Here is a 121896-nt window from a genome sequence, read left to right as displayed (position 1 = left end):
ACTTACTTCATATAAAGGATTCAGAGTGGGTGTGACTGCCCAGATGGAAGGTTTTCATTGAATTCTAGGTTGTTTTCCACTTGTAACAGTCTGTCCTTACTGTACTGGAAAACAGCTCTGATAAATGAACTTTGGTGCTATGAAGTTTCTCATGACCTCATACTGTTGTTATTTCTCCTGTGTATGTGTATAAGATTTTGAATGTCCTTCGTACCCTTCATCGCTTGCCTACTGGGGAAAAGGCCACTTTGTTAGGCCACGCAGGAAGGCAGGGCCGACCAGATGAGGTTCTGCTCTACGTGACCTTATTAGTGAGTCTGCGACAGAGACACTGTTGCTGTACCCGTTTTGCAAATAGAAAGCCAAGGCAGAGATGAAGTTGTGCTAGCCAGGAATAAATGAAATCACTTCCGCTGTAGAAACTTGCCAGATGGGCTAGTAAAACGGCCTCGTTGGCCAATCCACAGTTGATTGGAAAGAAATAAGGAGTTTATATTTCACACAGGAATTGTTGGCATCTGATTAGCGGGAGTTGGAGAAGGAACTTGTCCCTGCTCATCCTTTGCCTCCAAGACTCAGTGTGACCGTCACACGCTATTTTATCTGCCTGTTGAATTCCTGCAATGAAACCAGTGCAGGCTCATCTGACACTGTGTTAACGCTGTGCTCTGTCCGTCCTTCTTTAATGTTAAACAGTTTGCCTCTGTCACTTCCCAGGGCAGGAAACTGAGGCACGCACAGAGGGAAGGAGCCTGTGACCTCTTCCAGAAGACTCCTGAGTTCCCACTGCGTGTCTCTGAGCATCCGCATTGAGGTAACCGTCTTTGTGCTCTTCTTTCCGGCACTTGGCCATTTTCCGGGCCGGTGGGAGCGAGCCGAGGCGCTCTTGAGAACAAGAACAGGGTCCTTGCGTCTGTGCTCAGCATGGGACTTAAGTTTGTCTTCGAGAACCAGCAGCCAGGCGGGGCTGAGGAGCCGGCCTTCCTAGAGGAACAGCCACGGCTGTGTCCTTGCCGGGCCCTGCAGCGGGGCTGAGCTCCGTGGAGACCCAGACTCTTCCTGGCCTCGGACTGACAGAGGCAGGAGGTGGAGGGCTCCGGGTTTGGGGAAACGAGGGCGCGATGGGCACAGGCCGCTTCCATCTGCCCTGAGGGGCGGGGAGGGGCGGGCGGGCATTTACACCCGCTGAGGCGTGTCCGTAGCGCACATCAGCGATGCCCGCGTCCCCCGTGGCGTCCTGCTTGGGACTCTGCCCACGGTGGGAGCCACAGCTCCCGGGAAGAGACCAGGTGACCCTGCAGTGAGGCCTGGCGAGAAAACACCTCGTCCCCAGTTGTCGGGCCTGCCGGGACGGGATGGCAAGCATCAAGTCACCAAAGTCACCGTGCCCGCAGTGCCAGAGCAGAGAGGGACTGGGGGGCCACAGGCGTGCGTGAGCAGGCCTGTGTGTGAACAGACGTGTGTGTGTGTGTGTGTGCATGTGTCTGTGTGTGTGTGTGTGTGTGTGTGTGTGCGCACGCGCGTAAGCAAGCTGACAGCGCTAGGCTGGGGCCAGATAACCGGCAGCCCTGGCGCGGCCCAGGAGAGGAGACGGAAGGCCGCGCTGCCCTCCCCCAGCGCCGCCTGGCCGGTGGAGGCGGGAGAGGTCGCCGCGTGGAAGTGGAATCGAGGGGGCGGCACCCGACCCCGTGGACAGGGAGGGGTGGACGGCCTGTCCTCAGACAGACAGATGGTTCCCCACGCTTTCAGCCGTCGGCACTTCCTTCTCGACTCCCCGCTCCTTTGAGGGCTCGTGAACTCCACATCCGCGGTGGAAATGGAACCGGTTGGGGTTTTTGTCGTTGTTGTGTGAATGTTTCTTGGAAGATGGCGTCTGGGAAGCTGGGCTTGCTCCTTTAGTCTCGGCGCCTGCTGTCCGCCGGGGTGGTCTGGAGCGGTGGGACTGTGGAAGTTAGTGAAGTTTCTTATTTTCCTGATGAGGAGTTTGCAGCGTCGTTGGAGGTCTGGTCCTGCGCTTGGGCCCGGGCTCCGGTGTGAGTCCGCTCTCGTTCTGTCAGTGCTGCTAAGTGGCGTGTTCTGGAACATCGAGGGGTCATGATCACCCAGCGCCCCCTGTGGATTGCAACGCCCTGAAAAATGTTCTCCTGTCTCCAAAATTACCTGTCTCCGACTCCATTCTCCCTGCTTCTGTGAGAGAATTTTCTAGCCTGCCCATGTGAATTGGATCGTGTTCTTATGATAAAGAGCTGCGTGCCAGTGCTTAACTAATGGCCCTCGCCGCCCCTGGCCTTCTGGACTGGGACTCGCGCTTGGGCCGTGCCCGGCACTCTGCCTGTCTGCCCGGTGTCTGCGTCTGCTTTGTGCACGTGGGATTCATTTGTCTTCTGCGCGGACAGCACCCACCTTGTCTGCGTGCCCAGCGGGTCCTCGGCTCCCCTCAGACCCGTGCTTACCTCTGGGTCGCTGTGATCTGTGGGTTTCCCGGGATGCCTTTGGCTAGTCTTGGCTTTGGTGGTTTGTTTCTGTACATCATCACGGCGCAGCTTCTGTCTGCATTCACCACACACAAGGTGGAGAAGAGGGACCATGTCCTTTGTTCCTTCTCTCCAGTCCCCCAGGAGGCAGGGCGTCACACACAGGCTCTGACAGAAACTGTGGATCTTTCTCCGAAACCACGCGGCGTTGGATTAGGACATGCTGTCTCAGGAGCCGTGTGTGTGCGTGTATGAGCAGGTGTATGTCTGTGGCTCGGGTCGGGGTGGATACATCCCTAGCGCAGAGCGTGGGATCACAGTGAAGGATTGTTCTGGCATGACTGTTGCTCGGTTTTGGAGAGAACACACCGCTTATGATGGAGGAGAGTCCTTCCAAAATACAGAAGGCTTTTATGTGCTTCGGTTCCATTTGGTTTTTTTCAGACATCAGTGAAAAACGTGTCTGGTTTTTTTCATTTTCTTTTTAAAAATGAAAATCTTTGTTCTTATTTTTTTTCTGTTGCCATGCACATCTCAAAAATGTTAAAATACAGACTACTGAGGTCTAAGGGAGATAGTTTTTTTAACAAAAGTCGTATGTTTTCATGGGAAGCTCTTTTTACCCTGGCTGTACCACGCTTAACACTGAAGACAATTCTGGGCAGGATTTTTTACCCTATATTTGAGCAGCAGGGATCTACCCCTAGTTTAACAAGAACATGGCACATTTGTATTCATTCTTTTTCATTTTTAATGTGAATTTTAAAGCTTTTAGAATAATAATAATGGTATTCATTATAGCCTCAAATCTCTTGTTAAGAGCATCATTTAGGAAAGCTATGATAGGATCCCATTGATTATTTTGCTATAAAAAATAAATTTTGAATTTACCAAGATGAGCTGCAAAAAATATCAAATCAACTTATAATAAAGTGTATGTCTTAATAATAGAACAAGAAAACAAAACATCTACAATTTAAAAGAAAAGCCTGGTAAATAGATAATTTAAAATGCAAACTTTTCTGGGAGGAAAAAGCATTTTCTGTGGCAGAAAGCTTAAAGCCTGGCTGCAAAAGCCATAGACAGTCAGCACCTCTGGGCCCAAGCATTCTGTGTAACTGACATGAGAGAAACATATTTAAGTGGGTTTTATTTAACATAATTTGTTTGGCAAGTTGGATACATCTGGAGTTGATCTATAAAGAGCAATTTCAAAGACAATAAGAAATAAGCTGCAGTGCATGTCCTGGAAGTTATTTATGGTGCTGGTTCAGAGCGTGTCCCTCTCCGTGGCTACGGCGCGGTCACACTGTCTCCGGGGTCCAGGCGGCCTGGCCATACCTGCTCAGCTGCCTCACGCCATTTCTCAGGAGTCCTTTGTCCGTGGCAGCTTTGCGGCAGCCTGGCAGGAAGGCCGCCCCCTGGTCTCCAGGAGAGGAAAAGCAAACAAAGCTGTGCTTAACAATAAGGTCAGCGTGACACACAGCCCCGAGAGCCAGTAAATCCAAACGAGGTTGACATTCTGGGACTCCTCCAGCCGCTCTGCAAGTTTCCAGGCTCCACAGCTGCTGGAAGCGTGGCCAGGCCTGGGCGCAGCCTCCCGCCTGCAGGCGCCCGAGCTCTGCCCCGCGGTGCTCTCCCCTCCCGGGCCGGGGGAGAGGGCCGAGGACTCCCTGCACCAGCCAAGCAACTGCAGCTGCAACCCGCTGCCATTGTTTAACTTAGGCCCGTGCCCCGCGCTTGGCACATCTGCAGGAGCAGAGCAGAGCAGAGATAAACTACTGACAGGAGCAACTCTTGGCTTGTTACTGCTGTCGAGGCCGCTCTAACCCACCATCTGCTGCCTCGGCCTCCCCAGTGCTGGAACTACAGGTGTGAACTACTGCGCTCAGCACTCGGGGAGTTCTGTTGTCCAGGTCACGTGTGGTATCAGGGCGGGGGTGGGGGCTTCCCACTGAGTGAGAATACGGGGTGTGATCCGACCCACGCTCAGCTCTCTAGTCCCAGTTCTGTGGGGACACGCACTACGTGTGAACGCTAGTCCCAGTTCCGTGGGGACACGCACACGTGTGAACGCTAGTCCCAGTTCCATGGGGACACGCACACGTGTGAACGCTAGTCCCAGTTCCATGGGGACATGCACACGTGTGAACGCTAGTCCCAGTTCCATGGGGACACGCACACGTGTGAATGCTAGTCCCAGTTCTGTGGGGACACGCACACGTGTGAACACTAGTCCCAGTTCAGAGGGGAGCACACGTATGAACGCTAGTCCCAGTTCAGAGGGGACACGCACACGTGTGAACGCTAGTCCCAGTTCAGAGAGGACACGCACACGTGTGAACGCTAGTCCCAGTTCCGTGGGGACACACACTACGTGTCAACGCTAGTCCGCCGCATGGGTGAAGAGTCCATTGCTTTGTTGCTTTTATTCCATTTTGGATTTAAGGTCCAGCACACATGACACTAAATACATGGCAGCTGCTAGGGAGAGAGGGTGCTGACTGAGAAGCATTTCCCCATCCCTGACTGAAGGAGATGGGAAACGGCTACTGGCCGGGGTGAGAGATGTTTTGTTTATTGGTCCAGCAAGGGCCCAGAGAGTAGGATTTGGTGACGTTTTGCTCAAGCTCCTTGGTATAGATTTTATTTAAAACTTAATAGCTGTGAGTACCATGGACATGTAGAGGCACACTTCGAGGATAACAAAGCTCTGCTTGCCAGGCTCTGGTATCAAACATCTATAATCCTAGCTACTCAGGAGGCTGAGATCTGAGGATCCCAGTTCAAAGCCAGCCAGGGCAGAAAAAGTCTGACTCTTATCTCCAATAAACTACTCAGAGAAAGCTGGAAGTGGTGCTGTGGCTCAAGTGGTAGAGTGCTAGCCTTGAGCACAAAGAAGCTCAGGGAAATGCCCAGGCCCTGAGTTCAAGCCCCAGGACCAGCAGAGAGAGAGAGAGAGACTTCCTGAGCCCCTTGAGCATTTCATTTCTCCAGGGGAATGTGGTTGTTGAATTACTGATACAAAAAATGAGATGTCTCTAAGTGTGAAAAACATTTTTTCAAGTTTTGAGGGCTTCTTCTGTGACTATGAGGTTTCGGTGGCATTTATTATTTCAAAGCTTCATGTTCCGTCTTGAAATGTGTAAAGGGTGAGCGGATCGGCTTTTCTCGGGCATACAGAGCAATTGCTCCCAACCACACTTGACCTCAGCCGACAAGCTGAGAAGTTGTGGCAACAGGCCAACGCGCTGGTGACAGACCAGATCAATGCATGGCGAGATTTTATGATAGCCGTCTTTGGGATAGATAGGAAGACGATTTCTTGGGTTGATGGCTTTGTCATTACATGTGACCCAACTGTACTGTCTGCAGAGTTACTCCGCTATGATCGTAATTTATGCCTGTAGTGTGTACGTAGCATGGCTTTCTAGAGAGGCTAAAGCTTAGTCTCCCATTCAAGATATCACAGAGATACTTGAAAAATGTCAAGCTCAGTACTGCTGTTAGATATTCATAATAGAAGGATGACATTAGGCTCTTGAGAATTCTCATGAAACGTCTCAAGCTCAACAGATTTGGGTCTTAGGGGAAATTAATCAAATACTTCTGTTCTTCCTTTTAAATCAGTCAACCAGATCAGAGCATTTAGTAATAGAAGAAAAGGAACTGGGTTCTCTAGATTCCTAGTTTCCCTGGAGCTCAGCAGTTCCATCAGATGATAGCTAGAACTTTGGCTTAAGGTAAGAGATCATTATGGTAGTTACTGTTTCAGGATATCTGTAACCTTGCTTTGTCTCCTTTCCTGTTGCTTGTGAGAGAGTTGGGCGAGGTTTAGTGAAGAGATTACAGGACTTTCTCCGTGTCCAGCCAGCAGGTCAGCAGCGGAGTCCAGTCCCGGTCAGCGCCTCCTTCAGTACCTCACTGTCACGCTGGGTCCCTGAGCAGTTTCAGGGGATTGAAGAGGAATGTTTAAAGAAGAGATATACAATGGCACAGTTTTGTCCAATTAAAAAGCGACATGCCTTAGAATAGTAAGAACCCAACTCATCTCCTACCTGACACGGAAGGCATAATTGCTTTGGGCTCAGCGCTGTTCAAACATTTGTAAGGAGTAGACGATCCCATTCACTCAAGAGTGCATTTCAGTCACCGCCAAGTATTTCCCGACACACAGCTCACCTCCTTCTGTGACTTTAGAGAAACCCAGGCGGTGAGCGGCACAGGAGGCCGGTGCTCACGCTCGCCCGGAGGTGGAGCGAGAGGGCTAGAAGTGGGGAAGGAGATGTGGAGAACAGGTACCTTAATGTCTTCATGTCATGTTCTTGGGGGATCGGTTTTTTTCTTCTTTAAACTTAGCCTTCAATATTAAGCCCTGGCGTGGAGACATCTACCTGAGGGACCAGGTAGGCCCTCGAGAATCTGGAACATTCTTATGAGGTCTCGAAGCCACAGGCCTAGCCTGTGATGGCACATCCCAGTCTCTCAGAAGGAAGTGAGTCGGGAAAGTTATTTCTCACAGAACGCTGTGCTGATGAGAAGGAGTTCTACTATTAAATTACTGTTTAATTCAGGGTCATGAGAGCGGGTCATGCCGGGATGAGATTTCCTTGTCTTCACTGGAAGACGCTTGGCTGGGCTGGGAAGGGCCGAGGACCCGGGCTTGTGTCGCACACCACCTGACCCACCCTTCCCCCTGACGGAAAATCCCCTTAACACTTGATTAGAGGACGCTTTAAAAACTCTTTTATTAGGATAACATTTGTGGGCAAGAAAGGATAATTCACACCTTTTTAAATTAACAAAGGTACACATCAGTATGATTCAAATGAATTGCTGATATTTGACTGAAGACAATATTAATTTTAAAGTAGTATCCTTACACTGCAGCTCATCTGTGTCAGTACCGTTATATGCAAGTGATCAAACCAAATGAAAATTCATAGACTCAACATTGTCAGTACTTATCAAAGATTGTGCGCCCTAACTTTCTTGAGTTTTGACTTTCTTCGGCTCTAAATAATCAAAAGCTTATGTTTCTTTGTCCACAGTAGGTACTCAGTGTTTGCTGGATGAAAACAAGCAAGGAACATTTTTACATTGAGGTTTGCAACACAAAACGACTTTGGAGTATTTCAGTATAAGAACTGTATTTTTGGAGTTTTCATGAGGAAAAAAATAATATTCCATTAACCAGTTTTAAAATTTGGAACAGAAAACAGATTATTGTTCTTAACGTATAAAACCTGTATTTCCCATGTTACGGCCACTGGAAAGCGAGAGCTCAAGCACAGGAAGAAGATGGAGAATTGTAGGGCTGGGGTAAAGCTCGGTGGCAAAGTGCTTGCCTAGCAAGTGCAGCGTCCTGGATTTGATCCCCAGGGCCAACAAAGAGAAGACAAAAAACACAGTTAAAAAAATAAGAAGATGGGAAATGGGAAAGCGCTGAAGCGAAATGAAGACGGAGCTGAGATGCGAGCCAAGACGGGAGACGCACCGGCCTGAGCACAGAGCTGCTGAGCGAAGGCAGCATGGCGGAGCCCTGCGCCCCGCACGGAGCGGGCCGCCCAGGCGTCAGTCAACAAGCACAGCGCCCACCGCCCCACGAGGTCCACACCCACGCAGCGCACAGCCCCGCCCCGCAGCGGCGTGTGCACACACACTAGATGACCCCTGGGGGAAGAAGCCACTGGAAGGTGCGAGAAGGCTACAGAAAAGATGCACGGCCGAGCCTTGAAGTCGGCTGCGAGGTGTGTGGAAATGGGGTCCGAAGGGGGGAAATTCTGGCAGACAATCGATGGCGGGAGTTTGGCATGGCTGGATAGGAGTATATTAAGTTGAATAAATTAAAATACAATTTTGGAGGATGGAGCCGGGATAGGGCCCCATTTTTTTAAGGCAGTGATACTTTTTTTAAGTTCACTCAAACATCAGGTAGCTGTGAGTGCTCGTGACGGAAGCGGGCTTTTGGGTGAGGAAATGGCGTGCTTTGATTCTCTTAGGAAGGGTGAAGCGAGGATGTGTGGTGCTTTGGCTCTGAAGATGCCAACACCAGTCAAGGTGCGGCGTGCCAGCAGCATCTCCGGGGCCGGCGGCGCTGCCCGGTCAGGACGGGCGGCCTCCGGCCAGCGGCCTCAGCTCGGGCGCACCGCGGCCCGCGCTACAACCCAGGCACGCGAGACGCTGGTTCCCCAGTGTATCTGCCGCACAGGCCAGATAAAGCCAAGACTGGAGCCCGGGTTGACTCATGTTAACCCCAGTCTTGGAAGCCTTACACGAACACACTGTGTGGGGTACACCAGAGTTAACTCTTTTTTAAAGTGAAGAACTTCCGTTCGCTTTTGCGGAGCGCCCTCACGTCCCAGCCCCTGGCAAGCTGCAGGTATTTTGCTGGCTGAGATTCGAGACTCATTAAGAAATTGGAAACTTTCATGGAAATTTTTTCTCTATGTTTTCAAAGTTTAATTTCCTCTTTAGCATCTACTAATCTGCACAAGGATATACATTTTATTTGTGAGATAACAAGGGTACATTTCTTTTACAAACGGCATCTAATATTTTCTCTGAATTAAAAAAAATTAAGATGGGGCTGGGAAGGTGGCTCAGTGGTAGAGCGCTTGCCTTGCATGCATGAGGCTCTGGGTTCGATTCCTCAGCACCACATAAGCAAAAAGAAAAAAGCCGGAAGTGGTGCTGTGGCTCAAGTGGTAGAGCGCTAGCCTTGAGCTGAAGAGCTGAGGGACAGCGCCCAGGCCCAGAGTTCAGGCCCCACAACCAACAAAAAAAAATAATAATATATATCTATACCTAAGATGGATATAAACCATTTTAGGTATTCACTTGATATATATGTATTATGACGTAGGCATTGTTACACACAGATAGGTGTGTATGGTGGCTATTTTAGATAAGGGCTGTCCAGTAACTTGCTGTAGAAAATTATGTCTATCTTCAGTTCAAATGGTGAAGTGAAATGTGTTTTATTTATGCCACTATAATTGACTGTATTAAGCCACTGTCTGGAATTCCCTGAAGCAACTTGCTTAGACTTGGGTAATAGGCACTCAAGACATTTGAACCTGAGATTCACCTGTTGGAGAAAGAAAAGAGCATTTCCCTCCCTCCTTCCCTCCCTCCCTCCCACTCCCTCCCTCCCTCCTTTGGCCTCCCTTGTCCCCCTTCTCTTCTCTGCTTTGGGAAGATGTTATTAATAGCTCTGACCAAAAGCATCCTCTAGGGGGAAGGCCCTGTCACACTAGTTTTAAAGAGGAGAGAATCAGGACCAGGTAAGTTTTCCACATGCCACAGGCAGTCAGGGGTTGACTCTGCCATAGAACTTTCGACACCATTTTCTATTCACATCATATTTGAGGATAATCCCTTCCCCCAAAAAAGTTTAAAAACAAAACAAAAAACCTAGAAAGTCCCCAGGTGCATTGTCTAAATGATCTGCCCACATCCTTGGACCTCTGTCCATGACAAATGAGCTGTGCGGGGAGCTAGCTCTGGTTTGGGAAACATCAGTTTCTATGACTCTTTTTAAGTCTGTCTACACTTTTTTTGCATTGAAACCGCTGTAGAAAATCTAGTTAAAACATTAGATGTTCTAACTCTTGCTCACTCTTTTCCAAGTTCCAATTTGGAAATATAACCAGGGAGACAAAGGGATCAATGTGGAAGTAACATGTATAATAACATTTTATTTAAAATGTAAAGGCTTTCTCCCCCTCTAACGGAGATCTGTTAGAAGCAAAAGTTAAAAATCTCCACCTAAACGATATATATGCATAATATATAGTTTGCTTCAACCATCAACTTTAGAATTTTATCAATCTTGTAAACTCTAAAAGAAAATATAGGTACACAAATACACTTTAAAAGTCCTAACTTTCCTTTACAAAAGAAAATTCGAATCTCACATTTTTTCCTCATAAATGTACACAGTATGATATGTTAGAAATGTAAGGCTTTCAGAAGGTTTCACAAAACCTCGGGACCATCCTCACCCTCGCCGAAGCGAAAGGACATGCGCAGAATTTTCATTTCTTTTCCTTGAGAGGGAAAACGAGGCGGTCACTTTTTGTGAAAGAGGAGTGGCTTCACCATTCCCGCCAGGATCTTCGGTAACTGCGCGGCGATCACCTCTGACATCATCTCCGGGAACTCCACCGCCAGCGCCCGGGACTGGATGAACGTGTTCAGGCAGTACAGATGAAGCTGCTTGACCAGCTGCCGTTGGCAAGCGGGGGAAAACACGAGAAGGACAACAGTGAGTTCATGCGCTCTCCAGGCATAGCCTCTTTTTCTAACATTAGAATTAACTGGTCAAGAGGTTTCTTCCTCTACCAAATGAAAACTCTCCCACTGCCCTCCCACCAGAGAAACCTAGAACGATGATCTACACGCAGTGAAACAGCCCAACGATACGAAAGATGTAAAGCAATGAACGTTGCCTGTATTTCCACAGGGTAGCCAAGTTGAATATTTTGGTGCATTTTTCAAGTTTTTTTTTTTTTTTTTTTGGTCCGGTTGTGGGGCCTGAACTCTGGGCCTGGGTGCTGTCCCTCAGCTCTTCAGCTCAAGGCTAGTGCTCTACCACTTGAGCCACAGCGCCACTTGCGCCTTTTTTTTTTTTCTGCTTATGTGGTGCTGAGGAATCGAACCCAGGGCCTCATACGTGCATGGCAAGCGCTCTACCACTGAGCCACCTTCCCAGCCCCTTCAAGTTTTTTTTTTTTAAAGATGTGTGGGCATGCACAAACACACAAACTACTGCACACACACATTCAAAACTCAGTTATTTCAGAAATTCTATTTGTTAATCACTTTTCATTCATATAACAATAGATTGACTATTATGTCCGAAACCCAACAGAATGAATTGCAATCTATTATTTTTGTCAAAGGAGTCCAACGTACTTAATTTCACAAGTCACACGGCACAGCCAGAACACCAAAAGAAGCGGCAGCAGAAACACCCACAGCTCTGTTCTCATCCCGGCTTCCCACACAGCTACTTTGAATGATTTGGGGGTGCGGGCAGTGTTTTTGACACATATCTCTGTATCTCGAATGAATTTTTTGCCATACAATTTTAGTATTGATACTACACGTTTATGTTGGGTTTGTCTTGTCCTTGATTCCCACTTCCTTTCTTATATGACTTTATTTTGCAAGAGCTCTCTTACATGTTTGCTTCCTCCACATTTATTGCCGTCATCGATAAATTCTGACAGCAATGCAAAAGTATCATCTGTGTCTGTGTGTGTGTGTGTGTCTGCATACATACACACACATGTGTGCAATCCTGTTTGAACTTGGCCTGGGCACTGTTCTTGAGCTTCTTTTGCTCCATGTTAGCACTCTACCACCTGAACCACACCGCCACTTCCAGCTTTTTTGGTAGTTTACATGGACCTCATTGCCTGGGCTAACTTCTGACCAGGATCCCCGGATCTCAGCCTCCTGAGTAGCTAGGATTACAGGCATGGGCCCCTGGCACCTGGCTCAAAGGTATCATCTTAACACAGTTACACTCACTGACATCTACCAGTTCCATTTCCCCCTTGATGTATTTTATGGCTCCAATCTAGACTCAAGACAGTTTTGCCTGGCTCTTGTGCTAAGATATGATTTTGATTCTTCTTCCTCTAATTACTTCATTGTAACATCCTAAGGTAATTCTTGAAAAAGGCTGCATCTAAGAAAAGACTCTCAGGAGACTGCAAATAGGAAAACAGGGTTGCCATTATACTTGTGTGATGGTTTGGCTGAAGATTTTCTTTGCCATCACATTCTGTAGGCCTTGTCCCACTGTCTTCCAGCTTCCATTGTTGCTACTCAGAAGTCAAAGAGGATCTCCAAGTGCTAATGGTTTGCATATGCTTTGTGCATGGTATATTCAAGGTATTCTTTTCACTCCTAGGATGCTGATGCATTGTAATAATGTTCTTTGGTTCAGTGGTGTGGTGCCTACATCGGCCCAGTCCTTCCTCCACAATGGCTTTTTAGTCTTTGGCATTGCTGGGATTTGAATTAAGGAACTTATACTGGTCAGGCTGAGCCGTTGCCTCTGTCCCATGTTTTTACTTAGTATGGCTTCACATTTAGTTAGCCTCACGTTGTGATAAAATCAAGCATGGCTGGGTTATCTCTGTGTGCACCCAGCCCCCAACATCTTTTATTATTATATGGTTTCCTCGATTTTCTGCTGTTCTCTCGGCTGGAATTTTGTTATTCACAGGACCATAGGACTCCAAGATTAATCCTCTAGACTTTGTATCTCTTTCTGATCTTCCATGATTTGATCTTAAAATTATTTTCACTTCCTTTACATTTTGTACATCTTAATTATTTAAGTGTCTCTTCTGTATTTAACTGTGCCAAAGTATTTTTCTCACCAAACATTACTCTCTTTTTTTTTTTTTGAGTGTTGTTCTATTTTCCTTTCTTGGATACCATGCTATTCTTTACTTTTCTGAAGATCTTACAGATCTTATTCTGTTCTCTACTGGTGCTTTATCCTTCAAGTCGCTTTTTATCCTTCTTATTTTTCTCTCTGCTTTTCATCTTAGAGGCTTTACTCAAATAGCTTGTAATCTTGACAGTCTGCTCATAATTCAAGTGTTAGGCCCTCGGAATTTGACCTGGTGAGTAGATAGCTTTTTATGTCTTGACTGTCATTTTAATGTGATTTCTAAACCCAACGGTAATAAAAGTCTGTATTCAATATGTCTTGACTAGCCACATATCTAACCACACATCTTCTTTTATTAATATAGTTAAGGTGTTGGGCACCTCTGGGGTTTTGCCATAGCAAAGGGGAAAGAAACCAAAAACAACCCAGAAGGAACTTAAAGAATTCAAATTCTTGCCTAGTTATTTCTTCAAGATAAAGCCTAAAAACAAATTTGGAAAGCATGCAGATTTTAGCTCTTGATACGTAGTTTCTGACTGCCTGTCGGCAGTTATTTGTCATTCCATCCATACTTTTGCTGTTAGTGTATATTCATGAACTTGTGTAATTTTAAATTTTTATTTTTTGCCAGTCCTGGGCCTTGAAATCAGGGCCTGGGCACTGTGTCTGAGCTTTTGTGCTCCAGGCTAGAGCTCTACCTCTTGAGCCACAGCTCCACTTCCAGTTTTGTTTTTTGTTTCTTGTTTTGAGTGGTTAATAGGGGGTAAGAGTATTACAGACTTTCCTGACCAGGGTTGGCTTCAAACCGAGATCTCAGATCTCAGCCTCCTAAATAGCTAGGTACCTGCCACTAGCGCCCGGCTATTTTTCTGATTTTAAAGCAAAAACACTTTGGATCATACTGTAGAAACTGCCCCAATTCCTATGGATATTACTCCTCAGCTATACAAATACCAGTCAACAGGAACATGTTTGATCCCTTCGAGCTGTGAGGTGCAAGCACACTTAGGGCACAGGACTTGAGGAATACAGACCGAGCAGATTTTACATTGAACATGTGAACAGTGGAGGGAAGGGCTGACGGTGTCCCGGCACGGGGGTACTTACGTCGTGCAAGTTATCCAGGAGTTTTGTGAGCTGGTAGAAGCGCTGGGAGCTGGGCACCATGCCTTTCTGCCTCAAGCCGATGGCCTTGATCAGCTCCCGGATGTAGCTGGACCTCATTTCTTCAAACTGGCTCTGACTCCTCAGGCCTTCCAAAGGAACTGCAGCAAGGCAATTGCGAGCCACAGTGGTGTTAGACGTTTACCACACAGCAGGCTCAGCTAGATCTTGGGTTTCTCTAGGACATTTTACCCTTGTCCTGCGAAGCTCAGTGACTGGGCATTAGATGATTATTCCCCAGAAGTTTATCACTTTTTTTGTGTGTGATTGCATTCTAAGTTTCTTCATTCCATTTTGTGATGCCCTCTTGCTCATATGGAAAGAAAGCTATGGGCTATTTAAATATCTCATATCCACCCACTTAGGTTTAAAAAAAAATACTTGTTTTTAATCTGAGCGATGTGGGGTGGAAGACCTTTGTGTTTCTGATATATGAAAAACTTTCCGCTTCTAGTCCTTGTGGTTCTCATGTCTGAGTCACAATTTACGGATGCGCTCAACGGCGCCTGACGTGAGAGGGCACCGGCGGTGGCGGGTGCTCGTGGTTGGTTTTCATGAGGATGTTGCTAAGCCAGATCAGGGCGTGAGCGAATGGCTCAGGTTCTCTCCTCTGAAATCCCCGAGCTGGTCCTCAGGTCTTAGGCACAACGCCTCACCCTGGACCTTCACCACAGAATCCCTCCCACCTTTGTTTTTCTCCCAAACCTTCTAGTTCCTTCTGTTGCCCCTTCTCCTTTTCTCCAGTAACCTTACTGCCCCATCCCTGACTTCCTTGCTTCACTTCTTAATTTGCTGCACTTCTTAAAAAACAGAAAAGCAAAAAACCTGCAACCTTCTGTGAACTTCCTCTGCAGTGATACCAGGTGGTGGACAGCAAAGTCACAAAGCTGCTGGATTTATGACCTTGACCCTTAGCAGTATTTCTGTAATGAAGTGCACTTAGTTTAAAGGCAACAATATGTGCCTAGCAAAGAGAAATACACTAAAAAAAACTTTTAAGCCTATGTATTATATGCACCCTAATGCATCCTGAATTCCACTCTTCTTGCTAAGAAAGGCTACTCATACACATGAAAGAAAACCTAAGCTTTGGGCTTTGAATTTTTAATTACTGAGATCCAGAATGGCAACAGGAAATGTTTGCTCATTTTAAAACAATTCCAGGTGTAGTGGCACACACCTTTAATCTCATCACTCAAGAGGCTGAAGCAGTAGGATCACAAGTTTCAGGTCTGCCTGGGCTACAGAGTGATAACCTGTCTTTAAAGCAAAAATGAGCATGATTTCCCTGTTTGTACGTCTGCACGCATGTGCATGTACCTCTGATCTCTTCCCTCAATTATCTCTTCAAAACAAGGACACCTCCTTTAGGTTTCCAAACAATGCCCACATTTCCCTCACTGATAAACATGAACAATAACTTTTCCCTGAACTTTTCTTAACACTTTCTTAATCAAACCCTTGCCCAAGATTTTGGTGTCACTTTGGAGGGATTAGCGGTAAGAAGCTGTGTTCAACCTGCCACCTCTTCCTGGAGCTCTGTGTGATCGTTCTTATCAACAAATAGGGAGCTGAACTTGGTAGTTACCTATTTCTCCTTTGCCAGCTTCCCGCCGTACGTACACTTACCCTTTGGGATGGGGAAAGAACCTGTTTCGCCTTGACTCACAGGGATTTGCGGGAAGGGTTGCTGGAGCAGTTCCCAGTGCTCCCTTTTACTCTTGTCATCTTTCCAGAAGGATCTCACGTGTATGCCCCGCCTCCTCCCGTGTGTTCTCCACGCGTGGCGGGGGTGACAGTGTGTGTCACCATGCGCAGCCTGGGGTTGGCTGGGATGGGGTCTGAGAGCTGGTTTTGGTGCTAGCTTTGAGTTGCCTTCCTCACCTCTCCCCTCCCGCCCCGCGTCTAGAGCGGGTCCCCCATCCCCTCCCGCCCAGCGTCGAGGGTCCTGTCCGTTTCCGCGTCACGCATGCTCGCTCACTTGTGTTCAGCAGCAGCAGCACTTTCATGCAGAGGAACTCCTCGTGGCTGACCTGCAGCTTGACGAACTCCTGGGGGATCTGCCACATGGTGAGGCACAGGGAATAGAGCGACGACTCCTTCATGCGCTGCCTTGCCGCGCGCGCGCACGCGGGGGAGAAAGCCACAGGAAACCACGTCTCAGCCAACTGAGAGACTGCTCAGCACTGCTCGGGCGGCTGAGGGGTCTACTGTCATTAGGAGGCAAGCTCAGCGTTCGGGATTTTGGGTCTCTTTCATGGATTCCACTGTGTGGCACTAATGATGGAGGCCACGGATTGTGAAAGTTAGAGGAGCAGAGGCGCAGGAGGTGAGGGGAGGGGAAGATAGAGGCGCAGGAGGGGAGGGGAGGGGAAGATGGAGGCGCAGGAGGGGAGGGGAGGGGAAGATAGAGTTGCAGGAGGTGACAGTGGAGAGGAAGGACGTACTTATTCACTCATGTGTCCCTGGCAACACACGTGCACGGATGTGTGTAACTGTGTGTGCACGCATCTGCACAGGCCCGCGGGCGAACGGCTTCCGTTGCCCTGCAGAGGGAGGAGGTTCCGGCGGCATGCAAGAGCAGAGGACAAGCAAGCCTCAAGTGACCCGCAAGGCTCTGGCGCTGGAGGAGCGTGGCCTCGGGGTGGTGGCCTCCGGGTGGCGGCCTCTGGGCAGCCTCTGGGCAGCTAGGATTCTTGAAACATTTTGAAAGTAAGCCACCGGTGTGGTTTTCCTGCAGGAGGGTATTCAGTGCTTTTGCTTTTTTTTTTTTTTGGGGGGTCCGGTTGTGGGGCCTGAACTCTGGGCCTGGGCGCTGTCCCTCAGCTCTTCAGTTCAAGGCTAGCGCTCTACCACTTGAGCCATAGCGCCACTTCCGGCTTTTTTCTTTTTGCTTATGTGGTGCTGAGGAATCGAACCCAGGGCCTCAGGCATGCAAGGCACGCGCTCTACCACTGAGCCATCTTCCCAGCCCCTGCTTTTGCTTTTTGAAGGTAAGTCAATACTTCAAGCAAAGCCACCTCTAATTTATTTCATTATTCCATTAATACCAACGCCTAAAACTAAATTTGGTAAAGAAAGCATTTAATTTTGTGTTAAGGGTGTTGAGACATTTTTTTTTTCCTGTGCCAAACCTGGGGCTTGATCTCAGGACCTGAGCTTGAACTCTGCCCCGGAGCTTTTTTGGCTCAAAGCTAGTGGTCTACCAGTTGAGCCACAGCTCTACTTTTTGGCTTATTTTTGATGGTTAATTAGAGATAGAGCCTCAGACTTTCCTGCCCAGGCTTCAAACTGTGCTCCTCAGATCTCAGCCTCCTGAGCAGCTGGGATGACAGGCGTGAGCCACCAGCACCCACTTACAGTGTATATCTTGATACGTTTTTGAAGAATGAGAGATCTCAGACCACTTCCGACAACAATGCACATTAGAAGGAGAGGAACAGCTATGGTCCCAGATTCCTGGGGAGGCTCTGGGTGGAGAGTGAGGCGCGTGAAGATGGCAGGTCATTCTGAGGAGCCTTTGGAAAGTTCCACCACTAAGGATGCCCAGCGTGCAAGTGCTGACCACCGACTGGAGGGAGCCCCAGCACGCCCCGGTGCTGCTAGTGAGCCCGGGCACACACACACACCCCCCCCCCCGTGCTGCTAGTGAGCCCCGGCACGCCCCCCCCCGTGCTGCTAGTGAGCCCTGGCACGCCCCCCCCGTGCTGCTAGTGAGCCCCGGCACACCCCCGTGCTGCTAGTGAGCCCTGGTACGCCCCCCCCCCGTGCTGCTAGTGAGCCCTGGCACGCCCCCCCCCCGTGCTGCTAGTGAGCCCCAGCACGCCCCCCCAGTGCTGCTAGTGAGCCCCGGCACACCCCCGTGCTGCTAGTGAGCCCCGGCACACACACCCCCCGTGCTGCTAGTGAGCCCGGGCACACCCCCCCCCCCCCGTGCTGCTAGTGAGCCCTGGCACGCCCCCCCCCCATGCTGCTAGTGAGCCCCCGCACACCCCCCAGTACTGCCAGCGTGAGGCCCGGAGGAGCCCCACAAGGCACTACTCACTCATTCAGGATCAGGTCCGGCGCGAAGTAGAGCATCTGCCCGCTGACGTGCTTGTAGGACCGCCAGCCCAGCCCAAACACCATGAGGCTCATCCACGAGTACTGGATCAGCGTGATCTGGTCGTCAATGTGCAAGTTTCGAAAACCTGCGGGATCACTGAAGGATTAATGCAGGCCGTGCACCCATCGTGACAGTCCCTTGTTCGCCCACACGGCTGGGACTCGGTGGTGGCAGCTGTAAGAAAGGCCGTGTTTGCTCTCCCCAGAATCAGGAGACGTTCATAAGCAGGGCGGCCCCACCGCGGAGCCCAGCTGTCCCTGGGAAATGTGTGGTGACGCCGCTGCCCCTCCCCCCTCCCTCATGCAACACCCCTTCACGGAGACCTGCGCTGTGCACCGGGGGCAGGAAGATGAATACGATCCAAGCACTGCCCTCAACAAACACGCAACCAATCTGCGGAAGAGACGCGCGCACAATGACCAGAAGACGGGCACGGGGAGCTGGAAGGTAACCGCTTTTTAGTTGTTCAGACAGGTTTCAGTGCTGTTGCCCAACAGTGGCCTCAGGCCGCAGGCTCCACTGGGATGACGGGCAGGCACCTCCATCCTGGCCTTGTGGGTTGCCGTGGGGTCTGGTTAACGTTTTGCCTGTGGTGACCTTGAACTGCAATCCTCCTAATCTTGGCCTCCCAAGTAGCTGAGATTATAAGCATGAGCTACTGTACCAGGCCTACTTTTGCTCACTCTTATGTCCTTCAAAAGAAAGTATTTTACAGTATTTAAGTGTCTGACACAATTTATTTAGTGTTTTTTTCACGTTGCCTTTTAATCTCTTACTAGTTTGAAAAATTTTAATTTAATTATTCTTTATTTGAAAATAGACTTTATATTTACATTCACTTTGTACTCTGTCTTTTTTCTTTTCAGGTTTTTGTTTGTTTTGTCAGGCCCACGGTTTAAACTCAGGGCCTGGGTGCTGTCCCTGAACTTCTTTTGCTCAAGGTTAATACTCTACCTCTTGAGCCACAGTGCCACATCTAGCATTTCCTGAGTAGTTTATTGGAGATAAGAGGCTCATGGGTTTTTCTGCCCAGGCTGGCTTTGAGTCATGATCCTCAGATCTCAGCCTCCTGACTCCCTAGGAGTGCAGCCATGAGTCACCAGTGCTTTTCTGTTTTCTCATTCTAGGACTGTTAATGACATGAAACAGAGGAATGCTTGTAACATAAAGGACAGTTTTTAACATATAAAAAACAGTTACCAATATTGCTAACAGGAAGTATATTTCTAGGCTGGGAAGGTGGCTTAGTGGTAGTGCTTGCCTAGCAAACATGAAGCCCTGGGTCCGATTCCTCAGTACCAAATACACAGAAAAAAAAACAGTAGTACCACTGTGGCTCAAGTGGTAGAGCTCTAGCCTTGAGCAAAAGAAACTCAGGGACAGTGCCCAGGCCCTGAGTGCAAGCCCTAGGACTGGCAACACACACACACACACACGCACACGCACACGTGCGTGCGTGCGCACGCACACACACACACACACAGAAGTCTGTCTCCATCTGACAGACAAAACTCAGAAAATCCCTCTCCTTAGCTCCTGGCGGCCTTCCCTGTGATAAACAGCTGCGCGGTGTCCCGTGGCTTCCACACCTGCGCTCAAGTGCAGTGTCCATCGCATCCCGTTATTTTATACTTAAAGAAGGAACACTGAGGACAGATTCCCATGGTGATAATCAGGGGAATTCAGAGTATGTGAGAAGAAAAAGGAGCACCTTCACACAGAGATGCAGCAGATGGCCATGAATCGTACTTAGTGACTTTTATCTGAAGTGATTTGACCTGATAATTCCAGAAAGAAAACTTTGGTGAGAAGCTGCCTGGTTCTCAATGCTTTTCAAAAGTGTAAAGAACATACAGGAGAGGAGATTCACTGTGAGCTGCGCTTGCTTCAGGGGTGGGGGTAAAGAATGCAGCATGGGGCCCTGCGGGTGCTCACGCCTGTAATCCCAGCTACTCAGGAGGCTGAGATCTGAGGATCGCAGTTCAAAGCCAGCCCGGGCAGGAAAGTCTGGGAGACTCTTATCTCCAACTAACCACCAGAAAACCAGAAGTGGCACTTTGGCTCAAGTGGTAGAGAGCTAGCCTAGAACAAAAAAACTCAGGGACAGTGTCCAGGCCTTGAATTCAAGCCTCATGACAGACCAAAAGAAATATATATATATATATATATATATATACACACACACTCATACATGCTCCCCCAAAAACAAAATGTCAGAGAGTATAAACAAGGGCAGAGCCTCATATATAACACTGTCTATATGTATTATATAAATAGATGATATATGAAATCAGCAGCTTCTGACATAATGTTGGGATCTCACACAAGCATGGATCTTGAAGGCTGTAGAAAGTTCTGATACCTGGCTAGGAAGTTGGCTCAGTGGTAGAGTGCTTGTCTTGCATGCATGAGGCCCTGGGTTCAATTCCTCAGTGCCACATAATCAGAAAAAGCCAAAAGTGGCACTGTGGCTCAAGTGGTAGAGTGCTAGCCTTGAGCTGAAGAGCTGAGGGACAGCGCCCAGGCCCCACGACCGGACCCAAAAAAAAAAAAAAAGAAAAGAAAAGTTCTGATACCATTCTGTGGTCACCAACATACGTTTACTAACAGGGATAGGATGCTTTAATGACCTAAGACAACAGCCCTTATAATAGAAACTTCTCTATCAGTCCTGTACTTAAAAATTGCTTGTTTTTTGTCTTTTGGACAGGTCTCATTATGTAGCCCAGGCTGGCCTTGAACCCATGAGCCTCCTGCCTCCATCTTCTCCAGCGTGCTGGGAGTCCAAGTGTCCACTACCCTGCCTGTGCTAAGTCGGCTCTCAGCACCCAGTGACGGGCGTGACGCCGGGCGTACAGATAACAGAGACGCCCGTAGACAGTGAGGTGGACAGAAAGCAGAGCACAGCACAGCCTGGTCCGGCTGACAAGTGCAGCAGAGACGTGGAAGGACCAGGGAAGGTTCTGGAAGACCATCCAGAGTGAGTAGGGGAAGACGCTGGGAATGAGGGGGCTCCGGCAGGGGAAGCAGCATGGGGGGAGGCACGTGGGGGGAGCTGTGGGGAGCCCCACAGAGGTGGGGGGGCACATAGAGGCGTGGGGGGAGGGCGCGGGGGGCACAGAGGCGTGGGGGGGAGCTGTGTGGGGCCCACAGAGGCATGGGGGGAGCTGTGTGGGGCCCACAGAGGCGTGGGGGGGAGCTGTGGGGGACCCCACAGAGGTGGGGGGGAGGGCGCGGGGGGGCCCCACAGAGGCGTGGGGGGAGGGTACAGGGGGGGCACACAGAGGCGTGGGGGGAGGGCGCGGGGGGGCACACAGAGGCGTGGGGGGAGGGCGTGGGGGGCCACAGAGGCGTGGGGGGAGGGCGTGGGGGGCCACAGAGGCGTGGGGGAGGGCATGGGGGGCACACAGAGGCGTGGGGGGAGGGCGTGGGGGGCCACAGAGGCGTGGGGGGAGGGCACGGGGGGCACAGAGGCGTGGGGGGAGGGCGTGGGGGACACACAGAGGCGTGGGGGGAGGGCGCGGGGGGGCCACAGAGGCGTGGGGGGAGGGCACGGGGGGGCACACAGAGGCGTGGGGGGAGGGTGCAGGGGGGGGCACACAGAGGCGTGGGGGGAGGGTACGGGGGGGCACACAGAGGCGTGGGGGGAGGGCGCGGGGGGGACACACAGAGGCGTGGGGGGAGGGTACGGGGGGGCACACAGAGGCGTGGGAGGAAGGCGCGGGGGCCACAGGTGTGGGGGGGAGGGCATGGGGGCCCCACAGAAGCGTGGGGGGAGGGCGCGGGGGGGCACAGAGGCGTGGGGGGAGGGCGCGGGGGGGCACAGAGGCGTGGGGGGAGGGCATGGGGGGCACAGAGGCATGGGGGGAGGGCGCGGGGGGGCACAGAGGCGTGGGGGGAGGGCATGGGGGCACACAGAGGCGTGGGGGGAGGGCACGGGGGGCACAGAGGCGTGGGGGGGCGTGGGGGGAGGGCGCGGGGGGGCACAGAGGCGTGGGGGGAGGGCATGGGGGGCACAGAGGCGTGGGGGGAGGGCGCGGGGGGGCACAGAGGCGTGGGGGGAGGGCACGGGGGGCACACAGAGGCGTGGGGGGAGGGCATGGGGGGCACACAGAGGCGTGGGGGGAGGGCACGGGGGGCACAGAGGCGTGGGGGGGAGGGCACGGGGGGCCCACAGAGGCGTGGGGGGGAGGGCGCGGGGGGCCCACAGAGGCGTGGGGGGAGGGCGCGGGGGGGCCACAGAGGCGTGGGGGGAGGGCGCGGGGGGCCCACAGAGGCGTGGGGGGAGGGCGCGGGGGGGCCACAGAGGCGTGGGGGGGAGGGCACGGGGGGCCCACAGAGGCGTGGGGGGGAGGTCACGGGGGGCCCACAGAGGCATGGGGGGAGGGCGCAGGGGGGGCACAGAGGCATGGGGGGAGGGCGCAGGGGGGCACAGAGGCGTGGGGGGAGGGCATGGGGGGCACAGAGGCGTGGGGGGAGGGCATGGGGGGCACAGAGGCGTGTGGGGAGGGCGCGGGGGGGCACAGAGGCGTGGGGGGAGGGCGCAGGGGGGCACAGAGGCGTGGGGGGAGGGCGCGGGGGGACACAGAGGCGTGGGGGGGGCGTGGGGGGAGGGCGGGGGGGGCACAGAGGCGTGGGGGGGCGTGGAGGGAGGGCGGGGGGGCACAGGGCATCCTGCACAGGCAGCCACTGGGCGCTGAGGCACAGAGGCAGAGACCCCAGCTCTCACACCGAGCAGTCTCACCCGACTTCATCAGCCAACGACAGAACAGTTCTCTGTGTGCAGACACGATTCCCAGATGCCAGACACACTGCGTCTGACACGTCCACCCAGGAGCCCGGCCTCGCGTCTGACACATCCACGCCAGGGCCCCTGGCCTCGCACCTGACACGTCCACCCAGGAGCCCGGCCTCGCGGCTGACACGTCCACCCAGGAGCCCGGCCTCGCGGCTGACACGTCCACCCAGGAGCCCGGCCTCGCGGCTGACACGTCCACCCAGGAGCCCGGCCTCGCGGCTGACACGTCCACCCAGGAGCCCGGCCTCGTGGCTGACACGTCCACCCAGGAGCCCGGCCTCGGGCGTGGCACTCTCCCCGCATGGTGCACACTGCTGGCGTCTAATGGCGGGGCTGGCTGGCTCAGGGCGCAGGGGCTGTGGCTGTGGTTCACGTCAGCCGACAGGGTTTGGGGTAGCTAATGACACATGTTCCTCCCGGGCCAGAATTGCCACTGGAGCTCCCGGACCCTGGCGTCAGTGACTCATGCAGTCTGAGGAAGAAGCACGGCTCCACCGGAGCTCAGGCCACGCCGCCCGTGGCAACGCCACGGGAGCTCGGGCCACACCGCCCGTGGGATGCCACGGGAGCTCGGGCCACGGGAACTCAGGCCATGCCGCCCGTGTGACGCCACGGGAGCTCAGGCCACGCCGCCCGTGGTGACGCCACGGGAGCTCAGGCCACACCGCCCGTGGTGACGCCACGGGAGCTCAGGCCACGCCGCCCGTGTGACGCCACGGGAGCTCAGGCCACGCCGCCCGTGGTGACGCCACGGGAGCTCAGGCCACGCCACCCGTGGTGACGTCGCCAAAGCTCAGGCCACGCCGCCCGTGTGACGCCACGGGAGCTCAGGCCACGCCGCCCGTGTGACGCCACGGGAGCTCAGGCCATGCCGCCCGTGGGACGCCACGGGAGCTCAGGCCACGCCGCCCGTGGGACGCCACGGGAGCTCAGGCCACGCCACCCGTGGGACGCCACGGGAGCTCAGGCCACGCCGGCCGTGGCAACGCCACGGGAGCTCGGGCCACGCCACCCGTGGTGACGCCACGGGAGCTCAGGCCACGCCGCCCGTGGTGATGCCACGGGAGCTCAGGCCACACCACCTGTGTGACACCACGGGAGCTCAGGCCACGCCGCCCGTGGGACGCCACGGGAGCTCAGGCCACGCCACCCGTGGGACGCCACGGGAGCTCAGGCCACGCTGGCCGTGGCAACGCCACGGGAGCTCGGGCCACGCCACCCGTGGTGACGCCACGGGAGCTCAGGCCACGCCGCCCGTGGTGATGCCACGGGAGCTCAGGCCACACCACCTGTGTGACACCACGGGAGCTCGGGCCACGCCGCCCGTGGGACGCCACGGGAGCTCAGGCCACACCACCTGTGTGACACCACGGGAGCTCGGGCCACGCCGCCCGTGATGACACCACGGGAGCTCAGGCCACACCACCTGTGTGACACCACGGGAGCTCGGGCCACGCCGCCCGTGGTGACGCCACGGGAGCTCAGGCCACACCACCTGTGGGCAATGCCACACTTCCCTGTTCTACTGAATGGATGCGCCCCGTGTGCACCCATGTTGTTCTGTAAGGCTACACATAAATTACATTTTGCAACATAAAAAAAAAGTTGCCACCCAAATTCAATTTAAAAATTCTCTTTCTTTCTTAAGGTTACATGAGAGTCAAAAAAAATCTGGACTTATAACTGTGCTTAAAAGCTGAGCTTGGATGCACAGTGAATAAATTACCTTCTTAATTGCATATTGTCTACTCTTAAGCAAGAAAGAACCTCCAAAATGCAAACAAAAGGGATGGGACCAAAATCAACAAAGAAATCACTATTTCTAAATAAGAGAAAGCCTAGAAAATTAAAAACACATTTTTTAAATAGCATAATTTATCAATGCTGTTATGACATTTTGCTTAGTAAAGGTCTATCAAATTCAATAACCCCTCACAGCAAGTTTTAAATATTCAGAACTTCTCTAATAGAAAATTACCTGTCTAAGGTCTTTTAACTAGAATAAAGATGATAAGGACTGGGCATTTTGGATTTTTCTGTAAAATTACTTCATCTCCATTAGAATACTGGATTTCATTAACTTTGCGCAATGCTTATTTTTTTTAAAAAAGATTCAACAAGCAGGAATCTATTTTTCTGTTTTGTATAACCTTGAATGTTCAATTAAATTATAATTCATCTATTATATTTCAAACCTTTCAAGGAGAATGAATAATAACCAAGAAATATATTAAGGCAAATTGGACAGGAATTCTTTTTATAAAAAAAAATCATTGAATTTACTTGGTGACCAAAAAGACATAATACATTAATTTTTGATCAGATATTAGAAAAATAAATTGGTCTCCAGAAAGTATAAGGATATTACGGATGCAAAGAGAATGTGATTGTTTTGGAGAAAATACAAGGGGGGGGGAGGGGTGTATTTCTAAGGAGGAGCTCAATGCCCCTCCCTCACTGTCCTGAGGTGTGACCGGGAGAGTGTCATCCTGTAACTCCTCAACCACCTCACGCTCCGAGAGCCGCGCCCAGGGAAGCCAGCGCAGCACCCTTCCCTCTCCTCTCCCCCCCCCCCCCCCAGACGAGAGAACCGCGCCCCTGGCGATCACAGGCCAAGTTCTGGTTGCTGGGAGTAAATCATAGGAAATAATGATCCAGAGGTTCACTTGGCCACCTCCAGATGACTTTCTTAGGCTTAGGGATTCTGGTTCTTCACTGACCTTGGAAGCCTCACTGTGCTCTGAGTGCAGTTAGGGTCTGTCAGGTGAGAGGGTTTTATTTCACACCGCACGGGACCACCACCACGGGAGGGCACTCTCAACCACAGTCTGTCCACCTCCGGGCTCGTTACCTGGCAGGGACTTGGACCACTTGACCACGGACAGCAGCTGCCTCTCGCCCAGCTGGTTCAGGCTGGTCAGCAGGGAGCTGGAGGTATCCGGCTTTGTGTTGTCGTGTCCCGCGTAGACCACCTCGGGCTCGATGCTCATGAGCAGGTTGATGAGGGACGGCATCAGCTGCACCTCCTGGCTTGGTGAGAAGGTGATCCTCTGGCCCAGGGCCGGGCCTTCGCTCGGGAGGCCCACGGACTGAGGGAGCGCCACGCCGTCCAGCGCACGGACCACCCGGACCTTATTGAACTTTTTGAACTTACGACCTAGAGAAGAAAAGGAGAGAAAGAACACGGAAGGCCAGGTGAGTGCCGAACACCTCCCCGTGTGCCGTTTTTGTTAAGCCTCAAGATCATAGCATTATAGATGTTAGCGTCACACCAAGGACGCGAGATAAATCCCGAATGGTAGCCTTGGGCTTGGATGAGAAATAACAGCGCTGGGTGTGAGCGGGGTCACGAGGCTCTGCGGGAAGAGACAGCGCCCGAAACCAGAGCTCCGCACCCACTGCACAGACAAGATCGCCTCCCAGAGCTAGCACGGTGGCCTCCTGGTGACAATCGCGGAGTCCCGAATTACGCTGCATTAAGAATATGCATAGGTATGAAACGGTATAACATCTTTTTTTTTTTTTTTTTTTGCAGTCTCGCGAGTTCCTAGATTCCGTGAAACCGGTCTTTGAATCACAATAAGGACAAAAGCAAGTCGTCGTCTTGTGGTGGGGGAGAGACGGAGGCTGCAGCCCGTGGTCCGTGCTGGGGGACATTTCTGGGATTTCTCTTCCCATGAATTCTCGCGTTAGGAAGGAAATGGCTTGGAGCCGCTGAGTGGAATTTGCCTTTTGAGGATGGAGGCAGGAGACCAGGGCTCTCCCCCGTGGGCTCCTCACAGCCGCTGTTCACAGGGTGCACAGCTGGGCAGGAAGGTCACCTGGGTTTCAGTCGCGTGGTGGTGCGTCAGGAATGAGCGGCCGGTCCACTGGAAGGAGGCCTGCTGACGCTGACCGTGGTCTCGCCGAGGAGGTCACCTGACCGCGGGAGGCCCCATCTGGCTGGCAGCTTCCAGTTCACTCCACACGAGCGTTCGTGAAAACACCTCTGAGCTTGTTAGATGGTTGGCAGCAGAGCATGGATCCTGGGCCTTTAGACGAGATGTGGACTGTCCACTTTACTCAGTTACCAGCAAAGACTGGCAGAAGGCCAGCGGGCACAAGTCTTGCTGCTCTTCCCCGTTCATTTACCTGCTGTGTCTGTGATCACGACGATTTCCGAGCTCGGGCAGTGCTGTGCCGCTGCAGGGTGGCGCCTGCTGCGCAGTCAGACACACGGAGACCACACCCGTGCTATACTGACGCAGAGCAGAGCCAGAACGCAGAGCAAAGGGGACAACTTCCAGGTGGATAAAAGAAGAGGACACAGGCTCCGGTGCGGAGATCAAGTGGGCTCCGGGGGAAGGGATGGGAAGAAGAGCGATGAACGTGCGATGCGCTGCTGTGCTCCGGAGGCTGCGCACGCGCACAGGACCGCCCGTCAGCCTCGTCCTGAGCCGTGATGGCTGTCGGGGAGAGGATGAGCAGTGAGGAGCTGCCCCACCCTGGGACGGCTGGAGGCTGTGGACGCGAGGCCTGGCCTGCCTTCCCCTCAGACGTCCCCGGCGGAGGCTAAGGCAGAGCTGCGTTGTCATTCAGCACCCCCAAACCCAAAAGCTGCCTCCAACCTAGTCCCCATCACCAGGGCGACATCAGCCTTCGCTGGGCTCTGACCCTCACTCTCCTAATAACCCAATTTCCTGCCGCCTTCTGCCCCTGTCAGGTCTGCTCATAAACCTAGGCTTCCTGAGTCTCTGGGGAAAAGAGGGAGACACATGGCAAAAGCAAAACCGAAGCAGGAAGCCATTTGGAACCAGGTCTCGTAGGTCTTATTTTACCAAAGCAACCCTTGGAAAGGAACCTTCGCATCTCCATCGGGAAGGGGAGGTCCAGGGGGGTCCTGGCCACGCCCGGGCTCCCACGGTGAGAGGGTGTGGGGTGCGGAGGTCGGTCCGGGCTACATTTACTCTCATCGCTCAATCCTTCCTTCACGCCCCAGCCACTCACTCCCCAGAGCCCAGCGTGGCCAGCAGCCTGCTGCCGGCAGAGCGCGGCCTCCCTGAGGCTGCTGGGACGGAAGAGGGAGACGCTCTTCCTGAGAGCTCACCCCAGCCCACGGAAGTGGGAGGGACTGAAGGAATGCGGGGGGGGGGGGGTCGGGGCCCCCAGTGCTGCCCCGTCCGCGGCTGGCATTTTGAACTCTAAAGACTACTTCCTCTTTGGGATCCAATCAGGCAATGTCTAATCAGAGGACGAGTCTGCACTCCGGGGGAATTACTGTTAAGAATTTTGAAAAAACAAAACAAAACATAGTATTTAAAAGATTCTTTCCTGAAAGGGCTAAAGGGTGATAGTCTAATAGTCTTACCAAGGCTGCAATCCACTGCCTACTGTGACTGTTAGTTTTGTTCTTAAAAAAAAAAATCAGCGTCTCTGTTGGAGGTGCGGGGCGTCTTCCTCCCGTCGGCGCTCAGAGGCAGCGGCAGAGAGCCAGGCCACCCCTTTTCACCCATTGACTACCTCCCCAAATTAAAATTTGGGGACGCATTTCTTTAGGCTGATTTTATCCGGTGATATTTGCTTTGGAGATCAAGCCTACGATTTATTACTCCATTATCTAGCATCGGGTCACAATTTTCGATAAGTCATTTGACTGTGATGTTATTACAGTGCAGTCAGCCATAACGGTCTCTCTGCCTCCCCCGTCCTTACATTCTGGAGCTTGGACTCGGGGCCTTGTACTCTCTCTGGACTTTCACTCAAGGTTTGTGCTCCGTCACTGCAGCCACACCTCCACTTCCAGCTTTTTAATGGTTAACTGGAGACAAGAATCTCTTTTCTGCTTGGTCTGCCACTGAATCCTGATCCTCAGATCTCAGGGTCCTGAGTCGCTAGATTCACAAGCCTGAGTGACCAGTGCTCAGCTATATTCCGTCTCCTACTTAACATCCTATGAACTATGAACCGCAAAGACCCACGTATCTTCAGTTGTGTCTGATCACAGTTCGAGTACGGGGAGGACTGTTTTCTGCTATGTCCGACACCTCATGCAATGTTCAGCTAAGGTCCGGGAGGAAAAAGAGACTAAAGCTAGAGATGTTCGGGTTAGTAACGAGGCACACGGATGTAACGTCCGTGGGGTCTGCGGGATGGAGGCTTGAGGAAAGTGCGAGGCGTCTCCGTGTCACTGGGCGGGCGGTGAGGCTCGATCCCCTGCTGTGCTGACTCGTCGTGGAGATGGCTCTGCTGGCTCAGTACCAAAGCCTGACTTCCTGCATGCCGCCACTCTCCTCAGAACCTGTCTATGCTCCCACCTCTGCCCCAGCCACCATCCCAGCGAGCGCCAGCGAACGCCGGCCAGAGAGCGCGTGCTCTCTGCCCACGCGCCCTCGAGTGGCTGCAGCACGTCCCCACCGCGGGCCGAGAGCCGCTGGGTCAGTCCTCAGGCCCCCAGCCCTGCGGCCGCCCTCCCGTGACCCTGCACGCTCCCACGCCTCTGCCCCGTGTGGCCACTCGGCCTCCATGTCTGCTCTTTATCGTCACCGTCACACGGAGTGCCCAGATTCGGCCAGGGACCACACAGTCCCCCTCTGGCCCAATCTAGCTTGTCTCCCCTCTGGGATGACCACCATTCACAGCTCCAGCCGCCCATCCAGAGCTCCAGACCTGTGATGGCGGCTCGGCCTCCCATGGGCCACGGGCCACCTGACCGACCAGAGCGCGGCGCGGAGCAGTGGCTCAGCGGCGGCCTGACCGACCACCATCCGTCCAGAGCGCGGCGCGGAGCAGCGGCCCAGCGGCGGCCTCCCGCATGGCCATCTGACCCCGTCCGGCAGCGCCCGTGCGCGCCGTCCTCTCTCTCGGGCGGTTCTGTCTCCGCAGCAGAGCGAGCCTGGGCAAGCCTCCTCCTCAGCGCGTCCAGGACCACTGAGCTCAGGATGAGCTCCAGGCTCTATGGGGTCATCTGGGCCGTCCCCCCGCAACCTCCTTGCTGTCCCCCACGGCACCCGCACAGACGCGCCGCTGTGCTCAGCCTGGCAGCGCCCCGCCAAGTGACATTACTTCACATGTGCACCTCTCCCCGCCCGGCCCTCAGCAAACCGTACGGAAAGCAGAATCTCCTGTGCATGGACAATGCCAGACCTCCTTCTCAGGGTGTGGAGCAAATCAGTTCTCCTACACGGAACTGTGTCCTTGAAGGCTATAAAGAAACCCACAGGAAGTCTTGGGGGAGATGTGGTCTGAGGGGGGAGTTACAGTCTGGGGGAGGTGCAGTCTGAGGGGGGAGGCGCAGTCTGGGGGCAGGTGCAGTCTGGGGGGAGGCACAGTCTGGGGGCAGGTACAGTCTGAGGGGGGAGGTGCAGCCTGGGGGAGGAGGCACAGTCTGAGGGGGGAGGTGCAGTCTGAGGGGGGAGGTGCAGTCTGAGGGGGGAGGTGCAGTCTCAGGGGGAGGTGCAGTCTGAGGGGGTAGGTGCAGTCTGGGGGAGGTGCAGTCTGAGGGGGGAGGCGCAGTCTGAGGGGGAGGTGCAGTCTGAGGGGGAGGTGCAGTCTGAGGGGGGAGGCGCAGTGTGGGGGAAGATGCAGTCTAAGGGGGGAGGTGCAGTCTGAGGGGGGAGGCACAGTCTGGTGGGAGGCGCAGTCTGAGGGGGGAGGCGCAGTCTGAGGGGGGAGGCGCAGTCTGGGGGGAGGTGCAGTCGGGGGAGATGCAGTCTGGGGGGAGGCGCAGTCTGGTGGGAGGCGCAGTCTGAGGGGGGAGGTGCAGTCTGAGGGGGGAGGCGCAGTCTGGGGGGAGGTGCAGTCTGAGGGGGGAGGCGCAGTCTGGGGGGGAGGCGCAGTCTGGGGGGGCAGCACAGCACAGTGCAGGCTGGTGGTGTGGCCAGACCCAGACCTGGGCCACACACACTTGTCCACAGTAGCCGCACAGACCCCTCCCCCACCCCCAGCATCTGTGTCCAGCCAGATACCCGGCGTTTCAATCTTGTAGTCAGATTGTGAGGGCATCATCAAAGCAATGCTTGGGCAAACGAGAGGAAGCCAAAGAAAGCCAGTCCGGAATAACAGCTAACAGGAGGTTAAGGCAGAATGACCCAGGTTCAAATGGGTATAAGTAACAGAACTGAAGTACGAGTGTTCGTAGAACTAAGACGATGTAAAAGCTAGATGAACAGTGCAAGCTGAAAGGAAGAAAAAGTAAACCACAAAAATAATCTATATTTTCAAAAAAATGTCTCCACGCACACCTCCAGCTACCCATTGAATCATTCTGTGATGTGCTTATCTTTGAAAGAACTAATTGCCTCAGTAATAGTTTAGCGTTCTTACCATAAATGCAAAATACAGACAGAGCTGCATTCATTTTGGAATTTTTTTTGTGAGTCATCGAGCAGGAATGTTTTCTAAAGGAAAGAAGTTAAAGCAGAGAACCTAAATGAGAAGATATATTGCCATCCTTCGGGTGTGGAGCCTGCTTCCCACAGAGCGATGCACAGCAGAGAACTCAGCGCAGGAGTTCACCGTGACCTACTCAAGGAAGGGAAGTGGCTCATTAAAGCAAGACTCATGTGCACCAAAAGACGAAAGGGCTCAGACGTAATTCTTATAACGAGAACTTAGTCACTGGCACAAACAGGAATGACCTGCCCGTGAACAAGATCTGTGAAGTGACATGTCAAAACCACGCTTCTGACTTGGGATTTTATGGAGTCCTTCAAAAAGTTCTTTAGTGCTCTTCTATGTGTCGTGTTGAGCAAATGGTTTGGTTCATATATCAGAAACGAGAAACCTCAAGAAGGAGCAAGGAACAAGTGAATAAAGAAGGGAGGGAGAGAGAAGGGACAGGAAAGAAAGGAAAAGGGAACATGGGCCTTGAACTGTGATCTTCCTGATCCCCAACTCCGTTGTAGTGGGGGTTACAGATATCAGCGACCACTAGGGCCCGTAAGAGCTTAGTAAACCAGAAAATCTCTTTATTGGTACATGATCTAGAACACTCCTAACACACAGGCACACGCATCCATGGTCAAGAATATCTACTGCAGGAGAACTGACAATTATGGAAAATTATAAACGAACACCCATTAACGTAAGAACAGAGAAAAGCAATGTGGGATGTTCATAAAATGAAGTATCACAAAGTAGTTAAACATGAAATCCTATGGTCGCATATAAATATGAACAAATCTCATCAACCCAACACTATGGGGAGAAGAAAGCTTAAGAAGGAGGTGCATGTGTAGCGTGATGGCCAGTTCCGAGGGTGGTGAGTTAGTTCAGGATTCCTGCCTGAACTACGAGCCTGCTGATGTCAAGCAGTGATTCAGCATGGCGAGGGAGAGGGCTGCATAGTCCAAGTTATTTCAAAACTCTGCGATGTCTTACTCCCTAAAGACAGCAAAAATGAACATCTGAAACGCCTCTGAGAAGCGTATGTATGGCAGTGTGAAAAATCGCTTTAAGTAATACTTTTGCAGACTTGATATATATTCCATAACAAAATAATATGGCAAGTTGTTAAATAATCAGGAATCGTAACAAACTTACCCTTCACAGCCAACTATTAAAACGATGACGCAATAGGCACTTCGGGCGATGCTGACCCATTTCCAGTTACAACGCTACACATGGCTCACGAAGGTGATGCCTAACAAATGCTTTCGATAATCAATGATGAGCTTTTGAAAGTGAACAGCTGACCTCAGAACCAGCTCTAGTGAAGCCAGAACTCTGCCACCAAAGATGCATGGAATGAATGTGAATAAAATGGCTGAGGGCCACACTGGTGGGTCACACTTGAAACCTTAGCTACTTGGGAGGCTGAGTGGTTCAAGGCCAACTCAGGCAGAAAAGTCCATAGGACATCTCAATAGAGAGCTGGACGCAACGTTACCCTAGCCAAAACAGGAAGTCTAAGGGGCAGGCCATGCCCAACTGCTTGCATGGAATGAGACTTGGTCTCAAACATAAGGAAAACAAATCCCAGGGCTGGAGGCCTGGCTCCGTGGTAAGGGCTAGCCTACCAGCGCCGGGCTTTGAGGTCAGACTCTTACACACACATCAGCAAAATGTTCATGAAATGCAGAATTCATAAGGTTGTACTTCTTATCAGTACGTTTTTGTATTCCATTTAAATACTTGTATTTACTTGAATTATGGGAATGTGTGACTATTTTCTCAATAAACCCTGCAGACTCTGTCCGTAGTTTGGCCATTTTGCATCTTTCCCCAAAGGCCGGCTAGCCTGAAAGGCTACATCTGTTGCCCGTTCAGCAGGCATTGGTGCTGGGTGCAGGCGGGCGGCCTGGCGCGCAGGGGGCTGGCGCAGGGCTGCAGGAGAAGTGCTTGGTAAAGGGGGGGTCGGCTCCGTCTGCATGCTGCCCTGGGTCATTGGTTTGTGCCAGAACCCCAGAAGCTGTAGAACCCCAGAAGCTGCAGAACCCCAGAAGCTGCATAGCCCAGGCTGCCTTTGGCACTCCCTTCCTTCTGGTTCCTCCTAACTGACTGACTTTCTAGAAAAACCACAGGGTGCTGTGTTTTCTCAACACAGACTGTCTGTCCACCTGTAGTCCGTCTGTCTACCCTTGAGAGGCTCCTCTCGAAGCCTTTGCCAACGCTCCCACAAGTGCTTTCCTTTCCTCCCTTGCCCCGGGCCACTGGCTCTGGCATCCTACGGTCATGTGACAGGCGGCCACCGCGTCTCCTCTTCGCCAGCCTCGGCTGGATGTCTGTAAACCTGATGTGATATCCCATGGATGGCGTCATTCACCTACCAGTCACCAAGACAGAAAAACAAAACCAAGCCAAAGCACCGGGAGACGCGGGCAGGGAGACGAGGGCAGGTAAGACCACCTGGACTTTCGGGCCCTGGGGGTTCTGGGACCCAGAGCCCGCGGGGAGGGACAGGCAGGCGCTCACCTCCCAGCACCATGCCGGCCTGGCAGCACTTTCTAAGGCGGCAGGCCGGGCAGTTCTTCCTGCGGATCTTATCCACAATGCAGTCATTTCGCCCGGCGCATAAGTAGTTATGTTGCCCTGAAAAGCAGACAGAAAGTCAGAATTATTCACGGCCTTTGCAGCGCAGGTGAGTGGACGGCGGGTGGACGCGCTCGGGGAGCCGGTGACCCCGCCGGCCGGGCCGCCCGCCCCTCACCCAAGCCTCAAGGCCAGACGGAGGCGGTCAGTACCATGTCATTTAAACGTGCGGCTGAGTGTGCAACCAAACAAAACGCAGTGTGTGTCCATCTTAAAGACTAAGGAGCTTAGCAGCTCAGCATGGAAGGTTCCAGTGGGGGAGGGGGGATTCTAGGGTGACATCACAGCCTCAAAGGGAGACCCAGCCCGCTGAGGGGAGCCTGGAGCCCAGTCCATTCTCCACCATGGCCATCGCCGACAGGCAGAGTCGGGCCTCAAGACCCACCAAGGAGAAGCATCGTTGTGCAAGCAGAATGCAGGGGCTGCTGGGGGCGGGGGTGGTTAGTTCCTGGAGAAACGATGGATCAAGGACTGGGCAGGAAATGTAGGAGTGGAGCTTGGGCTGCTTGGTTGTGGAAAGCATCCGTGTGTCCATGGGCTGGGGCGGGCCCTGGACCAGGAGGGGCCGAGGATGGCTCTGCCTCCGGGGGAGGTGTTCCGTGTGACTGGGCGATGGCACGGTGGGGCTGTGGGGGCCTCGCGAGTGGGCCTGTGGTCAAAGCCTCGCTGTGGGGGGCTCCCAGTCAGTCGGGCTCGCCCCACCAGCCCACCACTGGAGCAGCCCCAGGACGGAGCCCCCACACCTCTCTTCTCTGTCATTCACCCAGCCCATGAACCCCGTGGTCAGCCACAGGAAGTGGACCGAGGCTGGGCGGAGAGGGGACCACAGGAGAAACTTCAGGGACGGAGCCCGGGGAGTGTCCGACCGGCAGGAGTGCGCACGGCGCGGCGTGGCGCGGTGCAGTGGAAGGCAGGATGCCGGAGACTGCGCAGCACACACCGCTACGTCGAAAATCGATCATTAGAGGTAACTCGTTAAGTGTTTTAGGCTTGTGTCATAAATTGTATTTTCGGGTTACACAATCGCCTCGGGGAGTTGGGACAGCACTATAAAAAGAAAGTTTTAGAGCTGATAAAAATCAGGATGGGTAATAAAAGTTAAAACGGCCTCCTTTGCCGTCCTGATGAGCTGACACGCGCTTGTGCAGTCCACAGGAAGGCAGGCAGTGCTGGGCTTTACGACACGCATCCCTCCGTGGGGGTGCGCAGCCTCTGCTGCCCGGCCTGCGTGCGGGGGCACAGGAGGGGGCAGGGGTGCAAACAGGAGAGCCAGAGGCCTCTGCCAGAGCGACCCCAAGACCGTGACACAAGGCATTTCCCCTTTTTGCTGATAATGGGAGCACATGTTATCTTTCTTTTAGAATAACCAGGAAGACTTCGACATGTATCTTGTCAGAGATTCAGAGCCTGTGCAGGATCATTGCGTTAATAATTGCGGGCAGCAGCGATCGCAACTTCTCTGGAGGTTACTATTCTTCTAACACTGTTATTTGGTTTGGGAAGTTAACACCTAATGGGTCTGCTGTTTTTTAAATTATATACATATAAAGAAATCAAAGTTTCAGAGAATGGTCATCTCAAAAACGATCTGATCTACCCTAAGGTTAAGCTGGCGGTGTCTTCTAACTTTTTTCCCAGGCTGGCCTCAAACTGTGACCCTGATCTCTGCCTTCCCAGAGGCCGAGATTGTAAGTGTGAGCTGACACACCTGGCTCCTGACATTTATTGTCTGTAAGGAATGAGTATTCTCACTGGGTTTGATTTTGTTTTCGTTTATTTTTTAGAAGCACTATAAATGGATTAGTGTGCTGCTTTGTGTTCATCCTACATGTTATCAAACAGCAAGTATTCACACCGAATACTCCCAACAAAGTATTCACACTGTATACACCTGTCGAAGTACTCACACCATATACACCTGACAAAGTATTCACACCAGATACACCCAGCAAAGTATTCACATTGTATACATCAGGCAAAGTAGTCACACCACATACACCCAACAAAGTATTCACACTGTATACAACAGGCAAAGTAGTCACACCATATACACCCAACAAAGTATTCATACCATATACACCTGGCACCAAGGCAGCATCCACCAGTCCCTACATCATGAGAAAATGATCTCATCAGCATCCCACCTGTAATGCAGAGACAAAGATCGGCTTCCTATGAGCCTGCTGTGCTGGACACATGAGCTAAATCAGGGAAAGTGACCCCAGTAACTGGTACCCAGTAAAAGTAAGGGCAGAGCTCATCATTCCCACGGCCCGCCCCTTCCATCGCTTTGAGGGAAGCGCTCCAACGGGAGCTGCATGCCTCATGTCGAGTGGGAATCAAGAGGGATCTGATACGGATGCTAACGCCATTATTGCAGCTCGGCTCTATTATCCGATAGGCACACCTGTCAGACTGAAAAGCACCAGTGGGTCCAACACCTGGGCCTGAAAATCACCCGTCAGGAGGAGGCGGGAGCAAGACAGAGTCAGAACTGGAATTCGAATTACGATTGAGAAAGAAATGGAGAAGACTCAAAAGAAATGTGCTGGGAAAGAAAAACCAGACAGGAATTCAGCAGGAAGATCTGGGTTGTGTCTTAGTTAAAGATGGGCAAACAGCAGAATGTGTGAAGAGGAGAGGGCGGGAGGCAGAGGGGAAGCAGGCGTGGCCTCTGCAAGGCAGGGGTGGCCTGCGTCCGGTGCCCAGCCAGGAGCGCTGGCGTGAGGAGCCTGCCCGGCTCTGCCTGGCACCGGGACGGTGAGAACACGCCAACGGGCTGAGAGCTGGTGAAGCTGGCTCACAGTTGGGAAGTGCGGGGCGCCACTGGCTCCCACCTGTAACCCTCGCTACTCAAGAGTCTGAGATCTGAGCATGGAAGCCAACCCAGGCGGGAACGTCTGTGAGACTCTTCTCTCCAATTAATCACCAAAAAAGCAGAAGTGGAGCTGTGGCTCAAGTGGTAGAGCACTAGTCTTGACTGGAAAAGCTCAGGGAGCCCCTAGGCCCTGAGTTCAAGTCTAACACACACACACACTTGGAAAGCAGGCTCATGAGCTGAAATGAGGGCAGACCATGTTGGAAGGTGGAGAAGAGAGGAAGTGAAGCCCGCCTGCTTCCTCCCCCCACAGGACACCATGTGGAACGAGTGGACAGACTGGCACAGACGCCTTTGTCATGAGACTCCTTTTCTATCGTAATGATGCCTCTCCCCACCCCCAGAAAGTCATCTAGCAAACTTCTACTTCCCCTGATACAATGAGGGTCTTTTGTTTGGCAAATACTTAGTACAGAGGGACACTAGCAAATAGGCAAGGGGGCAGTCTCAGCTACCTTTGATCCATACAGATACCACAGGGCCTCACAGCAAACCTGTGCCTGCCAGCTCACACGAGTCCATCTCTTTAGGCACGGTGTGAGCACTTCATAAAAACTGTTACAAAACATGCTCTGAACCTCACTGGTGAAATTCCTGGAAAGATGAACAAGTCAGAAAACCCTGCTTGCAAGTGTTTAAGTACATAGCTGTGAGACTCTGACCTCTCATAATACTTTTATAACAATAGAATCATCACTCCAACACTTGTTTTAAAATATTCTGTACATAACAAAGATGGCTTTCTGTTTAACTTGAAGAGATGGCATCCTGTCTGCTGAATGTCTTCTAAGCCCTATACTATTGAGACACGTGTCATCAGAGAAGAGGCGATTCAGAAAACATGTCCTTCTGCAAAATAAAACCACAGTCCATCTTTACATCTAAAGACTCCTTGCAAGTACTGGGCAGAGAAAACCAGCAACAACGGGGTGTGATCAAAGAGACTGCCACTGTCCAGCCAAGTGCAGTGGCTCATGGGTCATAGTTTAAAGACAGGCCAAACCAAAAAGTTAGCAAGATCTCACATCAGTAAATAAGCTGGGTACAGTTGCGTTTGCCTGCAAATTCCAGTTACTTAGAGGGCTTGGAGGTGTAGGATCAGAGGCTCAGTCAGGTTCTAAGCTAAAGCAGAACAGGTGTGTGGTTCAAGAGGCAGAGCACTTACCTCGCAAGTGAGAGACCTTGATTTCAGACTTCAGTACAGAAGAGAGGGGGTGGGGAGGGAGGGAGAGAGAAAGAGGACAGAGGAACAATTTTATAGCACAGGAAACAGGTGCGTTCAAGAATATGTCTTTTCTATACATCTTTATCGACTCATTGAAAAGTGTTTTTTATATTTTCATGATTCAAACAAAACCTAGCAACCATCAAAGCTCAGCCACAAAGCTTCTAATGATAATGTTAGTTCACTTAAAATATAATTCTTCCCCGCTCTCCCGCCCCCTTCCCCTCCGCTAGCTCCTAGCTCACAAGCAGAGAGGGGTGGGCGAGAAGCTGATCAGAGAAAGTGGGGAACCCCAGGAGGCTCAGCCCGTGCCAGGCTGCAGGTGGGCGTGCAGAGGGGAAGCAAGTGAGAGACGGTGCCCAGGAGGTCCAGAATGCTCACTGATGCTCACGCGTGGTGTGGAACCACTGCCACCAGATGGACTTCCAAGCCAGAGCTTCAACACTGGAGCCGCGCGGTGCCGCAGCCTGCGCCTCACCGACGGCCCCAGCAGTACTTAATGCCGTGCAAACCAACACACCAGCAACTGCTCCTTCACACTTCCCAGCGGTTATTTACTGCATCTCCGGCAGTTTTCCAGTTGTGTATTGTTGCCTACCAACGTGTTCTGCATGTGTATGTGTTATTTGATGGTAGAAAGAGCAGTAAGCCGGATACATGGATTTTTTTTTTACCCACCATTATTATAGTCAGGGACCTGCAGAAGAGGATCCCTGGGTGGACAGAAATGTGTGCATGACCCCAACGCCTACCATGTGACTTTACAACAAACCATGTGACCATATAGAAAACCTGTACCTGACCCCAGCATGTGACCTTACAACAACCAGGGACTGACCACAGCATGAACCACGTGACCTTACAGACAACCTGAGCCTGACCACAGCGTGTACCACGTGACCTTACATCCTGCGCCCAACCACAGCATGTACCACGTGACCTTACAGATAACCTATGCCTGACCACAGCATGAACCACATGACCTTACAACCTGTGCCTGACCACAGCATGAACCACGTGACCTTACAACCTGTGCCTGACCACAGCGTAAACCACGTGACCTTACAACCTGAGCCTGACCACAGTGTGTACCACGTGACCTTACAGACAACCTGTGCTCAACCACAGCATGTACCATGTGACCTTACAGACACCTGTGCCTGACCACAGCATGAACCACATGACCTTACAACCTGTGCCTGACCACAGCGTGAACCACGTGACCTTAGACAACCTGTGCCTGACCACAGCATGAACCACGTGACCTTACAACCTGTGCCTGACCACAGCGTGAACCACGTGACCTTACAGACAACCTGAGCCTGACCAGAGTGTACCACGTGACCTTACAACCTGCACCCAACCACAGCATGTACCACGTGACCTTACACACAACCTGTGCCTGACCACAGCATGAACCATGTGACCTTACACACAACCTGTGCCTGACCACAGCATGAACCATGTGACCTTACAACCTGTGCCTGACCACAGCGTGAACCACGTGATCTTACAACCTGAGCCTGACCACAGTGTGTACCACGTGACCTTACAGACAACCTGTGCCTGACCACAGCATGTACCATGTGACCTTACAGACAACCTGTGCCCAACCACAGCATGTACCATGTGACCTTACAGACACCTGTGCCTGACCACAGCATGAACCACATGACCTTAGACAACCTGTGCCTGACCACAGCATGAACCACGTGACCTTAGACAACCTGTGCCTGACCACAGCATGAACCACATGACCTTACAACCTGTGCCTGACCACAGCGTGAGCCACGTGACCTTACAGACAACCTGAGCCTGATCACAGCGTGTACCACATGACCTTACAACCTGTGCCTGACCACAGCGTGAACCACGTGACCTTACAGACAATGTGTGCCTGACCACAGCGTGTACCACGTGACCTTACAGACAACGTGTGCCTGACCACAGCATGTACCACATGACCTTACAACCTGTGCCTGACCACAGCGTGAACCATGTGACCTTACAATGTGTGCCTGACCATAGTGTGTACCACATGACCTTACAACCTGTGCCTGACCAGTGTGTACTATGTGACCTTAAGAAAACCTGCACCCACCCACACTGCCTACCACGTGACCTTACAGACAACCTGTGCCTGACCACAGTATGTACCACATGACTTTACAACCTGCGCCTGACCACAGCATGAACCATGTGACCTTACAACCTGTGCCTGACCACAGCGTGTACCACATGACCTTACAGACAACCTGTGCCTGACCACAGCGTGTACCATGTGACCTTACAACCTGTGCCTGACCACAGCGTGAACCACGTGACCTTACAACCTGTGCCTGACCACAGCGTGTACCATGTGACCTTACAACCTGCACCTGACCACAGCGTGAACCACGTGACCTTACAACCTGTGCCTGACCACAGCGTGTACCATGTGACCTTACAGACAACCTGCGCCTGACCACAGCGTGTACCATGTGACCTTACAGACAACCTGTGCCTGACCACAGCGTGTACCATGTGACCTTACAACCTGCACCTGACCACAGCGTGAACCACGTGACCTTACAACCTGCACCTGACCACAGCGTGTACCATGTGACCTTACAGACAACTTGTGCCTGACCACAGCGTGAACCACGTGACCTTACAACCTGTGCCTGACCACAGCGTGTACCATGTGACCTTACAGACAACCTGCGCCTGACCACAGCGTGAACCACGTGACCTTACAACCTGCGCCTGACCACAGGGTGTACCACATGACCTTACACACAACCTGTGCCTGACCACAGCGTGAACCACATGACCTTACAGACAACCTGTGCCTGACCACAGGGTGTACCACAAGACCTTACAGACAACCTGTGCCTGACCACAGCATGAACCACATGACCTTACAGACACCTGTGCCTGACCACAGCATGAACCACGTGAACTTACAGACAACCTGTGCCTGACCACAGCATGAACCACGTGACCTTACAGACAACCTGTGCCTGACCACAGCGTGAGCCACGTGACCTTACAGACAACCTGTGCCTGACCACAGCGTGAGCCACGTGACCTTACAGACAACCTGTGCCTGACCACAGCGTGAACCACGTGACCTTACAGACAACCTGTGCCTGACCACAGCGTGAACCACGTGACCTTACAGACAACCTGTGCCTGACCACAGCGTGAACCACGTGGCCTCACTGTTTGCCCTCAGGTTCTGAGTACTCAGTTGTCTTAGTCCACTGGGGCTATGGGGACAGAATTCCGCGAGCCGCCTGGCTTACACGGGTACAAATCCTTGCCGTACTCTTCTGCAGGCTGGGAAGTACATGAGCCAGGCTCTGGCTGACTCTTTCTGATGGGGGCCTGTGTCCTTCTCCCTACATAGAAGCTTCTGGTACTCGCACAATGATGAGCTACCTCTCCTCAGAGTCTAAGAGACTCTTTTCTGCAAGGTGACTTGTCCTGTTGATGAGTCTCATAAAAACAAGGCCCAATCACCTCCCTTTGGGGGCAAGTTGTGTTTAAAAATTAAGAACCATTGGTACTTTAGAAAGACGATAGAAAACAACTCATCACAAGGAAACATTTCTATGCAGAAAAATATACGGACATTCCTGGGGACTACAAAATACCCAAACGTGAGTTCAGCTTGAATCGTCAGTCAGGTGCTGTGGACCCGGGACTAGAACAGAACCCAGTGACTGTGGGGGAGGCTGTAGGCCCGGCTGTGCTTGCCTCTGTAGTCACAGATTCCTTAATTCATGTAGGAATACAAACACGCTTAGGGATCCATGAAAAAGCAGGGCAACACATACATTGCACGTGGTATTGGTTACTGAGTAACACATCCTAAGCATGCATGATATACACACAGGTAAAAATTGAGGTGCAGATACAGGAGACTCACAAAGGAAGGAAAAGATGAGCACTATTGAATCAGGCATGGTGCTGCACGCCTTTAATCCCAGCCACATGGGACCTGGAGACAGCAGGGCCAGAGCCCCAGGCTGGCGTAAGAAAAGCACAAGACCCTATCTGAAAAAAAGTCCACGGCTGGAGGCATGGCTCAGGTGGTAGAACACTTCCTAGCAGTAGATCCTCCTCTACCACACCACACACACACACACACACACACACACACACACACACACACACACACACACACACGGTTCAGGTGGTAGAACACTTTCTTAGCAGCCCTCCTCTACCACACACACACACATAATTGCATTATTGATCAAATAGGACCTATACATTATTGGCAGTGTCTCTGTCCTCCCCCCTTTCTTTTCTTTTTTCTTTTTTGACAGTCATGGGGCTTGAACTGGGGCTTGGGCACTGTCCCTGAGTCTCTTTATGCTTAAGGCTAGCACTCTACCCCCTATGCCACAGCATCACCTCTGGCATTTTCTGAGTAACTTACTGGAGATAAGAATCTCACAGACTTTCTTGCCTTGGCTGGCCTTGAACTGCGATCCTCAGCTCTCAGCCTCCTGAATAGCTAGGTTGACAGGCCTGAGGCACCAGCACCTGGCTAGTGTTTCTGTTTTTTTGAAGGAGAGTGTATTGTTGGATCACTTGAGTCACTTGAGTCACTAGAAGTACAAGGACTCAAGCCAGAGCAAGAGCAGAAGGATGAATTCATGACACCAAATGCCATCTGTCACTATGTAGCTTTCAGTATAGCAGAGGGTGGCTTTGACAGGTCACCGTGCCATGGCTCCTTCATGCTCAATAGTAAACTGAGAAGAAACCTGGGTATGGAGCTTGACAAGAAATCTAGTCAGTATCTACGTGTTTACATTTAGGATCATGGGAAAACTGCCAAAGGGTAGACTGTGTCGGAAAGTAAATTAAATGGGATGATTGGTAAAATGCCTTCTCAAAGGCCCAACCACTCATCAAATAAATTATAGCGGAGGGATTACTGGATGATTTTGTGGACTGTGAGAGATAGAAAAGGCAAACAACTCACACTGCTGTGATGACGAGCTGAATGTTTGTCTGACTCTGATGCCCTGTGAAGGGACCTGTGCCACTGATCTGTGGCACCCGGAAGAAATACTTCATTCACAAGAGTTTTCCTTTCTGCCCGACTCCCACCATAGCCTGTGGATGAGTATGTCTCGCTGACTCTGTGGGCATCGCTTCCCACATGAAGCCCAGCTCTGTCCACGCACTGCAGCAACCAATGACCTGCCACCTCTGTGGTCAGTGACATGCATGGAATTAGCTAGAAAGTTCCGCTCTCCCCTTTCTTCTCATTGCTCTTACCCCTCACCGCTCAGTGTTTGCACATGGCGGCAGACGATGAATGAAGGGATGCATGAACTAACGTAATGAGGGCCTTAATTCGTGGGTAAGTAATAGGAACGTGGATGATATTCCAACACAATTAAAAACCTGCCAGTGCCTCTCTCTGGTCTCGTGTCCTGTGAATAACTTAACTACATTACACTTACTCAACCAGGTTGCATCAACTGACTACTGGAAATGCCGCCCAGAGCCGTGTCCCAAGAGGAAGAGCGGGGTGACAGGTGCTGGCTGAGCACAGCTGTGCCCAGTCAATGCCTGCTGCTTTCCTAGCACGGCAGTGCTCCCAGGAAACAGAGCTAGGCCAGGGGAGGAGGCACTGCTCTGTACCTGCCGGCCACTACCACCTCATCTCCTACGGGAGAAAATCCCCGTCCTGGGGAACCTGCGACTATTTTATCAATAAACCCTGCAGATTCTGTCCAAAGATCGGCCAGGTGCAGGTGTTTGATTTTATAATGCATTGTGAGCAAGTGCATGGTAATGGCATTGCTACACGTCCATCCTGTCCTTGAAGCTGTATAGAAACCCCCTGGGCGACGGCCACCTATAGACTACGGGATGGCCTCTGGGGAGAGCTCCAGCCACAGAGCCTGGGGGAAGCTGCCTTCCATGGGGGGCCTCCCTAGCCTCCATGACTGGGGGGGCACCCTACCTTCCGTGGAGCACGGGGGAGCACCCCACCCTCCATGACGCTCGGGGGGCGCCCTACCTTCCATGGCCCTCTTGAAGAACACCTTGCAGCTCCCGCAGGTGAGGACGCCATAGTGGCAGCCGGACGCCTCGTCCCCGCAGATCAGGCAGATCTTCTGAGGGAAGGACTCCAGGCTGAACTGCGGGCTGGGGCCGGCCTCCGAGTCCGTCCTGGAAGGGCGACAGCAGGCGCTCGTGAACGGCGCGGGCCCTGCCCGCAGAGCGCTTCCCGCGGAGGCGGGCGGGCGGGAGCGCGGCGGGGCCGCGGGGCCGAGCAGGCCGGGAGCGCGGCGGGGCCGGGGCCGAGCAGGCCGGGAGCGCGGCGGGGCCGGGGCCGAGCAGGCCGGGAGCGCGGCGGGGCCGGGGCCGAGCAGGCCGGGAGCGCGGCGGGGCCGCGGGGCCGGGGCCGGGGCCGGGGAGGGGGGGCTCGCCCCGCCGGCTCGGCTCGCGCACGGACCCCCCAGCCCCCCGCCCTTGGTGACTCGGCAACATTCAGAAGTCCTCGGAGCGCGCGGGCGAGCCGGGGTCAGAGCGGGCGCGCGCGCGACGCTCCACTTCCACGCCCGCGCGCGCGCGGCGCCTGCCGCCAACGCCTGGGTGGCCCGGCCCGGCCCGGCCCGGCCCCGCCGCACCGACACCAGGTAATCCCGAAGCTTCGCGCCTCGTGAAGCGACCCCGCGCCCCGCGGGAGGAGGGGGCCCCCGGAGGGCCCGGGCGGCGCGAGGGGCCCGCGGGCCTCACCTCAGGTAGTTGAGATAGGGCGGGTAGAGCTGCGGGCGGCCGTCCGTGAGCGCCGCGGCCGGGTAGCCGAGCGCCGGGGCGAGGCCGAGCGGCGGGTAGAGCGCGGGCGCGGGCGCGGGCGCGGCGGCGGCGGCGGAGGTGGCGGCCAGGCCGTCCCGCGGCAGCAGGCAGGCGGCGACGCCGGCCCCGACGCCGGGCCCCGCGGGCCTGCAGGGCGCGGGCGCGAAGGGGCCCTGCGGGGCGGCGGCGCCCGGCGCTTTGTAGACGAGGCACTCCAGGGCGGGCGCGGGCGACAGCGAGGCGGCGGCGGGGCCGGGCGCCGCGCCGTCCCCGGGCCGGCAGGAGGGCGCCCGCGGCGGCGGCGCGAAGTCCGCGAAGGCGGCGGCCCCGGGCGCGGGGTACGGGCGCGGGGAGCGCGCCGCCGCGTCCGCGCCGCCCTCCTCCTCCTCCTTGATCTTGAGCGCCGCGGCCTGGAAGTCGCCGAAGCCCGGGAACGCGTCGTCCTTGGGGTCGGGGTCGGCGTCGGGCGGGTAGGCGCAGGCCGGGAAGTCGCCGGGGCCGTCCAGCGCCTCCCCCTCCAGCAGCTGCCGCGTGCGCGCCGCCAGGAGCGCGTGGCCGAGCGGCAGCACGGGCAGCGGGACGGGGACCAGGTCCAGCACCGCGGCGCCCGGCGGGCCGCGCCCGGGCTGCGGGGCCGCGTCCTGCTCCGCCGCGGGGCCGCCCCGGGGCCCCGGCACTCGGGCCCGGGACAGTGGCCCCCCGGGGCCGTCGGGTCCGGCGTCCTCCTCGTCCCCCTCGGCGGCGGGTGGCTTGGGGGGCGCGCCGGGCCACGGCGGGGTCCCGGGCGCGGGGAGCAGCAGCGCCCGCGCCGACGGGGCCGGGCCCCGAGGCGGCCCCTTGCCCGCGGCGCCCGCCCTGGTCTCGGGCCGGCTGGCGAGCAGCGCCGGGGCCCCCTTGGGGGCCGGAACGCGGGGGTCGTCGGGGAGCTCGGCGCCCCCCGCGCCGAAGAGGCACCAGGCGCCGGTGGTGGCGCAGGCGGGCGGGCTGGCGCGCGCGCCCGGCGGCTCCAGGAGCGAGTCGAGCACGCTGTCCAGCAGCCGGCCGTCCTTCTCCGGGCCCGCCGCGTCCGCGCCCGGCAGCTTCGCGTCCGCGGGGCCCCGGCCCGCGCACGGCCCGGGGAAGAGCAGCCCGTCCAGGGAGGCGTCCGACGGCTGGGGCCCCGCGAAGACCGCGCGATCCCCGCCGCCCAGCAGCGGCGCCCCGACCTCGGCCGGGGCCAGCGCGCCGTCCCCCGCGCACGGGGCGCGGGCGTCCTTTGGCTTGGGCTCGGTCATGACCGCGGCGCCCCTTCCCTCCCGGCTCCAGGGAGCAGGGGAAGGGGGCGCGGGCGGGGAGCCGCTGATATAGGGGCCGACGGTGGGGCAGGAGGGCCGAGTGCGGGACCGGGGTCTCCGCCTCCGAGGGGGCGCGGCGCCGGCCAGCCCGGGCGCGCGCGGCCCCGCCTGCGGGAAGGGTGGCGGTGGTGCGCCCGCCGACAGTGGAGGAGAGGGTGGCGCCCGTCCGCAGCCCGCACGGGCGGCGGCGGCCGGGGAGGCCAGGAACCGCGGTGCCCTCCGACGCTCCCGGCGCCGCGGGGCCGCCCGGGGCCCGCCGGCCTCCCTTCCGCCGCGCGCACCCGCGGCCGCGCTGCTTCCCGCCGACCCCCGCCGCCGCGGGGCGGCCCGCAGCTCCCGCTCCTGGCCCCGGACGCGCGCGCCGCCGGGACGCGCGGTGGCTCCGGCCCCGGCGCCCTCTACCCGCCGCCGCCGCCCTTCCTACCCGATTACCGACCGGTGAGCCAAGTCCCCGGCCGACTCCCACCCCCTCGTCGGCTCGGCCCCGGGGGCCGCGCGCCGCCGTGGCGCAGTCTCGCGTGCACGTGACTGTTCCCCACACTGGGAGACCCTTGACGGCGGCTGCCCTGCTAGAATGAACGGATCCCAGATGGCCCTGGACTGCCGGCTCTGCCGGGAGCCCACACGCCAGTGGGTGGAGCTGTCTCACACCACCTCCCCGCGGACACCTGCCCCGGACAGGTTCCTTTGGCCCTGGTGCATGCCCGGCACTTCATCACAAAACCCCATAGCGATGTTGAACACTTCCTCCTCCCGGCAATGTTCTCACCCTGAAGTAGTGAGCATTGTGTCTTTACAAGTCGCCTCTGGACCCTACTGCATTGTTGGTGGGAGTGCAAACTTGTTCAACCACTCTGGAGAGCAGCATGGAAGTCCCTCAAAAGACTCCACATAGAGCTCCCCTATGACCCAGCAATCCCACTTTTGGGCATTTACCCAAATCATCACAAACAAGACCACACTAAAGCTACCAGCACAACCATGTTTATTGCAGCATTATTTACCATGGCTAAGATATGGAACCAACCCAGATGCCCTTCAGTAGGTGAATGGATCAAGAAGATGTGGTGTATATGTATACACAATGGAATTCTATGCCTCCATCAGAAAGAATGACATTGCCCCATTTGTTAGGAAATGGAAAGACTTGGAAAAAATTATATTAAGTGAAGTAAGCCAGGTCCAGAGAAACATAGGTCCCATGGTTTCCCTTATTTGCAATAACTAGTATATGTTTAGGACAAGCAAAAGAGATCAAAAGCTATGTACATATGAACATATAAGATGACACTAAGTGAAATGAACCCCAATAGGGGTTCTTGCTATGGTTTTCAAGGTATTTATAATATACTATGTGGGTTTTTTTTGTTTGTTTCTTTGTATGTTCTTCCCCCTATGGTATAACCCCTGTATTTGGTTCTGGTGTCCTGCATCTTGTATATACGTTTTTCTAATTTGGGGAGGGGAAGGGAAATAAAATGCTGAAATACAGGTTGATCCCTTGTAACAATGAGATGTACTATGTTGAAAAGGAATTACAACTTGGGGGAGGAGGAGTTGGGGAGGTGGGGAAGGAAGGGATGGTAGGGGAAAAACAAAGGAGGAGGTAACAATGCTCAATAGGAAATGTACTCATTACTCATGTAACTGAAACTCCTCTGTACAGTATCTTTACAGTAAAAAAACATATCTTTAAAAAGTCACCTCTGAATAGAGGAACATTGCAGGACGGATTTCAGGAGCAGTCACTAACAATCTGCCCTTGGGCCCTTGGGCCTCCAGCATCATCTCAAACATCCCTTTTCAGACATCTGTCTGCAGATGCTCCGAGTCTCCCCCACGCCAGGGGGGGAGGACAGAAGGGAAGTCCCCCCACCCCCCACTCTAGCCTGGACAAAGACACTAGAGAGAAAGAGTGTGAAACCTGGAGGCAGAGGCTAGAGAGATGAGTGGCCTTGGAGCCAAACTTACCAAACTCAGGACGTCTTACAAATGGAATTTTGGACGCTAGGTAGTTGACCTGGTTGTTGACTTGGCCTCATTTGACATCTGACAAATTACATTTGGCTACTTTTGGTTGGTTGTACATCCCCTCAAGACGCACTACCTCGCAAGGTCATTTCCATAAGATTAGAAAGGAGAAGAACGGGCGCAGAGTGTCCTGGTTACTCCAGGACACCTAAGCTGGGTGACCAGCATCTCCGAGACGCAAGCGAACATTATGTTTTGAGCCAGGGTCTCACTTTGCAGCCCAGGCTGGCCTCAATCTGACAGTGCTCCTTGCCCCCCCCCCCCCCAAGGCTGGAGTTACAGCACAAACCAACACCTCCGGCTTGAATCTCTGACTAAAACAATTCACTGGCTGAAGTAAGATGTGGTGGCACTAACTCCAAATATTCATAAAAGCCGTTTTTAGAGAAGAAAACTTAAACTTAGCACTTTCTTCCTCTCAGTTTCGGGGCGGGGGGGAGGATGGGAGGAGCAAGCTTTATCGGGGCACGATTGTCACACAGTAAGCTGTCTGTTTACACTGTATGATGTGTCACCGAGCCACATGTTTTATTCCAATGCCGGGCTTTGAATTCAGGGCTGCAGGCTCACACTGGGCAGGCAGGCCCACAATCAAGCCATGTCCCCAGCCCAAGATGCATAGACGAAAACATACACAACAATTTGTTGTCATGTGTATCTTCAACATGTGTATGCCATCACCCAAGCAACGTGATACACATTTCCTTCTCCATAAGAGTCATCGTGCAGATGTTTAATTCCCTCACCACGCTCTCTCTCCCCTGCATTGCTCCAACAGCCACCTCTCTGCTTTCTTTCACTATAGATTAGTTTTAAAATATTCACATTGGCTAAACACTTAAAATGATGTATTCTACATGTATTGAAGATCTCAGTGGGTTTTTTCCTTGATTAGTTTTTTGGTAGACATGTGTGTGTGTGCGCACGCGCGTGTGCGCGCACACACACACACACACACACACACACAAACACACACACACACACCAGCCAGCCAGTCCTGGGGCTTGGGCACTGTCCTCAAGGTTCTTTTGCTCAATGCTAGTGTTCTACCACTTGAGCCACAGCTCCACTTCCAGCTTTTCCTTTCTCTTTTTTCTTTTTTGGTAGTTTAATGAAGATAAGAGTCTCACAGGCTTTCCTGCCCAAACTGGCTTCGATCTGTGATCCTCAGATCTCAGCCTCCTGAGTCGCTAGGATTATAGGTGTGAGCCACCGGTGCCCAGCTACTTTGTAGAATAGTCTACAAAGTTTCCCTCTCAGCACCTTATATTAAGAGACTAGTTTTGTAACGATTGAGGAACACCACTAACCTATGCAGGTACTCAGTTTTTGCTTAATGTCTATTTTCCTCTCTGGTATTGCAGCCAAGACACCATATTTTATTGTGGTCTACTTAGTTAGTTGTTGGTGGGAATAATTTCTCAGACTTGTATTTCACAACTTTGTCTTTTATGACCTTGACAGAGCTGAGAAGTATTGTAGGCTGCCACTCCATGAGTTGAGTGCTTTGTTGGTTTGGGGGAGGAAAATCAAAGGTCCAGAGGCTGTATTCACTCCCTCACTGCAGAGTTACACACCACAGACACATGTTGGTGTGTAGTGGAGTAGGAATTAGGCTCCTTTTGGGGGAAGGGTGCGGGGCACACACGCGCGCGCGCGCAGCGTTTGCTAGCTGTGGGTGCTATCCTCTTCAGCCACCCCTTCAGCCCTTTTGGCTCTGGTTGTTTTGGAGATGGGTTTGCTTTCCCCCCCAACCTGGGCCATATGGAATGTGGTTCTTACATCTTAATTCTTTCAGCACAGTAACTTTGGGGGTGCATCAGTAGTCCCCACTTTGATTGCAGAGTAGATATTCTGAGTAGAAATTCATTCCAAGGTCCTGGTGCAGGCTATAGTTTGAATGTTTATACTCTCCACAAAAAAATGGTACATTGAAACCTGGCAGGCGGCATGTTGGGGCTGAGCTGGTGAGGTCCTGGGGAAGGAGGCCTGCCTGCTTCTCACACCGGCTAAGCAGGTGCAGTCTAGGAAGGGGCGCGCGGGCGGGGTGGGGGCGGGGCGGGGCGGACCTCCCTCCCCAGGGACTGGACCTGCCACCCTGAAGTCAGACTCCACGGCCCTGTGTGTGGGGTAAATTCCTGCTGTACCTCAGCTTTGCCGTTCACAGTCTCACCGCAACCCTGATAGACTAAGCTGGTAGGTGTGCATTTGATTGACCATTTTCTAAACTAGTTGCCTTGAGTTGCAATTCCTCCACACCCTGGACGGTAGGGATCATGGTCGTTAACTCCAGCCATTGTAATGGAAGTGCAGTGGATCTCACTGTGGCTTTGCTTTGCATTTCCCCCGACGCTGGTGGAACTAAGCAGAGCTGTCTTTCTTCCCATCCACACAGCTTCCTCACAGATCTCTGGCAGGGCTTCAGAGCCTTTGTTTGCTTTAAAAAAAAAAGTTGTTTGCTGATCATTGAAACTTGCTTTGGAATTCTCATTTGTCTTTGTGTTCTCAATGGTGTCTTTGGAAGAGCAGATGTTGCTAACACGACTGAGACATAAATGATCCATTGACAACCTTTATGCATTGTGCCCTGTGTGATAACTACAACAACAACAAAACACCTCTGACTGGGTCTCCAGTTTTCTGCTGTGTTTCTCCCACTTCTCTAGTGTTCGTGGGCGCCCTCGGTCTGGTGGCCCACACCTGTGTGGCTCCTCACGCCAGGGCGCTCCACAGGGCGCCACAGACACCTGCCGGACGCCCACTGTCATCTAGAGAGCGCGCAGCAGTCCTGGAGCTCATGGCTCATGCCTGTTCCCAAGGCCAGCTCGCCTCAGTCAGCTTCCTTGTTCCCTGCTGTCCAAAGATGACCACCACCAAAGCCCAGACATCAAAGCATCGCGCGGGTGCATCCAGAATTAGGAGTAAGAATTTCACGCGGATGCATCCAGAATTAGGAATAAGAGTTCCTCTTGGCATGTCTTTTTTTTTTTTTTTAATCAAGAAAGAAATGTACCTAAAAGCCTACTTCTCCAACATCCTATCCAAACATCGGCCAGAAGTGAGTCATCTGCCCACTATAACCCAGTTACTCAAGGGAGAATTTGATTTCTCCACCCATGACTCATCTCCTACAGCCAATTCCGCTCCAGAGGGCACTTTGCTACCAATATGTGAACAAAATCGGAGTTCAGTTAGAAAGGATGGGAAGTGGGGAGATGAAGGATGAGGAGTCTCATTCTCTTCTGAATCCTCAATGATGCTTCATCTTCCTGAAGAAGAATTTCACGGTCTCTGTCATTGTGAACACACTATTTTCATACATTTTTCCTAGTTATTTTGATACATGTACAAACACATATGTGACTATTGGGAGTTTCACTCTCAAGATCATTTGCAATGTCTGAAATGTACGAATGTCCCTTTGTGTCATTGGTGTTCTCCATTGCTGGTGGCCGAGGCATGTTCTCTGGTCCTGTGGTTCTTCGCCAGCTGGATGTACGTGTCTGTTGTTTTGTGGTGCCGTGGTTTGGTTCTGTGGCTCGGCACTCACACGTGGCCACTCTTGTTACATTCTGCGTCTCCGGGCTACATAGACATGGAGATCTATGCTGCAGGATTTGATGATATAGGCTAGCGTTTTGCTCTCTAATGTCATATGGCTTTTAGAGAACTTTCCAAATCCTACCTACACAGACTACTTTAGCAGGAGGAAAGATTGAGTATAAGCACTAAAAATAGAGGTTTGTCATAGTGAACCCACATTGGGCACACTGAGTAGGAGTCATCAGACCATGTGTTATTAAGAGTAAAGGCGTAGTGGCCTGGCGGTGTCCTGCTGTAATCAAGGAATTTGGAATTTGGAAGGTGGGAGATCACAGCTTCAGACTGCTATAGTGAGGCCCTGTCTCAAATGCAACAAGAAGACAGTGAGGAAGTGAGGAGTGGGAGGCAAGGAGCAGGAGAGGGGAGAGGGAGGGAGAGAGGGAGGGAGGAAGGGAGGGAGGAAGAGGGAGGGAGGGAGGGAAGGAGGAAAAGGGAAGGAGGGAGGGAGGGAGGGAGGGAGGGAAAGATTGCTAGAATCCAGGGAGGGTACGGAAGAGACACACATGCAGAGAAGTTGACCAGTGAGTTGTAAGAAGTTCTTGTGTATGGTTTTGCACAGTAGAATAGGTGTAGATAACAGTTATAGAATGCATTTTTTAAAAGTGAAGAGAAATTATTCTGGATATTTTTACCATATGAAAATGATATACCAAGGTAGGTATGTTTAATCGTATTTAAACATCGCCTAGTATCTGTGGGTATCAAATCATTACATGGTACTAGTATCTGTAAGTTTAACCTTTTTGTGCATTGGTTAATAACTTTAATAGTGGAGTCAAACAATACATGTTCATGCCTTCTACCTCTTTTATAACTGAGTTTTAATTATATCACCTTTTTGAATATTTCCCCTGGTACATTAGATTAAATGTATCTGAATATTTCTCCTGGTACATTAGATTAAAAGTATCTGTTTTCTACTCTATCTTATTCTTCCATGTTTGCAAATAAGCCATTCACAGAACATTTTCTATCTTTCACATTCTCTTCTCCTTTATAAATGCATTTTATCCTTTGTCATCTTTCTCCCGATGTTTGTTTTAATGGTAAATGTTCATTGGTTGAGGATATTTCCTGGCCATCTTCTGCTGTCTGCAGTAGTTCCTAGCACTGAGGTCTTGAGGACGTTGTGTTAGCAATTGTCTAAAAGCACTATGCTTCTTTGTCCAAGTTTTTAAGTGTATGCTCTAGAGATTGGTTTTAAAAGCTTCGCAGTCTACTTAGACTCCATGTTGTGCTGCTGCAAGTAGAATACAGACAGTTCACCGCTGCATAAGGCCTCTCCTTCCCACCTTCACCTGTGACGTGTCCATTAGAAATCCCACCACACTGTGTGTGTGGTGATGGCGGTCTTCTGTTTTCAATCATCACACCTGTTTGGGAGCCCCAGGGCCATGAAGACAGCCTACCGGCAGGGCAGATGGCGGCGCTTTCTCCGTGTCCCGTGGTGGGGTCGCCCCTGCTCTCACCCCGCAGCTCCTCCGGCCATCCTCCGCCACGCACGCCTAAGACCGCCTTCCTGAGGGCCCTGCGCAGTCGCGGTCAGTTCCCAAACTAGTTTGTTTCACTAAAGATTTTACTTTAAATTACGGGTGCCAGTGGCATGGGTAATTATAGGTGATGCCAGGGACGTTTTATGATGAGCTGTAAGATGTTGTAGAAGTCTGTAGGGAAAACGCAGCCGGCTCGGGTTGAGTGAGGGACGCCTAGCTTGGGACGAGGCAGCCAGTGATGCGTCGAAGGTTTCCTGTAGTTTCCACGTGAGTTCCGCAGCTAACGCTTTGTGCTGCTACTTGGGTCTGTCTGCTGTGTGGCTGGTGTGGACTGAGGAGGGGCCGGTCCCTGAGTTCTCTCCTGGCACTTTGGTGTCGTGCATGGTATCGCCTTTGTTGAGTCATCTCCAGGGAGCTCAGGAGCTGCACACAGCGCTGCCAAACCCTTTTCCTGGGTCTGACCTCTCCCGGCCGTCTCCTCCCTCCAGGGTGTTGTCTGTCCCTGTGTGGGGCGGTCCTGGCTCCCCTCAGCCCCCTGCGTGGTGCGTCTGTCGAGAGCCCTGCACATCAGACATCACTGGACACAAAGAACACACTTCAGAAGGGACCCAAAAGAGGGTTCTCCCTTCCCCGGCCGCCAACGGCTGCCACCTCCCAGACACCGGATATTAAATTCTTCTGCTCTCCTGCACAAAGAACATTCTCACTAGACAGCTGTTTTCCCAGACTATCAAATTTTGTCCCAAAAGTGGATCGCTGCTAAAAGCAGAGCAAGGCATTATTCCACACCAATCTTACCCCATTCCATGTGTGGCTCCCCCCTGGGCTGGAAGCTCACCATTTGCAGACATTTTCATGGTGAGGGTCTGATAAGTATTGATGTGATGAACCACACCACCTTTTTTCAGTGTCAAGTAAAAAGCCAACTGTTAAGTTTTGAGTCATGATACAGCGCAAGCTGGTCTCAAAGTTAGGATCCTCTTCAGAGCTAGTATTACAGGCATCTGCTACCACATCCAGCTAAACTTTTAAGGTACTCCAATGTCACACAGATAGTCTAATCTGAGCTTCTCACTTTCTCTGAAAGGCCTACATGGACCACTGAAATTAGGCTTTGAGAGAAGAAAACACTTCCTAATGTAACTTATCCCCAGGGAAATTCTGTCTCCTCCTGGAAGACCATCTCTGCAATGGTGGCGTGGAAGGAGCTGCTTCCTTGGACGATCTGAACAGCTGACCCAGGCTGCCTCACCGGCAGTTCTTTATAACAAATTGTCATGCTATGTGTTAATGTCATAGTAGGCCATGTCTTTCTGTTCCTGTCTTACTTTTACTAGAATTGCCTGATTTGGGATAACCTATGACCTTTTGAAAGATAGCACAAAATCATTGATAGTAATCGACATGGTGAAGACAGTGGCACTTTCTGAACTCAGCTGTTGAATTAGTTTTGTCAAAAGCATGTAAAACGTCTTTTAAAAGGTGGGTTTGGCAATGGCATTGGGAGATTTGGCAATTCATCAGAGTTGACGGTCTGTTATTACAAATTTCTATACTCATTTTATCTTATAATTTGTTGCTAGCTGGACACTTATTTTTCAATAGTAATACATGGAAATGTGTTATGATATGTAGGCATGCATTACATAGTGATATGGAGAGAATTCTGTGAACACACGCCTCGGAGTAAGATGCTTCTCGTAGTGACTCACGGACGTGGTGGTATGGATTCGTTATCGGGAGTCTCTGTGTGCATTCTTCATCCTGGATCTCAGGGAAATGATGCTCTGAAAATAAGTTTTGCCAGATTGACCCCCCGTTACCCTGATTGAAGTCCTTTATTAACCTTGGTCCACTTCAGGTCAGCCTTGATTCATTTAAAGTATCTTTCTTTGCCTCTTTCAAACTTAAACAGGAGTCATTCTTATTTAGAGATAGGACTTTTATGTTTCCTGTGGAGGTCTTATTCTTTTCTGCTGCGATTCTTTATATATAAGATTCCACTGATGAAGATCCCCCTCCCTGTACACTCATCCCGTGGCTTTCCACGGCCTGCCAGATTTACCCACCGCAAGCCCAGAGCCGGTGCTGTGGCCGGCATTCGTGACGTGAGTGGCACATCGTCCGGCCCCGTCCTCTGCTTTGACCTCTGGAGACTCCATGCGCAGGCCTGCAGATGAGGCTTGTCTTTGGCTCTCTGTCCCCGTCACCTGCACACACCTCCAGGAGAGCAGGGGAAGAGTGGCAAAGGCCAATGCCCAGGAAGAGGAGCTGGTGACTTTAGTGAACAGCTTGAAATTTTGTCACATCATTCCTTCCGCTGCTAGTGCTGTTGCTGCCGCTGCCCCTCCTCCTCCTCCACTTCCTCCTCCTCTTCTTTCTCTTCTTCTACTTCCTCTCCTCCCTCTCTCTTCCTTCTCTTTCTCCTCCTCCACCTCTTCCTCTTCCTCCTCCTCTTTCTCCTCCTTCTCTTTCTCCCTCTCCTCCCCCTCTTCATTCTCCTCCTCCATCTCTCCTCCTCCTCCCTCTTCCCTCTTTCTCCTTTTCTGTCTTCTTCCCTCCTTCTTCCTCCCTCTTCCTCCCTCCTCCTTTTGCGTCAGTACCAGAGCTTGAACTCAGGCACTCTTGTTCTTGCTTAGCTTTTAAGCTCAAGGCTAGATGACAAACAGAATATGATAAAGGTAGGAATTGAGTTTCAACATAGTATGATAATTTTTCATTGTATTTTCTTGAAAAATTAGAAATTAAAATTGCATTAACATATCACAAAAGCCACTCCATTATAAAAACGGCTATTATTTCAGTTGGAAATTGTACCCAAAGAATGGCAAAATTACTTGTGCCTTCAGCCTCTGTATGTTTTCAGATGTAAGCTGTTCTTGTTCATGGATGCGTTGCCTCTGAGCTTCTTTCCACGGCCCTCTCTTCTCAGCCAGTGCGCCAGGGACCGTCTCTCCGTTCCCTAAAGCCTTTCCTCGTCTCAGTCCTCAAAGCCCTGTGGCACTCCCCGTCCCTCCGGGAAAGCTGAGCCTCCTGCTTCAGGTGCGGCTCCTGTGTCAGCTCCCTGGCCGCCCGTGTGTGGCTCTCGCGTGAATGACCACGGCACTGTCAGCAGCTCGCGTGGGCGTCCTGCTCCTGCCTGCAGCTCCGGCTCAGCAGCCAGCGTTGGCTGGAGTATGGGGAGTGGATTTCTCAAGGAGGTCTCTGCTAGCAACTCTTCACGATCCACCGGTCTACTCCCCAGTCCTGTGACTAGCCATAAAATGAGCTGGGGACTTCACGGAAGACAGATCTCCAGACGGCTTTTCCAGACTTCCTGAAGCCAGGACAGAGCCAAGCGGTCTAACCTCTGAGCATCTCTCCCAATGAGTTCAGTCTCCCCGGCCATTTAGGAGCCACGGCTCAGCCCACCAACAGAGCTTGATAATACCAACCACGTTAGTGCTGTCTTGGATTTCTGTGACACACTCATTAGATCTTCATTCAAGAATTTGGAGGAAATTATTTCAGACCTAACACCGGGCACTCTGTAGGTCGTCCTAGGCCCTAGAGACTTTTTTTTTGTTTTGCTTTACAACATGAATCTAAACTACTTAATTCTTTTCATTTTTAAGAGAGTTGCACATCACACTATGCTTAGGTTACTGAGTGACAGCTACATAAATATATCTGAGGTAATATATATATTTCTGCTTTGTGGTGAAACAATACAGTTTTGTTTTATCATACTACTATTTTAGAAAATACCTTTAAAAGCATGTTTATCTTGACATCTGTTGTATGCTTTATAAACTTGGCCAACACTAACTCCACTTGAGCAAAGGCCAGCACAACTGTTTCTCTTCTGCCTTTGTGTTTTAACAGCACAGCTAATGTCAACATGACTGTATTTGCTCATATCCCAAAAGAGCTGACCAAAAACGATGTAGGAACCTAATAAATTGTCTACTTTTTTTTCCCCTGTGCCATTAATAAAGTGTTGGCACTTTTGAAAGGAAGGTATTTTTCAGGCTACAGTAATTCTGACATCAAACACCTAAATCTTATCCAAGTTGAGAGGTGACATTTTTCTCAAGGGTTGTGTCCCACATCACTATTGTCTTTCAAAAACACCCCAAAAAAACCTTTGGCCTGAGTTCATCTCATAAACTTCAGTGTCTTGATGTCTGTAGAAGTGTGTGTGTGTGTGTGTGTGTGTGTGAAGATTCCCATTTCCTCTGCTAGTAACCTGAAAAACCTAGAGTTTCTGGATGTAATCTATATCTCTGCGTTGATAACGTGATCATAGTTGTGAGCTGATTCCTGGACACTTGGGCTGGCATGATGTCATGTCAGCTGGCCGCGTGGAGTCTTGCATTCTTGTGGAGATGTATCTCGCGTCCTTCCTTCTGCGTGTATGCGGCTTCCCAGGGCTGAGGTAGCCGTCGCAGGTCCGGTCATCTCCACGTCGCCAGACTTGGCCGGGGATCTCCTCTTTGTAGAGGAGTGTCTTCGAGAGCATTGTCTTCTGCCCTCACACGAGCCTTCTAACGTGTGGGAGCACCTGGGGATGGCGTTCCTTCCATCCGCCCATGCCTGGGGCGTTTCCTGGGCAGATCGCTCTGCACGCACTTCCCCCGGTGCCTGTGCAGGGATCCTGCTCGGCCCTCTGCCCTCTTCACACCGCCTGGCATCGCGCAAGCGCCACGCACAGGCCATTGCTCGACAGCCACGTCTTGTTTATATCAGATCAGACTTTCTCAGGCTCTGGTTTTCAGCCTTTCTTCACCGCCTGTTGAGATCACACTATTCCATCATTCGTTGTTACTCCAAATGAGCGGCTTGTTCCTAGCCATTCCATTCTTTAGGTTTCTGGACTTGTTCCCACTGGCCGTACCTCTATTCGTGCTTGTCCTGCGCTCCCTGCAGTTATATTTAGCAGTTGCCCAGGGAGAGTTGACTTTATGAAAATATTTGTGACTTTCTAAAATTAGCAAAGCAGATCACATTTTGGGTTCACTAGAGGGAGCTCAATAATTAAAATAACCTTCCTAGAAATTACTCTGTTTAAGAAACCAGGGCTGAGGATGTAGCTTGGACAGAGTGCTTGCCTAGAATGTGTGAGACTTGGTACAAGCACCAAATTGCAAGCACACCAACACACATAACACACACACTACACTGCACACCAACACATACCTCACACCACACAGCACACACCCTACACCAACACACACTACAGCACATACCAACACATGCACACACTACACACATGTGCCCCATACCACACATACTGAGAGATCAAAACGTCTTTACAAAGAGTCACAAGTTATCTAGCGTTTTTTTTTTCTTTGATCCAGGCCTGAACTCTGGGCCTGGGCGCTGTCCCTCAGCTCTTCAGCTCGACTAGCACTCTACCACTTGAGCCACGGTGCCACTTCTGGCTTTTTCTGCTTATGTGGTGCTGAGGAATCGAACCCAGCGCATCATACATGCAAAGCAAGCACTCTACCACTGACCCACCTTCCCAGCCCTTGTTTTGTCTTTTAATGTGAAGATCCTCCTGTGTTTTCTTACAGAGAATAGTAGATTTGTTTTAGGAAGCCATGTGGTCTTAACTAGTCATTTTAAAAAAACAAAGTTTTGTCATTACGTTCTGCCTTGTATGATATGTTTGTGTGTTGCCTTGAGCTGGCTATGCACGTTTGTGCCCACTATGGTTATGTTGAGAACTCGGTGATGGTAGCAGGGCGTGGGCCGAGATGTGAGGCAGAGGCTGCTGCTGCTCACGGTCAGTGTCCGTGTGCGTGCATGCGTGTGTGTGCGTGCTTGTGTGTGTGTGTGTGTGTGTGTGTGTGTGTAGAGGGCTCAGCCCCTGGCTCCCGCACACTCTGTAAGGACACCCTCTCACCAGGCAGCTTCCAGCATGGTGAGCACCTTCCTGTTGTTTATGAGCTACTGAGTATACCATAACTTATTACTGCAGCGGGAGCAGGCATGGACGCCTTGTCATGTCTCGTCTGCTCTTTCTGTATTTTCTTTTCTTTTCTTTTCTCTTCTCTTTCCTTACTTCTTTTCCTCCCTTCCCTCCCCTTCTCTCCCCCCTCCTCCTTTTCCTCCTCCCTCCCCTATGTTCCCCTCTCCTTCCCTCCCCTCCCCTCCCTTCCCTTCCCTCCCCTCTCTTCCTCCCCCTCCCTTCCTCTCTGTTGTAGGGCTGGTCCTCAGGGCCGGGGAGCTGTCCCTGAGCTCTTTTTGCTCAAGCCTGGTGCTCTACCACTTTGAGCCACTGCTCTACTTCCGGTTTTCTGGTGGTGCATTGAACTTCCTGCCTGGGCTGGCTTCAAACCAGTATCATCAGCCTCCTGAGTAGCTAGGATTACAGGCGTGAACCACGGGCACCTGGCCTGTATTTTCTGTCTTACCCTTTCTTAGCGGTGTGACCGTCCTTCTGTGGACTGGGCCATGACTGGAGACGCCATCCAGGCCTCCTTCCTTCACTCAATCCAACATGGTGCTCTCTTTGGGAAGACCACTGCCCTCTTGCGGTCAATGGCGCTTGGTCGCCATTCAACCCCGACTACCTAGCCAAGCGCTTAGGGTATGGCTGGTGGTCAACCAGTACTTGAACTCACGATGCCGGTGCCCCGTCTCACCTCGGTACGGAGCCGTCAGCAAGGACTTCTGAGTTGAAGCATTTGTTCTTGTTTGCTCTTCTCACCCTGGTTCTGTCCAGGCTCTTACTATCTCTGTTGAAGTAGCATTTATCCAAGTCCTGCCCTTCCTCCTCTGCTGCTGCCCCCGGCGGCCATTTGGGGAGCACTCGCCATGCCTCTCGCCAACCACAGCCACCTTCTCCTCCGTAGCACTGGGACAGGCTCCCCGTGACCCGCTTCCTTAGGCTCCAAGGTCCCCACTGGCCAGTCTCTAACTCTTCTTTCAGGTATCATCGGACTGGTCTTCTATTTGTGTTGCAGATCAGCTCTGGGTCTGGTGTGGAGCGGGAGTTAGAAGGGTTCCTGGGAGGGAAGACACAGTGCAGCGTCTAGAAATGCTAGTGAGAAGGCAGGGCTCGGGGAGGCGCATGGCCTCTTGGCTCCGCTCGAAGCTTCGCTGGTTACTCACACCCGACTCCTGAGATGCTCAGAGGCGGCGTCGGCTGTAGGCAGAACACACGTTCATCCAACAGTTGTTCATGGAGTCCTTTCCATGTGCCAGCCTGTCTACACCTGCAAGCTCAGGTGGGCCCGCAGGCTCGCTCTGACCCGTGGGATAATGGCTCCCAGTTCTGCAGTCAGGCTGGAAGATCTTGAGAGTGTTTGAAGCTCAAGCCATTATCATCACAGCTCTTTTTTAGATGCAATCGATGTTTACTCAGCCCCGGAGGCAATTTTTCCAGCGCTGTGAGAGGCCTAACGCATCCTTAGCAACCACCTTATACCCGCGGAGCTCTGCCAGAGGCGTGCGTTCAGGATGACCTGACTCAGTCCTGAGAGGTCCTTTGAGGTGGACGGAGACACAAAACCAGTGCCGTACATCTCGGTTGATGATGCATCCAGGAGATTTGGAATACAGATGCACAGTGGTCCTAGTAATTAAGATGCATGGTAGTACTGGGAGCCTAGGGCAGAGTGGTGCTGGGAGCACAGCACACGGTACTGCTGGGAGCACAGTGCACAGTACTGCTGGGAGCACAGCACACGGTACTGCTGGGAACAGAAGTGACAGGCATCGGACAGCACTCCTGGGCAGGGAGACAGAGCGACTGCCTATGGGAGCGAGGTCTAAAAGGAGATGAAAGCATGGGGCGCAACTATGGTGACTGAATGTGCTCACTGCTAACCAGACTCAGGAGAACCGTGTCACCAGAGAATTGAGCAGTAAAAGTAATAATAATAGGACAGGGAAGGTGGCTCAGTGGTAGAGTGCTTGTCTAGCATGCATGAAGCCCTGGGTTCGATTCCTCAGCACCACATAAGCAGAAAAAGCCAGAACTAGTGCTGTGGCTCAAGTGGTAGAGTGCTAGCTTTGAGCAAAAGCAGCTCAGGGACAGCGCCCAGGCCCTGAGTTCAAGCCCCAGGACAGGCAAAATAAATAAAGTAAAATTACTGTCCTTGATCTAAGAATGATGCCATTCCTGTTCAGAAGATAAAACAAATTGCTGGAGAGCCAAGCCCACGGCCATCACAAGTGCTCAGCCCCTTTCTCCAGGTGGGATGTCTTCCGTGAATGCGGCGCTGTGGTGAAGCCGTTGCGTTTTCCTGCCTTGTGTGTTCGCAGCAGGTAGCAGACCGCAGGCCTTGTACCGTCAACCAGTAAAGGTGTCTCATATTTACGTGAAATGAAAATCAACACTTCTGATGGTACCGGGATCTGCACTGGGGCCATGTGCTGGCGCAAGCTTGTGCGCCACCGCCAGCCTTCCTGGCGTGCTTATTTTTCGTGTGAGTTTGCATTCCCCCTCGGCCCAGGCCACCTGGGTCGCAAGGTGCTGCTCACAGACATAAGCCACCACGTGGGGCGCTCCTGTTCAGACTCCGGTGAGGGGGTACTCTTCTTATGTAACTGGTCAGGACAGGATAGCGTCCCCTGGACGTTGAAAGGTTTCAGCAGGTATTGAAAGGGAACATGAGCGCTGGGACACGGGTGAGAGAGGAGAGAGTGAAGAAGGGAAGGAAGCGAGGCAGGAATGATGGCCGGGAAGAAAAGCTCAGCGCTGGGTCGCACATGGTGACGGGAGCTCCAAGCCATTTGAAAATGGCTAAAGGACAGGAGGGCAAATTCTGCATGTGAGGCACTGCATGTGGTAATGAGCTCCACTTAGGCCTTTTAAAAGGGACCCTGGGTTCAATCCCAACACCCCAGATAAACCAGGTAAACTGGGAAACAACGGGATCATTTCCTCATGCACCTACACATCACCTACCTCATTAAAGGCTGTGACCGTGCAAAGTGGGAAAGGGCCGCACATTCACGCGAACGAGGGAGAAATGACTTTGAGAACTAAGGAGGATGCTCAGTCTCACCCATGAAAGACATGTCGAGGGAAGTCACACCAGAAACCCCATTTCCTTATTAGTTTGACCATGGAGGTAAAGATATGAAAAAGCAAACTTTCACTGGCAGAAGTATCCACATCACCCCCGTAGCGCCACCCCTGAGTCTTCCTGAGACTACAATTGCACTGGTTCAAATGACACACGAAAACCCTCCTCCTCAGCCTCTGGCAGTGGCAAAATACTCCAAATGAGATCAATGTCGCCGATGCAAATTTGGTGAGTGAAAGCAGAAGTGAGCGTGTGAGGGAGTGAACGCCTCAGGTCAGAAGAGGAAGCTTCCAGAATGCTCGCAGACCCCTGGGCTCAGGGGCCTCACATTAGGAGCCACTTTTACCCAAGGAGGTGTCCTCAGGGCCCAGGGTGGATGGAGACACACCACAGGGAGAGGCTGTCACCACTTCAAATCCTGTAGCAAAACCCTAGAGCTTAGTGCTTGCGTTGGCATGGGGTCATCCTGATAACGGAATGTCTGTGACACTTTCCACGCAAACGCTGGCAGGACCAGCGTGGCAGCACCACACACAACACATTTGCTGACATAGATCCATCCGATACAGCGTTTGGAAACAACAATGAAATGGTTCAATGTGTGTCCTGTGTTTCCTTGGCTTGTTTTTAGACAAGCAAGGTCAGTATACATGTAATTAGATTAACTCCAACGTACTTATCTCACTAACACAAAATATAGATCAAGGAAAGTCAGCCGCTCTTATTCTTTCCATGTCAAATCCACTTGTGTAAATTTCGTGGGTATCCCTCAAAACAACAGGGAAAATTCTTAAAATACATGGGATATGGCAAACAATCATAACATTTGGTTTATGATGACATAATTTCCAAATTACCCTACTTGATATGTATTTTTTTAGTTCATTATAACACAAGTAGATATATTGCCCTAAAATATACGTCAATTGAAATCTACAATTATTCATTCGTTTGAATCTTTTTTAAAGCAAAGTTTAGTACTATTCCTCATTATATACTTACTAAGTAGCTAAAAAAGAAGAAATTTAATATGATAGTGTATTTTTAAACAAAATAGTGAATAACTAGTTAATAACTACTTGTAAGAGACAATTTTGGTAGTTTTTTCTGAGGTTTGTGTGTGTGTGTGTTTACAAATCTGATTTAAATGTTCTATAGAAGAAAAGTTTTCCATGTTAGTAAGTGAATCATTAATAGTTCTAGCTTACTGTTAATGAAAAATTATCCTGTTACCAGCATACACAGTATAGAAAGCAAGACTCAATAGTAGCAACAGAACTACTTTTCTAATGTTTAGGAAACCTGGGTAATATGACATTGCGGATGAGTGCTGGTGGGAATCTTTGACAATTATACAATTTCTTGGTGCACTGTCTTGAGCTGCCAGCGGATTCTTGTCTGTCCTTGATTTAATTGTCAGCAGTAACCATACTTGGATCATAAATATGAATCAATGAAGACTACCACATTTGGCCTTGTCCTAATGACAAGGCTTGAGGTCTTCCGGATTTCTTATTGAATGTGTTACGTTTGCAGATAGCATAGCTATCTTCATCTATGCAAAAAGAATACAAATGAACAACAAATTTTATCAAAACAAACACTTGAATCATCTTTTGGAGTTTAATGGCCTTAAGAATGAATTAAATACAGATAATGTAACTAAGTCGTGCTGATATTAAGAGAAAATTTATGGTGCAGCTTTAACTACAGTCTGTTACAAATTGTGCCTGGAGAGTTTTATAGCTTTGTTTTCAAGGAGGCAGGATAGGAATTGCATCAGGAAGGCCAGGCATAAAGAAGTTCAGGAATTCAAACTGCTCTTATGACTGGTATTTAGCAATGACCAGATATTCAAAGAAAGACCTCCATTAAACAGGAACTATAAAATGTAGTTAATAGAACTTCGTGTGAACTGACAGTATATAAAGGCTTTTCGAGAGATGCCAAGCCACCCTTCAGTTTTACATTGGAAAAAGACAGGAATTTCATGAAAGAAAAGTGAGAAAATAGGGGTAATGCAGTTCTGGAAGGGTGATTCTGTGGGCGGTGTGTGCAAATCACCTTGTGCAGTTCTTACCCAACCAGAGTGAGCCACAGAAAGAAGCTGGCTATGCCAGCAAACAGACCTTTCATTGAATTTGGTGCTAAATCTTTGGAAATTAGTGGACACATGCTTAGAAAACATTTACAGCTCCAAAAGATACCTCCAGAAATCTGTTCAACCTACAATTGTGTGTATATTAAGTCTCTGGCATTTAGACTTAAAACCGATGGCTATGTGACTAGGGTGCAGTTTATTTTTTTAGAAAGGCGTAGCTGAGCAAGTATTATTAGGCAGTGGCCTTGTGATAGCCTAGCGTGCCGTCATGTGTGGGGTATTACTGTGTATGGAACAAAGCTTCGTACTTCCCACAGTAATGACTATTTTCTGACAGAGTCTGCAGCTTTAATATATTTATTAACTATGTTTTATGACTTTTAAAACTCTCATTAAGAAACTCAGGCCTGGGTGCTGTCCCTGAGCTTTTGCACTCAAGGCTAGCACTCGACCACTTTGAGCTACAGCGCCACTTCTCATTTTCTGGTGGTTAATTGGAGAAGAGTCTCACAGACTTACCTGCCCTGGCTGGCTTTGAACCAGGATCCTCAGATCTCAGCCTCCTGAGTAGCGAGGATGACCGGCGTGAGCCACCGGCGCCCGGTCATACAATGCTCTTTCACTTTTTTGAAGTTGAAACCGAAGAGCAGAACCTCTGCTAAGCAGTACAGTAGTTACATAATATAGATTTTCTAATTATTATAAGAGTCTAGGGAGTTCTTGGACTTTTTTTTTTAGCTTTTCACTCAATGAAAGTACTAATAAAAATGTATTATTATTTTCTTCTTAGGTGATAGGAAAGTCTGTCTTTTGAGAACTTACTAACATATGGCGACCACTTGGCATTCTTGTGTACTAATTACTATTTCACTTTTTCACGTAAGAGTTTAATATACAATGAACTCTATAGCTAAAGAGTGAGACAAGAAAATACAAAGTAAAATATGATTTTTCTGGCTAGCTCGAGGGCTTGAACCAGAGCCGTGCTGGGCCTGGGCTTGCCAGGAAAGCTCTCTGCAGTTGCTTTTCTACCAGATACTTAGGAAGCGGGTTTTGAAGCTGTTCCGTCGCACATATGACTCAGATCTGTTACTCGGTTTCTTTGGAATGGCTCTTTAGTTTAATTGCTGCTAAGCTATTTTGGCTTCTTAAGATTGTTTTGCCCTCACCATTGCAGGAAAGGTGGCAAATAGCTATGTTAATTTTGAAAGTCATTACACCAATTGGAAACTGTAGTTCAGAAAAGGTGTGTGCTGCCAGATGAGAATTTAGTCATCACCTAACGGTGCCAACGCCACTCTTCTTCAAGATGTGTGCGTGAAACTCCAGGTCGGCAAAACCCACGAAGATTCTCAGCTCTCCTCGAGTCTGTTAGAGACACCATGAAAGGGGGGAGTGAGGCTTCAGAAAACCCCACTCCTGGACGTTTGGAGAACAGAGCTGAGCACCCTTTAAAAAGCAGAAGCAGAAGCAACACACCATAACCTCCCCCAGATAACTTTTTTGGTAGCTGTGGTGATTGGATTAAGAGAAATACTCATTATGTAATTGTGAAAATTATATTATTATAAATAGATTACTTTAAAGAAAATATAATCCCAGAAGAGAGGAATGAAACTTGGGAAGGTTGCCAGTGGCCGCGCCTCCTGTTCCTGCCCACACCCACAGTGGGCTACCCTGGACGCACCCGTGGAGGGCAGAAGGTTCTGGAGGGTTCTGGAGTGCGAGCTAAGATCAGCCCTGGTCATCTCTACCACAAGTGGCCAGAACTCTTCAAATCCCTACACTTCCACTTCTAGGAAAAAGCAAATTCTGGCTCTTTTGCCACAAGTCAAGTAGATCCCAAATAAAATATACTCACCTCGCTCATCGTCGGACTCAAGAGTGATCGATAAAATATGCTCACCTCGCTCATCGCCAGACTCAAGAGTGATGGATAAAATACTCACCTCGCTCACGCATCGCCGGACTCAAGAATGATCGAAGGCCAGCAGGAGTGGGAGCATTCAAATGAGAGCACAGGAAGAGGAAGAGGAGGAGGAAGTATTAGCATAGGTGATGCCTAAGAGGAAAGGCGCAAACCCCTCCTTGCCCTCCTTGCGCTTCCCTTTCCTGCCTCCTTCCTTCCCTCACTTCCTCCCTCCCTCCTTCCCTCTCTCCTTCCTTCCTTTCTTCCTTCCTTCCTTCCTTCTTTCCTTCCTTCCTTCCTTCTTTCCTTCCTGTATGTTTCTTCCTTCCTTCCTTTCCCGGGTGTTGCTGGGTTAGTTTGGAAGAGGCGATTGAGGTTTCTTTACCCTGTTCATATTTATAATGTCCTTCATCCAAAGAGCACCAGAAGAGGCTTGAGTCAGACCCATCGCCTAGGCCTCTCCTGTGGCAGTGGGGAGCAGCCCTGGGCTGGGCCGTGGTGTGCTGCACACGGCCCCCTGTGGTCTGGAGGACGGATCTTACATGGTGACAGAGGCACGGGCATTCTGTATGATCACAATGAGCCATCAAAGGGGGGGGGGCTGTGACCTTGGCACTTCCCCTGGAACCTCTCTTCCATGTGAGCGAGCACCCAATGGGCTGGCTTATGACACAGATATCAGCAATCCTCAGCGCTCTCTCCAACCCCTGGGCGAGGCCTCCAAACCAGCAGGCCCGCACCAGAGTTGTTCATCGGAGTCTGACATTCTCACATGGCTTGTTGCACTCAGGACACAGTTCATCCTGAAGCACAGATGTGTCTGGGATGTGATGCACAGCTGTACTCCTGTCCCTAATACCAAATCTAACTTGCAGTGGAAAGTGACACTTGAACGTTTGTTCTCCGGTTAGTACAAAGTGACTACACAAAGTCATATGTCACCAGCAATGGAAGAGAAAACCTGTCTGCAGTGCAGAGCTAGCCGCTATGTCTGTTCTCGCCCTCCAGAAGAACTCCAAGCCTGTCTCCTGGCCTGCGTCTTCATAGCCTTTTCCTGAGCTGTTGTGGACACAGTCTGCTCTTTCCAGCACCTGCTGAGATGGCCGGTGTGTGGCATGGCCAGACTGGACACAAGTCAAGGTCAGATGAGGTCCACCCTCTGTCCGTGAGCTCAACGGCAGTTGGCAGAGGGCGTCTGCGATGCATTGTAAATGAGCTCTTTGGAAAGGCTGGTGGTGATAACACAGACCTTACTGGAAGGCTGGATTCTAGAGTCTCTTCATGGATTGGATAGCTGGATTCTAGAGTCCTTACGTTGATTGGATAGTGAGATTCTAGAGTCTTTACATTGATTGGATAGTGAGATTCTAGAGTCTCTTCATGGATTGGATAGCTAAATTCTAGAGTCTTTTCATGTGTGAAGGCTTAAGTGACTGGATCATTTCTCTATATTTTTAAATTACATTTTTATTGCTTTTAGTTGAAAAGAGTCTCAATCTGAGCTTTTGAAGGAATTGTTCATGTGTATGGTATGCACATGTGCGTGTCTGTGTGTCTGTATGCGTCTGTCTGTGCATGCTTTGCTTTACTTTTCTCTGCCATCTGAACTGACAGCAGTGTGTGGCCAGCCATACCCATTCTCTGACTTTGAGAGTTTAAATCACTAAAGGGTTTGATGACCTGGAACAAGTAGTTCATCTGGTCAAGGATTGGGAGGAAATACACTGATGTGAACACCCCCCCCCCAAAAAAAAAAGATTCTTCCATCCTGGGATGTGTGGGGAGCAGACATTTTTAAGCTACAATTTAGACCCCTTTTGATTTCGGCACATAATATTCTACTAAAACTCATTTGAATCTTCTTCTAACCTATTTTACAATCTTTTTTCCTTTGTGTTACTTATTTGGATGAAGTAAGGTTGGAGGAGCATCAGCCTCAAACAAGCTGGTGATTTTTTTTTTAAAAAAAAAAACAGAAATTGCCTAAAGTATTTCTGTCTCTCAACGCCCTGGGTCACGGTGTCCTACTGAGAGAGTCCTGGCATGCTACCAGCAAGTCCCAAATTGTTTTCTTTCCTTTTTACAGACCCTGACTTTTTAGAAGAAATCTTTTTCAGTCTTTAGTTTTACATACAGCCTGTGTTTAAAGCCTAATGCTAACAATAAAGATGATATACCCTAGATCACGTGGGAACTTGGGGAGAGATGCATGACCCATGCTAGCAGGATAGAAGCGCATGCATGGATGTGCCTAAATCATAGTCCTCAGTAATGTTTCATTTTTTCCCCTAGTTATTTTAAGAACTTTGAAGGACTTTGTAGATGAAAAAATTGTTTCCCAGACTATTTTCTGCAGCTACATTAGCAATGTGACGTCTCTACTCTGGGTGCAAGTACTGGGACTGGAAGGGGTAGGCAGAGTTGACTATTGTTGCGTGACATATTGCTATGGACTTTTATACGTTGCTACACATTGTCCAGAGAGCAATATATAACAATCATTGGGGAAAGTATTCACCAGTGAAAACAACACTTAAAGTTTACAAGGCAACTCGGGAGAAATTGTTCTACAAAGTGTGGAAAGGGGAGGGGAGGGAAGATGGAGGGGGTGAGTTTGCAAGCATGGATGGAAACGGTACATTGAAATTCCCTCCTACAACCAATATATGCTAACAGAAAATGTGTTTTAAACAGTGAAAAGACCAGTTCTGTTCAGTGAGCTTCCCGTCATCGGCCAGAGGCTAGCCCAACCAAAGTGTGCGTGTGTTTAAAAAAAAGAGAAGAAGCTCATATCATTACCCCATTCTTGTTGATCAAGTTCTTCCAGCCCTTCCCTTTCTCTGCCAACCTTCTTGGGCGTACCTGCCGTCGCTGAACTCCAGGACCTGCAGGGACTGGAGTTTTAGGTGAGCACATGGCTGACGAGTGTGCTGGAAGTCGGGATTTACCATAAAAGTTATTTGCTAAAAAAGATTGCTAATGTCTTCATCGCCTTCAAGTTCAGCTTAGAAACTGTAACTCGCTTTTCTCCTGGGAGCACTGCCAATATGCACGGCGCTCCGTGCAAGCGCCTGGTGTTAGCTGCTCACAAAGGGCCTCCTCCTGCCTACTTCACGCAGCACTCGGTCACCGGTGCTGTGTTCCACTCAGGTAGCATTCTGTAATTCTATTCGAGACGTTAATTCGGGGGCAGGGAAAATGACTTTGCTGTTGAAGTCCCAGGTGAAAGGACTGCCCAAAATTTGAGAAAGTCTGGGTACTGTGACACTGGAGGGGTGGCAGCACACATTGCCCATGGGCCATTTCTTACCTGTTTTCACCCATTACGGCTCGGACCACCTCCTCACGCCTGCTGTTTAATTTTCCTTACACATGGGAGAAGGTGCCAACAGTCGTACTGCCCTCGACTTCAGGAAACTAAAACGGAGATGCAGGTTGCTTAACTTCCCACAGTTGGTAGATGTCCCTCCCTAGATTCTGATCCAACCGTTTGGCTCCAGGATTCTGGCTTTCCGCACAGCACATTGAGCTTGAACTGTGTTCCCTATTGTACATTGTGAATGTACTTGTATACAGTGCTCAAATATTTAGTGAAATATGATTCGTGGTGATAAACATCGCTGATCTCGTTTAGGATCTTAAATTCTAGAGCTGCTTTCTCTCTCCAAGATCTTATTAAATAACAACAAAGGGCTAGTGCCCAGGTGAAATAGTTGTCAAAGATAACTATTTCAGCTGGATTTGAGGAATGGGTAAAATGTTACCAGGTGGGGCAAAAAGGGGCGAGCTAGCCAGTGGAGGAGGAGATGGCACAAAGGATAGAAACATACCCTAGCACATGACTGTCCCTTAGAATTAGTATTTCGTTGGGTAGAGGAGGCCAGAAAAATCTAAGAACTTTTCCATTTTTGTCATGGTGTGGCCAGGGTGGCCAGAAGTCACTAAGCCGTCCAGAGGGCGCTCTTCCCACTGTCCCTCCAGCCTTTGTGGAAATCTGTGGACAGACGCAAAACTGACGGGAGGAGCTGGTGCCCAGAAGCTTTGTGATTTTCCTCAGATCCCTACAGAGGTGAGAGCTTTATGTCTGGTCATATTATCTGACTGCAGCGTCTGAGCGCAGATGCACATCGTACCATTTGACTTCATGTGTAGAATATTCACAAATTCCATCTAACGCACTTTTTCCCGTATCACAGTCAATCAATTCTAGTTATGGTTTCCCATATGATCCTTTTAAATGAACATGTGTTCTTCCCTTCCTTATAATTTAAGATCTCTAAGTTATTATATTTAGAGCCCCCTCCCTTTTTTGTCAATCATGAGGCTTGAACTCTGGATGTGGGCACTGTCCCTGGGTTCTTCAGCTCAAGGCAAGTGCTCTACTACTTGAGCCATAGCACCACTTCCGGTTTTCTGGTGGTTAATTGGAGATAAGTCTCATAGACTTCCTGCCTGAGCTGGCTTTGAACTGTGATCCTCAGATCTCAGCCTCCTGAGTAGCTAGGATGACAGGTGTGAGCCACTAGTGCCTGGCTTAGAGCCATTTTAAATTATAATTCTGCATTAATGAAGTTGTGTTCTTACTATCTTGGCCATCTTTCCCATCTGAAGTTTAGAAATGGTGGGAAAATAGGGGCACAATATGATCCAAGAGTTTTGAATGTACACTAGCATATGCTAACGATGCATATAGCAAGATACTAATGTTGTATAATATATGATGCATATACTAATAATGCATCTCTCCAACCACCGAATAGGAAGAGGTCATTCTTCTGGCTCAGGACTTATACTTTCAGTAAAGGTCAAAGCCCTTCAAGTGGCCGCAGTGGCCCATCCCTCATCGTCCCCTCGTTAGTGCTCTGGCCTTTCTTTTTCAACTTGCCGGAGCGTGGTGGCTTGGACACACTTGCCCTGCCGGTGTGAGCTGCCCTTTGCTGTGAGAAGCACAGTGCGTGGGCAAGGCAACTCCAGATGAGGGAAGGCTCAGCCCACCCCCAGCCTCGTCCTCCTGCCTCGGTGTCCTCCCGCTACTTGTTCCGCTTACTCGTGGTTTCATCAGCATTCCTTTCCTTTTCCCTAAAATATATGTCACAGATCAGCAAAAGAAAGGATGAGCTGCCGCTTCAGAAATTAGTCCAGGGCTGGGAAGGTGGCTCAGTGGTAGAGCGCTCGCCTTGCATGCCTGAGGCCCGGGGTTCGATTCCTCAGCACCACATAAGCAAAAAGAAAAAAGCCGGAAGTGGTGCTGTGGCTCAAGTGGTAGAGTGCTAGCCTTGAGCTGAAGGGCTCAGGGACAGCCCAGAGTTCAGGCCCCATGACTGACCAAAAAAAAAAAAAAAACCAAACAAAGCAAAACAAAACAACAAAACAGAAATTAGTCCAGTGTATTCTGGATTTTGTTTCATGGCTAGACTCTTTTAAGTCGTGCTTGAAGTAATTCTTTACTCCCGATGTGATGTTTGAGTGCTGACAATTGCCTATCAGAGAATCTCAGGAGGCTTTTTGTTGAGCTTTTTTCTTCTCACACTCTTAAGATAATTCCAAAGGTATGTTACATGTTCCTTACCCAAAAAAAGTCTGGTGCATTTCATCTCCAAAAATTCCTTATCCTTAAATAGATATTTTTAGTGATTTTTAAATGATTTAAATTTTTTAATGATTCTGGGCGCTAGGAAGGTAGCTCCGTGGTAGAGCGCTTGCCTTGCATGCATGAGGCTTGATTCCTCAGCACCACACAAGCAGAAAAAGCCGGAAGTGGCACTGTGGCTCAAGTGGTAGAGCGCTCGCCTTGAGCTGAAGAGCTGAGGGGCAGCGCCCAGGCCCAGAGTTCAGTCCCTACCACCGGAAAAACAAACAAACAAAAAAAGATGACATTTTAGATTTCTTGATGCTAAGGGAGAACACAAAACTCAAATAGGTTTTGACAAACATTCTGAGACCATATCCTGGGGGAACAGGAAGTTACAAATGGCTGAAGCTGTGGGAGGATTTCTCCCAACATGAACTTGCCATTTGTCATCTACACAGGCTTCCTAGATTCCTTGTAGTCATGAAGAAACTGAACTGTACTATTAAGTATAGTGACAGTGAGCTTGCTGTCTGTAATATTATCTATCATACGTGATTGCATTTTCTGATGAGTGCTGAATCTGTTGGGGAATGGTTAGGAAAGTTTCAATTGCTCCGTGATAGTTAACATAAAAAGGGAATGGCAAGGGTCTAAAAGAGGGTGAGAAGGAAAAAAAGCAATTTATATTTTTAATCAGTTTAATTGCTGTGATTTGGTGTGTACAATGGCCCAGAAACAAAGAGTATTCTTCTTAATCTTTGATCCATGACTTCTTTCTTTTTAAAAACTTTGTCCACAGTACGAATTTTCATTGATTCTTATCTTCTCCCTGTTGAAGCTGAAGTTTTAAAAATAATCACTCTGATAGACATTTTTCAAGTCTTATTTTTAAAATCTAGAGTGAATTTAAAGGTTTCTGATTGACTGAATTACTTCTAGATCTTTTCAGGGATCTGGGAAGCTGGTAATTCTGATTTACCAGAAATATTTGTAAGATTCCATAAAGCCCGAAATTACACTGACTTTTCTTACAACCCAAGTTAGCTAGTTAGACCCAAGATCTTGATATGAAATGCCATAATGTTTCTCAATAAACTCCTTTGGTTCATGGTGGATTTATGGCTCTGCTGATGGGATCACAGTGAGAAACTACATACAGAAGGCAGCAAACAATGCATAGGAGTTCTACCATGGAAATGGGGAATCAGTTGTCAGTTCAATGTTTGAGATTTAGAAATAGATAACTGAAATTTTAAAAAAATGAATATTCTGAAAGTAAAGTAAATGTGTTTGCTCTTGCGAAACTCAGCATGTGGTTAGGTTTACGATGCCTTATTTAGACAAAGCCATTCTTCACTGTGGAGGCTGGTGAACCAGCTCCTAGATGTCCATGTCATTATTCTTGTTTATTATTAGTGTTGGCTGTGTACTGGCCGTGGCTCTGGTCCATTCTGCTTCTCCTCCTTTAGAACCTACACTCTGCTTGACTGGTCCACTTGGCTTTACTGGACGTAAGGACAGCTGGCCTTCAAAATACCACAGAGCGGCCTGATGATAAGGCTGTCAAACTTGCAGAGAAAGCCAGAATCATGTTTTTGGGGTTTTTTGTCGGTCGTGGGGCCTGAACTCTGGGCCTGGGCGCTGTCCCTCAGCTCTTCAGCCTGAACTCTGGGCCTGGGCACTGTCCCTCAGCTCTTCAGCCCAAGGCGAGCGCTCTACCACTAGAGCCACACAGCACCACTTCTGGCTTTTTCTACTTGTGTGGTGCTGAGGAATCAAACCCAGGGCCTTGTGCATGCGACCGAGGCAAGCGCTCTGCCACTGAGCCACCTTCCCAGCCCCCAGAATGTCACCTTGAGCTGCCTAATCTCTCCCTAACATGATTGCTTCCTTAGTCTCTCCTCTCTCTATCTCCCCCACCTCTCGTCAGTCATGGGGCTTGAACTCTCGCCCTGGGTCAGCTCTTCAGTTCAAGGCAAGCACTCTACCACTTGAACTACACTGCTACTGCTGGTTTTCTGGTGCTTTATTGGAGATAAGAATCTCACAGTCTCCTGCACAGGCTGGCTTTGAACCGCAATCCTCAGATCTCAGCCTCTTGAGTAGGATTACAGGCGTAAGACACTGGTACCTGGCCCTTTGTCTCTTTTTTACAGTTGTTTACTAGTATAAAGTGGAAATCACTGAAAAACAACCAAATACCCTGAGTTTCTGCCTAGTTTGATCGTGCTGGTGAACGTCCATCTTGGGTGTTCATGTGGTGGAATGACCAGCTGCGGTCCATGGCATGGCACACGGTCCCACAGGCTCCCGCCACGTACAGAGCAGAACACCACACCAGCTTGATCCTCGTAGTCCTTCTTCGAAGACGAAGATGCAGACACTCACTTTGCATGTGTGCAAGCCTCTGTCATCTTGGGGAGGGCTTGCAGCCCCTCCAGGACAGGCCTCCTTTGTGTAGGCCACGTTTGTGCTGCATGATCTGTAGACTCCCCAGGCCCCGCTCCTAAGTGGGGCTCCTCTAAAGCTTTAGAAAACCAAAGCTCTGCCTATCACGGATTTTGGGGTATAAAAAAGAAGTATAACCTGTCAAGAAGCATATTCTTAAAGATATGCATATAACGCCACATGACCTGGGAACTGGACATGGCCTTGAGCAATAGTGGAAGAAGCTGGATATGGAACAGAATCAGCAGTAGATAACCAAATAGAAAATCCAACTTATGTCTAGATAAAAGCTACAAAGCCATTTTCATTGGACTTTCACTGCCTAAGGTGTTTCCTTGCTTGTTTGTTGCGAAGCTGACTCTGTAGCTGCATGCTGTTTTCTTATCAAAGAAAGGTGCTTATTGCTAAGTGTGTTTCTGTGAGCCGGGGAGTGGAGTTTAGAGGGCTTGATCTAGACTGGGGTGGGTGTTTTGGAAGCTGATTCTAGAAAAGCACGGGCTACACTTTGGGAAAGAGGTATAGGAACTTAATTCCATGCATACACACAGTTGTGGTTTAGAGTGTGATTTGATCCTAGGTATTGTTTTTAATCTAATTATCTTTGTACATAGACAAATTAACATCAAAAGCCAGAGATGTCTTGGAATTTGTTGGAAAACTAATGTCAGATGGAAAGAGAGGGGGAAAAGTGAGAAAGTCAGGACTTTAGAATTAAATTGGGATGTGGGAAATGTTTTAAATAATCAAATAAGGCTTGTAATCAAGTTTGCTGGATGGAGCATCCTACCCATCCATCACTGACTGCCAGTCTCGAGAATGAGAGGAGCAGGTCTCGTCCGGAGGGCTTTCACCCATTCGTGACCAAACTGCGGTGTTTGTATCGCATGGTTTCTAGGACTGGCCATCACCCAGGCCACCCCTGTCATTTTTCTCAATGGCCATTCAATGTCTTCGTCCACACCCAAGGTCAAGTTCAATATCCTCGGCCTTACGAGACTGCCACCAGACCACTCACACGGAGTCTGGAAGGCATCGTAACTTTACAAAAAGCTGCGAGACTCGTCACACAGACACAAAGCCAAGAAAACAGATGGAAAGAAGAAGAAAAGAAAACAATCTCTTTTGTATCCATTTCTAGGAACTGGAACAAGATGGGTTAGTTCCCCCTTGTTTCACTGCAAATTTCCCCAGCAGTCTGGTACATCCGGGCACATGCACTGCAGCAGAATTCATCTTAATGCCGGGGCTGCCATTCCTACCATGGCAGTGAGCACCATCCTCACCGGCTCATGCGCTACCAAACAACTCTGCTTACACGAATGACAGGGATGAGAGATACAAGCATCACTCATCTTCACCAGGGATTCTTAACCTCTGAGCCGTCACAGAGGGCCTAGAACTCCACAGTCACTCAAAAAATGTGTTTCTTCTTCATTCTGGGGGAGGATTGATGGTTTTCATGAAACTTGCCAGGAAACTCATAGACCAGAGGAAGCAGAGCTGCCCCGCTCAGGGCCCATGTCTCCTCTTCAGACCCACAGCCGGCACACAGCCTCCTGCCGCCGCCTCCCTGCTTCAGGTTGGCCTGCGGATGGTCACAATCCATGTGCTGTGGCCCACTGTGACTGGAGGGATGAGATCTGGTGTCCAGATTGTGAAACTCTGTGCCCAGAGACCTTTCAGTTTAGATTTGTTATTCTGGCCATGGAAACTTCCAGAGGTTTCTCGGTTGGAGACTTCTCTCCCAGCTCTAAACCTGTGCTTGGCTGTCACACAGACGTTTCAAACATAGCATCTCAAAATGAACCCTAGTATTGCCTCTACTGCTTCTACACCTCTGCCCGCCATGGAGGAGCATGACATTCTAAGTTTTGCCAACCAGCTAGATATAACTGGTTTGTTATTGATGTTGTTGTTGGTTGGTTGTGGGCTCGAACTCAGGGCCTGGGCGCTGTCCCTGGGCTCTTCAGCTCAAGGCTAGCGCTCTACCACTTTGAGCCACAGCGCCACTATTGGTTTTCTGGTGGTTAATTGGAGATAAGATAGACTTTCCTTCCTAGGCTGGCCTTGAACCATGATCCTCAGATCTCAGCCTCTCCATAGCTAGGATTACAGGCCACTGACACCCACTATAACTCTTATTTCATTATCTCTTTTCTAATTACTATTGCCTCTGAGTTTTTGTTTGTTTGCATGTCTGTTCTCCAATTAGACTGCAAAGTCGCTGCAGGTCCTCATGTTATTTCCACACTTTCTGAAGCTGTGTGCGAAACGCAAGTCTGGCTCAAAAGCTTGGTATTTAATGACTGGATAGATGTGCAAGCTCATCAGAAGCCCAGGGTTTCTAGAGGGAGAAAAGTAACTCCGCATTGAACAGAGACGTAATGTGGCTTTAACCAAGATTAGATACAAAAAGAACTGGCCACCCTTTAAAACGTTCCTGGGGAGGACTGTGTCGCCACCCCCTTGGCTACGTCTAAGCAAATTCCGTTTTCTCCTCAGTGTGTGCTCTGGGGAAGAGCACATGTTTGGGGTCAGAGTTGTCTGTGTGTGGCAACCTGGGTCTGTCCCGCACTAAATGTGTGAGCTGGGACTAGTGGCAAAAACGCTGCGGGAGAACACAGTCTTCTCAGAGCCTGCTCATGGCTTGAATCCAAAGAGGACCGCCCTGCAGCGCCCTGCAAACGAGTGTGGGCAACGATGGCCAGCGGGCAGAAGCCACTGGCATGAGGGGCTCGTACAACTTCCAGGACACTTAAACTAAGGCTCCCATTTTCTCCTACGTGACCGACGCTGAGAGAGTGGGCGCGGTCAGGCATCTGTCCATCATCGCCGCTCACGGTGCTGGCTTAATCAGTGTGGGGCAGACTCGAGGTGCAGGTTTATAAATCACAGCCATCAGACACCAGACACATGAGACACCCACCCCTAATTTAAAAAGAGCTGGAGGCATGGTTCACATGGTAGAGCACTTGCCTAGCCAGCAGGGGTCCCTGAGTTCAAACCCAGTAGCATGAAGAAAAGAGGGAGGAGAAGAGGAAGAGGAGAGAGGGAGGAGAGAGAAGAAAATGCCAGATTCTGGAGCACTATATGATCATGTGTCCAAAATTGCTGATTATTAGACGTGTTTCACTGGTATTAAGGTGCATGAGTCACCTGGGCTGGCACAGCCAGTGCCTCCGAGGAATGAGACGGCAGATCCAATCATGAGCCTGGGCAGATGAGAAGTCAGATGAAGCTTCCAGTGCCCTCCCCCGCCCCACCCCCCTGCCCAGCCTCCCCCTCCCCCCCTCCTGCCCGGGGCCCCTCCTGCTGCAGCTGCAGCCCGGTGGTGGACGCCCAGTACAACCTGCTGTGGAGGAAGGAAAAAACCTCCTGCCTGGCGGGGGAATGGGTCAGCCTGACACGATGCACAGCAGAAAACGGGCTGGCCCCTCTGCCTCAGCCTCAGACAGGGAAGACAAAACCCTTCCTTTCCCACGCACAGAGCAGAGACCTTCCCGGGCTCGCTCTGACAGGGACGGCGTTCAGGTGGCTCCCTGTAGCTCCCAGGCCCCAAGCCAAGCCCCCTGGCTGCTACAGTGAAAGGTGCAAATAAGACTAAGCTGAGCTCTTACAGGCGTGTAAGACAGGACTGTGAAGAGGAACCATAGAAAGCTCTGTGCTGCACAGGCACACGTACGTGCCGTAGGATTCCTACACCTGTAATCTTACCCTCCAACCCTGTCCCCGGAAGCTGGCACTGCCTCCCATCTGCCCCTGCACCCCGAAAACCTCACTCCCAGCGTCCTACCATCTCCACGTGTGATATTTTTCCCATAGTCTTCAGGCCTTTCGCCAGGTACATGGAGGCTTTGGTCACTAAAGAGAGGGCTGCTAATTAGGCCCTGTCTTTCCCTGGCACGGGTTAGGTGATGGGCTGCGGGCCCCGCGTTCTCCACTTGGTTTACATTCTCTCTCAGGCTGATCTTTCTCAGCCGGGAGCAGGAGAATCGCGTGGTACAGCGGTGGCTCGTGGCACTTTCTCAGAGCTGGCAGAGTGGCTGAGCAGCGTGTACCTCCTGGGCCAGTGCATGACCCGCCGCCACAGGGATTTATTTGTGTATTGGCTGAGCACCAGTGCTTTTTGGTCCCACGCTGGGGAGTCCTGTCTCCACTGCCTGGGGATGGGGTCCACCGCCACAGGAAGCTGGCACAGACGCAGGCCTGTGTGAAACCCAGACCATCTGTCCAACCAAAGCGGCAGAGGAGGAAGAACAAGGGCTAAGCTAGACAAATCTAAGCAGAATACTTCACAGTTTATAAAAAAACTAAAAAGAGAAAGATTGGGCTTGCTGCTGTTACACGGTCACTTCAGCATCTTATCTGCACCATGCGACGGACAGTATTTATTGCAAGACCAAACCCTTGGAACACAAATGAGATCATTGAGCCACCATGGCGCGCTCCATATATGCATCGCCAATTACAACAAAGGGGGTTGCACTGAAGAAAATACCAGGAATCAGTTCTGTCCTGAAAGCTGACCAAAGGTTACCCTCACAATTCACACAACGCTCAGGCTAGAAGTGCTGTTAGTGTGTGGATTCTGTAGATGAGGAAACAGGCACAGGGGCTTTCCTGGCATTCCATTACAAAGTAGGCCCGATCTAAACACAGTGCTCTGCCTCTGAGCCATGTGCTGTCACACACCAAGCCCCACGGTCTTCTTCCACGCGAGGAGCTGGAAGTTCATTATCTCAGTGCCTTCATCCTAGGGAATGACTTTGTTATTTTTAATCTTAAACATCCAGTAGAAATTTTCCTTTGAGCTCTGATGGATTCGTGAGCTCCTGAGACCTGTGGATGGTTTCTCGTGGGGCCCCTTTGGCTAAATCACTTAATAGCACTGAGTTTCTCCAGCTATAAATAGGGGTGATTGCTACATTGCCTTGTTGCAAGGTAGAAATGAGGAGATGATAGATAGATAGAAGGAAAAGCCCCTTGCCTAAGAAATAAGTGGCAGTTGCCTCTAAGAAATGAGCATAATTATACATCACGTGAAGGACGCGCGCTTGGAATGAGAATTTACAAAGATTGTCTCACCATTCTGTACCTGGAAAGTGTAGAAAATTATTGGATGGTGCTATACGTAGCACACTGTCCGTGAAAATGTTGTTAATATCTACATTTCTAGGATCATTTTATGTGGGTGAAAACAAGGGCTGGTGCCATGCAGTGCTGCTTCTTTCTTTCTTTATCTTCTAGGAAGTTTCACGAGAGCACGAGAAGCAACAGGTGTCCAATTTCCTGAAGGGTGTTGTGACGCGGTTTCCCGGGCGACGCTCGAGGATGCATCGCCTCTGTGTGTCTCGTGTTCTTTGGGGCTGAGAAGAAACGGAGAAGATGTGAAAGGTAAGGCTTCTGAAAAGAAAGTTGCACCATTAACACCTTGACCAAGAAAGCCAAAAGGCATATTCATCCTCGGGGATTAGTCATGGTCCGTGTCGTGTTAAAACAAGGTGCGGATGGAAGTAGATCTGGAAATGTAAGGTCGGTGTATATCAGGTTCCCATAATAAAGCAGGCATGTTGTATCCTTCCTTGATGAAGTCAGTCACATATTGCTAGCCAGGAGAAGCTTATAGATGGGAGTCGTCAGTAAATCTGCAGGAATGAGGACCAAGCAAGGACCAGGAGAGCAGAATGCTTGGGAGAGCCCACGAACACTTGACGTGGCAGGACCAAGATGGACATGTGGTCCAAACACCACCCAGCCCAGCGGCTGGACAGGCAGAGTCCAGTCCCCGAGCAGGGGCCTGAGCAGACCTGAGGACCAGGAGATGCAGGCTGAGCACAGTGGTTCCACCTTCCAACACCGCCCCCAAGGGGGCCCGCCTGGGGAGGGGGAGAGAGGACCAAATTCTACTTTGGGAGAACTATGGGTTCCTTTCTCGTTCTCATTTAATCTGCTCTCCACCATTACAACACACTCGCCTTGAAATCCATTCATCACCTCTGTGGCCGCCGTGGTCCTGTTTGGTTGGTTTTTATAGTTTTTGTTGTGTCTCGCTGGTGCTTTTGCTCAAATCATATTTTTGTTTTCTTTGTAGTTGCACTCGCTGGCTAATTCTTGTTGGTGGAGGAGTTGTCCAGTGCTTGGCTTCCTTACATTAACTCTTCCTGTCTCATGGCTCTGAATTCATCTGGCCTTACATACTTAAATGTTTGGCTCTAGCAGACCCTCATCCCTGAATTCAGCCTTCCCTACTCAGCTGTGACGTGGTAAAATCTGACACTTACAGAGGTCTGGAACTGACCATTGGCAATATGAAATCTGTTACAGCTGAAATCCTTATCGTCTGAGAATATAATTCAGCCATCTAGCCACATGGCCACTTATACCAAAGACCTGTCCCTGCCTCTGCCTGGGTAAAGGCAGTAGTGGGACTGAAATGTGCGACAGTAAAATTCCCAGAGTGTTTAGAAAATAAGTTGCTTTCAAAATGAAAGGAAAACAATAAACTGTGTGTGTGTATATATATATATACATATATGTGTGTATATATATATATATATATGTATATATATATATATATTGGAGGAGGCATGTTCTCCAAGATTAAATTTTAAGCTGGCATTTCAAGAGCTTAACAGCAAAAAATGTATGCATTTCTCAATGTTAAATTGTAGGCCCGATGTCCTGAAAGTTCTAGCTTTGGATAAGCAATGTTAAAGTAGTGGGAAATCATGGGAACTACCAGCGTGTGTTTTGAATGTGCTTTGTCTTGACAAATCGCTACATTTCAAAGTCCTATGGTGATGTTGCTTTAGTCATATGCTCCACGAGGGAGAGGCGTTCTGTCTACACAAAGGAAACTAATCAATCAGAGCTGCAGATGTAAGGAGGTAAGTGATGTCACAAGCCAGCAACGTTAGGGCTCTGTTTTATAGGTTCAAACGAGAAGAAATGAGGTTCTATGTCTAATGACAACCTAGAGAGAAGAGATATGAAAGGTGTGGAGAGGAAAATGCAGCCCAACAGGTGTGCAAACGAACCCCGCTGGACGTTCCTTGTCCTGGCTGTTTGCTGGAGGCCGACTTTGCTGGGATGACCGATGGCTTGTCCTCCACCTGTGTCTTTGCTGGGTGAGTTGCAGTGTGTGGCATCAAGACAGATAAACAAGGTCTCTGTTCTCTGGAAGCTTACTCTCTGCTGGAGATTTACAGGCAATCTCCAAAGCTTCTCGGCTGGAACTTGACGCAGTGTAAGGGGAGTGAGGCTGGACAGACTCTTCGTGTGTGTTGGGATGGCTATCGTACTACTTCAGGCGTGCACACTGACTTCGGTGACTCCCCCGCATCCCTCCCAGGTGATCACTGTCTGGAAAGAAAGGCTGGGGTGGTAGTGAGCGAGGAACGAGAGCAGGAGTGATGGCTGGAAGAAGCTCAGCGCTGAGCTGATGGAGAGACCGTGGGAGGGAGGAGACGTGCCAGGAGAGCCAGGGGGCGTGGTGAGCTCGGGCTTGCGCTCCCCAGAGCCGGCTGGCTTGTAGCTCTGCCGGTTCACCCGCCGCGCACGCCGGCTGGGTCACCGTGACACTCACCTGTGGGCATTCTCCAGCGCCGTCTGCCCAGCCCGGCGCTTCAGTGCCTCGGGAGAAATACTCAAAATTCCTAATGCTGGCTAGAAAATGACACCTAGCCACTCCAACCTAACTACTTCTTCCTAGAGACTTTCACAGAAGCTCCCATGTCAGGGAGTCTAGAAGTGGTGCTGCCCCTGAGACCCTTCACATGGTCTAAGTACATTAAAAGTAGTGCTAGAATCTGATATAAGAGGAAGGCCAAAGAAAGGTTTTCTGCTCAAACCGGCTCCCTGGAGTTGGATGTAGGGTTGAATAGAGGGTCAAGACCTGCTTTGGTTACCACAATTCAGGTCAAGATGTGTAAACGTGAGTGAATCAGAAAGCCAGTCTGCCCTGGGAAGTGTCTGGACAGTCTCCTCATACACCAGTGAGTTCAAACTCTTGTGCCATGAAGTCATGGCTTTCTTCACTTACTGGTTTGAAGCACACGTACAATTTGGCCAAGTTAAGGATTTTGACATTTAATGTCAAGCCCAAGAAAATGGAGGGGATGTGTTGTTCTGTGGTTTCCAAATGGAAACTTCAAGTTTTGTTTAAATATGTTTCAAGCTGTGTCTACCCAGTTGGCATCAGATACAGAAAGAAATTAACAGCAGTAATAAAATAGAACCATCAGAACAATACACCGCCATCCAAGTTCTGTGTCTCAAAATACCTTGTTGGGCGGAAGGAGGTCCTTCGTTTTGTGGTGTCGGATGCTGGGGCACCTCCCTGGGAGGGGCAGGGTGAGAAGGCGGGAGCTGGGCCCCCCCACACTCGCTGCTGCAGGATGCTGGCTGAGGCCGCTGTTAGGCAGCTGACACACAGCACGGATGCTGCAGGTAAAGAAATGACTCACATCCCACGTGAGGCCTAGGTTTCAGCCCACTACCCCAAACAACATGATGCTACACTTAGGAATTGTTTCTTTCTAGAATGTTCCATGTAACAATTCTGAACCCAGGCTGACTGCAGAAAATTCAAACAATAGAAAGACAAAGCTGGGCTTAAGGGGAACTGGCATGAGTGGCAGCTGGCTGCTATGGCATGCGGGCTCTGTCTTTCGTCTTTGCCATTTCAGGGACATTTGAGAGCATCTAGAAACTAGCTGTAGTTTCACAGACTTCAGATCTTCAGCCCACAGGCCTCACTGTTTCACATGGTTGTAATGAGAATATCACTCTAATGTAACCTGTAATTTTCAATTAACAACACATGGTGGGCCTTTGCCTCGCTACAATGAAATATTCTTAAGCGTTCCATAAAACTAGCTTGTCACGACTACATAACATTCCTAAAGTCTTAGGCCAAGACCCAGTGGCATCCCAAACACAGGTGCAAAATCCTCGCATGTAAGTCCAGCAGGACATACACTCTACCTGCAGAGGCAATGCGGGTACATGCGTGGGTGGGGGGTGGGGAGAGGGAGGGGCGCCCTGCAGGGGAGGGGAGGGGGAGCAGAGCATCAGCCTGGGCCCTGAAGCCTTTGTCTGTCTGGACATGCATTGTAGAATTTCACGCGTGTACTGGCATGATTGACCAGGCTCATCTCCCCGGCTTAGACTTCACGCCCCACCCAGAGGTCTAGGATGTGCACCCCAGGGATGAGGCCCAGCACCCAGGGTCTGGAAGCAGCTTTCTGAACCTGGGTGGTTTGGGGCTGCACTTGTGGAAAAATTAACAGCATTACAGTTCTTTGGTTTGAGAACTAGAAATAGGTAATGCAAGTCAATAGTCTCTAGAATCACTACAACCTCCTACTGTGCCTTTTTAGTGTAAGCAAGATTAGTACTTGTATTTATCTTCAAATTCCCTTCAGGATTCCAAGCTAAAGAACAGGCATTTTCTTTGTTTTAGCTAGCAGGACAGGAAGCAGATTAGTACATCTTTCATTCAGCAGCCCTCGGCCTGGTCAGCCGTATGCTGTCCGTCCACGAGAAGGGCTCCGGTGAAGCCAGGCTTAGCTCTGCAAAGAGCAGACCTCTCCAGTCATACACAAAAGCTAAAGGCAGGGCATGTTCTCTTGGAAATTACTTTGGAAAGGGTTTGGATTTGAAGGGTAGAGTCCAAAGCGCTTGTGGCCACACTGAAAAGATAACTAAGATGGCCAAGAAGTTGAGAAGGGGAAGAAAGACTACCAGAACTTAAATTCAGAGTAGCCTAATCCTTGCTTTGCTGAGAAGTTAATTTATATTTAAAAAATGGTGTTTGGACTTGCATGAGAAAGCAATACAGCTGCTGGTTTGCAAAGAGACTCTATGAAAACTGAGCAAGGATGATAGAACTCACTCTTGAATTTTTTCAGCAGGAAGAGCAGCGTGACAGCGTTCCAAGGAAAAGGAAAAGCAGGGAGACCGCAAGAGCGCATGCGCGCACTGGTGCCCTCGCTGTGCGTGGTCAGGAGGCTGGGGATCGCCGGAGGACACCCGTGACGGGAGGCGGCCCGCGGGCCCAGCCAGGTAGGACCTGGTGTCTGCGGCTCTCAGCCTTGAATTGAGAGCTGCGCCACGCACAGATGTATTGAGTGAAAGCGGTGACAAGGCACAGACTTTTTTAAGCCACATCTGATGACACATTTAACAAGCTGTTTTTATTAGAGAGATGAAATTTTTATGATATTGGACGAACAGCTCTGTGGGTCTCATGGCGGGAGCTCAGTCCTCTGACTTCCAGCCAGACACAAGCTGTGAAGTCATTCTGAACTTGAAAGGCAGAATGAGAGGTCATTCTACGCATTTATAATTTTTAGCACATGGCGTTGGGTACGTTGAAAGAAGCCCCAGTCCACAATTGGCATGAAAGCACAGACAGAGAATACAGCAAGTAACTTCTAGAAATTTCTATATGGCAAGTTGCTGCTAGCCAACATGAGAAGAACAAGATAAATAAAAGACTGGACTGTCCACGAAAACTTACTTTGGATAGGAGTATTCTAGACTTTTGGAAAATACTAGTTGCCAATACAGAGCAACAGAGCAGCACTTACGGTTTTGTTTATTTGTCTTTATGCCAGCAACTGGGGCTTGAATTCAGGGCCTGGGCGCTGTCCTTTAGCTTTTTGCTCAAGTCTGGTACTCTCCCACCTGAGCCACGCCACCACTTCTGCCCGCGGTGGCGGCGCGGACTCAGGGGAGGAGGAGCTGCTCGCTGGCCCCCAGGCGGGCCCCCCCGCCCCCCCCCCCGCTTCCTCCACCCATGACGTGGGACAAGTGATCGTCACACGGGCTGCACACTGGACTGCAGCGTCCGGGGACGGGGCGTCGTCCTTGCATTGTCCGGGCTTGTCTTTGCATTCTCAGGGCTGGAACCTAGGGTGCGGGGCCGGGGCGGGGGGGGGGGGTGTGGAGGGCGCGGAGTGTGTGTGGAGGGTGCGGGGAGGGTGTATGTGTGGAGGGCGCGGGGTGTGTGTGGAGGGCGCGGGGGGGGGGGGTGGAGTGGGGTGTGTGGAGGGCGCGGGGGGGGGTGGAGTGGGGTGTGTGGAGGGCGCGGGGGGGGGTGGAGTGGGGTGTGTGGAGGGCGGGGGGGGTGGAGTGGGGTGTGTGGAGGGCGCGGGGGGGGGTGGAGTGGGGTGTGTGGAGGGCGCGGGGTGTGTGTGGAGGGCGCGGGGGGGGGTGGAGTGGGGTGTGTGGAGGGTGCGGGGAGGGTGTGTGTGGAGGGTGCGGGGGGGGGTGGAGTGGGGTGTGTGGAGGGTGCGGGGGGGGTGTGGAGTGGGGTGTGTGGAGGGTGCGGGGGGGGTGGAGTGGGGTGTGTGGAGGGCGCGGGGGGTGTGGAGTGGGGTGTGTGGAGGGCGGGGGGGGTGGAGTGGGGTGTGTGGAGGGCGCGGGGGAGGTGGAGTGGGGTGTGTGGAGGGCGCGGGGTGTGTGTGGAGGGCGCGGGGGGGGGTGGAGTGGGGTGTGTGGAGGGTGCGGGGAGGGTGTGTGTGGAGGGTGCCGGGGGGGGGTGGAGTGGGGTGTGTGGAGGGTGCGGGGGGGTGTGGAGTGGGGTGTGTGGAGGGTGCGGGGGGGGGTGGAGTGGGGTGTGTGTGGAGGGCGCGGGGGGGGGTGGAGTGGGGTGTGTGGAGGGCGCGGGGGGGGGTGGAGTGGGGTGTGTGGAGGGCGCGGGGGGGGTGGAGTGGGGTGTGTGGAGGGCGCGGGGGGGGTGGAGTGGGGTGTGTGTGGAGGGCGCGGGGGGTGTGGAGTGGGGGGTGTGGAGGGCGCGGGGTGTGTGTGGAGGGTGCGGGGAGGGTGTATGTGTGGAGGGCACGGGGTGTGTGTGGAGGGCGCGGGGGGGGGTGGAGTGGGGTGTGTGGAGGGCGCGGGGTGTGTGTGGAGGGCGCGGGGGGGTGGAGTGGGGTGTGTGGAGGGCGCGGGGGGGGTGGAGTGGGGTGTGTGTGGAGGGCGCGGGGGGTGTGGAGTGGGGGGTGTGGAGGGCGCGGGGTGTGTGTGGAGGGTGCGGGGAGGGTGTATGTGTGGAGGGCACGGGGTGTGTGTGGAGGGCGCGGGGGGGGGTGGAGTGGGGTGTGTGGAGGGCGCGGGGTGTGTGTGGAGGGCGCGGGGGGGTGGAGTGGGGTGTGTGGAGGGCGCGGGGGGGGGGGTGGAGTGGGGTGTGTGTGGAGGGTACGGGGAGGGTGTGTGTGTGGAGGGTGCGGGGTGTGAGTGGAGGGTGTGGGGTGTGTGTGTGGAGGGTAGGGGTATATGTGGAGGATAGGGGTGTGAGTGGAGGGCATGGGGGTGTGTGTGGAGGGTAGGGGTGTATGTGGAGGGCACGGGGGGGTGTGGAGGGCGTGGGGTGTATGTGGAGGGCACAGGGGTGTGTGGAGGGCACGGGGGGTGTATGTGGAGGGTAGGGGTGTATGTGAAGGGTAGGGGTGTATGTGGAGGGCACGGGGGGTGTATGTGGGGGTGTGTGGAGGGCATCTGCAGGCTTCCATGTGCTGTGGCTTTTGTTCGTTCCCTGGTGTAAAATGATGCTGTGGGGGTTGTGGAGGGGACCCCGGGCAGCCCTGGCCAGGGCCCATGCTTGGCGTCGGGCAGCCCCAGGTAGCGCCCGTGCTTGGCGTCGGGCGGCCCCGGCCAGCGCCCGTGCTTGGTGTCGTGCGGTTCTGGGCAGCGGCACCTTCTCTCTGTCCGACCTCCTCCCTGTGTCACGCCTTGGTCCCTGAGGTGGGGCTCCCCAGCATTCCCTGCAACCCGGGTTGAGAGCCACATGGGCAAGCACATCGCCAGGGTCCACAGCGGCAGCATGGGGAGCTGAGGGCTCTGTGCTCCACTCTGGGATGACACCAGACCTGCCAGCCCAGCCAGAGAGCACGGAGCCCCCTCCCAGCGCGGAGCCGGCCAGGCTGCTCACACTTCCGTCAGCCTGTCTGCCGCACTCGATGAGTTGGATTATTTTCTCTCTCTCTGGCCAACACTTTTTTCCAGGTTTGGAAAAGTTTCCCAAAGAATACCTTTAAAATATGGCCTCGCATGGCTTACAGTTGAGGCGTATGCACTTCGTTGGGCCATTAACAAATGAGACACTCGAGTGGGAAATGCTCTACTTCTGTACCTTAAAACTGTGTTTTCACCTTATTTTATTTTGTATAATTTTGACTAGCAGTGGACCATTTGAAGTATTTTTGAGGCATACAGTGTGATCCTTTGGTACCTGTGCACAATGAATGCCTAATAATCAAATCAGGGCAATAATTAGCATGCCCAAGCGTGACCTTGCGTTTCTTTTTCTCCTTGGCCTTGGCTGGTCTTCTGACAAGCAAGACCGTGTCAAGACTCGGCTCGATGGCCAAGGGGCGCTGGGGGCCCTTAGCGGTTGCTCTGCAGCTCCTCCACCCCACCCCCAGCCTGGCTTGCCAGCTGCACCTACTGCTGTGTCGGGATTCTCAGATGCTCCAGGAAGGGCTTCGCGCTGCTCACAGGTGCCACTCCTTCAGTGCAGCTGTGAGAGCCTTTTTGCCGTGGATGATCTGAACTGTGATCCTCCTGATCTCAGACTCTCTACAACCCAGGACGGCATGACTACAGAGGTCTACCAGGCTGTGCCTAGGGGCGGGCCTGCCGCCTGCCTGCCGCCTGCCGCCTGCCTGCCTGTCCGTCTCTTGCATCCTAGAAATTAAATGCAGGCAGTAAACTTTAGGCCCATCTCATGTCCCCACTGTCTGGTGTTCCTCACCTAAGTCCTGTTCCGTGTTTTCTCCAGAGATCCGGGCCGGGAGGTGTTCTTCCGAAAGATTAAGATAGATGTAGTTTAGAAGCAATTCCACCTTTTCAATGCCACATTTGTGACTTTTCAATGCCAGTTTCCCACGTCTGCCAACTCAAGCCCTGTTGAAAACTAAATAAAGCTCAGGGCAAACTCATATTAGGAAATTAATAAGTGTCCCTGGGAAGCCTTGTGGTCTATGCTTTATTTCTCTCAATTAATATAGTAGCATTCCCAGAAAATGAAATACAACAAACCACAAACATCCCGGCCTTTTTGAAGTTAATTCTTCCATGAAAACCACGATGCGTCAGGGCAGCCTTGTGTATTTTTATACCTGCCCATCTTGATCCGTGTCTAATGTTTGCTCCTGCCTGTAATTCTGTAAACATTTGCTTCTTTTCCATGTCATAGGCCTGTGCCGCACCTGTGTCTCTCATGACACAACCGGTCCCACGAGCCCCTGGTGCGTGGGCTCGAGTGTGACGGTGGGTCTCTGAGGACGTGGCTTGCTGTCCCCGGCATACAGCAGGGACGTGTGCAACCTCTTGTGGGGGGGAGGGATAGAGCCATCTCTCAGTGGCCCCTGGGGTCAGCCTCAAGACTTCCAGAATGCAGCTGTGGCCAGTTGTTGTAAGAGACCCCATCTCTACTTGGTCCGGGCTGTTTGAAGCTGGCTACACATGAGGGGATGAACGTGTATGTGTGTGTGTGTGTGTGTGTGTGTGTGTGTGTGTGTGTGTGTGTGTGTGTGTGTCCCTCAAGGCCGCGCTCAGCCTGGAAATGCACTGTTTCCTGTAGACGTGGACGCGGCCCATGCCTGAGCCACGTGGACCCAGGGGTAACAGAGCTAGAGCGGTGGGGCTACTGCTTTCAGCAGAAGCCAGACTCGCTCTGTCCCGTGCTCTCTAGCATGCAGAAAGGGAGAGAAAGAGCATTGAAATGAATGCTAGAAGGCAGCCGGCCCCATGGCCCTGGAAAAGAGAGAGAATGCCACGTCAGGATGGCATTTCAGAACGGGAGGGGAAAGCAATTTGCTTGTCTAGGTGAGTGCTTTGTCCTCCGGCGTGTGGAGCCTGAGAAGGTAAATGACTTTTTCCTGGTACCATTCGGTATCCAAGAGGACGTAATTTACCTCCTAATGTCAAGGCACCCTGCACACCCGCTCCACGAAAGAGATCACACCCCTCCCTGCAGGCTGCAGGGGGGAGGCTGAGAGGTCCCACCCCTCCCTGTTGGCTGCAGGGGGGAGGCTGAGAGGTCCCACCCCTCCCTCCTGACTGCAGGGGGGAGGCTGAGAGGTCCCACCCCTCCCTCCTGGCTGCAGGGGGGAGGCTGAGAGGCCGCACCCCTCCTTGCTGCATGCAGTGGGGAGGCTGAGAGGTCCCACCCCTCCCTGCTGGCTGCAGGGGAGAGGCTGAGAGGCCGCACCCCTCCCTGCTGCATGCAGTGGGGAGGCTGAGAGGCCTCACCCCTCCCTGCAGGCTGCAGGGGGAGGCTGAGAGGTCGCACCCCTCCCTGCTGGCTGCAGGGGGGAGGCTGAGAGGTCCCACCCCTCCCTGCTGCATGCAGTGGGGAGGCTGAGAGGTCCCACCCCTCCCTGCTGGCTGCAGGGGAGAGGCTGAGAGGTCCCACCCCTCCCTGCTGACTGCAGGGGGGAGGCTGAGAGGTCCCACCCCTCCCTGCTGGCTGCAGGGGGGAGGCTGAGAGGCCGCACCCCTCCCTGCTGCATGCAGAGGGGGAGGCTGAGAGGTCCCACCCCTCCCTGCTGCATGCAGAGGGGAGGCTGAGAGATCACACCCCTCCCTGCTGGCTGCAGGGGGGGAGGCTGAGAGGCCGCACCCCTCCCTGCTGGCTGCAGGGGGGAGGCTGAGAGGTCCCACCCCTCCCTGCTGGCTGCAGGGGGGAGGCTGAGAGGCTGCACCCCTCCCGGCTGGCTGCTTGCAGGGGGAGGCTGGCTTGCAGATCAGTGGAAGGCTGAGAGGTTTCAGAACAGACAGGCGAGTGGGCAGATGAATAGGCACTTTTACTCTTCTGCTAGGGGCTGGCTAGAAGGTGCTCTCTTGCTCTGTGTTCGCTGTGAGTTAGCTGCGCGGTTCCCTTGGAAACAGAGTTGATTCTGTAAAAGTCAGAAATTGTGCAAGAACACAAAGCCCTGGCCCATCCAGACGCTGGTGGGGGCAGACATGCGTGAGGAGCCTGGGGTGGCTTCCTCCCTCTGTGCTGGAAAAGGGGCGCCCCTGTAACCCCGCTCCTCAGCTCCTCGCTGGGAGCTTCCTGGTGCTTGGGAGGAGGGAGCCTGGTCAGCCTTGTAGGCCTTGTCCTCTGTGACCCGAGAGCCATGGCTGACCTGGGGCCACGCCCCATCTCATCTCCAGAGATAGAACTGAGAGGTGGACTGAGGTGGCTTTGACCAAGGTAGCCACTGCCCAGAGCCTCCCCCGGCCCCGTCCCGCCCGGCCCTGCCAGCCTTGCCACCTTTTGTTGTGTGTGGGAGGGGTACCAGGATTGAACTCAGAGCTCCACACTGGCTTCCTCCCCCCTCCCCGCCTCCCGTCCCCCGCCCCTGTCCCCCGCCCCGCCCCCGCCCTGCCAGCCTTGCCACCTTTTGTTGTGAGTGGAAGGTGGGTATCAGGATTGAACTCAGAGCTCCACACTGGTCAGACAGGCGCTCTACTGCTTAAGCCATCCCACTGAGTCTTGTCTATCACAGAGCTTCAAGGAGCTTTTGCTCCTGAGTGGGAGTCTCTGAAGCCCAAGGAGAATTCGTGTGTGCACGTGCTGGAAGCATGTGGCCCCTGCTCATCCAGTCACTGTCGTCCACTGACTAAATATTTATTAGAAATGCACCAGGGGCTGGTGTGGTACGCCCCACGACAAAGAACGTGGGTACCACCCTTGGGCCGGCACATGAGCACTCTAACAGGAAGTCAGAAAGGAGGGAACATGGGTCCAGGAAACTCGATGCCATCACACACCCAGGACATGACTGAGGGGCTGAACAAGCAGAGCGTGGACCTGCGACACCTGTGGCCGGCCGGGGAAGAAAGGAAGAGCAGGGGTGATGTTAAGGGATACAGTTAACAAAGGGCCACTTACCAGTTTGAGAAGCACAGGAAAAGAAACAGATTTGCACAGCTGGGGTGTGCGAGGAACTGTGGATAGCAGCCTCACCGGAGTGTGTCAGGAGGTGTTCACGTCGGGAGAGGGAGGGAATGTCTGTATTCAGAAGAGTGAAATCAGGAACATCTCTGAGAGAAGAGATGCGCGTGTAGAACCTAGTTATTAAACTTTGACTTGCTCAGCTCTTGGACCATTACATAGACACAAAGACAAGCAAGTCGGTGTGAAAGAGATGTGGCACAGTGGACGGACTTGGGGACCAGGCAGGCCTGGTCTCGCGGGCCGTGTTGGGCTGAAAGGGGGCTGGTTCCTGGGCCTCACGCGTGACCGTGTCCCGGCTGGGTTTGTCCTCAGGCCTCACGCTCACTAGACCAGCTTTGTGCTGCACCCCTTTCGTAATCCTAGTTTTTCAGGTAGATTCCCACGCTTTCCGCTCAGGCCAGCCAGGATGACACCGGATGTTCTGTTCACATGATGTCTAGCTAATTTTTGATCAGGGCTAACCTTGAACCAAGATCCTCCGAGTCTCTGCCTCCAAACAGCTGGGATTACAGACGCGCAGCACTGTGCCTGCTCCCTCCAATTGTGGTCTTTTAGTGGCAGAAAGATTAGTAGCTCATCACCCAAGTCTCCGAGCATCTTCACAGGTGTTAAGAAAGCCTTACAGTGAAGCCGTGGAGAACCTAGCTGTTCAACTAACTCTAACACCCTTCTCCAAGCCCCAGTCCTCCTCTCAAACGTCAAGATCTGGAGAGGACACCCTCCCACACCTCAGAAGGCCTTTGACCGGGGGGGGGGGGGGGGGGGGGGTGCTCAGAGCAGAGCGGCTGTCAGACAATCGGTTGCCTAGAAAAAGTAATTCCAGCTTTGTGATAAAGCTGCTTTCTTACAATTTGTGGCATCTAATAGGATTCTCTGGGCAAAAAGGGTAAGCTCTGGACCTCATTGCCCGGCCCATCTGCTTGTTTCCTGACCTACAACCATCTCACTTCATTCCATTGTCTGCCCAGCTGCCTGCCTGATGACCTGTGACCTTCTCTGTTTATTCCCGCCTGCTTTTCTATTCCAGCCAATAATTTTGGCTTCTCCTAAATCTTGCCTCAAGCCTTTTTTATTCTCTCCTCTTAGTTCATTAAGGGACATAGGACATTTGATTGACATTGAAGCTGAAGAAATCTATGAAAAAATGTATGTGCATGTGTACATGTAGTTACACATGCATGTGTGCACGTGTATGTAAACGTGTATACAGATGTGCTTGTATGTGTGTGTGTACATGTATTTGCTTATAAAAAGCCATAGTGAATTCATCAGCTCAATTTAGCCACGGCACAATACAGAAAGATCTTCAAAGCATGGTGCCCAAGTCATCAGTTACCATAAACTCTCCTGCGCCCGTATATTCCCCTGTATCCATCTTCTTTACGGTTGAATAACCTGGTGTGTGTGTGTGTGTGTGTGTGTGTGTGTGTGTGTGTGTGTGTGTGTGTTCTGGTCACTCCACATGCATAAAGGGAGATGAAGCCTAAGCAGACCAGATGAAAGCTGGCCTGTGATACGGTCTCGTTGCTCAGCTACAAAGTACAACGTACATAGTTATATTGATTTCCTTTTGCTTTTTTCTATATTGTTGGTCCCCAAAGTACTTGGCTTGTGTCTCCAGAATTTGTAGTCATCAAAGGAGTATAGTAGGAAAAAACTATCAGTCACGGGACCTGTGTCAGGCCTGCATCGCAGGGCTCGTGCGAACAGGCCGTGTGCTGAGGTGAGCTCAGTGGCCGTGCGAACAGGCCGTGTGCTGAGGTGAGCTCAGTGGCACTGCGGGACCGGGGACTGATCTCCTCCGCTTGCAGAGCAGGAGAGAAGGCACAGATCCATGATCTAGTCACAAGGCTGAGCTGTGCTCACGAGCGAGCGGGCGGGGAAATGACCCAGCAGCAAGGCGTGGGCAAATGCGGGATGAGCCTGAAGAGAACAGGAGCACTCGCCCTGAGCGTGGCCGAGCAGCCCATCCCTCTCCTCGCTCTGACAGGCCACTGGAGCAGAGGAGAGGCAGGCAGTAGCCATGGGCTGGAAGGCAGGGCCGGGGACAAGAAGGACCGGGCTTCCCTGAGAAATAGGAAGGAGCCCTGCAGCACGGAGTCTAGCTGCCACCAGGGAAGTGATGTTCTCCCTTTGCTCCTTGAGGGCCGGTTCACCCTGGACTCCCAAGAGCCATACGGTGGCTAGAGAAGTATCTATTACAGCAGCCCAGGCAAACATGACACTAAGTAGTGCCGCAGAGACAAGACCCACACGAATCCTCTGAGGCAGGATTCCGAAGGCGCTCCACGGGGAGGCCTCCGCCCAGGCTGCCTCCGGTACCGGCAGGTTGGCTGCTCGGTTGTCCTTGTCTGGGATCCCGAGCATGAATCACCACATCTGGATATTGGATTGAGATGAGGTCTGGCTAACGTATGGTATAAGGGAAGCTGGCCTTGAATGGTGATCCTCCTGATTCTCACCTCCCCAGTAGCTGGGATTAGAGGCGTGAGCCACTGTGCCCGGCAGGATGTGAATTCTCTGCAGTAGAGCATGAGATGTGGCCCCTGGCTGGCTCCCGGGGGAGCCCTGAAGAGACGCCCTGGGCCGCCACCGCCCTTTTCTAATAAGTAACACATTTTGGCAGGACACAAATCCCCATGGTTTCTAAGTGAGAAGCCATGTCCCGTGGTGGTCACAGCTTAGGGAAGACAATGGCTGTGGCCTTGAATGCTAAAAGCACATTACCCTTCCACTCTGGGGCTGTTTGTGAAGGTACCTTAGCTGCCCGCCAGCAGCCCCAGGTCCCAGCTGCAGGGAATGACGCAAGGCTTTGATTGATGTATTGATGTATTGATGGATGTATTGATTGATTGATTTTTGGTTCCATCCCTCTTTGGAATGGGGACTGATTAAAAAGTTCCAGGGACCATGTTGGATGTCGGTTATGCTCGGGGCACTGGGTCTTTTCTCTGCGAGCGTTCCCAGTGCGGGAGCAGGGCTGACCCCGCCCTGTGGTTTTGCAGTTTTATGAAATCCTTGGAGAAGAATGTCAACAAGAGCCGGGGAGTCTGGGAAAGCCGGAGCCAGTCGGCCTAGAGCTCTGGCAGACACCAGGGCCCAGAGCAGGTAGCCGCTGTGGGTAAGGGCCTGTGGGTGGAGGAGCGGCCGGCAGCGGGGCGGCCAGGGGGGCTGGGTGCCCACGTGTCCCTCGATAATTTACGCTGCGGTAGGGCCGAGCTCCAAAGCCTCCTCCCCTGCCTCATTTCTGGAGCATCTCTGGGCTGCAAGCCCTGGGCTGGGGTTCTGGAATAAAGGCAGGAATTAAAATCGGCAAACAGTGTAGTGGTCATAACGCAAGGTCTTCCCAGATGCAACACATGTGGGTTTGGGGAAGATAAGCGCACCGAGGGATCGGGAGTGGGGTGAGTGGTCACCCAGATTTTATGAGACGTGACCCCTTGCCTGTGTCACACCCGCCCCTCCTAGGTGTCACGTGATACGCAGCCACACCCACTGTATTTCCCATTTTGCTGCCATTCACACATTCACTTTGTTTTTTTTTTAAATTTAAAATCCTATTTCTGTTGTGTGTCAGATACGACAGTCAATTTGGGGCATTTAGAAAGGACTAGAGAAGATGGATCCCACAGCCCCGGGGGGGGGGGGGGGGGGACACACAGAGACTCCGAGACACCAAGACCAAGATCAGATTTAGGAGTGAGGGCGGGAGGACCTGGGCAATCTCAGAAGAATCCGAGCTGTGACCCACATGGGCTGCTTGACACAGAGCGCGGAGCATGGCTGGATGCAGGCCCTTGGGGGGGCGGGAGGGAGGCCGGGGGGGGCGGTGAGGGAGATGGGGGGGGTGAGGGAGGCCCCGGGGGGGGGGAAGGAAGGGACTCAGAGGGTCTTCGCGATGGGGTAAGCTGGCCTTTCCAAGTAGAGACATATTACAAAGAGACAAAGCAGGACTGACTCCTGAAAGGCTTGCATCATAGCCTCCCCCGGAGGCCTGGAATTCCCAGCATCCTTTCTACAGCCCAAATCCATTCGGGCTCCTCAGGAGCAGAGCAGGGCCTGGGGTGCAGGGGGCAGCCCAGAGACAGAACAGGGTCCCACAGGGCAGGTGACGATGGGAAAACTCAGTCCTGGCCTCTCCCCTGGGGACAGCCTGCGGCCGTCCCGGGCCAGCGCAGCTCCTGTCTGGGCACACAGCCGCAGGCGGGACGGGTCCCACAGCCCTCAGCCTCCATCCTCCCTCTCATGTCCTGCACCGAAAACCAACGGGTGCAAACTCCAAAGGAGGCTGGGAGGGAAGTTGGCACCAACACGACTGGGGTAAAGTCTGTGTGTGTGTGTGTGTGTGTGCGTGTGTGTGTGCGCATGTGTGTGTGCATGTGTGTGCATGTGTGTGTGCATGTGTGTGCGTGTGTGTGCATGTGTGTGTGCATGTGTGTGTATGTGCATGTATGTGTGCATGTGTGCGCGTGTGTGTGCGTGTGCATGTGTGTGTGCATGTGTGTGCATGTGTGTGTGCATGTGTGTGCGTGTGTGTGCATGTGTGTGTATGTGCATGTATGTGTGCATGTGTGCGCGTGTGTGTGTGCGTGTGCATGTGTGTGAGAAGGTGGCACAGGGCTGGGGCCGGTTCTCCGCGGGGGTCACACGCAGTCGGTCCCTCGGACGGAGGTCTGCGCTCAGGGCCACTCTGCGTCGAGGCGGCTCACAGGGCTGCGTTGGCCACTCATGCGTCCGGAGTGAATCACAGATTCCTGAAAGAACCATAAAGTTGGCTGGCAGGCATCTGAGGTCGCGGGAGAGGGTTTCTCTGTCTTGTGACGGGTTGGAATGACATACTCCTGCAGTGATGTTACAGGGCCATAAAACAGAGAAGCGGCTGGAGCCGTCGCTGTGCGGGTCTCCTGCGCGGCCCCGTCCCTGCCAGCGCCGTCGGGCAGGAAGAAGTCACTGCACTTCTGAGTTCGGGGTTGGAATTTCCAGATGCATTTCCTAAACTTACCCATTTCGTACCCTCTCTGTTGTTTAGGACTTAAGCAATGTAAGTCTGTTATTTTATTTTTACTCTAGAGTTGTCATCCGTTTTATGATCACTGTTAATTAATGAGATATCTTTTATGGATAGTACATAGAGAACCTAATTATATTGTTTACACAACCAGCTCTTAAAAACACATGGTGATTTATGAAGTCTCCTGATTTTTGGAGCATTGGGTCAGATAGTATATGTTTATAAACCATGTTTTTTCTTCCAATACTGTTCTTGGACATAACAATGGGAAAGTAGAAATGAGTCCTACAGGATACCAAGGGATTGGAAAGACAGAGAACAAAAACAAATTGAGATCCCACATTCAAAACCGAAGCCTCAAAATTTGCAGGAGGCCATGTGCAAGTGTGATTCTCCAGATTCCTTCATGCTGTGCGGGCAAACTTAGTGTCTCACCGTCCCCAAACTAAATGTGCATGTGTACATGTATGATGCGCGTGTGTGTGTGCGTGTGTCATGAACAGCACATACACTTGATTTCCTACGGTGTTGCCTCTCGAGTTCTGACAAACAATGAGTGAGCACTCAGAATATCCAAGCCCAGGAAGTGCGGGAGTGGTGGGGGTGAAGAGCGGGGGCGGGGCTGTCACACACGGAGAGCTGACAGGGGTCTGGGGTGCACTTGGGTTTTTAAGTCCGAGGATGGTGTTTTCAGAAAACCAGATGGAGGTTTCCGGCGCCTAGCCAGGACCTGGGCCTTGGGGACTGGAGGCGTGGAGCGGGTCACGTTCCCGGCCAAGCTTCTGGCCTGGCGCCCACTATAGATTTGGGGACAAACCCCTCTGTGCCAGGCACCCCATCCTGTGCTCCCAGCCGTCATCCTCTGTGAGCAGAGACTTCGTCACCAAGTCACCCTCCAAAGCGCTTCAAATCCACGCTCCGATGGCTCGCCAGTGCATGCCTCCCAGGCTCCTCTGGTGCCTGAAGGAAAGCCCCCCCCCAGCCGAGGCCCCTCCCCCAGCACCCAGCCCAGGGCCACCCACACTCAGCCGGCAGCCACCTCGTTCCCAGCCCAGGGCTGCGGCGGATAAAGGAGGCTGCATCCGACAGGCCTTGGGCAGCTGCTGCCTTTCCTGAAGCTCCTGGGGCCGGGCCGGAAGCCGGGCTCCTGGAGAGGGAGGGCCCAGGAACCCACGAGAACAGAAGCATCTGGAATGAGTCTGGACAAAGTCAAAGCGACCTCTCCAGAGAGAAGTCTTTTCATTACAAGACACCTGAGAAATTTCTCTTCACAAGAGCAAGTTAAAATTTAAAAAGAAACTGAATGGAATTCTTGTAGAAAAAAATATTTGAAGAAAATATTTGCAGTATAAAAATGAAAGAATGACTGTCTGACTGTCTACCACATGGAAGTCTGTCCGTCTGTGTCCCCAACGGAGGAGGAGGGCGGGGCCGGGGCTGGCGGGGCAGGAGGGGCGGCAGCGCCTGGCGCACTGCGCGGGGCTCGGCCGGAAGCACGTGGACAGCACCGCTTCCTCCGTGTTTGCTCTCAGTGTCCCCTCTCACGGATGCCTTCTACCGTGATGCTCAACAATGGCACCCACCCCCATGTTCTTCTGTTCCTGACAGTGGCCCTCAGAGTTTCTGAGCACCTGACATATGTGTTCATTTATTAGCGGGTGATCTGTTCCCTTGAGACTGCTTGTATGTGTGCGTGTGTGTGTGTGTGTGTGTGTGTGTGCGCGTGTGTGTGTGTGCATGTGCGTGTGCGTGTGTGTATGTGTGTGTGTGTCTAAGTCTCAGGAGCAGGACCTGTGGCTCTGCCTCCACTTGTACTGTTTACCTCCAGCAGGGGTGTTGAATTAGCGAATGAAATTTACCCCACAAACTAACATTATAGTGACATTTAAATCACAGCGTATCTTCCCCCCCAGACTGGCAGTTTTCTAAGGATTAGTACTATCTAGGAGCTGGGTATAGTAGCTTATGCCTGTAATCCTAGTGACTGAGGAGGCAGAGGTTGGGAGGACCGTGGTTTGAGGCCAGCCTAAGCAGCAGGTCAGTGCGACTCAGTAGACTCTGTCAGTCGATGTGCTGATTGTGGTAGTCAAAACCTGTTACCCCAGCTACTTAGGAGATGGGGTTTGGGAGGCGGGTGGTTTGAGGCCTGGACAAAAAGTTATTTAGACGCCGTTCCAACAAAGTAGGGATGGTGGTCGGCATCTAGCGTACCTGAAATGTGGAAGGCATAAATAAGAGGATCGTGGTCTGAGACTGATGCAGGCCAAAAGCATAAAGCAATGTCTGAAAAAGGACGGGAGGGATGGCCCAGGTGTCCTCATGGTTAAACTCCTGTTCCTTGGGGGGTTGGGAGTCAGGGTAGGACGTGGCACTGGATAGGGAGTAGGTACTTACAGATGCTGCCAATTTCCTCTCCAAGAAACCACATGCTCTTCAATACAGCGATGATTAGGGTACCCGCCGCTGTCCCAAAACCAGGAAGCACCACGAACGCCAGCAGCAGAAGACAGTGTGCTTACTGCACCATCGGCTGGCCCGGCGGAAGCTAAGAAACAAGTGGTGAATCTACTCATGATAGAAATCCAGAAGAATGGTTTTATTTCTGAACATCTTGTTTGTTTGAGCATATTACGTACACAATGAACACAAAAATGAGAGCCAGGTGCCTGGCGATTTGCCCCATTCTCTGTGGCGAGGAGAGACTGGGCCCGGATGGGCAAGCGGGGAAACCTCTGGAACTGTTGGGCCTGCAGAGAGGAGAGTGCAGACTTAGCCAGGATGGGGGTGGAGGGGACCTTAGCTCAAACTAGTGGACACAAAATCATCTGCGGATCATGGTTGCCTTCTCCAGCGTTTACCACCACACCTCTAGATGTAAAACAAAAGCCAACAAGAACAAAAAATGGAACTGCCCGTTCCGCGACATCAAAGCGGGTTACAAGATGCAGGACTGTGGTGCACGCAGGGGAAATGGCTCTCTCCACTTTGATGTTTTGTGAGACTCGCCTGACCTTGCAGGACTCTCTGGGTCACGATGCTCCTCTCCCTTCCCACCACCCCACCATCGGTCACTTTAGCAGTGCTGTGAGTCAGATTTTAATGACAAGGAATTTATTTTCTGCCAGATAAAAGATTCTTCGAGATAACTCCAGTCATATGAGGGTAATATTGGTAGATATTTGCAAAGAGGCTGGAAAAACAATCTCTTTCTGAGAGCATTTCAGTTAGTGTCTAGAAGAAATATCAGGAGAAAGATATTTAAATTGACCGGGGACCCAGCAGAACGTCACGTACAAATTCTCAGGAGACAGTTCACAAACTGACCGGCCACAGTAGAAGAACCAGCTCTCCATTTGCCTGGGTCATTGGAGGGGGGAGGGGTTCATGAAAGTTACTGAAAAATTGGGACAAGTTGTTTAACTTACAAGGAACGAAGAACGTGAGAATTTAATAAAACAAATGTGCATTAAATGCCAGATACATGCACTACATGCTTAGAACCACAAGCCAGACGGACACAGATCTGACTCCTGCCGAAAGAACTGAGAGGCTTGGAGGAATAAAAATCACTCCAAAAAAGAGAAGGAAGGAGATGAGGGAGGGAGGGAGAGAGGAAGGGAGGGAAAGAAAGAGGGAGGGAAGGAGGGAAAGGAAAGGAAGGGAAGGAGGGAGAGAAGGAAGGAAGAGAGGAAAAGGGGAAAAGGGTACAAGTCCAACATACATTTTGCTGGACGTCCCGTGCATGTAAGTGTTTGGTTATGCATTTGGGGCACTCAAGTTGGAGGATCAACAGTCTCAGTGAAAGAATTTTTTAAACTAGGAGGAAACTAAGCCACATCTCAAAAGGCTCCAGGCCTCCCTCTGCTCAGTGCCTTCCGAGGGCAGACCTAACAGATTGCTGGCCGAGCCAAACTGACCTGAATGGCGGAGCTCACTGGATTAGAACCTAACATTAAGAAAGGGGAAGGGGGGGAGGAGAAGGTGGAGGAAACCCTGTGCACGGGAGGTCTGGCTCTGTCTGGGGAAAATGCGCACATGTTACTGTAGTTACATACTCTGAAGTTTTGCCCTCTGATTCTCCAAGTTTGAGAAGCAGGACTCATGTCCATTCCCGCAGGGACAGTGGCCCCTGGGGAATGGTGCACAGTGACCGCCTTGTAGGTCTAGGCTCTCCGTCTATTTATGCACAACCCTCGCGGCGTGTCTCTCTGCAGTGAAAGGGGCTGTTGCAAGTGATGAATAACCAAACAGCCGCAGAAGGGAGAAAGATGCACCGGTGCTCCGGTGCTGACGGCTCCTTCTTTGCGCTGCTTGCTTGCCGGAATGCCAGGCTGAGCGCCTGTGGCTTGCCGCTGTCCGGGCTCCGCGCCGTGATGCTGTGTAAGGAGCGCAGTGTGGAGACTCGGGGGTGGGGGCCGGGCGCTGCCCAGCGTCTCCACCGCCTGGCCTGTGACTTGTGACTTGGTGGCGCTCACTCAGCTCCTTGGCTAATGACTTCTGGGCACATTATGAGCAGTTTGAATGGGGCCATCGTAGGACAGCACCACCATCGGTGGTCTGGAATTTTTCCTTCATCAGTGCCACCAGCCCAGGTCTGGCGCATCTCATGACCCGCCGAGCAGGAAGGAAGCCGGCTCTGCTTTGTGATGGCCGCACATGGAGGTGACAGGCTTCTCCCCACGATTAGACCATGTGCTCTTAAAAGGTGGTCTTTAAGAAGTCAGGTAGTCTGATCGTCGTATTACCCCACAGCCAGAAGGGAGAATGAGGATGGATCCCAAGCGCTCTTTCTGGAAAGGCTTCTCCACCCTGCGTTGTACCCCAGGGCATGAGGTTTTCCGGTGAGAGCCCGGTCCACCCTGCGTGCTGGCATTCAGATTCATCGTCCTGTTCCAGCAACAAGGCCGAGTTTTACAACTGCAACACTGCTGGGGAGGCCGGGGAGGGGGCCGATTCTTACAGGCTCAGAGAGGTGTGCAGACTTGGTAATGAACTTTGGGCAGTAAATGTTTTGTTCGTTTGTGTCGACTGGGTCCTTGAAAGACGGGGAGAGGCGGGCGTGGGCCGGGTGTGCATGCTCTTCTTGTGCGGTGTGTCTCGTCCACGCTACCGCGGCGCGACTCCCTGCCCTGAGATCTCACAGCAGCTCAGGCTCTTTCCCGTTGTAGTGAAAGATTAAGCTCTATTTCCATTTTATTGAAAGATGTTGACTGTCCTCTTTCTATCTTATGTTTCAAAAGATTTTTTTAAAAGAAAGTTCTCTGCTGAGGACATTCTACCTATTCTTCAATATCTGAACCAGAGCCAGTAGGTGTGATTTAAAAAGACAAAAAGAGAGAGAGAGAGAAAGGAAGAAAGCTTGCCCTCTTGAATGCAAGTGGTTGTTAGGAATGAAGAGAACTTGGGGAATGTTTGTTTCGTAATCCGCATCCCATAATATAACCTTTCAAAAGTGCTTCAAGAGCCCATTTTTTTTTCAATATGTAGAAAAAAGGAGACACGTTCTCCTGTGAGCCTGGCGGCTTCTGCCCGCAGACCCCTCGGAGGACGCGGAGTCCCTGGGATGTCAAGTGGCCCTGGCGCTCGGGGGCGGGGGCGGGGTCACGGATCCAGCGCTCCCTTTGTTCCGCGGCTCTGAGCCATCTTCCCACGTTCTCTTCCGCCCATCTATGAGGTAAGACACAAAGAGACTTACAAACCGCTGGCACTGTGACTCGACAGGAAGCCTTCAAGAGACGTTTAGCTTCTCACTCGTACTGGTGGTAATTCTTTGCAAATACTTTTAAAAACCAGTTGATGGCAAGTTTGGGATTTTGTTCGTGTAAGTGTATAACGTAATAGGTCTCATGATGGTCATTTCAGACCCATCTGTTGCCACTACCAAGATCCCATGTTGATGAGGACAGTGAATGTCCACTGCCCCTTCCTCCTCGGCATCAAGACCACTTAGGGTTGGAATCATGCCAGCGGTCAGTGGACCTTGATTTTACAATTTTACCACAACACTTTGGGTTGGCAAAGGTTCAAATAAGGATTGCAGAGCCCATAGAAGGGCCACGGTTATGCAGCACCTGCATAGGGCTACTTGGTCAGCACTAGCCAAAAATAAAAGAGTCCCATCTTGAGCCAGTGCAGAGTGATGACTGTCCAGTCAATGCTGTGGTCCCAGAGGACAAAGCCCAACAGAAGATGAGCCGGCCCTAACACATCAGCACTCCAGAGTCAGCACCGTCAACAAGCAGTTATATACTTAGACACTGCAGTACTTCAGACGTTAGCACGTTCGGGCTCCAGGTGGAACGTGAGCAGTCGCAGCAGCTTTCAGGAGGGCCGTGTATGTGCTTAGTGATAGAGCGGTCGCTTGTACCCGTGAAGCGCTCAATGACTGGCGTATTGATTAATCTGCAACAGAGGCTTGAGCCGGGCAGGGAGCCTGCTCTTTCCTCTTAGTGGAGGTGGTGCTGGATTGCAAGCTTGTGCAATTAGATAGGTAAAAAGGGAGAGGGGTGGAACATTCAAATTTTGCATGTTATGCAATGTTATATGACTAATCCTGAAGAAAAAAAGGATTTGAGAGAATAATTGAATTCAGCAAAGTGGTTAAGATTCAAAAAAATCATTTGTGCTTTAGGTAATAAGTTACCTCAAAATGAAATAAAGGGAACAATTCTATTTATGAAGCATCAAAAGAATAAAATATTTCAGAATGCATTTAACAGAAACAACTTCTGGACTTCTCCACTGAAAACTTCGGAACATTGTTTTTGAAAAATGAAGGATCTACATGAATGCAAAGATATCCCATGTTCATGGACTGGGTGACTGAATAAAGCTGGAACTATTTTACAAACTGGCATATAAATTCTTTCAAATCCCCATCAAAATTCTGCTTTTTTTCCCTTCATCCATGGACAGGCTGGTCCTAAAATTCCCCCTCCCTCCCCCAGTAACCGGAGGACCTCTGGACAACCACAGGGGTGCTGCCAATGATGGCACCCTGGGGCTCAGGCCGCCACCACCCCAGCGGCCTGGGAATGCGGGTGCGGGGCCAGTGTGCACTCGTTCTAGCGTTCTAGCCGGCAGCCTGCTTCCCCCCCGCACCTCAACCACGCTCCCCTCTTCTTCATAGATGGCCAGTGGTGAGGGTATAGCCCTGGGGCCAGGGCTCAGGCCCCACTTCCTGCTGCTGTAACTGTGGCTTGAAAGGCGTCTTGCTGGTTTCCTGCAGGCGCCGCCGTGCGGTCGAGGCGCGCTGGCGCAGTCGCCGCCTGAGCGCCGCGGCCTCTCGCTGGGGCCGCACCGCCTTGGGCTCCACCCGGAAGGAGCAGCCATGTGTGCAAGGCATTCCCCTACCGCGGGCACGGCATGGCAGCAGGCAATTTTGCTGTCTAAAACTGACATGGCACAATAATGCGCCGGGGCTGACTTATTTTTCCATTGTGTGGGATTAGGCAGGCATGGAGAGGCCCAGGGCGCACTAAGCAATGATTCATGTAAAGCGTCCATCTAGAGGAAATCCCCCTGCACAACTCCCGTGTGACAGCCCATGTTTGCTCCACACAAGAGTAATCCCTGATCCAAGGATTCCTGGCCGGAGGGGCTGCGGGGGGAAGGGGGGGCGGGAGAACTTAAAAGGACAGTAGGGGTTTGATTAATTGTTGTTTTTTTGGTCGCTTGTGGGGCTTGAACTCTGGGCCTGGGCGCCGCCCCTCAGCTCTTCAGCTCAAGGCTAGCGCTCTACCACTTGAGCCACAGCGCCACTTCCTGATTAAATTTTTTTGACTTCCATAAAGTTGTAATCTATTCTGCAAGTGACTCAAAAAACACCAAATGGGTCACGTTGAAACAGGAGTTTGTAGGTTGCAAAGAACAGTCTCTCTCGAGTTCCTCCTTTTTACCTGCACTACAGTAGTCTTTGCTTGGCAAAGAAGTATAACTCTATTTCATGGGAAACAGTGAATCATAAGAAGAAATGATACAGATAAAATTGAACAACATATTGGTGAAGTTTCTCTTCGGTATAAATCTCATTTGGTACTTGGCTTTTTTTTTTTTTTTTTGATAGTTGGGGCATACTTATTTTACCCAGTTTTTTTTCCAGGTGTCTTTCTGATAACCCAAATATAACATATTTGAAACAAAACCTGAAAAGAATCAGAACTTTTGAATGCAAGACCTAGGTTGGAATCTCTGTTCCTAGGTAAAGCACAGGACTTTGTGCTAGCTGATCCATGAAAGGCCTTAGCTCCGATGAGAGTATTCATCTGCAAGCTCAAGGAGCCCTCGTAAGACCTGGTAAAACCCTCTTCACAGAACAACACGGTGTGACTACTCAAGAGACAATACGGAGGGAGGAAAGGCAGGCAAACTAGCTAACTGAAGAGTCTCACATAGAGCAGGGACCTCGTGGCCTGGGTGGTTTGCCTTGACTGTAAATTTGACCAAATCAGCGCTGCCTGAGATGGATAGAGTCCATCCCTCAGTGCTGTTTCCAGAGACAGATCACGAGGTGCTGCCTAATTAATGGTTTAATCCATGGGGGGGGGGGGGGGCCTGTGGCAGGCAGGTCCGGCGGGAGAGGCCCTGGCTGCTATGCACCACGCTCTCGACTCCTCCCATTGCTTCTCTCTGTTTCTTGGCCACCGTGAAGTGCGCGGTGTTTCTCTCCACATGCTGCCGGCCCCTTACCCGAGGCCTGTGCCAAGGGGCAAGCCAACCATGGGCTAGATCCCCCAAAGTGTAAGACAGAACGATGCCTCCCTCCCTTTGGGGCCCTCTGCATTCTGTCAAGTGGTGACACCAGGTTTCAGACGGGTCCCGTTAGATCCTTAGCGTTCCAACCCCGGGCTGGCGGCTCACGGCCTTCTCAAATACACACGATAGCTCTTCATCCCCTCACGCGGGCCTCAGGCGCTCCGTAAGGTTTGCTTTATCACTGACACGCCATGTGGTACTGCGTGTTGTTTTGCCTTACATGTACACTAGCTCATCAACGAATTGGGGAATTTGGCGTGGACATCATCTTCAACGTTTATCATCTCTTTACGGAGAGTGCTTTCACGACCCAAGTGCCTACAGATGGCTTTGTGTTCATCCAACTTGACAGTTATTCAACCGTCCTTCAATCTGTGAGACCAGTGAATTCGCTAGATTTGGAAATCTCTCCACAATGACTGCTTCCCGTGCTACCTCCATCCGGCCCGTCTTCCGGACGTGGACTCTCTTGCTCAGTCTCCCTGCAGTAACCTTTCCTATGCTCCTGCTTTCTCTCCATTGTGGATTTATTGCTTTTTCTGATATAACTTCCAGTTCACAGATCCTTTAGTTCTGACGAAGCTGTTATTAACACCATCCAGTCATTATTTAAAATACTGATTATTGATATTCTTCTTGATTTTTCATCCAATCCCTGAACTTTTTCTAGGGAATTTTAGCTGTCCATTTGTTGGAGTCTAACTTAATTTTGTTACTTTGAATAGAATAAATATAGCTGATGTGTGTATGTACATATGTTTGTGTATGTGTGTGCATTCTTTGCGGGTGTTTCCCCTGCTTGTTTCCAGTGGTTTTAAATCCTGTGTTCATGTAGCTGTGTGTGTGTGTGTGTGTGTGTGTGTGTGTGTGAGCGTGTGGGGTGTATCTGCGTGAGCACAGGGTACCTCTGTGTGTGTGTGAGTGTGTGTGTGTGAGTGTGTCTGTGAGTGTGTGGGGGGGGTGTATCTGCGTGAGCACAGGGTACCTCTGTGTGTGTGTGTGAGTGTGTGTGTGTTTGTGTGTGTGGCGGGGGTGTATCTGCGTGAGCACAGGGTACCTGTGTGTGTGTGTGTGTGTGTGTGAGCGTGTGGGGTGTATCTACATGAGCACAGGGTACCTCTGTGTGTGTGTGTGTGTGAGTGTGTGTGTGTGTGTGTGTGTGTGTGTGAGCATGTGGGGTGTATCTGCGTGAGCACAGGGTACCTCTGTGTGTGTGTGGGGGGGTGTATCTGCGTGAGCACAGGGTACCTCTGTGTGTGTGTGTGAGTGTGTGTGGGGTGTATCTGCGTGAGCACAGGGTACCTGTGTGTGTGTGTGTGAGTGTGTGTGTGTGTGAGTGTGTGTATGTGAGTGTGTGCGAGCGTGTGTGTGTGGTGTGTATCTGCGTGAGCACAGGGTACCTGTGTGTGTGTGAGTGTGTGTGTATGTGTGTGTGCGTGTGAGGTGTATCTGCATGAGCACAGGGTATCTGTGTGTGTGTGTGTGTGTGTGTGAGCGTGTGGTGTGTATCTGCGTGAGCACAGGGTACCTGTGTGTGTGTGAGTGTGTGTGTGTGTGTGTGTGTGTGTGTGTGAGCGTGTGGGGTGTATCTGCGTGAACACAGGGTTTTACTGTACAGCCCAGGCTGGCCTCAACTTGTGGTCTTCCTGCCTCACTCTCTAGCACAGAGATCACAGACACGCGCCTCCACACCAGCCTGGCTCCTTACTTTTGTTTATTATGTTTACTACAATGGCTTGTTCTCCTTGTGGGGAGATGTGTGGCAATGTGTTGATGTGCAGGATAAAGCCATCTCTTCTCTATGTAGACTCACCCACGTTACTTCTCTGGAACCTGGAGGCGCTTACCACGAGGCCTGGGAGACGAAGTCGGCAGGTGTGCGGCCTTACCTGGCCATGTGCCCTGCGTGTGCCTGCTGCGTGCCCCACCGTGTGCCCCGCTGCATGCCATGTGCCTGCCACATGCCCCGCTGTGTGCCCGCCGTGTGCCTGCCGTGTGCCCGCCGTGTTCCCTGCCACACGCCCACCGCGTGCCCCACCGTGTGCCTGCCGTGTGCCCGCCGTGTGCCTGCCGGGTGCCCGCCGTGTTCCCCGCCACACGCCCCGCCGTGTGCCTGCCATGTGCCCGCTGTGTTCCCTGCCACACGCCCACCGCGTGCCCCACCGTGTGCCTGCCGTGTGCCTGCCGTGTGCCTGCCGTGTGCCCGCCGTGTTCCCTGCCACACACCCCACCGCGTGCCCCACCGTGTGCCTGCCGTGTGCCCGCCGTGTTCCCTGCCACACGCCCACCGCGTGCCCCACCGTGTGCCTGCCGTGTGCCCGCCGTGTTCCCTGCCACACACCCCGCCGTGTGCCTGCCGTGTGCCTGCCGTGTGCCCGCCGTGTTCCCTGCCACATACCCCACTGTGTGCCTGCCGTGTGCCCGCCGTGTTCCCTGCCACACGCCCTGCCGTGTGCCCACCGTGTGCCTGCCGTGTGCCTGCCGTGTTCCCTGCCACACGCCCCGCCGTGTGCCCACTGTGTGCCTGCCGTGTGCCTGCCGTGTTCCCCGCCACACGCCCACCGCGTGCCCCACCGTGTGCCTGCCGTGTGCCCGCCGTGTTCCCTGCCACACACCCCGCCGTGTGCCTGCCGTGTGCCTGCCGTGTTCCCCGCCACACGCCCACCGCGTGCCCCACCGTGTGCCTGCCATGTGCCCACCGTGTTCCCTGCCACACGCCCCGCCGTGTGCCTGCCGTGTGCCCGCCGTGTTCCCTGCCACACGCCCACCGCGTGCCCCACCGTGTGCCTGCCGTGTGCCTGCCGTGTTCCCTGCCACACGCCCCGCCGTGTGCCTGCCGTGTGCCCTGCATGTTCCCCGCCGCATACCCCGCCGTGTGCCTGCCGTGTGCCCTGCATGTTCCCCGCGGCATACTCCGCCATGTGCCTGCCGGGTGCCCGCCGTGTGCCCGCCGTGTTCCCTGCCACACGCCCACCGCGTGCTCTGCCGTGTGCCTGCCGTGTGCCCGCCGTGTTCCCTGCCACATGCCCCGCCGTGTGCCTGCCGTGTGCCCGCCGTGTTCCCTGCCACACGCCCCGCCGTGTGCCCATATGTGCGTCTGAGCGGCAGATCTGTGCTGGGCCTCCTCTGTTCCCTCCTCGGCGTCATGGCTGCCACAGGGAGCTTTCCTTGGCAGTGAGGGAAGGTGGTGGTGGTTTACGCGAGGAGGACCGTGGGGCTGCCTTGTGAATTCAGGGTCCGCTCTCACTCCCGCACTTTGGCTGCTCAGTGTGACTCATTTCCCCTTAAACCAAGGTTACAAAAAAATAAAATAAAAGCAAGTTTAGCTGAACTCAGGCCAAAAGTTGGTTTCTGTGATACGTGTATCAGTCCGAGTTCCTGACTTCATGGAGTTTTGACGCCAACCTTCCACCTGTCCCTTCATTTTATTCGTATTTTATCTAGCATCTTAGTTGTTTGATGTCCTTACTAGGTGTGCTGACAAGCATATCAGCTGTTTTGCTTTTGTTTTCATTTGTCTTTTACACCAGAGCTGAAAACTTTGAACAGATTTGTTTCTCTGAGGATGGAGTTAAAACATCATCTTGGCTTACAAGGGCCAATGGGATCATGTTTCCTCATGCCCCGTGTCTGTTTGTCTCCTGATGCCCCGTGTCTGTCCGCTCGTCTCCTGATGCCCCATGTCTGTCTGCTCCTCTCCTGATGCCCCGTGTCTGTCTGATCCTCTCCTGATGCCCCGTGTCTGTTTGTCTCCTGATGCCCCGTGTCTGTCTGATCCTCTCCTGATGCCCTGTGTCTGCTCGTCTCCTGATGCCCCGTGTCTGTCCACTCCTCTCCTGATGCCCCATGTCTGTCTGCTCCTCTCCTGATGCCCCGTGTCTGTCTGATCCTCTCCTGATGCCCTGTGTCTGTCTCCTGATGCCCCGTGTCTGTCCACTCCTCTCCTGATGCCCCGTGTCTGTTCATCTCCTGATGCCCTGTGTCTGTCTGATCATCTCCTGAGGCCCTGTGTCTGCTCGTCTCCTGATGCCCCGTGTCTGTCTGCTCCTCTCCTGATGCCCCGTGTCTGTCCACTCCTCTCCTGATGCCCCATGTCCACTCATTTTCTGATGCCCCGTGTCTGCTCACGCTGCATCATTGCCCGACCTTCTGCACTTAGGTCAAATTACTCTCCTCAAGGTTCCTTGAATGCCTCGTTCAAATGATGGTTCATTGTCACTGGGAACTCCTTTCTGACTTTAAGAGTCTCTGTTCACTCTCCATGGGGGCTGACTGTGTGATTGTGGTGAGGGGTGAGGTCATGTTCCTCATGCTGACTTCATGTGTGTGGTCTTTCACTCTCCAAGCTATCTGCCAACTGCCTTTGACAACCACCCCTACCCAGCACCCATGCACAGCTAGAACCAAGTAGAAAAGGCAGGTGCTCTTTGCTCAGCATAAGGAAAGAAGGACAAGCGGCCAACTGGTCTACCTACGCTAAAAACAGGGAGGTTGACAATTTCTTTTCATTCTACTGTATCTGTTGGTTGTGTTGTCAAGAAGAAAGTAGATGCAAGAAAAACCACATGCTCACTCTTTTTCCCCACGTATGTTGGCCCATGATTCAATATTTTCTCAGTAAACATGAATTCTTTCACTTTCATAGAAAGAATTGCTCAAATACCATCTGTGACTGTTTTTTATGTGTCATGTTGGCTAGGTCAGAGTGCCCAGATGGTTGGTCAGACATTCTAGATGTTTCTTCCAAATCATTTTTTAAGATGAGATTAACATTTAAATTAGTAAATTTTGTATAAAGAAGGGAATGTAGGAGTATCATGCAGCCAACTGAAGGTCTTCTAAGGGCTCCCCAAAGAAGAGGAAGTGTTACCCGCAGGTTGTACTACACCCAGAACTTCAGTATCTCCCTCTTCCGGGACCAGCTGTCCGTCCACTCATCAGACCGGGGATTTGCCCTCTGCCCACAGCCCTCGCTCTCCTCATTGGTAGTTTTGATTTGCATTTCTGCTATGACTAACCGTTCTGCACATTTTAAAGTGTATTTATTAACCGTTTGTACTTCTTCATTTGACAAGTATCTGTTCTGATCACTTGGCCGTTGATTGTATGGGCTATTTTCTCTTTTGTTGGTTGCTTTTTTTTTTCTGTTTACAGTGCCCTGGGTTGATCACATGGACTTGTGCATGCCTGGCTGGTGCGTCTTTATGCATTCTGGATAGTAATAGTGTCAGCAGAATAACTGACAAATATTTTCTCCTGTTCGATGGGCTGTCTCCTCATTGTGCTGATTCTTTTTTGTACAGAAGATTTCAGTTTTTAATTTTTGCTATTATTTAGTGAGTTATTGGGAGTCATTCAAGTCTTTGCCTAGATCTAGATCTTGAAAGGTATATCCTTTATATTTTCTCTAATAGTTACATAATTTTAGGTCTTACATTAAAGTCTTGGATACATTTTTTTATACAGACTGGGAGAGAGGGTTTGTTTCTAGTTTTTCCAATACCCATTTGATAAAGAGGCTGTTTTCTTTTTATTGTTGTTTGTTTCCCCAGTGCACATTGTGGTCACCTTTGTTGAGAAACAGATGGTTGAAACCTCTAGGCTTTTTTCTGGGCCCTCCATTCCGTTCTGTTGTCCTCTGCATCCTTGTGACTGCGTCATGCTCTTACTTACTTTGACTCTAGCACATATCAGGGTCAGCTACTATCATATCTTCGGCATTGCTCCCTTTTGCTTAGAATTGCGTTGGTTATATGGGATCTTCTATGTTTCTATATGAATTTTTGGATATATTTCAGTCTCAAATCGTGGGAAGCCTGGCAAAGCACCACACACACCCCCAATCCCTGGCGCTCTTTTGCATTTCTGTGTCTGAAACAATATGTGCCTGGCATCAGGGAGAGGCAGGTACTTTAGAGAGTCAAGGTGAAGGCAACAGAGACAGCTGGGAGCAGAGAAGAATTCCAGAAATAATGACTTTAGATTTGTAGAAGAAATAGCACATCTTAATGTTGCATGCCAGGAAAAAGAGTGGGGAAAGGGAGAGTTTCCTCAATGCAGCTTCTAACCAAAGAGAAAAGGAAAGTTCTGGGAAGATCAGTAGCTACACGGATCTGCTGCTACGTAAAAATACAGCGTATAATGGAGATCTGTGGTTCGGGCCTCAAGCCTTTCTATGGAGACTCAGTATTAAATGAACAGCACAGGTTTTAGACTGCCCTGAACTTAAACTGTGACAGATAAGACCTGAATGGAATTTCATCAAATTACTATACTGGTGATTATTATTACCATATATTGTTAGTATGAAATTACTATACTGTATAGAAGAGTTCAGTTCTCTTGGCATGGACCCGCCAGGGCACAAGAAACCACTATGTTGAGACAGGAAAGATGGCTCACGTCCTGGCAGGTCTGGTGTTTGGAGTGAGTAGCAACCTTGGCTTTTATTTTTAAGCCCATGATTCAAAATGTGGCTGTATGTGAGTCACCGGAGGGAGCTTTAGAAAAATTCCATATTACATTTCCAAAGACCTTCATTTGGTGTCTGTGAAATGGCATGGGCAGGGGTATTATGGTAAGGTTTGGGTTTTGTGCTGTTTTGGGAGCCAGGTTTGAGAACCACCGAGTAGAAATGGGTTAGTGGATGAATGGTATGAAAATACACTGATTATCCTAGCCACCGACTTGAAGAGAGAATTTGAAGTAAGAGATCCCATCTGGAAATAAGGGGAAGCAAATCTATGGCAGATGCATTCCATGCTGATTGACTGATCATTGGGCAGTACTGAGCTGGAACTTGGTCATTGGGCAGTACTGAGCTGGAACTTGGTCTTTGGACAGTACTGAGCTGGAACTTGGTCTTTGGACAGTACTGAGCTGGAACTTGGTCTTTGGACAGTACTGAGCTGGAACTTGGTTGTTGGGCAGTACTCATCCAGAACTTAGTCATTGGGCAGTACTGATCTGTAACTTGATCATTGGGCAGTCCTGAGTTGGAATTCAGGGCCTGAGCTTGCCAGGAAGTACTCTATCACTTGAGAGATATCTCCAGCCCTTTTTGCTTTAGTTTACTTTTGAGATAAGGCTCTTGTGGTTTTTTCCTAGGGCTAACCTTGGATTATGATCTTCCTAATTTTGCCTCCCACATAGCTTGGATTCAGCCACCAGGCTCGCTTGTGTTTTTAAGATAGGATCTTGCTACCCTTTTTTCAGGCTAACTTCAAATGAACTGCAGTCCTCCTCCTCAGCATTCCATGTAGCTGAGATTGCTGGGACATCATGGGGCACTGGTTACCCCTGGGGAGGCTGTGAAATTTGTGTAACTCTGGGTCACTGGAAACTTTAGGGCTTAGCTTGGCTGTCACCCTGTGCATCTCTGAATTATTCTCCTCTGGGGAGATTGTGACATCATGCAAAGTTCAAGCTCCAGAGACTGTCTGATTCACTTGATTCCATTGCTTTCTATCAGTATAGCCTCTGGCAGGTGATCAGCTGTGACTGTTTATTAGGATGCTATAAAGTGTTGAGTACAATACACGGTAAATAATCATCATCACCATCACAGCATTGGTGGCAGTACCTCTGCAAGCACTCCAGTGGAATGACAGAAGCCGTGTTTGGTAGTAGGGCCTCACCAGGATTATTGCAGATTGAACTCCATACTTAGAATTGTGGAAATAGACAAACCCCCAGGGGAGAAAAGTGGGTAGAAAGGATTTGCTGTCTTTCTTTGAAAACAGTAAGTCATTTAGACATTGGAATCTCTTTTTATTCAGTGCAGAATTTCCATACACAGTGTGGACATGCCACTGTTTCTAAAACAAAACAAAACAAAAATCCAAAATTTGATGCAAACTAAAAATTCATAAATGATGGTCTTTACACTTGGTTTTTGGCCAGTTACACAAGCCGTCTGGATTTCAGGAATGAGTTATCTGCTCGCGACAGACCTCCCACATAAGAAAGAGAGGCTTGGGGGCTGGGAAGGTGGCTCAGTGGTAGAGTGCTTGCCTTGCATGCATGAGGCCCTGGGTTCAATTCCTCAGCAGCACATAAGCAGAAAAAGCTTGAATTGGTGCTGTGGCTCAAGTGGTGGAGCGCAAGCCTTGAGCTGAAGAGCTGAGGGACAGCGCCCAGGCCCACGACCAACAAAAACAAAAAAACAAAAAGAAAGAGAGGCTCAGACACTGAGCATGGAAGAGAGAGGTGAGATTTCTCTGGGAAAATAGAATCCACTTTCCTTTAGAATAAAATGGAAACTATGTATGATTTTAAGGGCTGTGAAAGGAATATAAAGTAAGACTGTTTTCTGGGGTGACTAAAGATGCTTAGACCCCCAGCATAGCCACTTGAGAATTTAGGCTGATTTTCTTCCAAGAATGACTAACTTAAGTTAGGAAAGGAGAGACCTTTCCTAACAGACAAGCCACAAATGAAGGTGGTGGATGGGCTGGGCAAGAAAAATGTGAAACTAGAATCCTAAGAAACAAGCCCTCTCCTCTCAGGACCTCTCCCACTCCTTTTATCGCTGTTATCAGAAGGCTGATCTGCTCCCAACCCTGGCTTACCCTCATTCCTGGGCCATTGTGCTCAACAACTCCATAAACACCCTCCAGGGAGTTTCCTCTGAGCCCGGCATTCCCTGCGTGGCACACACCGCCCCTTCTCCAGGATTTGTAACTGTCCTCCATCTACGCGTGAAGGACAGCACACATGGTTTAAAAAAAAAGGGAGAAGCTGATCTGCTGTTTTGTTTCTCACACAGAAAGAAAAGACAAAGTATAGCAACTAGAAAATACATTTTTGGCAAACAACTCCTAGTGTTGTCTCTTCAGAATATCCTCCTCCTTGTCGCTCCTTAGAAATCGTAGCATTTCTGGTTGTGCATTAGAAACCCATAGGGCTCGCTCCAGTGTCTGTTGAATGGAACTGTATTAACAAAAGTCCATTTTCCTTAGTCATGCATTCTGTTGAACTCATGTATTTCATGCATTCATAAGCAGTCCCCAATGTCAGATAGCCATCATTTCACTCGTGAGGGAGATATCCAGAGAATAAGAGATGGCTTAAACTTTAGATTCTTTACAGCCATGAACCCATGGCCCCATCTTCCACTGACTAAATACCTTCCAAAATGACACGGTGGCCGGCCATCCAACCTCCTGCTGCTTTCCTAGAAGACAGCTAAGCAGCGGCAGCCTAAGTGTTAACTTGGCTCCATTAACTCCTTTTGTGTCACAGCTGAGTGGGAGGGCAGCCCGCACCTGTGAGGAGCCCACACCTGTGAGGAGCCCACACCTGTGAGGAGCCCGCACCTGTGAGGAGCCCACACCTGTGAGGAGCCCACACCTGTGAGGAGCCCGCACCTGTGAGGAGCCCGCACCTGTGAGGAGCCCACACCTGTGAGGAGCCCACACCTGTGAGGAGCCCACACCTGTGAGGAGCCCACACCTGTGAGGAGCCCGCACCTGTGAGGAGCCCGCACCTGTGAGGAGCCCGCACCTGTGAGGAGCCCGCACCTGTGAGGAGCCCGCACCTGTGGGGAGCCCGCACCTATGGGGAGCCCGCACCTGTGAGGAGCCCGCACCTGTGAGGAGCCCACACCTGTGAGGAGCCCGCACCTGTGAGGAGCCCACACCTGTGAGGAGCCCACACCTGTGAGGAGCCCGCACCTGTGAGGAGCCCACACCTGTGAGGATCCTGTACCTGTGAGGAGCCCACACCTGTGAGGAGCCCGCACCTGTGAGGAGCCCACACCTGTGAGGAGCCCGCACCTGTGAGGAGCCCACACCTGTGAGGAGCCCGCACCTGTGAGGATCCTGTACCTGTGAGGAGCCCGCACCTGTGAGGATCCTGTACCTGTGAGGAGCTCACACCTGTGAGGAGCCCACACCTGTGAGGAGCCTGTGAGGAGCCTCTGAGGAGCTCACACCTGTGAGGAGCCCACACCTGTGAGGAGCCCGCACCTGTGAGGAGCCCACACCTGTGAGGAGCCCATACCTGTAAGGAGCCCGCACCTGTGAGGAGCTCACACCTATGAGGAGCTCACACCTCTGAGGAGCCCACACCTGTGAGGAGCCCACACCTGTGAGGAGCCCACACCTGTGAGGAGCCCATACCTGTAAGGAGCCCGCACCTGTGAGGAGCTCACACCTATGAGGAGCTCACACCTCTGAGGAGCCCACACCTGTGAGGAGCCCACACCTCTGAGGAGCCCACACCTGTGAGGAGCCCACACCTGTGAGGAGCCCATACCTGTAAGGAGCCCGCACCTGTGAGGAGCTCACACCTATGAGGAGCCCACACCTGTGAGGAGCCCGCACCTGTGAGGAGCCTGTGAGGAGCCTCTGAGGAGCTCACACCTGTGAGGAGCCCACACCTGTGAGGAGCCCATACCTGTAAGGAGCCCGCACCTGTGAGGAGCTCACACCTATGAGGAGCTCACACCTCTGAGGAGCCCACACCTGTGAGGAGCCTGTGAGGAGCCTCTGAGGAGCTCACACCTGTGAGGAGCCCACACCTGTGAGGAGCCCGCACCTGTGAGGAGCTCACACCTGTGAGGAGCCCACACCTGTGAGGAGCCTGCACCTGTGTGCCCACCACACAGGGAAACCTAAGGAGTAGATTTTGATCAGGTGATTCAAATTAAAATCCTGGTATAAAGACTTACATAAACTCCTATCCGTGTTCTCACCTGTGAGTTACTGGACACAGGCCTACCTTGTTTGGAGGTCTCTTGCCAGGGAACTGTAATTTTGTGTAGTATTGGACGTTGCTCCAAGTACGACAAAGTCTTTGGCCGTTGAGCCGTAGCAGTTATGTGCATCTGAGGGCAGTCCATCTTTACCGGCCCTCGCCTCCCTCTCCCGCCCCCAGCAACCATCTACTAAGAAGCTTTTTTTCTTTTCGCTTGTGGGAAGAGGTAGAAGAGTAAAACACCTGTGAGGAGACTGAAACATGCCCTGGCGTGCGGATTCCAGATGGCAGCAGACCGCAGTCAGCCAGAGTAAATGGAGGAAGCCGGTGTGCGAGAAAAGGAAGAGCGCACGGAACTGAAGAAGACAAGACGGGGCACAGCTTGGTCTCCTGTGCAACTCTGAAAAGGCGGTGCTTGATACCCCCCCCCCAACGACTCAGAGCCAGCTACTCTTCTTTCTCTGAAGCCAGAAGTTTTTGTAAAACCTATCTTCTGTGCTTGTGACAGAGAGGGTCACAGTTACAGAAGTCAGGAGCAAATTCACTTCTTTTTGAACCACGCCACCCCTTCCCTCCGCTCTCTAGTTTTCTCCGTCCCAACCCCACTTACAAGTTGCATAGTTTGTTTTCCACAGTGTCTAGGGAGTACCATGGCCGCACTTGTTCACCCCGTGTCCCTCCATTTCTTACCCTCCCCCAGACAGATAAACCAACAAAAGGGAAAAAAACACAAACACAATCAACTTAGAGTTCATTTTGAAAAATATTATTTTATATGATCATATGCACATCGTTATTGAGCCTTTGTGATCCACTCCTATGAATACCCTTCTTTGGTCTCACACAGTGCCCAGCGTGTGTGTACATATATGTATTTATTTAATATATATACATATGTATTTTATTTAATATGTTGTCGCATGTGTATTGTGCATATATACACACATATTTACCAGCATGCTCCTTTGTGGATTTACGGGCATACTCTGGTCCCCACAACGAGGGAGGATGTGCAGCCTGATTCTTTGGGTCTGGCTAACTTCGCTCAATATAATTTTTTCCAAAGAAGCAACATTCTTTGTTAGCCACACTGAGAAGGGTTGCCCAACACTAACACAATCTAGTAGCACCAGCCATTTCCCTGGCTGTGAAGACATGAGGGGCGTGGCGGGGGAGGATGAGGAGGGGGAGAGGATGAGGAGGGGGAGAGGATGAGGAGGGGGAGAGGAGGAGGAGGGGGAGAGGAGGAGGGGGAGGGGAGGGGGAGAGGATGAGGAGGAGGAGAGGAGGAGGAGGGGGAGGGGAGGGAGAGGATGAGGAGGGGGAGAGGAGGAGGGGGAGGGGAGGGGGAGAGGATGAGGAGGGGGAGAGGATGAGGAGAGGGAGAGGAGGAGGAGGAGGAGAGGGGGAGGGGGAGGGAAGGGGGAGAGGAGGAGGAGGGGGAGAGGAGGAGGGGGAGAGGAGGAGGGGGAGAGGAGGAGGCGGGGGAGAGGAGGAGGGGGAGCGGAGGAGGGGGAGAGGAGGAGAGGGGGAGAGGATGATGAGGGGGAGAGGAGGAGGGGGAGAGGAGGAGGAGGGGGAGAGGAGGAGGAGGGGGAGAGGAGGAGGGGGAGAGGAGGAGGGGGAGAGGAGGAGGGGGAGAGGAGGAGGAGGGGGAGAGGAGGAGGAGGGGGAGGGGAGGGGGAGAGGATGAGGAGGGGGAGAGGAGGATGAGGGGAAGAGGAGGAGAGGGGGAGGGGGAGGGGGAGAGGAGGAGGGGGAGAGGAGGAGGAAGGGGAGAGGAGGGGGAGAGGAGGAGAGGAGGAGGAGGGGGAGAGGAGGAGGAGGGGGAGGGGAGGAGGAGGGGGAGGGGAGGAGGAGAGGGAGGGGAAGGGAAGAAGAGGAGGAGGGGGAGAGGAGGAGGAGGAGGAGAGGAGGAGGAGGGGGAGAGGAGGAGAGGAGCAAGAGGGGGAGAGGATGAGGAGGGGGAGAGGAGGAGGAGGGGGAGAGGAGGAGGAGGGGGAGGGGAAGGGAAAAAGAGGAGGAGGGGGAGAGGAGGAGGAGGGGGAGAGGAGGAGGAGGGGGAGAGGAGGAGGGGGAGAGGAGGAGGAGGAGGGGGAGAGGAGGAGGAGAGGAGGCATCAGCAGCCCTTACACAATCCTCCATGAGCACCAATGTTTTTGCAGTGGCTGATTTTCCTATCCTATTTCCTTGGAGTTGGCAGTCGCCGGGTTTTGCAAAACCATTGTAGCATTCACAAAGCATCGGTATCCAATTTCTTGAAGGTGATGAAGCAGCATTAGTCGGCCTGTTTCTGCAAGAACAAACCTTGACTGCAGCCCGGGTTTGTTCCCGCCGTATAACCACCCATGTCAGTCCAACCTCGCGGGCTCCAGGGAGGGCTGGCGTGACGGAGCACCTGCGGCCCAGGCTGCCCCAGCCCCGGTCAAGATGTTTTGTTTGAAACTCAACTCCGTTACTCGATCATACATAGCTCACATTGTGCTTCTAACAAGCTCAGGAACAGACATGGAGCTGCGTGCTTCTAAACGTGGCCTGAAGAGCATCTCCTGGAAGCCGGCCCGACGGGCCGCAAACGCTGCCCTGCAGAGCCCGCGGCTCCCATCCAGATGCTTCGCCTCCATAGCTTCTCTCTCCCCTGCATCTGTCCTCAAAGGGGCGTGCCCATAGTTTCACCTAGATGTTTTGAAGCACACTGTAATTGGCAAATGAGCATTGTGCACCGTCTAAAAGTGTATGATGTAGTGATTTGATATAGATTTGATATACACATGTACATATATATATATATATATATATATATGATGAAATGGTTACAACAGTTAAATTAGCCCATCCTTCACCAACCAATTACCAGTTTTCCTGTTGTTATGTTCATGTGTGTGCACATGTGTGCCCGTGTGTGTGCACATGTGCGTGTGGTGAGGGCACTTGAGATACTCACTCTCTTAGCAAACCTCACACACTATGACTGAAATAACCAAGCCTCGGCCGGTGTGGGGCCAGCGGGCGGCATGGCGGCGGGTGGCAGGCGGTGTGTGGGACCAGCGGACAGCGGGTGGCAGGTGGCAGGCTGGTGTGTGCAGTGGCAGGTCTGGGGCAGGCAGGTCTGTGGAAGATCTGCAGATGGTGAGGGGGAAGGAGCAGGCCCCTTTTTCAACGCCCCTGTGCTAACCTCAGGGGCAGGGACCAGGCCAGAGAGCTGGCTGGAGGGAGGGCTGAGGGCTGGGGAGTGTCTTGGTCCATGCAGAACGCAGTAGTAAAGTACACCTAGGTGCTGACTCAGTTTCCTCAGGGTTCTGGAGGCTGGCTCTCCAGGGAGCCAGGATCTCAGAGGCTGTCTGATGAAGGCAGCTTTCCCGCAGCCAGAGGCGAGCTCTCTGCAGCCTCTTGTATAAAGGCACAGGTCCCACTGACAAAGCCACCAGCCCCATGAGAGAGTCCTGCCACTGGCCGTGCGGGCTTGGGGCGAGGGGCCAGCGTCTGTGACTGAGAGGACAGGCCACGGGTGACAGCCGGACATACGTCGAGAACCACCGTGCAGCCTGGGTGGCTCCCTCATGCCACCAAAGCCCGACGGAGCGAGGCGGGCATGGTAAAGCTTCCCTGGGTGGGGGGCTGCCGGGGCATGCACCCCCACGCCCCGCCCAGCAGGCAAGCCCTCAGGGCCGTCTCCTTCGCTGGAAAGCTAAATCATGGCCACTGACACAGAGACCCCATCGGTAGGGTGCACTGACCACTCAGTTCCCATCTGGGCAGAGAACAGGGCCAAATCTCCCACTTGGCTTCTTAACTATAGTTTGTGACACGGTCTTGTACTCAGGTTTGGGGCACACGCCATGTTGCACGCTTGTGTGGATTTCCTCACGTCGTATTGAAGAGTTGATCCACACAGACACTCGGCTGTGAGGGGGAAACAGCTGTGCCGATGCGCTGGGAAGAACGGTGCTCGTTTGTGCAATACTTGGATACCATTTTCAGTGATTTGCCAACAGAGACAGGTAGAATCTGATTTAATTTCTCTCCCTAATTCCAGGTTGTTTTTTAATCAAATCAGAGCTAAAGGTTGGTCAGGCATTCCGGAAGACACTGTTGGTTTAGGTTCATGTCATGGTTTTCATTTTTTGATCAAATGTTGACTTTGGTGTCACTGACAACCCTCTTTGGTGAATTTTTAAAGGACGACACTAAAAACCTGAGCAAAGTGAACAGATCAATGAAAAATAACGAAGGTGACACTGATTCTTGGGAGCATCAGCACAGTCAGTATAAGGAAGTGCAGGGACTTGGGGCCACAGCTGCCCTTCTCTGGGTCGTGAGTTAGATGAACCATAGTTCAAACCCTTGCTTGTCCGTCTTCTGTCCTGGGCCGGCGTGGAGGGACGGGGTGCGTGTCCTGTTTGTCTCGCGTTCTTGGGGCCTAATGCAGTGCCAGGTACCTAATAGGAACTCCAGCGAGCCACCTGCAGACAGAAGTCTGCTCATTCCAGCCGTGTTTGCGCCGACACGCAGGCCGCGCCCACGCTCCAACCGCTCCACCAGCGGGCTCTGCCCGGTGCTCACAGCGGGAACGAGCCGGGCTGTGTGCCACCAGCCCCCGGCCGCTCCCCGAGACAGGAACACAGACGCTGACCTACGCTGTCACAAATAGCCACGCTCATGCCACCAAGAATGGCACAGGCTGTTCTCGCCTCGGTCAATCAAGCTGGATGTGGAGGAGCCATTAGGACATGCTCGCTCGCCTCCCCCGCTGCCTCACCTCCCCGTGGCGCGAGGTCCCCGGGCCGCACTGGCTCCTTTTCTAAGTTAATTACCACAGAGGACTGGCGCTGCTGCTGCTGCTGCTGCTGCTAGCCAGTGACATGCTTGCGCAGATCTGAGCGCGATCGAGCCCCCTCCAACTCTCCCACACTGAGCGCTCCATCCAGCTCCAGTCAGGGTCGACTCCTACCTACCCCCCATCCATCCCGTGGCTGCGAAGCCTCTACCCCAAGGCAGAGCTGCGTGTGCACCAAGCAGGAAAAGGGTCCCCCCGACAGAGGCCTCACCAGCTCCCCCTTTCATTCTCGCCTCCCCTGGCTGGGCAGGCAGGGAGGGGCATCCTGACTGCGAGCAGCACGCCCGCTCCTCCCAGGAGGAGAAGATGAACCAAGCGACCGGTCTCCCTCCATTTACACATTTAAAGAAAAGAAAAGCACTTTGGGGGCATGTTCTATACAGATCTTTCTGAGACAGTGTCATAACGGAGAGCCTTGTTGCTGGTAGAGCTTTCCTGCCTGCCTCCCGCATGTTCTAGAAAGCCGGCCGAGGGACTGTGGGGCCCTGGGGAGCATCTCCAGTTCCGTGGCCTCCGTAGGGAGGAGAATGGCGCCCTCTGGCGCTGGCTTTTGTCAAGACACCGTTCGCCCCCGTCCTTTCCTGGTAAATGGAAAGACAATTTGTTCTGACTTGGCTGCAGACAGGAGCAACTTGACCCGAGTTTGAGGATGACTTCAACACTCTTGCTTCTGGAGAGCCTCTTCTTCCCCATTACCTGCTTGCGGGAGCAAACTGCCCGCCTTGGCCCTGCGAGAGACGGCGCTTCAATTCTGGTGTGGCACAAAAACAATGGCTGGCGTCTTTGTGACAAGCTCCACGCCTCGGTCTGAGCCACATGGCGGGGGCCACGTTCAAGCACTCTGCGCGCGGACTGCTCCTGCTTTGTCTTATTCTAGGTATCAGAAAACGCTGACACGGCAGGAGGGTCAGGAAGAAAAGAATGAGAACGTGTGGTTTCCCTCCCCACACCATCTTTCCTCGCTCCTCTCTCCTCCCTTCTCCTCTCCTTTCTCTTTTCACCCTCCCTCCCCCCCTCTTCTTTCTGGAACACAGTCTTGCTCTGTACCCAGTTTGGCCAGGACCCCCACGCCTCACGCTTGGGGTGCGGGCATGGCGCATTGTGTGCCATCGCCGCGAGTCTTGAATGTTTTGTCCTCCCTGAGACACATGGAGCTAAATGATTCCCAGAATTACACTTTGGGGGGGGCACTCATCGGAACCTCTGTGCCCATCTTTGATCGTCAGTGGGGTTCGTTTTTCCAGAACTTG

At 51.9% G+C, this 121896-nt stretch overlaps 1 protein-coding gene across 1 annotated transcript; it reads right to left on the bottom strand.

Moving 5' to 3' along the window:
* Positions 1 to 10215: 10215 nt before the first annotated feature.
* Positions 10216 to 66336, bottom strand: Pgr (progesterone receptor). The gene is made up of 11 exons (XM_042682740.1): positions 66328 to 66336; positions 65746 to 65834; positions 46682 to 46784; positions 44822 to 46635; positions 44100 to 44251; positions 33849 to 33965; positions 25810 to 26115; positions 18101 to 18245; positions 16037 to 16167; positions 13999 to 14156; positions 10216 to 10703 (listed from the first exon to the last, which is right to left on the bottom strand). The coding sequence occupies exons 1-11, from the start codon at positions 66334 to 66336 to the stop codon at positions 10548 to 10550; spliced, it is 3180 nt and encodes a 1059-aa protein (XP_042538674.1). The 3' UTR covers positions 10216 to 10547.
* Positions 66337 to 121896: the final 55560 nt, after the last annotated feature.

The sequence above is a fragment of the Dipodomys spectabilis genome, unplaced genomic scaffold, assembly GCF_019054845.1.
Source record: "Dipodomys spectabilis isolate Male_0828 unplaced genomic scaffold, ASM1905484v1 ptg000076l, whole genome shotgun sequence".
NCBI classification, from domain to species: Eukaryota; Metazoa; Chordata; class Mammalia; order Rodentia; family Heteromyidae; genus Dipodomys; species Dipodomys spectabilis.
This window is presented reverse-complemented; position numbering and strand designations above follow the sequence as displayed.

Coding starts and splice junctions, on each gene's coding strand:
- Pgr (XM_042682740.1), bottom strand. Junction 33,966..44,099: donor CTTCAAGAGGGCCATGGAAG/GTAGGGCGCCCC, acceptor TCTGCTTTTCAG/GGCAACATAACTACTTATGC. Junction 26,116..33,848: donor GGCCGGCATGGTGCTGGGAG/GTGAGCGCCTGC, acceptor TTTCTTCTCTAG/GTCGTAAGTTCAAAAAGTTC.